The sequence below is a fragment of the Lissotriton helveticus genome, chromosome 9, assembly GCF_964261635.1.
Source record: "Lissotriton helveticus chromosome 9, aLisHel1.1, whole genome shotgun sequence".
Lineage (NCBI taxonomy): Eukaryota > Metazoa > Chordata > Amphibia > Caudata > Salamandridae > Lissotriton > Lissotriton helveticus.
In genome coordinates, this window is record NC_136070.1 from 633,853,963 (window position 1) to 633,998,141 (window position 144,179).

A 144,179-nucleotide genomic window follows, 5' to 3' on the forward strand; every position below is an offset into this window, starting at 1 on the left:
GGCCTATCTCTTTGCTACCTATCTTTGCAAAGATATTGGAAAAACATGTCCACAGAGTCCTCACTGATTTTATTACCACCCATGATTTATTACCTCTCCATCAGTCAGGATTCCGCACAGGTTTCTCTACCGAAACGACTCTGTTGGGCGTAACTGAGAATATCCGCCTACTGTTGGACCGCGGAGAAACGGTTGTCTTGCTGTTACTGGATCTCAGTGCAGCATTCGATACTGTGTCACATGCTGTACTTGAGCAAACCCTCCACGCCACCGGTATCAGGGGCGCCGCCTGCAACTGGATTAAATCTCTGCTAGAACAACGCACCTTCCAAGTTTTCTCCCAATCAGCATGCTCTGACACTATGATCCTTAAACATGGAGTGCCGCAGGGCTCTATATTGAGCCCACTGCTTTTCAATGTTTACATGAGTCCATTGGCCAAAATGATAGAAGAGTCTGGCCTACTCATGTTCTCGTATGCTGATGATTCCCAGCTTATTTTCTCTTTGTCATCTTCGGACCCAAATAACATCTCGTCATTGAAAATCGGCCTCACTAACATCGCAGACTGGATGAGAAAAAATTTTCTCAAACTTAATGGCGAGAAAACAGAGTTACTTGTTTTGGGCAAAAACAAAGAACTCTGGGGACCTCAGCACTGGCCTGATGTGATGGGCACACCTCCGGTCCCAGTCAAATCAGCACGCAATCTCGGAGTCATCATTGATGAATCATTAAGTCTTAATCAGCAAGCTACTAAGACATCATCCACTTGCTTTGCGATCCTAAAGTGGCTGAAAAAAATCTGTTGGATGTTGCCCAATAACACCCAAAAATCGGTCATCAATGCTTTGATAACCTCCAGGCTTGATTACGCCAACGTGCTTTATCTAGGGGCCAACAAGGCCATAACCCGACGACTACAGACAGTGCAAAACGCCGCCGCAAGACTGCTGTGGAAAATTCCCATCTCCACACCTACCACCAAGTATATCCGCGAATTGCACTGGCTGAAAACCGAGAATCGGGTAAAATTTAAATCTTTATGTCTTATGCACAAGATCTCAACCAACAAGGCACCCAAATATCTTCAAAACCTTATTCAGCCCTACCGTCCATCCCGCACCCTTCGATCAGCTACAGCCAACCAATTTGTGATCCCTAAAATCAGGCTGGCGAGAATGGGCGGCAAATCTTTTTCATATCTGGGACCTTCCCTTTGGAATACTCTTCCATTGATTCTTAGGCAGGAAATGAATCACCTGAAATTCAGGAAAGCCCTAAAAACCAGGCTGTTTAACATCTAAATTCCTGATTTTCTCAATGCACGGAATCATCAGCGCCGGGAAACCCTTTGTTGGGTAGCTGTAGCGCTTTAAAAATGAAATAAATAAAAATAGGGCCAACAGATCAGTAGCTAGATAAGGCCTAGTTAAAGTGCACAACATGAAATCCAGCCACCACTTTTGTTGCTGTTTTCTATTTAAACAGACAAAGGACTCAACATTAATTCATTGGTCCTAGTTATTTATTTAACCAATTATTTCATTTTTTTCGGTTTTTCAAATATGTATGTCTGAGATTGAGAAAACACTTTTTGTTTCAAAACAATACTTTACTTAATTCAATGTAATATAAACAAAATTACCTGAAACACATGAAAAACAATAATACATGAACTAAAAATTCGAAATGGTGCACCAGTCAATCATTTTGAGAATTACATATATGCAGCAATCCTAATATGCATAGTTTATACAGTCCTTTTGGCTAGGATGCTGCCCATTGGGAAATCTATTTTTTATTTATATATTGTGTGGAGTTAATCTGTGTGATGAACTAAATTATGTTGAGTGGTATTATGTGGCTTGGTGTGGTGTGTATTTATGTGGAGTGTTGATTCGTGGCATGGAGTGGATTTGTATGGAGTGGATTTATGTGGTATGGAGTAGAGTGTAATGTAGATTTTCCTAATAAGTTATGACAGAAAGTCTTAATTTTATTAAAGACACGGAGGCGAGTATTATGCTTTTCTTGTCTTGCTTTATTTTCCATAGCAGCCAAGATAAGTAAAAAACTACAGTTCCCAGATGGCCCAGGGAAACAAACTGTCCAACGGGAACTTAAACAGAAAGACACATCACACCCAATCATAGAGCATCAGTCAGGATAACGTCACCATCTGACTGCGAACATTCCTCTTTTAGCTGGCGAGCAGCTCAAATAGAGTCAATAAACAAAGGAGCAATCGAAAACACAATAGCAAGGGCTAAAATCCAGGAGCAAAATTCTTGACCAACATCCAACCAAGGTCGACGAACTGTGGGAAATTCAGCAGAAGGCTTGAAACGAGAAGGCGAGGCGTCCAGGCGAAGCTGAAGGTGTTCTTGTAAGGGATCCGATCCATCATGAGGATGCAGGAGGTAGTGCTGGAGCCGCTAAAGGGAGGGAGAAACACAGTTTAACAGTGTTGCGGCGGGATAATACTCGCCTCCATGTCTTTAATAAAATTAAGACTTTCTGTCATAACTTATTAGGAAAATCTACATTTTATGACAAGACCGGAGGCTCCTATTATGCTTGTTTAAAGCATATCAATTACTAAAGAAGCAGCCGTAACAACAGGTTTGCAGTAGAACATACGAAAAACATTGTCATTAGACCAATCTGCTGACCTCAGAATGTCCTTCAGGCAAGAGCCCGCCCAAAATGCTTTGGAAGCCATGGCTTCCCTGGCGGAATGAGCTCCGAAAATGGCGATGTCAATGCCAGCAAGGGACATGACCCAGCGAACCCAGCGGGCTAGGGTAGGAGAGGAAACGGGGCAATGGGGTTTACGAAAAGAAATGAACAGCTGGGAGTGCGAGGACGTTCTGAGTTCAGAAGTTCTTTGTTCGTACACCTTGAGGCATTGACCAACACATAGCTTTGGGTGGGAAGGGAAGTAGGGATAAAAAACAGAATTCAGATTTGTCTTAGTTCTCCTATTAATGTGGAACATAACACCTGTAGGGGAGAACTGTCTGGAAGAGATGTCCAGGGCTTTAACATCTGAAACATGTTTTATGGAGACAAGGCAAAGTAACATTGTAAGTTTAGCTAATAACATTTTGGGAGATAGAGCAGAGTTATCTGGCCAATCAGAAAACAACTTAAGCACAACATTAACGTCCCATAAATTAGAATACTTAGCCAACGAAGGTTTGGAAAACTGAGCTCCTCTTAGTAGACGGCAGATCAACGGATGAACGCCCACGGGTTTGCCTTCGAAAGGGGAATGATTGAGAGAAATGGCAGATCTATACAAATTGACTGTCCTGTAAGACTTCCCTGCACTGGCTTCAGAGGCCAAAAAATTTAACACAAAATTCAAAGGGGCTGAAAAGGGATCGATAACTTTCTCCATACACCAGCTTGCCCATAAAGACCAAACGGATCTGTAGGCTTCGGAGGTCCCAGGGGCCCAGGCTTTGCTGATAAAGAGAGAAGCCTCTTGTGAAAAGAGGATGTCAGGAGGGACAGGCTGGAAACCTTCCAAGCCAACAGGACTAGAGAATTGTCTAGAATGAGACTGTGAGGAAGACCTAAAGGGTTCATCAGTAAATCCTCACGGGACGGAAGAAGCACCGAAAAATCCGTCGCCATCTCCAGGAGTGACGGGAACCAAATCTGAGATTGCCAAAGGGGAACAACCATGACCAAGGACGTCGACTGTCGACATACCTGGGAAAGAACCCTGTTGATCACGAGGAAAGGAGGGAATGCATAATTGAGGTGAAGGGACCAATCCTGCAGGAAAGCATGCGTAGCCAGGGCTGAAGGGTCCGGTCGCCCACTGAAGAAACGAGGTAATTGAGTGTTGAGGCGAGAAGCAAAGAGATCGATAAAAAAGGGACCCCATTTTCGAGCTAGGGATTGGAAGACGGATGGCAGAAGCTTCCAGTCGCTGGAATCTCGCAGAAAGCGAGAATGCCAATCTGCCACCGAATTGAGATCCCCCGGGAGATATTCGGCTGTCAGGGATAGATTGTTCGACAGGCAATATTCCCACAGGCTTTTTGCCAATTCTGCAAGCGGTTTGGATTTTGTGCCACCGAGATGGTTGATGTAGCGGACCACAGAAACATTGTCCATCCGAAGAAGAATAGAACATCGAGGCTTTGAATTGCAAAGGAGCCTGCCACCATCTCTAAACAATTGATGTGCAATTTCGACTCCTCGCGAGACCATGTACCGCCAGTCGATATTGAACCACAGCGGGCGCCCCAACCCGACAGGCTGGCATCTGATTCTAACATAAGATCTGGGGCCGAAGCGAAAATAGTATGCCCGTTCCATGCATCAAAATGGTCGATCCACCACTGGAGCTTGTCGCGAGACTCCTGATACAGTGCGATAAAGTCACCATAGGCCAAACCTTGATGCAGATGTCTGATTTTTAAGCGTTGCAGAGCCCGATAGAGGAGAGGGCCGGGAAAGATGGCTTGAATAGAAGCGGAAAGAAGACCGACGATCCATGCCAGAGATCTGAGGAAAAAATGGGAGGTCCGAAGCACATGAGAAATCTCTGATTTGATGGTCGAGACCTTTGACTGAGGGAGTAAGAGGGAAGCCGAGGTGGAATCCACTAGGAAACCCAAGAACTCTATTTGCTGGGTAGGCAGAATAACCAACTTCTCATGATTGAGAAGAAAACCCAGATCCAGAAGCAGGGACTGAGTGGTGTCCATATCGGACAGAAGGAGCTGTTTGTCCGAGTTCATGATCAAGATGTTGTCCAAGTAAATGATGAGTCTGATCCTGAGGGAACAAAGGAAAGCCACCACCTGTCTCATGATTTTTGTAAAGCACCAGGGTGCTGAAGAGAGACCGAAAGGAAGAGAGGTGAAACGATTGGTCACGCCTAGCCATTGGAACTGCAGAAACTTGGTATGAGCCGGGTGAATAGGGACGGTAAGATATGCATCCTGCAAGTCCAGGCGTATCATCCAATCGTGGAGACGTAGGGTATCGCCAGATGCAGGATGGTCTCCATTTTGAAGTGACGATAGACCACAAACTGGTTGAACCACTTCAGATTTATCACGGGCCGCATCTTTTTGTTCTTTTTCTGAACCGGGAAAATAGAACTGAGGAACCCTGTGTGATTGCAAGAAGCCCCCTTTATGGTCTGCTCTTGAAGAAGACATTGCACTTCCAGGGAAATGAGATGAGACATTTCGGTCAAGAAGATCAGAGGAGAAGGGAACACAGTTTGGGAAGGCAGCACATAAAGCTCTATAAGATAACCTTGAACTGTATTTAGCACCCAAGGATCGGCGCCGATAGTTCGCCATTTTGCAAGAAACAGTTTTAAACGTCCTACTACTGTTATGTGGGAATCTAGGACCCTGGTGTAATTTTCCCGATTCATGCCCATATATAGGTATAATTCACCCAATCCTTATATAGGCATAGGAATCTTTGCCTTATTTAGTCTTAGCCTGTGCAGCCCAAATACGGCATGGCTTCTTTCACTATACTCCGAGAATCCACAACGATTTCTTGGAAAAACCAGCCTTCAGCAGTCAGGGACTTCCCCCTGCTTGAATACTAATTTATCCAAGAACTCCTGGAGTTTTCAAGGAATTGAGGCACTAGTGACGATATTATGTCCAATCTTACATCAAACTCGGCACCTTCAAAGTATAAATATGCCTACATTTGCCCAGTCAAACACACGGTGGTTTAGGAGCAGATCGACTAACTACTTGCCCGACGCCCTGCTGCTGCAAGTGCTGAAGGAAGCCGACCCTCCAACTGACGCACTGAGAAGACGCTGTCTTTTCTCTTGCAGAGAAATCCAGCTCTGGTGTTTCCAGGCTACCCTTGCGGGTTGCTGGGAGATTGAGTCCTGAGAGAGAGATACAAGACCTCTATCATTCTAAAACCAAGGTACGGAGCTGATTAGACCCTTAGAGAATTCTTGGAACAGATTCTTGGCAGAAAATGACTAGACTTAAGCTACACCACACTTACTCCTCCCTCGTACTAGACTTAGGTTAGGTACAACGGAGTAGGCGTATCTTAGAAGCACCAGTTGAGTACGTTTGGCTACTATTTTATCACTGTATGTATTTTATGCATTCTATGTATTCTATGTTTATGGCTTAGAAACCATATCATGCTCTTACAGTACTATTTTATAATACTATTCATATTATATGCATTGTACTTTTTAACTAGCATTTCAATTGTAGCAGTGCATTTCTTATGCTTAAGAAATAAGACTATTCAATAAATACTTTTATTGAAAACGCTCGTCTCTCTATTTCTAAGCAACTCTGGTGAAACGAAGCATGCACATCTGACTGAGTGAAATAGCCGTCTATTGTTTCCGCGACTCTAGAGATACGTTTCATTCTGGGGAAACAAAGTTGTCATGTTATATGGTTGTCAGAGACTAATCCCTTCTTGTTTATTCGAGAAAGTTTCTAGTAACCTCTGAGCTAGCTGGCACTCACAATTAAGTCTAATATATTCGGCAGAGACCTAGTCGACTTAAGTCCTACGTCTAAGCTGCAGGATACATTATTCCAATGTGCAGAGCCTATTGGGAATATAGGAACTACACTACATGGCGCCAACGTTTGGTAAGGCGATAATTTAACGCTAGATACTAGAGTAACTCAGTCATGCTTTTCACACAGACCCCTGTTTCCTGTAAAAACTCCAAAAGACATCTGGAGTGGGTGAAAGGATAATATCCGCCAAAACTGAGTAGGACGAAAAATCCTATGTATTAGCTTTTGGTTTGTTCAACGTTGAAGGATACAGTGTTCCAAAATATTGTGCACCTAATCTTTGTTTCCTTGAAACTTGTTCTGCAAACTCTCAGCCGACTAAAATTCCGGATAGTGATACCGAATTGGAGTGAGCTGCAGCAGCAGCTCAAGCAGTCTTAGATGACGCTAATATAATTGAAAATGATACGGATGCTATACTGCTCCCAGTAAAGGTAAGGAAAAGTATAACTTACAAACTAATAAACAATGGAGTATCAGCAAGAGGTGGCAGAGTAATGTTTGTCATAGAGGCACAGACAGAGGTATTCTATTCATGGATTCAGTTTCCAGCAGCTAATGCGGTAACACATGAGTTCCACTACTATAAAGCAGAGGAACCTCCAGCGGAATACGTTCCTTTCGAGCACATTGAAATTCCATTAACTTACCAAGAGCATCAGCTCTGGTTTAAAGGTGCCCTAAAACATGAAAATCTCATTACCAGGCTCGGTCCACTAGGTAGACCAGGAGCAACATGGCAGGTACTAGCCAGCTATACACCACATCCAGACATTTAAAGGATGTCAGATACAGAATTGTTAGCTCAGCTAAAACAGTTAATTAAAATACATAGACAATTGGTTCAATATGTCATGCGGACATTAACTGTCTAACCAGCTGTAAGAATTCCACAGCACACACCTCACCAGGGGACACAAATAAAATCACACCACAGACTATACAGTCAGTTATTGGTAAATTACCAGCAAAACGAGAACAAATTCCGTTCTGGTTAGCAAAAAAATACTCAAATAGAGGCAGTATTACCTGATAGAATGCCTCATGAGAAACACAGGATTCTGACGATCTGTTTACCTATGGGGATTGCACCACACATAGAGGATTGTGACACTTGGGGCACAGTCTTTGCTTCAATCTACACTAAAACACATGGTGTTCCATCCATGGCGGTAATACTAGATGTTCTAAAACAGATTCAAAATGAATACGGTCCAGAACCGGCTTTAAATCTAGGTATGAAATGACTGAAATATTTCAAACAGGTCTCGGCTATACTATTAGCCAACATTAAAGGTGAAGCAGCATTAGTGGCAATCCACCAGAAACTAAAAGAAACAGATATTACTGAGCAACCATATGAGCTTGCCAGAATTATAGAAAAATCCTATGAAGAACTAGGTAGAGACTAGGTAGAGACAGTTTGGGTGGGAAACCACTAAAACCACAACTAACAGAGAATCCTGAAAAAACGTTTATAAAAAATAATCTCACTACTCCTAAAAAGAAGTGGGAGAACACTAAACAATCGCTTCCTAGAGAGAAGCATTCCCAGTCCAGAGGAATATCTCCTCAACGAGGAGGTAGGTCTCCCCAACGGGAGCCCTCTGAAAAGAGGTACAACCTCAGAAATAGGGATAATTTAAGAAAACCTGATAGATATCAAGATACTGATACTCGTTCCTCTCGCACCTGTCAGACTTCCTCGCAGAAATTGGAAAGAAGAGGACGGTCAGAACAGAAAGTAGAACGCGTCAAGTCCAAAGACAAAGAACCCGTTCACCAAATTAAAAAAGCTCAATTTTCCAAAAAGAAGGTAGCAAGTGTAAAGATCAGACATGCCGAGGATTCTGAGGACACAACTTAAGAACGGGGAATGGGCTCAGACAATGCTAGACAGCGCAGCAGAAGTAACCATAGTTCGCAAGATCCTGAAGGATCATCTGGAATGCATTCAAGTTGAAACTACGACACCAGGGTTAGTGTACCCCACAAGTTATATGAAGTAACACTCCGGATGGAGGGGGACATAACTAGAAAAATAAAATCTCTCTTCTGGGACAAGCTTTCCAAGGTTTATGACATACTTCTAGCTGAAAGGGACTGGCCACCTGCAGTTGTTAGGGAGTGCCCACACGGCGAAGAGATAATTATGCTAGCCTTCTCAAATCACATGCCAATTCATACAAAATATACATATGCCAGGAAATGAGCAGTAGCTCATGCTCCAGCATTATATAAAAATCATGTAGGATGGGATGAGGACTCTCCTCACCACAAAATCCAGTTAAAAAATCAACCTACTACTCAGAGGCAGTATCCAGGCAAGCAAGAAGCTAAAAAACAAGTCAGGGAGATCTTAGATCAACTTGAATATCAAGAGGTGATTGAAACATGCACCTCATCTATGAACAATCCTTTGTTTCCTGTCTCCAAGCCAGACAATTCATATCGTCTAGTTTTGGATTACAGACACCTAAAATCTTGTTGCAAAACTTTTGCAGTACAAAATTCACATAGTGCAGCACTGATGAATAACATCGTGCGCAAAAAATATAAAACCACATTAGACATTTCAAATGGGTTTTTCTGTCAAAACATTGCACCGGAAAGTCGGCACTTGACCGCTTTCTCAATCTTGGGGACACAGCCACAATTTTGCCGTCTCCCCCAGGGATTCAAGAATAGTCCAGGGTTATTTTCAGCCAGAGTAACAGAAATACTACAAATGTACGATGATGAGGCATTATCTTATGTCGATGACATCTATTTTACGGATGATGACTTGGACGTGCACTTGAAAAGAGTGAACACCATAATACTTGGGTTCGCTTCTGAAGGGTATAAATTCAATTTTAAGAAATCACGAATTGCCCACCTCAACGTCCTATTCTTAGGATACGAGTTGTCAAGTGAAGGCAAAAGCTTGGCAGCACACTTTCTTGAAAAATGTGCGCTGCTCCAACCTCCAAAAATGCTGACAAACTTACAGTCAATTCTAGGTTTCCTGAATTTTGGAAGAACTTATGTTCTGAATTACGCAGAAAGGGTTAAACCTCTCTACGAACTAATCAAACCTGATTTCAAACCAACAAATTGGACTCAAAAACATACAGAAATTTTGCGTTCAGTACAAACAGACATGTTAGCAAAAACACAATTAGATACACGCAACAATGCGCGCAATCTCGTGATCCGTGTCATCCCAGGGTAATGCGGATTCACATACCTGACCTTTAATGAAGGTGAAAAGGTACCAATGCATTTAAATCAAACTTGTACACACAAGCTGAAATGAAATTCACTTCAACAGAAAAAATTCTGACAGCGGTTCAAACTGCAGTAGCAAAAGAGAGAGCTCTCGAACAGGGTAAACGCATAATGATCATTACACCTGTACCTGCCTTAGAGGCAGTGATGAAAGCGAGCATTCCAAATGCTAAAGCTGTACATTAGAGATGGATACAATGGGTTAACTCTCTTGCTGCAACAGACGTTGAATACGTTTTTGACCCCTATTTGAAGACACAAGAATTCCTACAATACGAATACGAATGTCCTCTCCCGACCGAAATTCTGCCTCTAGAACATTACGGCTATATAATATATACAGATGGATCAGCACAGCCCGCAATTGGGGGTAAACAAGCTTATAGTGCTGCGTGCGCGATCGTTAAAGGTCATTGGCGCGAAGGTAAATTCAGACCTATGGTCACTAAAACTCAATCACTCGGAGACTGTACAGCTCAGCGAGCTGAACTACAGGCTTTCAAGATGGCGCTTGAAAATACCGATCACGAATTCCCAACACTAATAGTGTGCGATTTGTATTTCTGCGTTGAATCTTACAACAAAAACTTGCAGAACTGGGTTCAAAACCGTTTCAAAAATTCAAAAGGTGGCACAATTAAGCATAAAACGCTTTGGGAACAAGTAGTTCTATTACAGAAAGAACTACAAAAGGCTCACGTGATTCATACACTGAGTCATCAACGTGATGGTGTTCATGTTGCAGGGAATTCATTGGCTGATGAAGCCGCGAAGGCAGCTGTGTGCACGGCTTCCGTAGCTACAATCACTCGTTCAAAAAGAATAATAGATGGTGAAACGCTACTAGCAGTAAAAACCTCAATGAAAGGCAGCTATGCAGCGTTACCTCTAAACTATCCACTCACAAATACATACATAATTGATGCAAACTCCGTTCCTTTTCCTCAAATCCCTGGAGTGGGGGACAGAGTAATTCCAAACAGGAATCGGAGGGCTGCTTTGGTACACGAAGCACATATGGGAGAGGGTCTGAGACATCAAGGGATCTTGAAATCTCTAATAGAATTAGAAAAGATGTACTGGTGGCCGGGACTGGGGGTTGATGTGTACAATTTCGCAACTTATTGCCCTAACTGCAACAGAAATCGCAGCAGCAAAAGCCACCAGATACCTGACTACAGAGTAGCCAGCCCAGTTCAGATATAATTGCTAGACAGCATTAGACTGTCTACCTGCAAACGTCATAATGGACGAATGCAGTCCCACAACTACTAGGACAAGATTTATATGGATATGGCCTCAGCGCTCGGCTGACGCCAGAACTGTTATAAAGGATTTGCAAGTCTTTATCGGCACATACTTAATTGGCACGCTACATTCTGACTAGGATCCTGCGTTTAGCTCTCAAGCTTACAAGGAGGCCATGGCTAGCTTGGGCGTTGCATTGCGGTATTCTAGTAAGTGTCCAACGTAGTCTTACCAATCTGCCAAGAAATTCTCTGGGTGGAGTCACTCCGTATGAACTAATGTTTGGTACAAGAATGATAATCAAAGACCTCGATTGTCAGACTTCAGTGGTGGAACAAAAAACCCTTAGATGTCAAAGATGGTTTGACTGTTTTATAGGACTTAAATGAAACAAGAAGAAGTCTGAGTAATAAAATACAGAAGCAAACGCCCACTGAAGACAAACCATATGTCCCAGCAAGGACTGTCTGGATTCCAAAGATTGGGGATCTGGTCAGGGAGAAACTCACGGTGAAGAAGGAATTTGGGCCTTCTTACAGAAAAGCAGTACCTGTCTTGGCAATCCAAGGAACAAGATCAGTAGTACTACCGCCCCTTGCTGGTAAAAGGGAGAACAGAGTTGTGTCCATCGACCTGGTTAAACCACAATCATGTGGTCGATGATAATTAGTAGGCCCAGTGGACTCCCGAGAAGTAGCAGACGACCAAATCTTTCTACAATCCAAGAGGTTCAAACTGAAAGACTTATCACCTTTGATAAACCTGCAGTAAGAAAAGAAAGACTATGCAACAAAGCCATGGAACTTGTACCTCTGGAATCCCAAATACCAGTTCGTCAAGACACGCCTGTCTACAATGATATGACATCTGACTATACAAACATGGCGAAGCAAGAGACAGCTCCAATGATTTCAAGTAATCCTGAAGCAAACCCAACAATTGACAGAACTGCGTCTGTCTACTTTATCAACTTCGATAACTTTTCTGAGGATCCCAGTGAACCTGAGGAGGAGCCAGCAAAGACAAACTTCAAGAAAAAAGTAACAGAACTCCTTCATCTACTAGAAAAACATATCTGGTTTCACCATGGGTTGAATTGTGGATTAGATTAGGTATATTTTTCCTCCTGCTCTGGCTTGTACTAGTGTTAAGCTTGGGAAGGATGATTGATGGAAAATATAGTACCATGGACACAGCAAGTAAGAAAATCAACTTATTCCTGAAACCTTACAAATCATCTCATCGTGAAAGAAGAGGCCTATCAGCAGTGAACATCACAGCCGTTCCAATACCTGGGGGTATAGCACGGGACAGAACTGATTATGACATCTATGGTCCGGTAGAATTATTGAAGATTTCACATCAGTTTAAGGTTTCTTTGAGTGACTTTGTCGCACCCAGTAAATTTTCTGGTGATTGGGACTTTGAGACTGTTAACAATATGACGAAAGATTTAGAAATTTCAGCTAAATTTACAGAACATGACTACTTAGAAGGGTCATCAGATTATGAACAAATGCATTGTTTTAATCATTATGGTCACCATTATTTGCATAAATATGCAAACCCTAGAAATGTTTATACATATAATCAATGGGAACATTGTCCAACGCCGCCAAAAGGCAGCTCAAAAGCATTTCAGGAAAAAATTTCGTACTTCACAGGGTTTAATGTTTCAAATCCAGAAACGTTTTATTTCAAAAATATAAATAAGACAGGCATGAAAACAATGTTGACCAATACTAAACAAATTTATTCTGCAAACTTTTATGCTCAATTGTCTACATTAGGTTTTGACTTTTGGAAAGACAACATCGAGACAAAAACCGTCTGGGGCACTAAAGAACGGAAGGTGCAAGGTTTAGAAGCTCTGTTCAGAGCCTGCATTATACCAAAACAAATTATGTTTTTAAATGACACTATTCAACAAACTTCTTGTCTTGGCCTAGCTAAGATAAAAGATTTAAATAAACCGTCTATACCTAAACCCACATCTGACAGTGATAATGCTACAGAAAATGAGGTAGACATACCATATATTTTAAAACAGAACAGAACTAATCCTGATTGGAAAAAATGGTTAATCTGGCAAACAGACATTAATAACTGTCAAGATAGATTCCTGAACAAGACACAGGGGTTCACTATGAATAGGCCAGATCCAAGATATTCCCAGGGACAACATCCAGGGATAGTGACTACTTATAGTGTAGGCAAGCTGTGGCTTGAGTGGCTTCAGAAATCTACACTTCCAAACACTTATCTTTACTTACAGAAAGCAATTATTTGCGAGATTTCTTGATGGGGCCTCGCAAACCACGGCAAAAACTTTTCATATACGCCGGAATATATGCGGCATACAATGAAATATGGAAAGTGGCGCAAATGGAAACTGCAGAAAGAATACGAGAAATTGATCGTATAAATTTAGAAAAAAAGCCTCTCCGTAGTGGACAATGGGTTAACGACTCTGTCCTCCAGAATTTATTCTTTGGACAGCATCGTGTCATCTGCCATTGACATCATAGAACAAGACTTGTTAATGTTACAACATGGCCAGTCTCAATTACGTTCTATCATGCTGCTAGGCTGGACGTTGCAAAATCTGCGTTCAGGCTATGTGCCATGGCATCTAATCAATACCACGTCATTGTTTGCTGTATTTAACCTTACAGATAAACGAATCTCTTTGGCACAAAGAGGAGCAGACTATACGGTGCTGAGCATTGAAAAACTCGAAAGATTACAATTAACAGTTTCTGAGAAGCCTGTCATCGAATGGATAATTCATGGCACCATTACGATACCAGTGACGTTGTTCCTGTTTCAGTATTGTCTGGAGCACATACCAGCAGGCCTGTATGAAAGGTTGGGTAAATAATACATTAAGTCGACCTGTTTTTTACCATACACACACAGATGTAGGAATAGGGGACATGAAGTATTCCTTAGTGGAAAAAATTGTAAAAACTCACTGAGTGGTACTCTTTTATACCAGGGTATTAATTTACACGGAGCCTGCGACGGTTCTACAAATAACCTCTCGTGCCACCTGCACGGATCTCCCTTCACAGCGATAGTACCGATTTTCAGGCAGCTATCCAATGGCAGCTACGTTATGCTCAACAATCACAGCTGTTGTGGCATGTTGCCAGGAAAAGTTATCTTGTAACTGTGACATCCACGGTCACTTGTTGTATGCAAGTATTGTATCCAAAAAGCAAGACAGGAAGGGAGACGGCTTTATGGCCTTCACTGAATATCTCTTCTATACTAATTGATACTTTAAGCAGAATGAGAGCCATTCTTTTACAAAAAAATGTGCCACTGACCTCGTCTAGAGAAACGTATAATCTGCAAGTAGCAAGGTCTTCTGCAGAGATACATGCATTATTATCAACAAACTGCCCAGTACATTTCGCAGAAATGTTAAGTCAAACCTTAAACATGTCTGATACCAGCGGCATCGCACATGTATTTAAGACAATTTTTTCGGGACTGTTAACACCATTTGAAGCAGTCCTCTGCATTTTTCAAAATTTCGTGCACTCTGTGTTCGGCGGCCTGCCTTTCATCTTGGGACTAGTAGCAGGAATTCTATTTTTATTCCTTCTGCTGCAATATGGCAAGTCCGGTCACCAGCAACACCGAAACTACCATGGAACAATGCCTCCTTGCAATGAGATATCGTGAAAGGATTTCACAGATTCTTGGCTTGGCTCGTTTAAGAGATCTGAACACAACGTGGTTTCTATCGTTCAGACCAATCTGGCAAGATTGCATCTTACCTGTTCTTCGATGCCTGCTTTGCGGACAGGAATGCGTGTTGGACATTTGTCTTACACTTCCATCAGTACCGCCATCGGATGTTAACGCTTTGCTAGGTCCAGTAACAGCTCATGCATCGTGTTGCCCCCAACGGCTGCCAATTCTGATGACAGCATTCATTGAGGTCTCACCGGCAAGTCTAACTGAGGGTGAGATGCGAGAAACTACAGGCATACAGGTACCATCTACTACGGACATTGCTAATGCATCAAACGCTGACGGCGATGATCCACACTTCTGCACTTTTGATCTGCTAACTGAAGTGGTTCCACTTTCACCTACCACGGTAGACGGTTTCTTAGCGTGCCTAGATAATCTGATGTTTTCTCCTGACACTCCTGAGAATAACTTTTGATTTTTTCACACAGCATTCCCTGAACTCTGCAATTCGGCCTTCATTTTTTCAAAACAATCAACTAATTTTAACTTTTTCAAAAATAGAACTTTTGGCACAGAGTAATCTGCTTAAAGTAGAACTATTCTTAGAGAACAAGATTTCGTGTTTGAACTTCCTAAAATGACAATATTTGGCTTCTACCTCGAAAACAAACACAGTTAAAAACTTATGCTATGAGACAGATTTCAGGTATCAATTGATGAATGTACTTTCGTTTTATTTAATGAGAGAATATATGCTCATGATTTATGCTTGATTTCAGATGACGCCTATAACTTTTGCATACAGTATATACTCATTTAATGTCAACAAGCCTATTCAAATGCATTTTGTTTTTTGGGGTGGGATTGAAAACACTTTGCTTTAAATATGTTCAGTGCTTAGGTGTTATTGTACGTAATATTCGTGGAGTGGGTGTTATGTGGGATTCTAGGACCCTAGTGTAATTTTCCCGATTCATGCCCATATATAGGTATAATTCACCCAATCCTTATATAGGCATAGGAATCATTGGCATGGCTACTTCCACTAACCTCCGAGAATCTACAACAATTTCTTGGAAAAACCAGCCTTCAGCAGTCAGGGACTTCCCCCTGCTTGAATACTAATTTATCCAAGAACTCCTGGAGTTTTCAAGGAATTGAGGCACTAGTGACGATATTATGTCCAATCTTACGTCAAACTCGGCACCTTCAAAGTATAAATATGCCTACATTTGCCCAGTCAAACACACTGTGGTTTAGGAGCAGATCGACTAACTACTTGCCCGACGCCCTGCTGCTGCAAGTGCTGAAGGAAGCCGACCCTCCAACTGACGCACTGAGAAGACGCTGTCTTTTCTCTTGCCGAGAAATCCAGCTCTGGTGTTTCCAGGCTACCCTTGCGGGTTGCTGGGAGATCGAGTCCTGAGAGAGAGATACAAGACCTCTATCATTCTAAAACCAAGGTACGGAGCTGATTAGACCCTTAGAGAATTCTTGGAACAGATTCTTGGCAGAAAATGACTAGACTTAAGCTACACCACACTTACTCCTCCCTCGTACTAGACTTAGGTTAGGTACACCGGGGTAGGCGTATTTTAGAAGCACCAGTTGAGTTCTTTTAGCTACTATTTTATCACTGTATGTATTTTATGCATTTTATGTATTCTATGTTTATGGCTTAGAAACCATATCATGCTCTTACAGTACTATTTTATAAAACTATTCGTATTCTATGCACTGTACTTCTTAACTAGCATTTCAATTGTAGCAGTGCATTTCTTCTGCTTAACAAATAAGACTGTTCAATAAATACTTTTATTGAAAACACCTGTCTCTCTATTTCTAAGCAACTCTGGTGAAACAAAGCATGCACATCTGACTGAGTGAAATAGCCGTCTATTGTTTCCGCGACTCTAGAGATACGTTTCATTCTGGGGAAACAAAGTTGTCATGTTATATGGTTGTCAGAGACTAATCCCTTCTTGTTTATTCGAGAAAGTTTCTAGTGACCTCTGAGCTAGCTGGCACTCACAATTAAGTCTAATATATTCGGCAGAGACCTTGTCGACTTAAGTCCTAAGTCTAAGCTGCAGGATATATTATTCCAATGCGCAGAGCCTATTGAGAATATAGGAACTACACTACACTACCGGGGGAGGAGGTGTAAGACGTACCTTGTTGGTTGTTGTTGTTGTGGAAGTTTTTCTGACCTCGACCCCTGTAACCACGGCCTCTTTGTGGGTAGAACTTTGGCTTGTAGTCCTGGGAACCGGAATTGGAGGAACCTCTGGAGCCTTGATTGTGGTAGGGGCGGCCGGAAGAGTGACTCCTGCCTCTGCGGGCACTTCCAAAAACCCGAGGGGAAAAAACTTTCTTGATAGATTGCTGAGCCTTGTCCAAGGAAGCGAAGGTAGACACAAACCTGCTGAGGCGTTTCACAAGGGAATCCCCAAAAAGAAGACCATTGGCTTTTATTCCGGGGTCTTGAGGGACCAAATTGGCCAATTGGCATCGAGTTTAATAAGAAGGCCCTTGCGGCGTTTGTGTGTGATAGCGGCATTGGCGTTCCCTAGAAGACAGAAAGCTCGCTGGAACCACATAGATACGTCATCTGCTGACAACTCGGCACCTTCAAGGCAGGCTGCTTGTGCCAAATAAAAAATGCACGCCATGGACCCACCACATCGAGTAACTTGTCCTGACAGGTGGGCAAAGCCTTGTCCACCCCCTTGCGAGGGTCCTTGCCAAACTTAGAGAAAAAAGTGAGCAAGGGCTGATCAATGGAAGGAACCAGGGTAACTTTCTCTGCCATCGAGGGTTTAGGGCATTCAGACTTTAACCTCGACCTAACAGCCGAGTCCAAAAGCAGACGAAGTCTGGTCAAAATATATTCGGCAACATGAGGGCAGGAAACCATTCCGTGGAATTAGGGTGGCGAATGGTGGAAGGATCAAACAGAGGCACGCCTTCGGAATCAGATTCAAAAGAAAAAGAGTCTGACTTGGATTTCTTACAAGAAGGGGAAGGAGGGTCAGAGACATCAAGCAGGTCAAAAAGGTCATAAGCATCACCCATGTTGTCGTCAGTGTCCAAAATTGTGGAAATAACCAATTTCTTGGGAACCTCTGTATGCTTCATTTTAATTTTGTGTTTGCCCTCTGAACCTGTCAACCCCTCCTTAACAGGAGGCCTGGGAGGCGCATTGTCCTCAATCAAGCGCGAGGGAACCTCGCCATCCAAGCGTGATGCCTTATTGGAAGAATGTAAAGAAGCAGAGGAAACCACCTTTCTTTTTCTGCTATCCCCCGCAGACTGGGCCAGTGCTTTGGACAAAAGACTTAACATGGAGTTCTTTATGCCTTTAGACAGGCGCTACATGGAAGTCTCAACCGCAGTTTCTACTGAATTATTAATGATTTATTTAAATCATGTCTGAAGGCTATAAGGAACATCATAGAAATTTCAACAGAGCAATGAGGATAAGGCACTGCGAGCAGAAAGAAAAGAGGAATGTTCGCAGTCGGATGGTGATGTTATCCTGACTGATGTTCTATGATTGGGTGTGATGTGTCTTTCTGTTTACGTTCCCATTGGCCAGTTTGTTTCCCTGGCCCCTCTGGGAACTGTAGTTTTTTACTTATCTTGGCTGCTATGGAAAATAAAGCAAGATAAGAAAAGCATAATAGGAGCCTCCGGTCTTGTCATAAAATTATGTGGCCAAAAACATTGACAATTGTTCCACCGAAGCACAAAAGCCTAAACTAAATGCGGAGTACGCATTGCAAATAGCACCTTCTTAATAATTTTACTGCATGTTTAAAATGTGCAAATGGCACAATATAGGCATGTGGTATTTTCAATTTGTCAATAAATGTTTTTCTCCTTAAAGAGGATCTGATTGGAAAGCCCCAAAAACGGCAACTTGTCCCAATCACTCTGGGTACTGAAAGTAAATAAACATATCATGTTTGTAAAAGTTTAAATGTCAGCACCAAAGCACAAAAGTGCAAACTAAATACAGTATGGAGTAACCCAAACACGCTGCGCAAAATAATACCGTGTGTTTATGATGTGCAAAAAGCATCAGCTAAGCTTTTTTTTGTTGTACAAGAAAAATAATTAACTCAAAGCTTAAAGAGAATGGGTGGTGTTAGACATATTATACCAGTCCGCCCCAACTCGGGAGAAGCTTGTAGCGGTATCTGAGAGGGTTACTGACCAGGGTAGACGCCTAAGGTGGTCTAAGATTGACGGGGAAAGCTTTTACAAATCATTAATGGAGATGGGAAAACAGCTTTTGAGGCGTGTTTAGACGAGACAATTGAAGGGCGGCAGCTACTTATAGCATTGGAACATATAGCACATTTGGTAGACGGGATGTTAAAGACTAGCACCCCGGCAAAAGAGACTGGTAGCCAGCCTCGATGGTTCGACCGAGACTGCTCCAAAGCCCTAAGGGAGCTCAAAGACAGTATTAAAACAAAGCCCAGGGACGGCACCCCGGTTGCGGCCTGTAGGAAAAAATACAAAAGTGAGCTGAGCAGGAGGAAAAAGGTATTACAATCAGAAGGTTGGGCGGACCTCAGAGAAGCAGGGGAAAAGAGGGATTTGACTGAATTTTGGAGAATCATCAATAAACCCACTTTCCAGGATGACATGGCCCCCAAATTAGGAACAAACATCATGCCTGACATGTGGATTACCCATTATAGGGGTCTATATAATCATGAAATTGACACACAGTATGAAAAAGGGAATGTAGACCAAGGTCAGCTTGTAGTTTTTTCCTTAAAGGAAATCAAGGTCGGGATTGAGGGGCTGTCTAAAAATAAAGCACCTGGCCCGGATGGAATCCCGCCTGATCTGTTCCGTAGCTCGGTAGAATTATGGGCCCCTATAATGACGAGAGTTATTAACACTGCAATCCGCTGTGGCTTACCACCCTCCTGGTCCACTACTATCATTGTCCCTATTTTCAAAAAGGGTAACAGGGACGACCCACAATGTTATCGCCCTATTTCCCTGATTGATGTATCCGCCAAAATCCGGGAAGGGGGATATTAAACCGGTTGTCTGAGTGGACAGAAGCTAATAATATCATCTCAGACGTACAGTATGGTTTTAGGATGGGTCGTTCTACGAGTGAGCAATGCTTGAACCTTTACATGATAGCAGCCAAATATACCATGGCCAGTGATGAATCCCTTTATATGGGGTTCATGGATCTGGCAGCTGCTTTTGATCATGTCAGTAGAGGCAAGCTTTGGAATATGATGGCCAGTATGGGGATAGAGGTCGGCCTCATTAACATTTTAAGGGAATTGCATAATAACACCTCAGCGCAAGTCATGTATAACATTGAGGGTGGACGCACTGACTCCTTCCAATGCAAAAGTGGGGTACGTCAAGGCTGCATTCTGGTGCCTTTTTTATTCTCCCTTTATATTAATAATCTTGAGCAGCATCTCTTACAGTTGGGATCTGATTGTCCCCGAGTAGGGTCGCGTCATGTTCCTGTGTTACTTTACGCAGATGACGCGGTCCTACTCGGATGCACACCAAGGAGTCTACAGATTTTAATTGACTGCTTTGTTTCTTTTATGGGCTCATTATATCTTTCCGTTAATTTGGGTAAATCCTATGTTTTATCTGCTGGGAAAAAACCCTCCAATAAATGTACCTTTACGATTGGGAGTCACAAGATAGAGAAGGTTAAACAATTCTCATATCTGGGCTTACTATTTGATGGTTTATTAAAATGTAATGCCCTGATAGAGGATCGTTGTAAAATGAATGCCGCCAATGGGGCAATAGCTGGCTATGGCCGAAGGTTGGGGAGGTGGTGTCCCGAACAGGTGAGGATCCTGTACAACTCAATGTGTTGCTCTAAAGTTATTTATGGGGCAGAGGTGCGGGGCTTTGTAAACACTTGTCAACTGCAGCGGGAGGAGAATAAACATCTACGCTCCGTCCTGAAAGCCCCACACAGTTTGGCAGCCGCAATAGCACACAGGGAGCTAGGGACCCCCTACCTTGAAGATTCGATAAAGGTTAGGCCAATCTTAGCCTGGCTCAAGATCTGGATAAACCCAGAGGCGAGCCTAAGCAGGGAAATACTGAAGGACTGCTTGGGCAGAGAAAAATGGTCGCGAATCCCGTGGCTCAGTTATGTAAAGTCTGTACTGGTAACTCTGGGCCTAGGGAATCTTTTTATCGATCCGACAGCGATCATTCCCCAGCATAATACAATTGTTAAAAAAGCGTTTCTGGCACACAAAGCCACACAGAGAATATAACAAGAAAGGGCAAAAACCACGGTGTGCGCATACAACCTTGTAAAGACTACAGAAGGAATGGAACCTTACCTATACCTGTTACATAACGCACAAGAAAGGTTTTTAATGAACCGTTTTAGGCTCAATTTTTTACCATATTTATTGGGATCACCTTTAGGGTATTCACTTACTATTGAGCAGAAGGGAACCTGCGGCTGCGACAATAGGTCTCCGCAGGATTCCCTTCATTTTGTATTGTTATTTTCATTTTATTCTGAACCTAGGCGTAGATTCTTGGTAGATATCCTGAAAAAATCTAATATAAAACGCGCCAAAGAGGCTTTGATTTTTTTTACAACAGGCATAGGACCCCCTTACATTGTGCTGCATTATTAATTTTATTAAAGTAGCCGTTCGACTAAGAGCAACGAGAGGGGGGGACTGTGAGACTTTCGTGAGTGTTTTTAATGGATTATAAATGTTTCATTTAATTCACTGGGACTTTGCTGTTGTACTCACACTAGGATACATGTTAATTTGATGGTTTGTTTAAAAAAAAAAAATTAACTGAATGTATATTGAATGTTTGTACTTTTATGGTGATTTTTAATCATCGAATAAAGAACCCAATGAATGAATGTGTGTAATATTTAAACGCAACCAATGTCAGATTCTTTTTTAAAGATAAAACCCTTGCAGCAGCCCTGTTTTTACAAGAAACAGAAGTCTTCTCCAACAATTTTGTAAAATAATGCAGATCTAAGCTCGGATTTTTCCCTAAAGAATGTAAAATGTATGATCATGTGTTTAAATCTACTTTATCTTTTGTTTGGGGGTGCCTTGTTCAGTTTTCCAAAAGATAGGAACGTAGATAATGAACACAGGGCTTCCGGCGTGGCAGCTTTTTTTCTTCTTGCGTAAATTTTTGCGTAAATGTTTTCCACAACCCCAACCCGATAGAATCTCTGTGCATGTTGCACATCAGCGTTCCTGAAGGAGCACCACCAATTAAATGATTGTGTTTCAAATTTTAATGACGATTGACCCAAAGTTTAAAAGTCAGTATGCATGAAGCAATTGACGCATATCTAGAATGTAGAAAGATACAGCCTTAATGCATAGGGACATCGAGATATAGGGTTATGGTGAGAAAGGGGCATAGCGTGGAGGGTTGAGGGGCAGCAGACATAGAGAAGTATAGTTTAAGATAATGGATACCCATAAAAATGCATAGAGGTCACTGAAAACAGGCTAAAGACAAACGGGCTAGTGAACAGAAATATAAAGTGAACGGAGGGATGTGTAGTATAGATAGAGGATATGTTGAGCGAGATGGGATAAAGAGTGCAAAAGAAAATGTGGACATATAATTGCTATTGGAAAGGTAAAGTGAATAGAAAGAAACAAAGTATAAAGATAAGGAAAGAGAGAGAGAGCAGAGTAAGCAAGACAGTTAGGAATATTTGGAGAGAGAACAGAGAGGCATAGAGAATGGAGAGAGAAAAAGGAGGAAAACAGTGAGGCTTTGAGAGAAAGTATGACATAATGTGCAAGCAAGAGATAAAGAAAGTGATGAGATAAAAAGATACATGGAAAGATAAGGGAAAGGCAGAGTGAACATAGAGATAAAAGTTACTGAGATAAAAGAGAGAGATATAGAGCAAGAGTGAGCTAGAGATTGAGAGAGAGCGTGGCAAGAAGGAAGTGAAAGAACCTGTCCAGATCCCCTAACTGCTAATATATTCATTGTGCGTCTTTTATAGAAAAATATGCGTTGTAAAACTGGGGACTGAAACGAGCAGGTTTAAGCCAGTAAACCAGATTAGTCCTTTGTGTTTTTTAAAACCACATGGGGGCATATTATCAAGGACCGGTGTTAAAATTATCGCAGTTTTATCGTCAGGAAACTGCAGATAAAACGTCGATAATGGGCTTGATAATACGCCCTTGTTAATTCCCATAGAAGCCCATGTTAACATTAGAACATGGGCTTCTATGGGAATTAACAAGGGCGTATTATCAAGCCCATTATCGCCGTTTTATCGGCAGGAAACTGCCGATAAAACGGCAATAACTTTAACACCGGTCCTTGATAATATGCCCCTTGGAGTGTTATCTGAACGACATATTGAACTGAGAGAGAGAAGGCATTCTAGTTGCTAATCAGAGAAATAAGCATGTTGTTTAAATAAAGCCGTAACAAATACCAGCAGTGGGGAAACCCGATGCCTGAGGTGAAAGGTGGCTTGTGAAACATGAATAGGCTGTGGGGTTTTAGGTTTAAACCTATAATAACTGATAAAACCCCACTGAAAAATAAATAGCCCTCACCGGTGAAAACATATAAACACTGAAAAAACACCTGCACAACCACAAACTAAATACCATTCAAAGAAAGGAAAAAGAGAGTGAAAGAGTCATTATTTTCTTCCTGAAGGTGTCCATACAATGTAACTTTGTTATACAAGCTAGCAGTAAGGAAGACTGACTAACATTATTCTGCTTGAGTTTTGTTCTTTAGGGATGCCACTAAAATATTGTTTCTTCTTCCTTTTACTTTTTTCAGTTTTGTGCCCTTTGGTCTAAAGATGTAGGGTTTAGTTTCATGTTTTAGGTCTAGTTTAATTATTTTATAAACTGTAGAGAATCAGAAAATATCAAACTCATATTTGATATTTTGGCTGCATTTGATTCTTTCACTGATGTGTAAAATGGCCGTTTCATAAAAATCTTTCCTAATATGTGTCATCACATTTACCCACAGAGAATGGGTAAAAACCCTTAGTACATCAGACCATAGTTTCTAGTGGGTCAGTATTGATAGTAGGTGAATTGCCAGCACCTCAGGCTTTAAACATTCAATGCAAGGTATAGTGACAAGTATATATATCACCAAGCATCTGGGATAGTGGTGAACACATGGCACCAGACTTTTGGAAAGCATTGAACTCAATGTCACTTGTAATGCTCTGCAAAAAAGGTTCTTTCCAAGTTCAACAAAGATTGGAGTGATATTGTTTGTATTTGCAGTGATTCAGCTACGTATATAAAAAAGTTGTGTGATGACCTGTCAAAATTGATACCCGAGCTGAAGTGATTCTCTGTAGGAGATCCTTGCCACTTGTTAGATGGTATGCTGAAAGCATCTTTACCATCTTCAAAGTTAGTGAGGGATGCTATTGACGTTTTAGTCCATTCTGGTGCACTGTTTTCTTATGCACAGGAACTAAAACGCAAATATTTATCATTTCGTGCTTTATGTGGCATCAAAGAGAGAGTCATCCCAACTGTGTCCCTTAGCTGATGGTTCTCAGCCCACGGGGCTATGAATGCTGAGAGGGCCTCTTCACAGAATATTACATGGGAAGGAAAGAGCAAGCGCGCATGACCCAAAGACTCACTGAAGAAGTATTGTATGGTGTACTACAATAAGTTTAATTTGCAAAAATCTATTTGAACCTCATATACACTATAAGTACACTGTCTATATACCATGTTCTTTCTGTGCAGAAAGCAAGCAATAATAAAAAACGTTCCATAAACACCGGAAAAACACTTTTCTGTTGTTTTCTGTGGCGCGAAAATGTGTAACCACTGATAACAACTGTTTTTTAAGATATTGAAAACACTGAAAAACACCACCAGAATTTACCAAAAATAGAAACTGAAAACAGGAAAGCCTAAACATGAATTAAGTATACCGGAGCATAGGTATAAAAAGCAACAAAACATTCTGTGCCTTTCTGAACACTGCGTCCTTAGAGGCATATGTTTGTAAGCCGTTAACCTCACAAGATAAGTGTCCTGGTGTGGTCAATAGATAGGGTGGTTGACCTCGGAACTGGCGAACCAGGGGGTATATTATCGAGGACCGGTGTTAATACGCCCTTGTTACTTCCCATAGAAGCCCATGTTAACACCAGAACATGGGCTTCTATGGGAATTAACAAGGGCGTATTATCAAGCCCATTATCGCCGTTTTATCGGCAGTTTCCTGCCGATAAAACGGCGATAATTTTAACACCGGTCCTAGATATTATGCCCCCAGTTTCGAGTCTCAGCAGGGATGCTGAACATCTTGTGCTTCTGGGCAAATCACTTAATTTCTCATTGCCTAACAAAATGAATGTGTCCATCTGTAGCTCAACTGGTGCTCATCGTGTGAAGCCTCTGATACCTTGAGGTCGAGTTTGCGCAATAAAAAAAACGTTAATTCAACACCATGATTCGCAATACTAATATCAAGCCAATAAATGTATGTTTTCTTATTTGCTATTATAAAAGCGTGAAGTCCACTTTCTAATGTAATGTGCCCGACCGGTAAAACGTCAATATTAGAAATATATTTTTTTTCTAACGAACATAACCTGCAAGATAAGCACGTTCTTGTAATTCACACAAACGTGAGCCTTTTTTTTTTTTAATCTGTAACTAATAATAGAAGCAGTGGTGTTTTTTATTTGTTGGAAAACTGTAATGAACAACAGCAGTGGTGAAACACGATCCGTGGTGTGAAAGGTTGCTTACAAAACATCAATTACGTATGCCCCAGAAGAGGCACACGAGCAAATAAAACCTTCAGTGCCTTTCTGAACACTGTGTTTTGACTGAGGCTGCCATGCTCAGACGGGCAGAGGGTCATCACGCACTGTAACAGGAGGAAAGGTAAACACAGTGTGATGGGCAACAAAAATATTCACTTAGTGAAATCACCTGCGAAGGAACCAAGCCCCAAATGAGGGGCAATTACAGGGAATGCTCCAATAAAATGGCAGTATTTCTGAATGGTACAACACATAACGAATGGATATGACGGGCATGGCAAAAGCCCACAGAGCAGAGATACAACAGTCTTGCAGACAGCGCATGCGCTGTCTAGGCTCGACCTAAAAACAGCCCTCTGTACTCCCATGTGTACTTCTTTGGACTGCCGTTTGGTTTAATTTAGGCGTGCTCTTGTGCTCTTAAGTGTTGATCTTTTACATCTTAGTCCTTTCTTTTAGTCAGTGATGGGTTGAATATTAGCCATTTTCTGAAGTTGAATTTTGCTCTGGCTTCTGCCCCTCCTTCCTTTTGGGCTTGGTGCTGGGGATGTTTCCTGGTTGCTTTATCCCTCAGTGCTTTTGATAAGATTCCCTTTTGGGTGAACGTGCACTTTACGATTACAATTATATTATGTTTATGTTACTTGTGGCTGACGTGATAAGTGGTTTGTGTGTTCATTTTGCTCCTGCGATTCTTGTTTTGAATGTCTATTGGAAGGGAGGTAGTAGAACAGAAGAAGCCCTCTTGGCTCCTTGTGGGTTTGGTGGGGAGGTGGCTTGTGACATGCAGAATTAAAACAGTGGTTTCTGTCCTGCATTCTCCAGAGGTGCTTTGCTCTATCTATTATTCCATCTGATTTGATCTGGGTCACTCTCTTTGGGAACCAGTTCTAAAAAGATGGAAGGCCTGACAGAGTTTTGATGCCTTACAGTTATTCTGTAACATAGGGGCACATAACTGAAGCTATTTTTCGATCGCTAACAATGCAAATTGCAAAAGTCAGCCGTTTGCGATCACAAAAGAGCCCTAAGCAATGCATCATGTAAATTCACAGAATATCTCTGGTAACCGCTAAATTTACGATTACCTATTTTGCGATTTCCAATTAGCGAGTCTGTATTAGTGAATTCACTATTTGGTAATCGCAAACCTATGCAAGTAACATTCGCAAATTACAAATGAACAAGGATTCGCAATTTTGCACTCACAAAATAGCACCAATTCAAATCAGGTGGTAACCAGGTGAAAACCATCCAATAAGGTGGCAACCATTGGCAAACTATTTAAACAGGCCCAGAAGGCCTCAGAATGTTTCACAATGGCAGCGCTGTACGTCATGGTGAGAAGGATGAGGCTACAAGCAGCAGCATGGAGATGAAGGAGGATACAGGAATGCATTTTTAGAGTGCTGGTTACATTGTTGGGGTAGACAGAGGAAGAGATTTATAACAAACGTAGGTTGGATGCAGACATGATCTATGATTTGATCTCTGAACTAGATCCCCTACTGCAGCATCAGACTCACAGGACACATGCCATTTCCACTCATGTGCAGGTCCTATGTTCACTGCACCTCCTAGCGTCAGGTAGCTGCCAGGGTGTAATAGCTGCAGCTGGAGGGGTTTCACAAAGTGCCCTATCACGCTTTTTTAACTCATTCCTGGACTCCATTTTGCAGAGGATACACCACCACATAAGATTTCCTACAACACCACAGGTCAATTGCATCAGACCAAATTTAACTTCTATCAAATAGCCCAATTTCCCCATGTAATTGGTTGCATTGATGGGACGCATGTAGCTATATGTCCCCCTCAGTGAATGAGTACATTTATAGGAATAGGAAATCATACCATTCACTGAATATACAAGTCATGTACAATTCCAAAAATATCATCACAGATATAGTGGCAAGATTTCCAGGTAGTACGCATGATTCCTACATCTTCCGAAACAGTGGAATACATACTTGTCTCCTTGGGGGTGAATTTGGCTAAGGATACCTGCTCTGTAAATATATGTAACACTGTCTTTCTGACTCTCTGGTCATTGTGAAACATAGAAGTTATTTATCTGTTGCCTTTTACCCTATAGGGGACCGCATATGCTGTGCACTCCTTCATACTGACGCCATACCAAAATCCAAGTACACCAAGTGATCAGCGATACAAGGCAACCCACATTTCTAACCGCAAGTGATGGAGAGGACCTTTCGCTCACTGAAAAGTAGGTTCCGCTGCCTACACAAAACTGGTGGTGCATTGCAGTACAGGCCAGATACGTGTTGCAAAATTGTGGCCACTTGTTCCATGTTGCACAACATTGCACCTTCAAGAGTCATACCCCTGGAACTATCAGACAGCGAGGAAGACAATAAGCCAAGCAACCACCGCAAGCAGCACGCCGGCTGAGTATAGCAGAGGGGAGACAGAGACGTGCAGAAATAACACAGAATTATTTTTAAGGTAGATAATGATGACACGAGACACTACATGTTTTCATTGCTGATGTTATTTATTCCAAAAAAACTCAGGTAGAGTTAATGCACACACATACCAGGCGGCGAAAACGTGCAGTGTGACAGTCAGAATTCAAAAGTATAACATTGACTTGGAATTTGAATGTCAGCCCTGACAAATGGATAATACTGGTTACCTCACCAAATGACATTCCTTTTTTCAATGCCACACTATTTTCTGTGGACACGCACCCCGGTGGGCCATCCTGAGGGCTTTTTCACGTCCCTGGTGGAGCCTTCTACAGCCGACGTATTCCTCATACTGAACCTCCTCCATGTGGCCACTGGTGCCAAGATACTACTTAGGCTGGAGGCCTTCACAATATCCTCGCCACCCAGTACATTGCTGCCCCCAACTGAAGTATTTTGCAATTGATCCACAGCATTGGTGACTTGTATGAGTCCCCTGGCCACACCACCACAGCAATGGGTCATTTCGACCTGCATGCCCACAGCACAACAGCACAGCAGAGCTGTTGTGATGCTCAGGCAGTTGATCGCCCTAGTGTAGCGATCCATGCGACCAAATAACTGGTGGTGCCTTTTGCAGTGGGACACAAGGTCTCCCTGCATCACCTTGCATAAATCCTGGAGGGCTTGAGTCACATTCCTAAAGTTTTCATTTGTTTCCCTACATCCTTCCACCACTGCCGTTGTGAGCTCCTTCATGCTGTCCCTCATCTCAGCCATGTTTGTTGCAAATATTCTAAGTTGTGCTGCATTAAACGCATTTGTTTGCATTGCAGGCACTGCACCTTCAACATTTGGTTCTCCAGCCCACCAAAGCCATTTGAACCATAGCCTTTTTCAGCTCCCATTTGAGCCCTTGCCCCGCGCCTCCTGATGAGGAGAGTTCTGAGAGTTCTGCACCCCATTTGGATTTGGGGTCTTGGTGTGGGGATATGCCCAGCCTGTGTTATCTGATGGTCAGGTTGGCTCTCCTCTTCTATATCAAATGAACGTAGTGGTGCCACTGTGGTCCTGTGTTTAGTGAGTGCAGGTATTGGGGGTGATGGGGCCACTCAATTCTCATCTCCTTATTGGGCCTTAGTCTTCAGATTTTTATGGTCTTCAGCTTCATCAGACTCCTGCGCTGCTGCATCTGTAATGTCAAACAGTGCAATTTCAGTTTTTCTGATTGTACATGTCTGTCACATAGCGCATGGTTTTGTTTAATAAAGTTAATTAGCAACAAACAGTGTCTAGATATTTCACTTGCTTGTACTTGAATGCACCTATGCTGTTTGGATCCATACTTGCCTTTCCTATTGGAGTTGTTGACTGCTAATCCCATGGTGCATTTGTTTGTAGCAAGTAAAATGTGGACTGGAGGAGTATTTGCTACACTAAGCCTGATTTAACTTAGGGGATATTTTTTAAATGTAGGATTGATTGGTCATTTGAATGCACCTGACCTTGGGAAGTACTGGGCTGTTTAGAGGTGTCAATCTGAGTCACTCCAACGACAAATTCAGGCTAAAGGGTTGACTCCATCAGGTCCTCTAGGGGTGTGGTGGCTGTTTGGGTTGATGGTCCTCCTCAAGTCTATCTTGCATCAGCAAGCCTGGCAGCAACCGTTTCCTTCGTACAGCTCTGCATGTCATACCAACGCTTGCGCAGATCCGCAATGGTGCACTGTGTGACCCCCACTGCACTGATTTTAGCTTGGATTCCCAGCCATATTTTTAGTTTCTCCACCTCTGGGACCTGGAGTGACTGTTTCCCTGAACAGTTTTTCATTGCTCCTGACCACTTCCTCAATGAGGACTTCCAACTCCTGTTCGCTGAAATTCAGCTTCCTCTTGCACAGTGCTGCCTCCTTCTCACTGTTTCCTGTAGCCATGCTGATGTCGTTGCACAGGTTCAGCTGTCCCAAAATGCTTCCTTATGCTGTGCTCCTGCAGTCTGCCTTCTCCTAGTCTCTTTCAGTACACAGGTAACAGCATGGGATGCCTCAATTCCTGGTTGTGATGTCATCCTGTTGCATCAAAATCCAGGAATCGCTATTAGCGATTCTCTAATTGCAGATTTGCTATTTTGCAAATTGCAATTTAGCAATCGCTAATTGCGATTGAGATTTTTACTGATTCGCTAAAATTATGCAAATAGTTTGATGCATAGGCATTTGCGATTACTAAATAGCGATTCCTTAAAAATCGCTATTGGGTAATCGCAAAATAGAAGTTTGATGCATGTGCCCCATAGTTTTGTAATGCTCTGCCACTGTCTTCCGGGGATTTTGGTTCCTGTGGGATTTTTTCACCATTTAGTGTGTTTTGGTATGGCATATGAGAAATACGCTGGCTGCCTGAACATAGACTGTCCATTTAGATGTGCACATAATTTAGAAGTGCCACTCCTGGACCATGGCATAGGTTACGGACTGTCCTACCTGGGGGTTGGATGGAAATAAGTCTGCTGGTGGGTCCTTAGTTGCTGCAGGTGTCACTTTGAGCCTTCCAGTTGTGGTATATAAATAAATAATACCGGATCTAGGTTTGACTAGGCATAGCAATAACAGATAGCTCAATAAATAAGAGTCAATATTCGAGGTAGTAGGAGTTTGCAGGTTTAATACAGCATAAGGACAGGAACAGGACAACCTGCACAGGAATAGGATGGCAGCGCTTGACAGGGGGGCCCCGACAGCTGCCGGGCAGGATCTGGGATGAGCGCGCTCTGGGGAAAGGACTGGCGTAACATTTAATAACAATACACAAGCATATATAGTAAAACAGTTGCATTACAGTACATACGATAGGCGGAGCAGTAGGTGTGGTCAATAGCAGTCGTGAAAGATAAGGGTGAAAGTGGGTGTAACAAGAGGCGTATACATAGACATGTGATGTAAACGTAACAGAATATGTCATAAATGGGGCGGAAACATGGAGGGGGCTACCTAAGGAGCCGGGACCTCTAACCTAATGGTGCGCGCAAACTGACAATGACGTGTTACTAGGAGAAGCTGGGGGCTATGAACTCTGTGCTAGGAGCAGAGACTGAAGTCTGGAGAGTCAGGGCGACATGTACCTAAACAGTATCTAGTATCTGATGTTTAGAGAACATGTTGATATAAACTAAGAGTCAGGAGGGGAGAGGCTAACGGACTCCAAGACTGGAGCATGCATTATTCTACATGTAGTGCGTGATGAAGAATATTAAATGACCATTAAATGCAGTATTTCTCTTACATGGAGACGTAAAGGCTAGACAATGACGGAAACTATTGATGCGATTCAGTAGCTTAGGAATGCAGAGAAGGAGGGCTGGACTGATAACTAGAATCATAACATACTCTTGGCAGACTCAGAGGCAGAGCCAGGCTGAGCCGGGCACTGCGAGGCAGGAAGTAAGTGAAGGGTCGAGGATACAGGTGGGGGCTGTATCGCTCCTCAGCGAGGCTCAGGAGACAGGAGCTGAATCTAGTGTCCGGGCCCTTTTGAGGCCTAGAAACGGGGACTTTACAATGAAATAACGTGCATACTGAGAAACGTGGCAACGTGACTTTACATAGGCCTGATATTCGTAGTATTCACGAGAACTGGAAACTGGCATACTAGAGATGGACACAACTGTAATTGCGTCTTTAATCGAACATGGGGAATACATATGCATATTAATCATGCACAGATAACATATGATAGAGGACGCGTAGGGACACAGAACATGGCAAAATTTACTTTTCCACATTCCCTCCTTGTCACTACGTTTCCATCAGGAAACATCAATATTCATGATACCATCTATCATTTCATACAGTATCATTTGCTCGTCTCGAATTTTCTTGGAACGGGATTTAGAACGGGGCTTGGGACTAGGAATACAAGAGGTAGCACAAATGCCGCAAATCGCAGGGCCACATTGTATACAGAGGCAGCAACTGAAGATGATTGCTACTGTAATACCCAGAAATGACAATACTTTCCATCCCCAGGCGGAAATTATATTCCAGAACCAACCGGACCATGTCCAGGTGCCTGGATCTTGGTGTAACAGATGGGCAATTTTATGAAGTCTGGTTATAGCTGAATAAACAGACGGCGCGTTATTAGGAATGAAAATGCAGCAACTAGATCCGATGACTCTACATGCCCCGCCCCTATCGGCCAGGATGATGTCAAGGACGAGACGATTTTGGAGCACGACAAATCTCATAGCAGATTGCTCTTCAGTTAAATTACCTAGGGCAGAGGCAGTCTCATTCACTACGGCTTCGAGGGTTCTGGTTAACCTACGAATTAACTTACTATTCTGGATAGGTCCTATAAAGAAGAAGAAACCTCTATTGAAATCTGTATATTGTTCTAGAGCAGTTTCAGTATAATCGACAATCGGGGACTCCCTTCTATGTCTAATGTGTACTAGACGTGTGTTTCTGTGATAATCAGATGGGGCTAGGAAAACTGGTGGCAGTAGGAAGGCAATGTAACAGGTTCCCTCCCAATCGAGGGGCAGACGAACATATGCAGTTTGACCACAAATAAAATAAGAATGACGTGAAGCTTTGAAAATAGATTTCCCACTGTCACTATATTTGACAATAGTAGTACAATCACTATGGCCTACATGTATGGAACCATTATTTCGGACACATAATTCACCTTTGACTGGTAGTACTGAAATAGCAGGTAAGTCTGGAGTAGTATCAGACTGAACATTCAGGACCATGAAATTCGAAGAATAATTACCTAAATTGTAAACTTCGTTTTCGAGATCTAACCCTGTTCTGTGGGGAAGACCTTGCTTGTCTGGGAAACATGTACTGTTAAGAAAAGACATATCTGTTGAGGATGATGTTAACGTGGACCATGCTCCACACGAACCATTATGTGAAAAGGGATACGGAAAGAGTGGTAGAACTCCCTTCGGTGTCTGGAAAGGGGGGAGTCGACCACACACCCAACAATTAGTGGCATTGCTGGTCTGGTGTGAATAATGTAACATGCGGATAAAAGAATTGTTACGCATAGCGAGGCGATAAGAGAGTTCATGAGGAGGCAGATCACTAAACGTGTGCTCTACTGTAACATTAGAAGACTTATTTACATGAGAAACTGGAAAATACAGATAAAATGCATAACTGGTGCAGGAAATCATAACACTGAGAAATAATATGAAACTTAGAAAAACGATACATCGGATTGAGTTTTGACTAACTCTCTCGCTATGGGGGTCTATTTTATACATGTCAGAAACCGGTCTAACCGTTTCACCTAGGGGAGGACTTAGACAATCAAACTGGCTGACTTATTTTACTAGACCTTAACTTAAGCTTATACTCCTGTTGCGGAGTTTTCTCTAACAGGGAAGGGTTCGTAGCAATGTCTTTTGCGGGACAGTCCTTAAGAATAGTACTTTGGCAGTCTTTTAAATGCTCGGAAATGTTCTTTGAAACTGGTTTCAATCCATAAAATTTTTTGATGTGCGAAAGATGCACCCAGCCTTTTCGTCCCTCCAACTTCACGGCTGTACGGGTGGCCAAGAGGACCTGTCGGGGCTCCTTCCAGCGAGGCTCCAGCGGACTTGAACGATCAAAGTTTCGCACTAGGACCATGGATCCGGGAACGATTTCATGCGGTGCCACCTCGGTATTGTCTGGAAATGCGGCAGCAACCTGTGAACGACAAGAGTTGAGGGCAGACATCAAGGAAGCTAGGTAATCTGTCAGCATATTACTTGAAACATCGGTAATACTTCGGGGTCTAGGTGTACCCCACATGTTAGGGGGGCGGCCGAATACGACCTCGTACGGGGACAGACCTGATCTGGAATGTGCGACCATGCGCATGTAGAACAGAGCAACTGGCAGAGCTACTAGCCAGTCCACACCTTTCTCTTGACAAACTTTTGCAATTCGGATTTTCAGGGTCTGATTATGTCTCTCTACGAGACCAGCTGCTTCAGGATGGCGTACACAATGGAACTTCCACTGGTACCCTAACAATAGGGAAACGTGCTTCATCAACTCAGATGAGAATGGCTGGCCATTATCAGAATATACGACTCTAGGGAGTCCATAACGGGGGAAGAACTCACGAACCAACTGCTTGGCAGTGGTCGCGGCTGTGTAATCTGGGACTGGATATGCCTCTGTCCACCTGGACAAAGCGCATACAACTACAAGGACATACTTGAAACCTCGACATCGCTCCATCTGAATATAATCCATCTGGAGGACTTCAAAAGGGTGGTCAGGAGGTTGGAATCCACCTTGTTCCACCGGCACACTTTTACCTGGATTAAACTGGCAACATATCATACAGGTACGGACTTTCTGCTTGGCTGCAGCTCGTAAATGCTTGTTGAACCAAATGTTCTGGATACTGTCTAACATAGCTTTTTCTCCTAAATGTGCTGGACTATGTGCGGTATTGATAATGACTTGAACCATAGAGTCGGGGAGAAACCATGTGGCTTTACCCTTCGTTAACCATCCTTGATCTGTCTGGACCCCTCCTTGTTCGGACCATTTCTTGATTTCATCGGGAGTAGCATGTAACTGGATATCTATGACATCTTGAGTAGGGTCTTTAACTGTCATACAGGTAGTCAGATCTGGAGTGTATGTCGGTGTCTTATTAACTGGAATGTCTGGTGTCTGTGCTGTAAGCTTGGCTGTGCGATCTGCTAGATCATTACCTTGGGAAATAATGTCAGTGACTTTCGTATGTGCTTTGCATTTCATGATAGCAATGGATGTCGGTAGGTGTATGGCATCTAACAGAGCTTGAATAAGGAGACCATGCTGAATCTTGGTTCCATGAGAAGTCATGAAACCTCTCTCCTGCCAGAGCACTCCGAAGTCGTGTACAACTCCGAATGCGTAACGTGAATCTGTGTAAACATTAACTTTCAGATTCTTGGCGTGTATGCAGGCTTGTGTCAGAGCAACTAGCTCTGCTGCTTGAGCAGACAGGGTGTCAATACGGTGTGTTTCAATTACTTCAGTGTCAGTAGTCACTGCATACGCGGCTACTAGTTCTCCTGTACTTGTTCTCATACATGAACCATCCACATAAAGTGTCAGGTCTGGATCTGGTAATGGAATATCTGTCAGATCTTGTCTTGGTTTTGTCGTAATGTTGACTACTTCCACACAGTCGTGTGTGGCAGGATTTGAATTAACTGACGGTAACAGTGTAGCAGGATTTAGAACGTTGCAGCGTCTGATTTCTATGTGTGGCTGGAACAGTGTCAATTCATAACCTGTTAAACGTGCAATTGTCAAGTGCTGAGTCTGTGTTCGGTTTAAAAGAACTTCCACGGAGTGTGGAACTTGTACTGTCAGGGAGTGTCCTAACACTATGGAATCACTTTGTCTGATAGCTAGTGCTGTGGCTGCAACTGACTTGAGGCACGCAGGCAGAGCCTGGGCTACAGGATCTAATGTGCTCGAAAAATAAGCACAGGGCTTGTATTGTCCTGCTTGATCTTGTGTAAGAACAGATAATGCTGTACCTTCGCGTTCTGTGACGAAAAGTGTAAAAGGCTTACTGTAGTTCGGTGTTGCTAGAACTGGAGCTTGACATAAAGCTTTCTTTAACTCATTGAAACTAAGTGTATGTTCAGATGTCCAAGGGAGGACAGTCGATACGGCTGCCTCCTGTGTCGTTAACTGTATCAATGGTTTAGCTAGAAATGCATACTGAGGAATCCATTGTCTGCAATAAGAAGTAAGGCCGATAAAAGCACGTACCTCCTTCTGGGTCTTGGGCTGAGGAAGACTCGCTATTAACTGGATACGGTCTGGTGTCAACTGCCTACCCCTCTTGGACAGTAAGTGGCCTAAATAGATGACTTGCTGGACACAGAATTGAAGCTTAGAAGGGGACACCTTGTGCCCCATCTCGGCTAGGAAATACAAGACTGTAAGGGATGCTCGCTCGCAAGCACGTTCAGAACGGGCTGTGATCAGTAGATCATCGACATACTGGAGTAGGGCAGTGTCAGTTGGCATGTGAATGTTGTCCAGTTGTCTCTTAAGTGCTTGACTGTAAATACTAGGACTTTCTGTGAAACCTTGAGGAGCGCGTGTGAACATATAGCTCCTTCCATTTAAACAAAATCCGAAAAGAAACTGGCTGTCTGGATGAATGGGGACACTGAAAAATGCGTTCTTGAGGTCTATGACTGAAAAAAATGAGGCTTCAGAATCAATGGCTGTCAATAGGGAAGAGATATCTGGGACAACTGGGTACTGGGGAATAATACATTTATTGAGTTCTCGTAGGTCAATCACTAATCGATATACTGGGGGTGCATTCGGATCAGTACGTTTCATGACAGGAATGATCGGAGAATTACATACATTGGAGTCAGTTTCTACAACTACTCCTTGAGCGATGAGCTCGTCAATAATTTTGGATAAGGCTGCTACAGCCTCAGGTGGCAATCTGTACTGTCTGATTCGTGGTAACACTACACCTGGCTTGAGAGTCACACGATGGGGTGTGATTTGCATATAACCAACATCAGTTGGACCTTGCGCCCATAGATGCTGCGGAACATTAGACAATCTCGGATCAAAATCTCGTAATACATAGTGACCCTTGAAGTCACGTAGGAACAATCGTATTCCCTCTGGGGAACAGCAAATAACTGCACCTAATTCTTTCAGTGTTTTAATGCCCAACAAATTTTCTGGACATGACTTCGTAAGTAACAGATCAGTAGTGCGGGACAATGGACCTACTTCTAGAGTAACTGGCTTTGATATTTCATTTACAATAGGTTTTCCTGAAAATCCAAGGGAAACATTTCTAGAGCCTGAGAGTGGAGCCCCTGGAACTTCGGCGTGGCTGATGGTGGTCCTACTTGCCCCTGTATCAATCAAAAACTTTCTATCTTTCCCTAATACTTGACTATGAACATAGGGACCTTCTTGATCTACAGGTATCTCGATGAGAGGCAAGCCTACCTCCCTCTCTAGGCTGTTTCATGAATACGGTTGATACTCTGGATACTCGGACTGTGCATACTGGTACATCTGCTGTGTAACATGCTGTGTTGCAGCAATAGGCTGCGGTGCTGTAACTGTCTGTTGTGCATTCTGTGGTTGAGGAGTCTGTGTAACTTGTTCTTGTCTAGGCGGACGTGGTCTTTCTTTAGTCTTACCGGTAGCTATGTTGTGTTTCAGAACTGCACACTCGTTTATAAAATGACCTGGCTGTTTGCAATAATTGCAGTTTCCTTTAACGGGAGCTGCAGGGTGACTGGCTTGATTCGGACCCCTCTTCTGACTGTCTTGAGGAACAGATTGTGCAACTAGTACTTTCATTTTCGTGTCTTTCATACGTTTTCTCTCGTGTTCTTGCTCTTCTCTGATTCTATTCTGGTGATATTGAAGCATCTGTAACATCTGGGATGGGGTATTAGCTTGCCAGGTACTTTCGACTTTCAAAACTCGATTCTTAACTTGTGGACTTGAATTCTCGACTAATTTAGTAACAAAAAGATGAGGGTATGACTCGCTACTTGTCTTGAGGCCACTGTTTATGGTAAAACATTTTTCAAATCTAGAATAATAATCACTAATATCTTCGTCTTGTTTCTGTTTACAGGCTGAGATTGCATCCCAGTCTTCTTTTCTAGTTGTCAATAATCTAGGCAAAACTTGTATTAACAATTCTGGTAATTCTTTACATTTATCTCCAAGACCGGTACCTGGTACTCGTGCCTTGTCTTCAGCTTCTAGGACTGTCCAATCGATCTTTTTCTCTCCCACCTCCCAATCTTTTTCCTTGAGTTTCTCATATACCCCTGCGGGCAATAGGACTTTTAGCATTTTAATAACGTCTGGATACGTATATTCTCCCATACGGAGCATGTCTTTTAATTCTCGGTGGAACCCTGCTGGATCTTTATCATGACAGGGAATCAACTTTTTCATCTCTAAGAGTTCCATCTTTGTAATCGGAGTGTAAACAAACACTCGTTGCATTTCACCATCTGTTGTCCTAACTGGGTGTACTTCTCGTAACGGATTCTGTCTGTCTATGTAAAAGTGTTTACTTTCTGGAGGTGAGACATGAACAAAATGCGGGTTCAAAAACGTTCTATATTTGTGGCGCTGTTCTAGAATGACACTAATTAAATCGGTACCTAAACCTTTCCATCTATACTGGAGTAACTCGTTCAGGACATCGTGTAACGGACCTGGATCAGAATGTTGACCCTCATACAGAGTAATGAGGTGTTGGATCATATACATACCCACCAGTCGTTGCTCGGCTGGGGGCAATTTCAGAAACATTTGTGCCACTATTTCGTCTGGAAAAGTGGTAGAATCAGTAATCCATCGGATTGCTGATCGAGCTAGTTCTTGTTCATGCATAGTACTTAACTCACTGTAACCGATTCGTGATTTCAGAATATGATCGGTAGCTTGAAATACTTGTTCCAGAGAACCTTGTTCTGGTGCTGGATGATGGAAAGTTGGCTTGTGTTCTAGGCGTAAATGGCGATCTGGAAATCTAGATTTTCCTACATACGCTATTCTGGCGGAATTCTCGTCCTCTACCTCTTCCGCAGAGTCATTTTCTTTTTCGCTTACTTGTGCTGCCTTACGTTGATCGTGTAACCTTATTATTTCCTTACGGATTTTCTTGTACATACTCTCTATACTACTGATAGTCTTGTGTTTACCCTCGGCTATATTATCACTCCACCTTGTCAGGATTTTCATTTCGGCCTGATCTTTAGTCGGGGAATCTTGTTCTCTTATTAGACAATTAATCAAGAACTTTAATAACATGAGCTGGATCTCAACTTTCCTTTGAGACATGACGTCACTAATACTTTCTGGATCATCCCCTGTACGGATGAAACGATATATTCTGTCTAGATCTTCTTTCATATCTGGTAGGGTGACTAGATATTCGGTCACCTTTCTTACGCGTAATGAATATAAAACCATATTATCCTCGCCTGGGACTGGGTCATAGCCACATTCGGTAAGGGCTTTTCTTATTTCTGCAACAGACTGATGTCTGGGCGTACGCTGTGACGCTTGTGCATGTAAATCGACTAACGTTAAACGCTTGTGTGGCGGCGGGGTTCCAGGAGGACCTCCCCCTGCGGCCCCTAAACTAGAGTCGTCAACTGATGCTCTTCGTGCTGGCAAAGTGGGAAATTGAAATGCAGGCTGGACTTGTATGGCGGGCTGGACCGGGGGTACCGTAGCAGGTACTCCGGTGTCTGGAGGAGCGGGAAGTGCCTGATTTACAGGGACTGGCGGAGCAGGAACGGGATTTGCATATTCCGGGACTGTGTCGTCCAAATAGGACGAAATGAAAATATCAGCTGCGGTCGGTTTGTGACGTAGCTTGGTCGGAACTAGTGGTGGCGGAAAATTACTGGATGCCTCCGGGGTCGCTTTTGGCGAGCCCTCGGCAAGAAGAGGATACATACCCTTAATAAGGGCATGCCTCTGTCTGTCTGACTGTTCTGTTTTAACTCGTTCACCTATCTCGATAAGTTCCCTTTCTTGGGCTCGTTCCAAAGATTCTCTACTTAGTTCTGACTTTCTGATTTCTTTTTCGGTTCTTTTATGAGATTCTTTGCGCCATAACTCGATGGCATCTTTCTGTGACTGTCTGGCTTTCTTTTTCCATAATGCTTCTTCTACTCGCATGATGCACTCGGCATCCCATGTACCCGATACGGGCCATCTATACTTTTCTTCTAACTGTTTGGTATACTCTACCCATAAATCTAGATATAATATGGCACTTATGCCATGCTTCTGATACATAAAATGACCTGGACTGTCCCTAGGCGGGACAGGAACTGCTGCTTCTAGCAGACCTTTTCTGGTTTTTAACTGACGTAATTTCGAGAATAAGGGCATGACTGAACTGTACTCTAGACACAATACAATACACAATAAACACGATAAATACTTCACACTCATACCACGACATTAAAATACATGAAGAACATTGTGAATAATAGTTCGAACAGAATACCACCTGGAATACGGAAAACAGAATACATGAATTTTTCTCGAGAACAGAACTGACTAGAACAGGAACTAGATGCACTGCTGAAACAGTATGAAACTTACCGGTCTCATAAAGAGACACGTCAGGACCCGCATCCACCGAAGTGGACACTTCGTTTGGGGGTCTGTGTACCACCAACCCACGGACCAGAGTCAATTAGATTGACCCTGTCTAGATACTACCCCAGCAATGGTACTCACCGGGCAGCAAGAACGGAAGGCCTCGGACTGGACTGGACTGCTTCGACGCCGGACGGACGAACTTCGGACTCCAGTTACGGGTGGGCCTCCGGATACCTCGGACCTTGGACTCTCGGCTTGGGCTCTGGTCGGGACTCGCCGCGTTCCTCCACCGCCTCGTCTGGATGCTGGACCGCCACCTCCATCTCCTCCGTGGGCCTGAGGGATACTTGAAGCAGAAATATCTGCACGTGGCCGGTATGGTTCCGTCACGGCTGCAGAGGGTCAGGGGGCCGGCGTGGCTTCACCGGCGCGTGGGGAAAGGGCAAGTCCCTGTTCGGGCGCCATTATGTGGTATATAAATAAATAATACCGGATCTAGGTTTGACTAGGCATAGCAATAACAGATAGCTCAATAAATAAGAGTCAAGATTCGAGGTAGTAGGAGTTTGCAGGTTTAATACAGCATAAGGACAGGAACAGGACAACCTGCACAGGAATAGGATGGCAGCGCTTGACAGGGGGGCCCCGACAGCTGCCGGGCAGGATCTGGGATGAGCGCGCTCTGGGGAAAGGACTGGCGTAACATTTAATAACAATACACAAGCATATATAGTAAAACAGTTGCATTACAGTACATACGATAGGCGGAGCAGTAGGTGTGGTCAATAGCAGTCGTGAAAGATAAGGGTGAAAGTGGGTGTAACAAGAGGCGTATACATAGACATGTGATGTAAACGTAACAGAATATGTCATAAATGGGGCGGAAACATGGAGGGGGCTACCTAAGGAGCCGGGACCTCTAACCTAATGGTGCGCGCAAACTGACAATGACGTGTTACTAGGAGAAGCTGGGGGCTATGAACTCTGTGCTAGGAGCAGAGACTGAAGTCTGGAGAGTCAGGGCGACATGTACCTAAACAGTATCTAGTATCTGATGTTTAGAGAACATGTTGATATAAACTAAGAGTCAGGAGGGGAGAGGCTAACGGACTCCAAGACTGGAGCATGCATTATTCTACATGTAGTGCGTGATGAAGAATATTAAATGACCATTAAATGCAGTATTTCTCTTACATGGAGACGTAAAGGCTAGACAATGACGGAAAGTATTGATGCGATTCAGTAGCTTAGGAATGCAGAGAAGGAGGGCTGGACTGATAACTAGAATCATAACATACTCTTGGCAGACTCAGAGGCAGAGCCAGGCTGAGCCGGGCACTGCGAGGCAGGAAGTAAGTGAAGGGTCGAGGATACAGGTGGGGGCTGTATCGCTCCTCAGCGAGGCTCAGGAGACAGGAGCTGAATCTAGTGTCCGGGCCCTTTTGAGGCCTAGAAACGGGGACTTTACAATGAAATAACGTGCATACTGAGAAACGTGGCAACGTGACTTTACATAGGCCTGATATTCGTAGTATTCACGAGAACTGGAAACTGGCATACTAGAGATGGACACAACTGTAATTGCGTCTTTAATCGAACATGGGGAATACATATGCATATTAATCATGCACAGATAACATATGATAGAGGACGCGTAGGGACACAGAACATGGCAAAATTTACTTTTCCACACAGTGCTTAACACGTTTTCAGGTGTTTGCACCAGTGTGTAGATTCCTCTGGTCCTTCGGTACCTTATTGCAGATTGCTAATCCTGTTGTTCTGCAGGTGGACGTTTCATGATGAATACACAAAAGTGGGCTGACCCTTGAATCAATTTCTATGTGTATCTACAGAGTTCTGTAGAGATGCACTACCAGTGGGGGCATCTCATAAAAAGTTACGGACTGGCCTCACACACCGCCCGCTGTCATGCTTCATCATCGGCTGTCCTCGCCCTCTGAAAACTTGTTTGATAGAGGGCGGGCATACACCTGGAGACAGGGATGCACTTCTAAATCTAAGTGACGGCCGTGGGGGAGTGATAAGTGATTTAAAAACCATTACATTAGTCCATGTGCAATGTTTATTCAAATGGTAAATGTATGGTAGTTAAAAACGAAGTGGGAGGTGGAATGGCTTCTGAAAGGGGGTGATGCTGGAGTAGAGACCTGGAACTGTCTTCTCCCCAGCCCTACCAGCCTCACGTTTTCGCTATTGGATAATGTCGCTCTCCGCAGGCGGGTACTTGTACGAACACTTGCGTCAGTTGCCTGGGCATGTTTCTGTGCCAGCCTGCTATTATACGCTCACTGATGACTAACGCAGAGTATTTACTTCAATTTGCAGGCCCGGGCCCTGTTCCAACCTGCGCCCTCCTCCTCCTCGAGTGGGCGGCAGCAGCACCCCAGGTGTGGAGCGGGGTTTCTTTGCTGTAAATCTGTGTGAACGATGACCAGCGTGCGTGATCTTGGGGTGACTCATTGCCTACAGAGGGAGGCGGGAAGCGAGCTGGATATTCTGCAAACAGCTCTGCCATTCCACCTCAGCCCTGCCCCAGCATGGACCTTGCAATTTCAGCCGCGCACTCACACATCTCTGCCAGTGCCCCTCAAACATGGCCATGAACACACTATTCCCATGCTGTGAAGTACACTCAGCTATGCCAATCCACCTCCTAATTCTGAGAACAGCCAGCTCAGACACCCTCGGCTATTCAGGATAGGAACATCACAGAGCTCTGCCAGTAAGGTACCGCCTGCTCCTCAGCATTCCTGCCATTCCAACCCTGGGGGCAAGACGTCACGTGACTCTGCCAAAGCGTCTCGGTGCAGGACGGGCAAAGTGCGAGGCAGGGCTCCCCTGGGCAGGTCCCAGTGCAAGAACGGAAATCTGACGTGAATGATGTAGTCCGGTCGCACAGCTGTGGGGTTGACTATGCTACTATTGTTGGTCTACTGGGCTTTGAATCATCGATTTTCGGTTGGTACTCAGTGTTGTATTTCCGGTCTAACACACAGCACACAACGCTTACAACCAAACATACACACAAAATAGCAACCACGCCCATACCACTGAGGACCCCTCTCAAAAGAAACAGAAAACCGACACGGTTGTTTGACAGAATGCTTGGGACCAGGGGCGCTGCGAAGCCTTCCTAATAGCAATATAGCGCTATTAAAAAATACCGTTAGCACAACATAGCAGATGCAGAAGTGATTTAACGCGGCATGCCAGGGCGAAGGTTGCACGGCTGTCTCTGTGGGTAACAGAGGGAAGGTTGGACAAGTTCTGCAGTGCTGGGGGGATTGTTACTACAAACGAAGGTGGCGCTGCTACAGCTGTGTGCGTGCGATGGGAGGCGGTAGAAGGGGGCGCCGCTGTACCGATGCACCTCAGAGATCGCTAGCTCTGAATGACTGCCCCCCAGCCCCTCCTTGCCAAGCCCTTGTGATCGGTTCACACACACTCTCCGTTTGAGCAGCGGCGGCCGGGCGCCGCGGGAGAGCGCCTCTGTGGCAGGCTGACACGTTGGCGTTGGGTGGGAAGAAAACATCGGACGTGAGGAGGCAGAAGCCGCAGCAGCATCTGTTAGCGAGCAGCAGTGGCACGAAGGAGCGGCACCAGCAACAGGTTGCCAGTGAGCAGTCTTCGGCACCCCGCAGCAGACAGGGCATAACTGTCGTCAGCAGAAGCAGCAGCAACAGGCTCCGAGTGCAAGGCAGTGGTACCCATCACCTACATCACCAGCAGCAGGTCCGGCTGCCAGAGCAGTGAGTGTCAGTCAGCATTGGCGGGAGGTTGGTGTGAGTGTGCGGATTGTGGTACCAAGCAGCAGCATCACGTTGCTATAGCGAGGCGCTCGCGCTCCTGATGGAGCTGGTCTGTATCTGCTGAGGTGCGGGAGAGGGGTCTTTGTGCAGGGGTAAGCGGCAGAAACCACCGACCCACTGAGCTGTGCCTTCGCACTGATTGCCCTTAATATTTACTCGCCCCCCCACCCAATATATGCCCCCTCCCACGGGTTCGCCTTAAATACCTTCTCCCGCTGAGTATCGTGAGATATATCTTAATGCTCGGCTGTCCCACCCGCAAGTTACCTTGACATGTCGTGGGAATGAATATCCCTACATGCCCCCACATTGGTCATTCTCAAAAATTCCTCACACTGTGATGCACAGATGTCCCCTGACGCTGCCTCTCCTCATATGTGCCCCATTGGTTATTCTCAGATGCCCCTCTTACCGATCTCCCTCAACTGTTGCTGTCATTGGCCTGCTTGTTTTCAGATCTCTCACATACTGATCATTACCAGATGTTTATAGTATGGGTTATTCTCTTATTACCTCACTGCAGTTTTCCTTAGGTGGTCACTCACAATTCTCAGATACACACTCCCTCACTCTGGTAATCTCAAGTTACCTCTTGTCCTGGGAAACCAGCAATATTCCCTGTCACTGGTTATTTTAAGAGGTCTCTTTGTGCTACTTATCCTGAGAGGCTAGCCTTTTTGGTTATTCTGAGCCGTTCCAACCCTGGTTTATTGTAGTTGTTCGTCCCCCACTAATTGTTTAGGTCTCCTTGCTCTGGTTATCCTGAAATGCCATCTCATGCTGGTTCCACTGAGATGTCATCTCACACCTCTTATTCTGCATTGTCCATCACATTGTCCATTGGAGATGTTCCCTGCCTAGGTTATCAAAAAATGTCCAGTTACATTGTTTTTCCCAGCCATGCCTTCGCATTGGCTATCCCAGAGATATCCTTTAGTTTAGTCACCCCTGAGCTGTCCTCCCCCCTTGTTATTTGGGAGATGTTGCCTTACATTTGCTATCCCAGAGATATCTCTCAGTTTAGTCATCCATGAGATGTTGTTCCCTCTTATTGATTCACAGCAATTGCCTAACATTCTTGATCTCACAGACGCCCTTTGCAGCAGCACCTTCGCTAGTTTTCGCAGAGAGGTTCTCTCACATTGACTATCTTAGAGATGTCCCAACCTCTATGGTTATCCCAGCATGTCCTTCACACTTTTTGGCTTGCCACAGGGCAGACGGTGGCTACAGGATCCGCACGGTGGTGGCTAAGGTTTGTCACTGGTGTCCTGTGGTCCATCCTGTCATGGCTCTGCAAACTGGGCCAAGTAGTCCCCTTTCTGCAACCAACTCTCAGAAAGAAACCGGTCATAGGATGCTTGTTTCCGGTCCAGGGAGGACATGGCTTGGCAGTTCGAGCTGGACTGTTCCCATGAGGCACAGGGTCAAGGCTGATTTGCATATGGCCAGGTCTAAACTGGGGTGGCATGGTGAGCAAAAGAATAATGGTTTTAACCCAGATCTCTTGACTGGGGGTGAATTTTTTGATTTGTTCTGCATTCCGTCCACCAATTGTGTGTCTTTTGACTCTCATAGTAGCAAGAGTGAACAGTCATGTGCTTCTCAGAGGTAGTGTGGGGAGGCAGAGCTCGGAGCTCAACAGCCAACCAACATACAATAACGTATTGCCCAGCCCAGTCTTTGAATAAAACACAGTACTGTAACCACACAGCACTACTTAATACTACGTAGATCAATCAAGGGAATGCGACACAGGGTTAAAATCCTGATTGTAATGTTGAGATGCAATACCCACTACTGATAATAGAGCTCCCTGGCATCTGTAATCCCTGGTGTCTAATCTGGAGCACATATTTACTACAAGGGGTGGTGAGGGACAGAGTCTCTGAATTAAGCAGAATACTCTCACCCAGTCAAGAGATCTGGGCTAGATCCCACACCGTTTTTTAGCTCACTGCACCATCCCAGTTTCAGAACCTGGCTGTATGCAAATTAGTCTGTTCCTGTCCCAGTGCATGATGGGAACAGGGCAAACCAAACTACAAAAGCCAATTCTTACACTGGGAAGGAAACAAGCTTCTGAAACTGGGATGGTGCAATGAGCTAAAAAACGGTGTTGGATCTAGCCCTGATCTCTTGACTGGGTGAGAGTACTCTGCTTAATTCAGAGACTCTGTCCATCACCACCCCTTGTTGTGAATAATTTTGTCCACCCTAAGCGTGGAAGGGTATGCTCAGATGTGAGTCCCTTGCTCATTGCACCATCAGGATTCAAGCAAGCCGGGCCGAAGACGGCTGAAATGCCAGAAACCGGTCCCCGGAAGCTTGTTTCCTTCCCAGTGTAAGAATTGGCTTTTGTAGTCTGGTCTGCCCTGTTCCCATGATGCACTGGGCCAGGGACAGACTAATTTGCATACAGCCAGGTTCTGAAACTGGGATGGTGCAATGAGCTAAAAAACGGTGTTGGATCTAGCCCTGATCTCTTGACTGGGTGAGAGTACTCTGCTTAATTCAGAGACTCTGTCCATCACCACCCCTTGTTGTAAATAATCTGGAGCACAGCACTATCTAGGCATAGGTGCAGGTCACTCAATTACGCCCAAGTCGTATATGTGCAACAATACAGTCTGCTTTTCTCTTCGTGAGATATTCATAACATTTTTTAGTTGAAGCAGCCAGCCTCAACCTACTATTCAGCATCTTGTTTACATCTTGTTTCTCAAGCCCTACCGTTACCTGTGTCTGGGAGTTGCAGTCCGGATGGTTGTGAGACAGACACTAGCAGCAGTCCTGCACCTGCAATGGCAGTTTCTGAGCTGTTGAGACCACTGTTTGGTGGTCATAGCTGTAGTGGGAGGGTTGAGATGAGTAAAACATGATGTGGAGGGGAAAAGTCAGCTGGAAGAGTTTAAAAAGGCTTGTTTTGGGGATCAGTATAGTAAAAGAGATGTCAGGTGGTTCAAGGAGGAGTAGAGTGGGGAGAGTCTAGAAAGGGCTATTTTGGGGATCATAGTAGTGGTATGGGGTTTGGGATGAGTAAGAGAGTGGAGGTAGTGGATATATTGATAGAGGTATAGGGTGAGAAATAGGCTAGTGCATTAGAAAGAGTAGTAGAAAGAGGTTTGAGATGAGTCAGAGAGTTGAGGTAGAAGATATATTGAGAGAGGTATAGGGTGAAAATAGGGTCGTGTATTGGATATGCGGAATTAGAAGAAAGTAATAATTATATAGATCCATAAGTACATGGAAAGTTTATAGATGCATAAAGGAAGGAAGTATATGTAGAGTAAAGATATTGATAGAGGTATAGGGTGAGAAATAGGGTAGCACATATAATATATATTTGTTGTTGTTGAGGAAAGTAATAAATATATAGATCCAAGTACATGGAAGGTATATAGATGCATAAAGGAAGTAAGTATAAATAGATTAAAGATGAATTCGATAATCTCTGGTTTTGAAGTGTTGTACTTATTTTTTTCTTTTTTAAACATAATTATTCTACATGTTAATACAAAGCAATACACATATATAGGTACATATCTATAGTACAAATAAATGCTTATATACAGGGGGATATGCAGTATATTTCTGTTTGTGTATGGTGCTTAAGTAGGGAAGAGCCAATTCATGAGTAACTTTCTGAGGATAAGGTGGTTGTTGGTGGATCTTATGTTGGGGTAAAGAGTTTCATATTTGGGCTGCTTGAACAGAGAAGGATGTGCCACCCATGGGTTTTTCTTGTATCTTGGGATTTTGAGGTAAGGTGCCACTCTAGAGCGAGGTTCCTATGATGAATGTGTTTGGTGATTTTATTCCTGATGAAGAGCGGTCCCATTCCATGTATGGCTTTGTGGAAGATACAAAGCAGCTTGAACGTGGATCTTCTGGCAACCGGTTATCAATGCAGGGCTGTAAAGGCAGGGAAGATGTGGTCTCGCGGTTTGATATGCAAATGTAGTCTGGCAGCCAAATTCTGAATCTGTTGTAGTCGTTTCATAGTCGTTAAATGTGATCCGTGGTAGAGGCTAATGGCATAATCGAGTTTGGGAAGATCAAGGGAGATGGTAGCTTGGACCTTATGTGGCAATCCCAAATAGGGGAAGATTTGTCACAGAGTTTTTATAGTAACAAAGCTTGACGTTGCTAGTTTGTCCACTTGGGCATTCATCGATAGCTTGGAGTCCATGTTCATTCGAGGTTTCTTACTTACTGAGTAGCACTGTGACTGTATCAGTGTGGGAGTCTGTGACTATGTGGGTGTGTGAGTGGCTGTATCGGTGAATACATGGGTGGGTAAATAGCTGTTTGGAGAGTGAATGGTTGTGTGTTTGGCTGTTTGGGTGTGTGAGTGTGTGTGTATTAGTGGCTGTATGCATGACTGTGGTGGCTGTGTGAGTGCTTCTATGGGTAGATGAGTGTGTGTGTGTGAGTGGCTGTATGGGTGTCTGAGTGGCTGTGTGAATGGCTCTGTGGGCACGTCACTGGGTGTGTAGGTGGATGTATGGGAAAGTGAGTAGCTGTTTGACTGGATGTATGGGTAAGTGAGTGAGTATATGAGTGGCTGTTGTGCACAATAAGTATTGCTGTGAGTGGCTGTATAGATGAGTGAGTGGGTACATGAGTGATTGCATTGATGTGTGAATTGGTATGCAAGTAGCTTTGTGTGTGAGTGAATGGATGTGTGAGTGACTGTATGGCTGAGTGAGTAGCTCTGTTCGTAGCTGTATGGCCGCGTGAGTGGCTGTGTGAGTGGCTATATGGCTGAGTGAGTGTTTGTGTGTGTGGCTGTGTGAATGGGTATGTGAGTGGTTGTATGGGTGTGTGAGTGGGAATGGTTTTGTGGGTGTGTGAGTAGCTGTATGGGTCTGTGAGTGGCTGTGTGATTGGGTGTATGTGTGAGTGAGTGGTTGTGTGAGTGGATGTATGAGTGAGTGTGTGTCAGTAGTTGTATGGGTCTGTGAATGGGTATGTGAGTGGGTGTATGAGAGGTTGTATGGGGGTGTGACTGGATGTGAGAGTGGGTATGTAGATGATATCATCAGTGATGTCATCAGTGATGTAATTTGAGATGCCATCAGTGATGTCACTGACCATGTCATGAGTGATGCAATATGTGAAGTCATAAGCAGAGCACTGTGGGGGTGTATGTTATAGTTAGTTAAGCTAAATATAACTGGTGAATTTCAATGGTTTTGTATGAATGAAATCTGAGCCTAACTATAATGTCCCTGTAACCTTTGTTTTTTCAGTGAATTTCTAAGGTTTTTAAAATTCTATTTCCTCACTTTAATGTCTCTGTAACCTTTGTTCTTTTCAGTGAATGTCTACATTTTTAAAGTTCTATTTCCTAATTATAAGATCCTTATGACCTTTGTTTTTTCAGTGAATTTCAAAGGTTTATATTTTTTTATGTCCTAACTGTACCCTGTAACCTTTGAGAGTGAGTGTGTGAGTGGTTGTATAAGTAGGCGAGTGGGTGTGCAAGGCTCTGAGTGGGCATGTGAGTGGGTGCATGAGTGTCGTAGGCCTGTGATCGGTTGATTGAGTATCAGAGTGGGTCTGAGAATGGGTCTGTTAGTGTCTCAGTGGGTCTGGCAGTGGGTGTGTGAGTCCCTGAGTGGATCTGTGAGTGGGTGCATGAGTCTCTGAGTGGGTCTGTGAATGGGAACATGAGGTTTTGAGTGGGTCTGTGAGTTGGTGGATGAGTGTCTGAGTTGGTCTGTTAGAGCTTGTCAGAGTCTGCAAGTGGGTCTGTGAGTGGGTGTGTGAGTGTCTGAGTGGATCTGTAAGTGGGTGAATGAGTGCTTGAATAGACCTGTGAGTGTCTGTCAGGGGGTGCGTGAGTATCTGAGTGGGACTTTGAGTGGGTGCGTGAATGTGTGAGTGTGTGATTCAGTGTATAAGTGGGTCTGGCAGTAAAAAAAGTAGGGGGCACAATAGAGCAGGTCCTCGTGCCAGCTTCTCCTGTGACGGTCCTCCTGTCCAGCTTACCTGCAGTCCGCTACTCTCTGTTGCCTTTGGTTTTGTGCCTCCTCTGCTCATTTTCTCCTTGTTTTTCTTCCTCTTCTCTGCTTGCTCCTGCCCTTTATGTTGCCTCTTTCTGACCTCTATTTTGCCTCTTGCTACTCGTTTCACAACTCTATTTTGCCTCTTTCTGCTCATTCTGCCCTTTAGTTTGCATCTTTCTGCTCACGCCAGACTTTATTTAGCGTCTTTCTGCTAATTTCTGACCTTCATTTTGCCCTTTCTGCAAGTTTCTGACCCTCATGCTGCTTCTTTCTGACCTCTATTATGCCTTTTTTGGCTAGTTTCTCACCTTTATCTTGCCTATTTCAGTTCGTTTCTGACCTTAATTATGCATCTTTCTCCTCCATTCAACTTTATTCTGCCTCTTTGTGCTCGTTTCTCACCAATGATGCCTCTTTCTGCTCTTTGCGGACCTTTATTCTGCCTTTTTCTGCTCGTTGCTGGCCTTTATTCTGCCTTTTTCTGCTTGTTTCTCACCTTTATCATGCCTCTTTCTGCTTATGCTGACCTTAATTCTACCTCTTTCGTCTCGTTTCTCACCTTTATCTTGCTTCTTTTTGTTCATTTCTAACCTTTATTTTGCCTTTTTCTGCTCGTTGCTGACTTTTATTTTGCCTTTCTTCTCGTTGCTAACCTTTATTCTGCCTCTTTCTGCTCGTTTCTCACCTTTAGTTTGCTTCTTTCTGCTCTTTTCATACATTTTTTTGCCTCTTTCTGCTCGTTGCTGACCTTTATTCTGCCTCTTTCTGCTAGTTTCTGACCTTTACTCTGCCTCTTACTCCTTGTTTCTGACCTCTATTTTGTCTTTTTCATATTTTCATACCTTTATTTTGCCTCTTTCTGCTCGTTGCTGACCTTTATTCTGCCTCTGTCTGCTAGTTTCTGACATTTACTCGGCCTCTTACTCCTTGTTTCTGGCCTCTATTTAGTCTCTTTCAGCTCATGTCTGACCTTTATTCTGCCCCTTGCCGTTCATTTCTGACCTCTATTTTGCCTCTTTCTGCTCATATCTGACCTAAATTCTGCTCCTTTCTGCTATTGGCTCACCTTTACTTTGTCTCTTTCTGCTCATTGCTGACCTTTATTCCACCTGTTTCTGCTAGTTTCTGATTTTTATTCTGCCTCTTGCTATTTGTTCCTCACCACTATCTTGACTCTTCCTGCTCATTGCTGACCTTTATTTTCCCACTTTCTGTTAGTTTCTGACCTTTGCTCTGCCTCTTACTCCATTTTACTGACCTCTATGTTGCCTTTCTGCTCATTGTTGACCTTTATTCTGCCTCTTTCTGCTCATTTCTGACCTTTATTCTACCTTTATTCTGCTTCTTCTACTCATTTCTCACCCTTATCTTGACTCTTTCTGCTCATTGCTAACCTTTTTCTGCCTCTATCTGCTTGTTACTGACCTTTATTCTGTCTCTCTATGCTCTTTTCCGTCCTTTATTTTGCATCCTTCTGATCTTTTTCCCCGGGACCTCAGGGGAAGTCTTAAGGTCCCCGTGGTCTTAGCCATCTCCCCGCCTCTTACGGAAGCCAGCATTGCTGCTGCACGGAGGTAGCTCTGAAAAGGCAGTTCCCTCCCTGCAGGAATAATCATTTAATCTCTTTCCCTGCATTTTCAGCTGAATTGACGCAGGGTGTGCGAATCCTGCTGAAAAAATAAAATGAAGCCCAGGCTCCACACTTTGTTTCTTTGAGCCCCAGGGTGTGCCAGGCCCGGGGCAATTAGAAAATTATATGCATGTCAGCAGCTCCCCTTATTCAAAAGCAATGCCGGCTCCCGCAGGAGGCGGGGAGCCAGCTGGGATCGTAGGGGCATTAGAGCTCCCCCGCGGTCTCCAATGTTGAGGGCCGGCACTGGGAAACTGGCCAAAAGTGGCCCAAAAGAAGGGGGGCTACGTGGCCCCCCTCCCGGGAATAAAAAAAACAACTAAGCCAGGTCTGGGGATAGGGTACCTGGGTAAGTGGCACAGCACAGAGGAGGGGGACCACGTGGCCCCCCCTCCTGGGACAAATAAAAAAAAACATTTTTTTAAACAAGGCCAAGCCCCGGGGGATGGGATCCCCGGGGCCAATAGTGGCCCAGGGAACGGGGGACCACGCGTCCCTTTCTCGTTTTAAAAATAAAAAAATTACAAAATGCTCAGGCCCTGGGGGATGGGGTCCCCAGGGCCCAAAAATAATTAAGGGAAGGTGGGCTACACAGTCCCCCGTACAAAAACCAAGAGGAAAAAAAAGCTGGCATCTCGCTGGAGGCCCCGCCACCTCCCTGCACCACTGTGCAAACACGCCTCCTGCCGCGTTCAGAATTAGGGGATTAAGTCTCCTTCAATCTTAAGGGTCACTAGGGGCCAACAAGACCACCAGGTACCTCCAGAAATCCCCACACAGTGTGATTGCTGAGAGGTAGTCCGAGGCCACGCCCCCTTTTACACCACTCTAAAAACACGCCTCTTGGTGCACTGCTGGTGTGGCAATGAGGTCTTCTTGTGTCCTGAGGACCTTGGGACTAAAGTGGACTTCATCCCCCAAGCAGCAATGCACCAGGAGGCACTTTTTCAGAGTGGTGTAAAAAAGGGAGCATGGCCTCGGACTACTCTCAGCAATCCAGCTGTGTGGGGCTTAATTGAGATAACAGGAGGGCTAGTTGGCCCCCAGGGAACCTCAGGAGGCGTGTTTGCAGAGTGGTGGAGAAAGGAGCCATGGCCTGTGTCCACCTCTCATAATCTCACTGTGTGGGGCTTACTGGAGGTATCAGGGAGGCTAATTGGCCCCTAAGGACCCCCACAAGTGAAGGGGACTTCATCCCCCAATCAAGAGCATGCCAGAAGGCATGTTTGCAGAGTGGTGGGTAAAGTGGGCGTGGCCTGCTATGAGAATTTAACAATCCTGTTGTGTGGGACTTACTGGAGATAATAAGAGGGGTAGTTGGCCCATTAGATGTCCTTGGGGAGCGACTACCCCTCCTGTTACCTCCAGTAAATCCCACACAGTGGGATTGCTAAGAGGTATTCGGAGGCCACGCCCCCCTATCTCCACCACTCTACAAACACGCCTCCTGGCACACTATGGGTTGGGGAATGAAGACCACTTTACTCCTGAGGGACTTTTGGGGCCAAGAAGCCCTCCTGCAGGGGTGGGCGGATAACTCCATTCTGCCCACGGAATATACAGAATTTTGCCTGTTCTGCGTTCCGCAAAGTAGGCGGAGCAGGCAAATCTCCGCACACTGGCGGTGGAGCGAAGTTGGCTTCCCATCTGCCTCCCGCCCGCACTATTAAAATGTTAAAAAAGTACAATTTAAAACACCTTACCTTATCGGCGACGCCCCCAGGCTTCCCTCTTCCTCCATCGCGACTTCTTCTTGAAAACTGCGCATGCGCAGGCACCCGCGCATGCTCAGTTTTCAAAAAGAAGGTGCAATGGAGGTAGAGGGAAGCCCGGGGCCGCCGCTGATAAGGTAAGGTGCTTTAAATTGTTCTTTTTAATGTTTTAATAGTGAGGTCGGGATGCAGGCTACGCGGAGTGTGCGGAGATTGGTTCCATCTCCGTGGCACTCAGCGTAGCCCCGCTAAGCCCACTACACCCACCCCTACCCTCCTGGTACCGCCTGTAAGTCTTACGCAGCAGAATTCCTGAGCACTAGTTGGGGTTCCAGCATCCTTTCTCAACCACTCTGCAAACATGACTACTAGTTAAAAAAGCATTTGCAATTTATTTTATTTTATTTATTATTTTATTTTAGGATTTATAATGCGCATGGCTGCCTCAGCGACGAGGCATCCCAGCGCAACCAGAAACCAAAGACAGGAGCATGATAGACCAACTTAATGATTAAATGTAATAGGTTTCACGTTTGGGAGAGATAGAGCTATTGTCATTGTAAATGTAAAAGTTTTTTTACTAATGTTTTTTGGAGTGGAGTGGATGTACGTTGTGTTTAGTGGAATTATGTGATATGTTGTGCAGTGAAATTATGTGAATAGAGAGTATGTGGTATTTAGTGTATAGGAATTATGTAGAGTGGGATTATGTGTTATGGAGAGTAATTATGTGGTATGGTAGTCTTTGTTGTGGAGTGGTAACCTCAGGCTTAGTCTTCCTCGTTTTCATAGAAGCTAAACTATGAACTCAATGAAACAAAAAAAGAAGGAATCACTGCCTCTTTTTGCACCTTTGTTTTATTTTTTGCACTTATCATGCCTCTTTCTACACATCTCTTCTACTTTCTGCACCTCTTTTGCCTCTTTCTACACATCAGTTGCCTCTTTCTGAACCTCACTTGCTTCTTTGTACACCCCTCTTGCCTCTTTCTGCACCTCTCTTGCCTCTTTCAATACCTCGCTTCCCTCTTTCTGCACCCCTCCTACCCCTTCTGCACCTCTGTTCCTTCTTTCTGCACTTCTTTTGTTTCTTTCTGCACCTCTCTTGCTTCTTTCTGCACCCCTCTTGCTTCTTTCTCGACCTCTCTTCCCCTTTCTACATGTCTGTTGCTTCTTTCTGCACTTCTCTTGTCTCTTTCTCCACCCTCTCCGTCTTTCTGCATCTCTGTTGCTTCTTTCTGCACTTATCTTATGTCTTTCTGTACCTCTCTTGCTTCTTTCTGCACCCATCTTCTCTTTCTGCACTCCTCTTGCCTCTTTCTGCAGCTCTGTTCCTTTCTGCACTTCTTTTGTTACTTTATTCACCTCTCTTGCCTCTTTCTGGACCCCTCTTTCTCTACCCCTCTTCCCTCTTTCTGCACCTCTCTTGTCTCTTTCTCCACCGCTCTTCCCTCTTTTTTCCCCTCTGTTGCTTCTTTCTGCACATCTTTTGCCTCTTTCTACACCTCTCGTGCTTCTTTCACACCCCTCTTCCCGCACCCCTCTTGCCTCTTTCTATACTTGTGTTCCCTCTTTCCGCACTTCTTTTGTTTCTTTCTGTACCTTTCACTTCTTTCTGTGCCCCTTTTGCCTCTTTCTGTACCCCTCGTCCCTTTTTCTGCACCCCTTTTGACTCTGTCTGCACCTCTGCTGCTTCTTTCTGTACTTCTCTTGCTTCTTTCTATACCCCTCCTGCCTCTTTCTACACCCTTCTTCCATCTTTGTGCACATCTCTTGCCTCTTTCTGCAAGTCTCTTGCCTCTTTCTTCAGTTCTCTTGCCTCCTTCTGCACCTCTGTTGCTTCTTTCTGAACTTCTCTTGCCTCTTTCTGCACTCCTCTTGTCTGTTTCTGCACCTCAGTTGGTTCATTCTGCACTGCTCTTTCTTCTTTCTGCACCTCTCTTGAACATTTTGGCTTCCCTCTTGCCTCCTTCCCCACCTTTGTTTGTTCTTTCTGCACTGCTCTTGCTTCTTTCTGCACCCCTCTTGCCACTTTCTGAACCCCTTTTCCTTCTTTCTGTATCTCTCTTCCCTCTTTCTGTACCTCTCTTGCCTCTTTCAGCACCCCTCTTGCCTCCTTCAGCACCTCTGTTTGTTCTTTCTGCACTGCTCTTGCTTCTTTCTGCACCCCCTTGCCTCTTTCTGCACCCCTCTTAACTCTTTCTGCATCCCTCTTCCCTCTTTCTGTACCTCTCTTCCCTCTTTCTATACCTCTATTACCTCTTTCTGCACCTCTGTTGCCTCTTTCTGCACTTTTGTTGCTTTGCTTCTTTCTGTATCCCTCTTGCCTCTTTCTGCACCCTTCTTCCCTCTTTCTGTACCTCTCGTGCCTCTTTCTGCACCCCTGTTCCCCTTTCCCGTACCTCTTTTGCCTGTTTCTGCAACTCTCTTGCCTATTTCTGCAGTTCTCTTGTCTCCTTCTGCACTTCTGTTGCTTCTTTCTGTACCTCTCTTGTCTCTTTCTGTACTTCTCTTTCCTCTTTCTGTACCTCTCTTGCCTCTTTCTGCACTTCTCTTTCCTCTTTCTGCACTTCTTTTGCCTCTTTCTGCTCGTCTCTTGCCTATTTCTGCTCGTCTCTTGCCTCTTACTGCACTTCTCTTGCCTCTTTCTACACTTCTCTTCCCTCTTTCTGCACTTCTCTTGCCTCTATCTGTACATGTCTTACTCTTTCTGCACCTCTCGTTTTGTTCTGCAATTCTTGTGCTCCTTTCTGTACTTCTCTCGCCTGTTCCTATATTCAAATGGGAAGTGCAAGCTGTCAAGTTTAAAGGTCTGCGTGCTCTAGTGACTGAGGTATATGTCTACTTGTACATGTATTCTCACATGTGTTATGCATCTGAAGATGGTAGCTTAAAAAGTGGGTTGCTTCTCTTCAAGGTGGTCAAATCTTCTTAGTTCTGCTCTGTCATGCGATCACACAGGCAGCCATGTCTTATGTATATATGTCTTATAGAGCCCCTCAAATATACTATTGAATACTCATGTGCCCCGTATTGTGAGCAGAAAGAAATGCATACACATTTTTTTACACAAATTTAAAGAGTATGCTGTTTGAAACACAGGGATTCAAGTGTTTGTATGTTTATTTTCATTTAACATGTCACTAGGTAAAAGCATAGACACGCATGCATTCCTTCACAAACTTGGTCAGGCTTACAACAGTGATATACTTAGGATTGCTGTTTTATATTTGGTAGGCCTAACATTCTGAGCTGTCTATAAATAGTGAACCTTCAAGAGAAAGGTGAGGTTTAAGACATCTTCGGAGAAGTATTAGTGATTAGGGTGCTTTTTTATGAGTCTGTTGTAAGGTACAGTCAAAGTAGGCCTCTTGCTGCACCTCTGTTAGTTCTTTCTGCACATCTCTTGCTTCTTTCTTCACCTTTCTTCCTCTTTCTGTTGCCTCTTTCTGCATTTCTTTTGCTTCTTTCTGCACCTTTCTTCCTCGTTCTGCATCTCTCTTGCCTCTTTCTGCACTTCTCTTGCTTCTTTCTGCGCCTTTCTTCCTCTTTCTGCACATGTTCTACCTATATAGGCATAGTTAGAATTAGCGTTTAAAAAAATCTTTGAAATTCACTGAAAAACCCAAAGGTTTCCGGGACGTTATAGTTAGAAATTAGCATTTAAAAAACATGAGACATTCACTGAAAAAAACATAGGTTTCAGGGACATTATAGTTAGAAATTAGCATTTAAAAAACCTTAGAAATTAACTGGGAAAAACCATAGGTTTCAGGGACGCTAGTAGTTAGAAATGAGCATTTAAAAGAACCTTTGAAATTCACCGCTTTACCGCTCCCGTTAAGCCACAGCAAATATTCCGCTTCCAGCAAGCAAGAGTGAAGAAATGCTTTCACTTGCTTGAAGCGAAGCATTCATCTGTTTCTCTGCCCGCTGTCAAGAAAGCAAGGAAACAGATGAATAGCTTTCACATACATGAGGCTGCATTTCCAGCAGCTCCCTATGTGTGAAAGCAGTGCTGGCTCCCACAGAAGGCAGGGAGCCGGCAGGCATGGCTGGGGCCTTCAGGCTCCCCCAGCAGTCCCAGTGTATAGCTGGTGCCCCAAATGGGCAGGCCCCAGATAATGGTGTCCCCGGGTCGAAATTGGCCACACAGCCTACCTCTCCAAATTGTAAGTGGCTGGACCCTGGGAGTTGGGGTCGATGGGGCCAAAATCGGCCCGGGGAAGGGGGCCACATGGTCCTCCTCTCTTATTACAAAAATTTAATTTAAAAAAGCCGGGTCCTGGGGGATGGGGTCCCAGGGACTGAAATTGGCATGGGGAGGGAGCCACTCGTGGCCCCCTCCCCAATTACAAATAGGCCAGGCCCCAGGGGATAGGGTCCCCAGGGCTAAAAATGGTCCTGGGAGGGGGGCCACCCTCCCCCTCCTGTTACAAAACTAAAATTAAAAACGTCTGGGCCCCTGGAGATGGGGTCCCGGGACTGAAATCGGCCAGGGGTTGGGGCGCATGGCTCCCTCCCCAAATACAAATAAAAAAGGTTTGGTTCCGGGGTCCCCAGGGTTGACACCTGCCTTGGGAATTCAGGCCATGCAGTCCCCCTCTCTTAATAAAATACAAAAATTAAAAAAGGCAGGCCCCTGGGGACGTGCCAGAGGCCCACCCCTTTCTGAAACACTCTGCAAAGGGACCTCCTGGTGCACTACTAGTTGGAGAATGAAGTGGCTGCTGAGGTTCGTTGGGGCCAAGAACCCCTATTGTTGCCACAAGTAAGTCCCCCAGAGTGGAATTGCTCAGACCTCATTGGAGGCCCTGATCCCTTTCTCAACCTCTCTGCAAAGGGGTCACCTCACTACTGGTTGAGGGATGAAGTCCCCTTGACTGCTGAGGGTCGTTGGGGTCTAAGAACCCCAATTGTTGCCGCAAGTAACTCCCGTACAGTGGGGTTGTTGAGCACTTGGTGGTGGCCTTGCCCCCTTTCTCATCCATTCTTGAAAGGGGCTTACTGGCACACTACCAGTAGGGGGATGAAGTCTAGGGTTGAGCATGCCAGTAAACTTCGCTCTGCTGGTGGTTGGCAGAGTTTTTGCGAATGCCGCGTTCCAAAGGACTGCAGAATGCAAAACTCCACAAACACTGCCGGTGGAAAAGAGTTTACCTCCCACCCCTATCAGAGACTCACACACCCACTCACAGACCCACTCATACTCTCTCACACCCACTTACAAACCTACTCTGGCACTCATACACCCACTGAGACACTCATGCACTCACTCACACACTTAGGGGCCCATTAGGATGGCAGGCGGATAGCCCTGCCAGGCTGGCGGTAGCCACTGCCGGCCTGGCGGGGGCGATCCGCCCGCCATCCTTGCTTTAAAGACCCCCGCCATATTAACATGGCCAGGGGGTCCGCGGCGGACAGAAAGACCGTCCGCCGCTTTTCCGCCAAAGGGTTGTATATGGTGGCGGTGTCTATCACACTCCGCCCGCCACTCTGCACGGTGGAGGGTTGCGACCGAATAGCAGAGTTCTTTGCTAAAAAGGTAGCAACAATTTATGCCTCCTTCCCACAGCAGACAGATCAGATTTCTAAGCCTTTGGAAACAACTAAGGTATTAGGGAAACAGCGGCTGTCCAGTTTCACCCCCCCCCCGACTGAGGATCTCATCCGCATCTGGCTCACCTAGGGACCCTACTACACCCAGACGGCTAATGGGAAGCCTAGACGTCCTCGAACCATATATACGTCATCTATTAAACACCTCTTACGAGTCACAGACTGTTCCCGCTGCGTGGAAACAAGCGATTGTTCTCCCGCTGCAAAAGAAAGCTAATGTCAGTTTTGATAAACTTGAGAACCTGCGCCCAATCTCCCTCCTGCCATATATGGCGAAGGTTGCGGAAAAAATTGGGAATCTCCAGCTGATGAAATACGTGGACGATACCTTTCTGCTCTACGATTCTCAGTTTGGCTTCCGCCCCCGACATTCGACGGAGTCAGCTCTCCTTATGGCGGTGGAGACTTTGCGTCAGGGTGTGGATGAAGGCCAGACCATGGCCTTGATCCTGTTGGACCTCAGCGCTGCATTCGACACTGTATCACACTCCATCTTGCTACAGTGTCTGAATGAAGGAGGAGTTTCAGGGGCAGCGCTGGGGTGGTTAGGATCATTTCTTACTGACAGACGCTTCCAGGTCCGTCTGGGTGACTGCTATTCGAGAGAGATTGGGTTGGGCCAGGGAGTGCCTCAGGGCTCGTCCCTGAGCCCAACCTTGTTCAATCTTTATGTCTCCCCATTGGCAGGAATCGTTGAGAAATATGGTTTGCGCCTAGTGTCCTATGCTGACGACACGCAGCTGGCTATCTCCCTCTCACGTGCCCCAGATCTTGCGGCGGACAATTTCAGGAATTGCATGAAAGATCTGGCAGCCTGGATGTCCGCCAACTGTTTAAAGATTAACGGTAGCAAGACCGAGGTACTGATTGTGGAAGGGACGCCGGCCGCTTGGTCGTCGGCTTGGTGGCCTCCTTGCTTGGGTGAGACGCCAGTCCCTTGTCGAGAGGCAAGGAACCTTGGGGTTTGGGTGGACACTGGCCTGACCTTTGACACACAGGCCGGCCGGGTGGCTGGGGTATGCTTCGGCGTTCTGAAAACTTTAAAAAAGGTGTTAGATCTTCTCCCGCTGGCAGCTCGCAGAACGTTGGTGCATGCCCTGGTGACATCCCGCCTCGATTATGGAAATCTGCTATATCTGGGTGCCACGGGAAAAGTCATCAAACGCCTCCAGGTGCTGCAGAATGCAGCAGCCCGCTTAGTATTGAGGCTCCCCAGGAGGTCTCCTTCCAAAACAGCGCTCCACGCACTTCATTGGCTCCCAGTTGCCAGCAGGGTGGAATTTAAATCTCTCTCCACATGCCATCGTATTCTGAATGGCAAAGCTCCTGCTTTGCTCAGAAGTCTGGTGACTGGGTACGAGCCAATACGCAACCTTCGCTCTTCTTGCACGGGTCTTCTGACGGTCCCAAGAGTAAGGAAAGCACGTATGGGAGGCAAATCTTTCAGATACTTGGCGGCCAAGCACTGGAATGCTCTACCCCTATATCTGCGCTTGGAACCGTCTGAATCCATTTTTAGGAAAAAACTGAAGACTCTTTTATTTAGCAGGTAGACGACTGGGAGGGTGGGCGGACTGTTTGCTCTCACTTATCACAGCGCGGGGACACGCCGGTGGGCGTACTTCCAGGCGCTTTACAAATGTCCAAAATGAAATGAAATGAAATATTACAATGGGCATTTGTCAATGCCTTTCTGTGGCGGCAATGCCGCCATGGAAAGGCATGCGGAGTCCACATGCGGGGGCCCGTTGCGGGCCCTCATGGACTCCGGGGGGTGGGGGGTGCACATGGCGGGCACCTATGGTACCCCCCTGCTTTTCAATGCCCAACATGACAGGCACCGCTCGGTGCCTGTCATGTTGTATTGAAAAGCACAACGTGCATTTTTAGCATTGCGGCTGGCGGTGTTTTCAGCACCGCCCGCCGCAATGTTAAAAATGCCGGATGCGCCAGCCACAGTGGCGGGTGCATCCTAATTCCCCCCACGGGACCCCCGCCCTTATGGCAGGCGGTCCCATTGTCTGATAGGATGGCGGGTGGACAAATGTTAGTGGTTACAATTAGGAAATAAAATTAAAAACCTTACAAATTCACTTTAAAAAAAAGTTTACCGGGATGTTATAGTTAGGACATAGAATTGAAAAAAACTGTAGAAATTCACTGAAAAAACTAATGGTTACAAGGACATTTTAGTTAGGAAATAGTATTTATTTTTCACTTAGAAATTCACTGAAAAAACCAAAGGTTACAGGGACATTATAGTTCGGAAATTTTATAGAAAAAGTCTTATTCACTGAAAAAAACAAAGATTACAGAAAGGTTATAGTTTGGCTCAGATTTCACTCGTACAAAACCAGTGAAATTCAGCAGTTATAGTTACCTGAGCTAACTTTAACTTTCCCCCAATGCACTGCTTATGTTATGTTATGTTATGGGGTTTTATAGAGCGCACAGCTGCCCCAGCGAAGGGGCGTCCCGGCACTGATCCTAAACAAAACACAACAGAGAACAGAAAAGAGAACCGGAAATTAAGGAAACAGAAAAAGTTTTAATGGCTTTCCTAAATTGGTACATTTCATTGATTTCTCGAATGTGGGCTGGTAGAGCGTTCCATAACTTGGCTGCTAGGTACCGAAAAGAATGTCCACCAGCTCTACTGCGTTTGAACCGGGGAATTTCAACCAGATTCTGGCCGGCTGAGCGAAGGGCTCGCGTTGGCACATACATCTTCAGTAGGGGTTTTAGCATTCTAGGATTAGATTGTCTTAGAATTTTAAAAGAGATGCATAAAGCTTTAAATTGTATTCGCTGGGCCACTGGAAGCCAATGTAGCTTGCAAATAGTGTTAGAGGTAGAGCTGAAGCGGGGCAGGCCTACTAAAGCTCTTGCAGCTGCGTTCTGAACGCGCTGCAGACGGGCCACTTCTGTTTTATTGGTCCCAAGGAGCAGAGAGGACGCGTAATCCAGTCTGGACAATATCATAGACTGGACAATCACTTGTCTGGTGTCAGGGTCGAAAAATTTCTAAATAGTTTTTAAGCTCCGTAAAATTCCGAAGCATGAAGCGGCCACTTTTTTTAGTTTGGGTGATGTAACTAAGGGCAGGATCTAACCAGACTCCCAGGTTTTTAACTTCTGGTTTCGGTATAGGAGTTATTCCCAAATTGGAGGGATTATTCCCCACCAATAGTACCTCCGTCTTTGCGGCATTGAGCTGTAGACAGTTGGCCGTAAGCCATTCTGCTACAGCAGCCAAGCCTGAACTAAATTTGAGAGAGTCCATGTCATTTCCCTCCGATAAAGCAACAGCTAGCTGCGTGTCGTCAGCGTAGGACACGATGTTAAGGTCCCACGCTTTGGTGACAGCAGCCAGCGGCTGGACGTACAAATTGAACAGGGTGGGACTCAGGGCAGAGCCCTGCGGGACTCCCTGTCCATTATGACTTCACATGTTACATCACATGGTCAATTACATCACTGATGATGTCACTGATAACATCATCCATAGACCCACTTACACATTCACTCACACCCCTATATAACCTCTTATATGCCTTCTCACTTACCCACACAACCACTCACATACCCATTCATGGACCTGTACAGGCACTTACACAACCACTTACTTATCCATGGAGCCACTCACACACCCATTCACTCACTCTTAGAGCCTGATCATTCAACCAGTCATTCACCCATACAGCCACTCATACTGCCGCATACTCACCCATATGGCCTCTGACACACCCAGTTATTAACCAATACAGTCACTCACACTCCCAATCACTCACCCATACAGCCTCTCAACAGAGCCACTCATTCACAGTCACACACTCAGACACACACCCGTCACCCACACAACCACTTACATACCCATTCACATGTCCATCCATATATATATATATATATATATATATATATTTATATATATATAAAATCCACACTCCTGATATGCCAGCAGGACAAACAGGTACGGACCACAGCATGTTCAAATTTCAAAAGCAGTGCTTTATTGTGTGAATAGTTAAATCAACATCACAGGAATGCAAAGACTAGTGTCCAGCCTGACATGTTTTTACAGTGATATATATATATATATATATATATATATATATATATATATATATATATATATATATATATATATATATATATATATATATATATATATATATATATATATATATATATATATATATATATTCCATTCAAACCTGCTCTCCTTCAATCCTCAAAAGTAGGCACCGGCAACATAGAATGTGGAAGAAGTGTTTATTGGACAAAAACACTCGTAGGACGACGTGTTTCGGTGGACACAGCCACCTTGATCACATAGCGCGGCTGCCATTACTCAAGTCATGAATACCACCAGGGAGTTTCAGAAAAGTAGTTGCCACGGAAAACATACTCATGCATGCATGCATGTAAAGTGAAAATGACACAGTAAATAAAGCAATGATGTTTCTTAGTGAAATCTATAACATGAAACATATAACCCATTAGTACATTGCTGTAATAACACCAAAGAAAAATTAACACCCTTCTTTAAACAAATTAGTGCTGTACAATTTAAAGCGACACAATATGGCACTTTATCACATCCTCAGCATTATGAAAATAAAACTAAAGTGTAGCTGTGACATTATGATCATGGCAAACTGCCTGCAAAAAATGTGTACACATTTTAAAGTGTTGTGGCTCCAGCATATAACTCAAAATGAGAAGTTGGGACAAAAACAATACAATGAATTGCCAACTTAAATAAATTCAAACCAGTTGATACAATCCAAGTACTCCAGTCTATATATATATATATATATATATATATATATATATATATATATATATATATATATATATATATATATATATATATATATATATATATATATATATATCTGCAATACCTTGCAGCGCTCCACCGTTGCAGTGAATAACAAGGCATGGACCATCTTTTATGCAGTATACCGTTTATTGCCCAACAAACAGCTCAGTCATGACGCGTTTCGGCCGTCCCTGCGGCCTTGGTCACATGACGATACATTATTTTCAGCCCATTTTTAAAGTCCTGGCGCATCACATGGCAACAATAGACATAGAAAAAATACTAACGGTATGAATACCCTTGCTAGATTTGAATAACACTGTCACAGTTTCTATCTGTATGAATACAGTAAATCATTTGCACAAAAGACAGTTGATAATTCACTACCATGAAGATAGGCTCATATTACGGGCAATAGCATCCCATTGTTTCCGTAGCTCTTATTTTGTCTACATATATAGTCTATATCCCGTAGCCTAATATCTTATACTAAATCTATATGACATATGTTTAAAGAAGAGATACCTAAAGAACAAACGTGCTCACCATAACGTGTCTAAATTACATAATCATATTAAAGAAAAAGAATTTTCTTACTCATAATAAAATGCACCGGAGATTATACAAGCATGATATAAGTCACTTAATACCAAAATTGAAATTTCACTCAAAGAAAATATATGTGTACATATATACAATCGCTCAACTGTCACCTGAATATACAGTATATCAAATTGAAAAACATACAGATTATATGATATATAGAAGGATCCCCTTCTATGATCAAGTTAAAGTGGCTTAGTGCAACAGTACAATAAAGGTAAAGTGACTCATGCTTTGTTAAAAGTATTAATGAAACACCCAAAAGTATTATGATAGTACTAATGGTGTTTCTATTCTTTGTCCATTGTTACTTTGGGACTTTTAGGGAAGAGGAACCAGTTTCTTCTTTGTCTATATTAGGGGACAGTATTTCAACAGGAAATTAATACAGTACATAATTTGATTGGCTATATATCACTATTCAATTCATCTATACAGAACCATGACTAATGGTAAAAACAGATAAAAGAATACTATCACAATGTAAGAACAAGCCCAATGTATAAAAAGGATATCGGTGACATAATAAAACCAAACAATCTAAAATACATATGGATAAAACTACCCTAATGTTTAGAGGTCGGCTTATATTAACTATAGGTCACCTATTGTGAATTATTGTGCACCGGTAAATTTTCCAAATCCTCTAATGATTTTAAAAGAAAAGGGGAAATAAATATACATTCGGTACAAAATATGTGCAAAATACGCAATTCAGTATCCTAATCTTAAAACTTGTTCTTAACAAAATATGGAATGATACATGCCTAATCTTCCTTTCTGAACCCCCAAGTTGCCTTTCTTTATAAATATGTGTGGAGGTCCTCCGTAGTGTTTAGACCTCCAGGCCACTTAGAATCGAATTCCAGAATGTAATTTGTTTCAGTTCTTCTCATGTTGGCTTCCCTATCCCCTCCTCTCTTAGTCACTGGGATAGACTAAATTGCATAATATTTTAGTCTTTGGGGCTTACTGTTATGACATGCCTCAAAGTGCCTAGCAACTGGATAATTTTGATCTTTATTAGTTATTGCACGCAAATGTGGCAGGATTCTTTTATGGACCTGCAACTTGGTGCTGCCAACATACTTAAAATGACATTCACATTCTAAAACATATATACAATATTCGGTTTTACATGTAAGAAGTTGTTTAATTTCTCGAGTTGCCTTTGGGATGACCGTAGTATATTGTTTAGTATTCACCCCATGTTGGCACGCTTTACATGAAAAGCATTTGTAAAATCCCCTACTTACAGGTCGGCTGGGCCTCTTTCTTCAGGCATTCCTGACTTTTCTTGGTTAGAATTGTGCCCAGGCTCATACCTTTACGATATGTTATTGACGGGTTGGCGGGCATCAATTCACCAATAGTAGGGTCATCTTGTAAGTGCCAATTCCGTCTGACTATATTTCTTAATTCCCTTTCTTGTTTGGTATAAGTCAGAACTAACCGAACTGTGTTGGTATCTACACTCTGGATTCTTTGGTCTTTGGGAATATACTTGAGGAGATCACTTCTAGCTTTTTGTCGGGACTTTCTAATAGCGGTTTCCACTGTTCTAGTGCTGTAGCCTCTTTCCACAAATCTGATTAAACTCTCTTGTTGCTTCTTGATCATATCACTATCATCACTACAAATACGGCGAATGCGAAGCATTTCGCCATATGGGATTGATTTGATCAAGTGTTGCGGATGGGCACTTGTCGCATGCAACAGCGTGTTACCAGCTGTTGGTTTTCTAAAAAGGGTAGTACTAAGAACATTATTTTTTTTAAAAACCTGCACATCTAAAAATGTCACCGATTCCTTACTAATGCTAGAAGTAAAATTCAAATTAAGATCATTTACATTTATTTCCTGTATAAAATTTAAAACACTGTCCTCAGATCCATGCCACACAATAAAAAGATCATCAATAAAACGAAGCCAAGAGACTATGTTAGATGTGCAATAGTGCAAATACTTCCACCTGAGGACCAGTTCCTCCCACCACCCCATAAAGAGGCACGCATAGCTTGGGGAGAAACTGGCCCCCATGGCTACACCCTGAACCTGTTGGAAAAATTGATCATTAAACATAAAATAATTATTTTCCAAACAAAATGTTAGCATTTCCAGAAGCATTCTTGTGTGATTGGAGAGTTCCATTGGTCTTCTGCTAAGATAGTATTCACAAGCTCGGAGGCCATCTCTATGTTTAATACATGTATATAAGGAACTTACATCCAATGTTACCAGAAGGTAGTCTGATTTCCACTCTATGTCATTTAATTTCCGCAAAAAGTCACTTGTGTCCTGGACATATGAATTCAGAGATTTCATGTGTGCCTGTAAAAAATAGTCTATATATTTCGATAAATTCTCCAAAGGTCCTCCACACACCGAAATAATTGGTCTTCCCGGCGGTTCGGTAAGACTCTTATGGACCTTCGGAATGAAGTATATGTATGGGGTTAGTGGGTGGTCCTTTTTAATGTACTTAAATTCATCACCACTCAACATCCCTACTCCTTTCCAGGCTACCAGGTTTTTATTCAGATGCTCTAACATTATTCTATATTTTTGCGGATTACTTCTTCTGTAACAGTTAATGTCATTCAACTGACTGTATGCTTCCTGGAGATAATTCGCAATTGGCCATAGCACGATATTCCCCCCCTTGTCAGAGTTGCGAATTACCAGCTCAGCATTCTGTAGTTTTTTTACAAATTGGTTCAGTTTCCTCTCTTGACTTGTATATTTTTTCTCCCTTTCATTGTTTACACGGGCCAGCCTCTTTATTTTCTTCACTACTGCTTCACTAAATGCATCGAGCCCATCACGTGTTGCCAGGGGAATATATTTTGATTTTGGTTTGAATGGGGTATTGGGTTTTCTTTGACCACTTAGGGTCACTCTTTCTTGCGTCCCCATACTGTCCTCACTTTCCAACTGGCACATATCGTGATACAGTCCCATGTCACTTACTGTCAATTCAGCATCACCCCCACCTGATTTTGGGGGCTCAGTGGTTATACTGGATTGTTTGTGCACAAACTGTTTTTTTAGTTTAAATTTTCGTATATATTGATATACGTCAGCCCTTGTTCTTGTGTAGCAGAAATTTGATTCTGGACAAAAACTGAGGCCCAGACTGAGGAGTTGCTCTTCCGCTCTCGTTAGTGTTACAGAACTCAGGTTTATTATGGACTTAGATGCCGTTGATTCTGTTACTGGCGTGTCCTGTATGTCCTGAGTACTGCCTCTGGCCTCCATTTGGGACTCCTCAGCCAGGTCTACTGTCGTGGTTTGCGGGTTACTCCCCGACCCCGACCACGTTTGCTTTGACCTCCTCTGTTTTGCGGCATTGTGCCTGCCCCTCCTACGTTGGGTTTTTGTTGCACAGTTTTTCCTTGGAAGCGAGACCTCAGGGTATCTCTTCTGCTCTCTTTTAAAATCTCCAATTCTTCCCCCAAGGTCAATGCAACCTTGCTTCTTGTTCTTGGCCCCTCATTCTCTGAGCCACTTTCTGCTGCTGAGCTGTACACCACCGAATCTTCTTCTGTGGATTGATTTATTGCAGTGTTTGTTGCACCCCGTTTACTTGCTGTTACTGCTCTTAGACTATCGCATCGGCGCGCAAATGTAAAAATCTGACCGTTGGCATAGTCATCTCTATCCCTTTTAAATTTCTGAATTTTTCTGGTTTTTATTTTTTCCTCTTCTTTGGCCAGTCTTGCTGTCATTTCCTCCCTTAGTTTGGTGGTCTCGGGGGTCTCTTTTCCGTCTATTTGTAGTTTGATGTTCTCTTCAAGGGCATCTATTTTCTTTAGTAATTCATCCCCATAGATTTTGGCAAACTCTACCAAAATTTGCATTAGGCGACGTGAGTTGTCAAGGTTACACTCACCCCATGTTACCATCATGAGGGGGTTTGGCGCTTCGTAGTTGGGGGCCAGCATTATACGTAGCCCTCTAGGGACTCTCCCCACAGCCAGCTATCTTTTTAGTGAACGTGCCTCCCACCATTTGGACTGTTCGTTACGTTTGAGCTTTTCTAGCTCCTTGAAGGCACTTCTGATGTTATTCGGCTGTACCCCACTTGGCTCCCCTCCTGTCCCGTTGTTAACATTAGATTCGTTCTCTATCTCTTCAGAGAACATCTCCTGCGCGGCGAGCTCCCGGGCTCTACGTGCATCGCCTGACATTGCTGTTTGTTGGGCTGTGTTATCTATGCTGCTTCACACACACGAAGACACCGCAATTATTCTTGGTCTCGGGCAGTAATCAACCACCCTGATACGACCTCCTTCGGGCTTCGTGCGTGCACCTCCTCCCTCCAAATCAGTCACACTTGTGGGTATAAAGTTCCCTTACGACGGTTGCTGACTTCTCTTTGCGCGTGTTCGGTACCTTCGCCTGCTTCCTCGAACGGCATATATATATATATATATATATATATATCACATCAAAGTTTCTGACATGAGTGCTGGTCACATCCACCTGTCGGGGGGAGTGCAGTCCAGCTCACAATGTCAAAGGCTAAACCTTGTAACGATAAACACGATTCAAAAACCTGCACACAGCATGTCGGTTCCAGTTTTTTTAATGGCAACTCGTTTCAACTCAAATGGGCCTTTGTCACGGACTGAGTACGCTGACCTGCACTCCTCGGATTGGTGGATGTGACTATATATATATATATATATATATATATATCCAACAAGAAACTTCACTTCAGTTGGGAAACGAAGAACGAGCCACACCGATCCAGTCAGTTTAAAGCTTAGATTTTAATCGGGCACAACAAACGCGACGCATTTCGAGCAATCCTGCTCTTAGTCACATGACCACCCTTCGGGTCCCGGAAGTATAAATGCATTTTTTTCTCTCACATCACCACGTGTAAACAAACATATAAATGAAAAACAGACTCAATATTAAATGCATTTTGAGTCATAGTGCTTGAAACAATTATTGTGAGAAATAATTACAATAATTCCTTATAAATGTTACATATCAGTGAGAAACTTATAAAAGACCCACAACACAATAATGCAACAATTGTAATACATTTAGGTATAGGACCTTAAATCAATGTATGGCTATATTTTAAGAAAAAATAATGCAAGTCAAGTAGCAATACAGTTTGAAACGATGATTATTCAGTCATGACAGACAGACATACAATATCATGGGTGTAGTACCCCTTACTGTATAGTGTCTCTTATTGGCAACTCTTGATCCATCATTTATAATTGTAAGATATAAAGATATATATATATATATGTCGTCCTACAACCAAGTTCCAAATTAATACGCTCTCAGCATGTTTCGACTTCCAAAGAAGCCGTGAACAAGGCTTCTTTGGAAGTCGAAACATGTTGTGTAGGTGAAATAAACACCCTTGGATTTTGGATTTTCTGGCGCTTTCTTGGTGGCTGAGAGTGTATGAATTTGGATTTTTGTAGTTGGACGTGATTTAACTACCGGCGTGCTCGGCCGGTGTATACGCCACCTCCCACGGGGCCATCAGCACTCTGAACGGAGTAATCTTTGGTAAATAAATATGTATATATATATATATATATATATATATATATATATATATATGCAACAGCTGTAGCCTCCCAGAGCTCCGTTTCACACGACCATGGAAAACCACACGAATCCAGCGTAATTGAAGGCACAAAGGTTTATTTAAAAGCTGAGCCTCACAAAATCTGACGCGTTTCGGGCATCCGCCCTTGCTCACAGACAGTCAGTAAGTAAAACAACCACAGTTAAATACCCGGTGCTCCACAGTTTTTTTCAAGTTACATTTTTTTCTTTCTCTTGCATTACACCATGTGATCATAGAGAGTGAGGACATACTACATTTATAGTACTACGTAGTCTGTTTTCCAAACAATTTCTGCCAGATTCTATTTCAAACAGTACAAAAATGGTTAAAATCCACATTTTGATGGTCCTTACATTCATCCTTATAAAAAACATTGTGTAACCAAAATATATTGAATTGGACACTTAATACTCCAAACCAAGCAAAGTGACTATATATGATGCGGAAATAGTCCATCTCTGTTGTACTTTGCTGAAATTAACATTAATCCAATGCAATATTGTGGATTAAACCTTACTCATGTGCAAATAAGCAATAAAGTGCAATTTGCGCTAATCTATAGAAAATATGGGTTACCAAGTTTAAGCAAATGATAAAAATCAGGTATAAATATATATATATTTTTACAATAAAATGCTGATATAATTTGTGCAAACTCTTGCCATTGTACAGGCAATATCCTAAAAATGAACCCAAGTAATAGAATTTAGATAAGTAAGATTAGATTTTGATTTTAAGTACCCTTATAAAGTGCCAATGCAAAGTGCAAATTACGCGACTATGTTTATAGTCAAACAAAGTGACAAATGCATTTTGGTGCAAATTACGCAATAATGTAAACAGTAAATGCGATACAGCAAAAAGAAAAGGGGAAGGATCTTTAGTAATCAAACGTAATACAGCAACAGCATTATTTGTGCCTAAAATGCAAGTGAGGACAGTAGTCGAAAGCCAATTTGGAATAACGGACAAATTGTGGAGAGAGACCACTGTTGAATCTTATCAGAGCAGTTGTGGGTAAGGAAACAGAAATTCACATATAGTACCCAATGTCTATGTCCAAAAATTGAATAAGATAAAGTGCTACCCAAATTATAATTAAAATAAAGGGAAGCTTGTATGGTAACAACCATGAAGCCATAGGTGATAGGGGAAAAGGGAAAAGGGAAATGGTAAGTAAACGAAATTCTTTTAAAAATCAACATGGAGGTGCTTGAAGGCTCGCACTCCATCTAACCTGTAATAGTAAGTGAAAGTGTCTATAGGAAAACATACAAATCCTCCGTAGTATTAAGCCCATTGGGGAATCTGCTATCTAGTTCCAAAATAAATTGAGACTCCAATCTCCTCAGCATTCTGTCTCTATCCCCACCCCTCAGAGGCTTGTCCACTGAGGCGATGACGAAATAGTTTAGGCATTGTAGATCATTTTTGTGATTGATTTTAAAATGCCGGGCCACCGGGTATGAAGAATCGTTATTTACGATGGCTCGCAGGTGCTGGAGGATCCTGACATGCACCGGCTGTCGTGTGCTCCCGACATATCTAAGGCCACATGTGCATGTCAGGACATAGATAGCGAAATCAGTCTTGCAAGTGAACTGACCCTTGATGTTAACTGGGTCTGGACTAAAAGGTGTATAATACTGGGTGGTTGTTTTACCAAATTTGCACGCCCTACAGGAGGTGCAGCGTTTGAACCCAAACCGGGATTTCATCCACTCCTCTTTTTTCCTTAGTTCAGGGAAATCATGACAAATGTGTGTCCTAAGGGAAGGGCCCTTCCGAAAGGTCACAGTTGGACCGTTAGGCAATTGTGGTTTTAACACCAAATCTGTTTTCAAAACCGACCATCTCCGTGTTACAATGGACCTGATTTGTCTGGCTTGTCTACTGTAGGAAGTTATTAGTCTTGGTGCCTGGGTATTATCATCAAGAACGCTCACTGACTCTTTGTTGTAGGTTGGGTCAAGCAGGGAATCACGGGTTCTATTTTTAGTTTTCTGCACTGCCAATTTCAGGACAGATTCACGATAACCCCTCTGTCTGAACCTATCCAGGGCTTCCATGGTGCAGTCTTCAAGATCTTTTTCAGTACTGCATATTCTTTTGATCCTAAGTAGCTCGCCAAAAGGGATGTTATCTACTACATGTCGTGGATGCGCACTGCTGGCGTGGAGGATACTATTGCCAGCAGTGCTTTTTCTATGTAGTTTAGTTGCCAAATGTCCATTGAGCACAAATATTTTAACATCCAGAAACTCTGCCTCACAGTTACTGATAGATTTGGTGAATTTCAGATTTTCAAGATTGGTATTTAAACTAGTAACAAAATTGTCTGCACTGTTCAAATCCCTGCGCCATAAAACAAAAACATCATCAATATAACGAATCCACAACAAAACATGTTCATCAAAAATGTACGTGTGTTGTCGCCTGAGGACCTGCTCCTCCCACCAGCCTACGTGTAAACACGCATAGCTGGGGGAAAAGCAGGCCCCCATAGCCACTCCACGCTTCTGGATATATATCTCATTCCCAAATAGAAAGAAATTATTGTTGAGACACCAGGTGGTCAACTCCATCAATACTTTGTTATGACGTTAACAATTCATGGGCCTTTTACCAAGAAAAAATGTGAGCGCTTTAAGCCCAGATGTATGCTCTATGCTCGTATAAAGCGATTCTATGTCCAAAGTAATCATTAACATGTCACTGCTCCATGGGATATTTTTAATTTTAGCAATGAAATCACCAGTGTCCTTAACATAAGTAGGTAGATCTTTAACCAAGTCCTGCAGGAAATAGTCAATATATTGTGTGACATGTTCTGCCACCCCCGCAATGGCCGAGATGATAGGCCGGCCAGGGACAGGTGTCACCTGCTTATGAATCTTTGGGAGTAGGTATAGCTTGGGTAATACTGGGAACTCAACATGGAGAAATTCAAATTCCTGGGAGGAGATCATGCCATCTCTCTTGCATCTGTACAGCAACTTTTTTAATGCGTCCTTTGCATCATTAAAATGTTTAATATTGGTTTTAGAGTAGCATGTTGGGTCATTCAGCTGTCTCCTCGCCTCCTCAATATAAGCTTCTTGGGGCCAAATAACTACATTGCCTCCCTTGTCTGCAGTAGTAACAATGATTTTATAGTCATTGCCCAGTTTTTTGATGAGTGATAGGTAATCTCTTTCATGCTTACCTTTGTATCGTTTTTTGTGTTTAATCTTGTGATGTAGTTGTTTGAGGTCCTCAACCACCACGTCCTGGAACACATCAATTGAGTCCCTAGGCATAGTGGGATTAAATTTCGACTTAGGTTTAAATGGGCTGATGTTGGCTCCCACTTGTGGAATGGACGCAGCTCTAAGTTCATCCTGAGTAGATATTGCATCCAGATATTGTGTGTCGTCAGAAGCCAAGTGGTGCAGCGCCAGAAATGTTTTGGTGTCTTTAGCCGGCAATGCCGGAGAAATATTGGCAATCTCCATGTTGCCTGGCAATTCTTTCTCATTCAAGCCTTCCTTAATGTTGAAGAATTTCTTGATTTTTAGTTTTCTGATGAATAGGTAAACATCAACACGGGTTTTAGCGTAATTAAAGTCAGATGCTGGACAATAAGTTAACCCCAGGCTCAACAGTTGTTTTTCCGCCTCAGTCAGGGTAACAGTTGATAAATTAATAACAGTGTTGTCACTTATCTTTTTTTGCGCCAATATTGTCGCTTTGGTTTTTTGGCCGATTTTCCGCCTTTTCCGGCGCTCGCCCCTCCTTTTGTTGCATCTGGCTCATTTTGCTGCTGTTGCTGCCCCTTTTGTTGATGTTTGGTCCGAGGCCTTAATGTCTGCAGCCGGTCTGAGACTAAAAAATCTACTTCCTCGCTGAGGTCAAGGATCAGAGAGTTTGCATCCCACGGAGTATTACCATCTTCATCTGATGTGAGGCCACTTGTTAGCGATTCATTATCGCTTATTTCCTGATTGTCGCGCATTGTAGAGGGTGCCTGAGCTGAGGTGGAGGCTCCCGCCTGATTCGTAGTCTTGCCTTGTTTTGCCTGCTGAGCTTGTTGTGCAAATTTCGTACGTTTGGCACTGTCGAATTTGCGCGCGAAAGTGTAAATTCGGCCTTGGGCATAGTCCTCCTTGTCTCTGGCAAACTTATAGATTTTTCTTGCTTTAATTTTCTCCTCTTGTTTAAGCAACCGATCGTCAATTTCCTTACGGGTCTTGGTAATAATCTCGTGGGGTTCAAATTTACGTAACAACTCATTGATTTCCTCGATCTCCTTCATTAGCATTTCTCTGTCAATGGAAGCATATTTCACCAGGATTTGTATTAGCTTGGTGGAAGATTCTAAGTTTGTTTGGCCCCACTCTTTCAACATATTGGGGTTCGGCCTGTCGTAACTAGGCGTTAATAGAATGCGCAACCCACGTGGCACACGATTTTCCTCTAGATACATTGTTAGGGATTTGTGCTCCCACCATTTTGACATCTCTTGGTACATACATTTCTCTAGTCTTTTAAGAGCCACTCGTATTTGACTCTCTGATGTATTATCATTACCCGTTGGGTCCGCTTTATCGCTTGCTCCCGAGCTTGGTGTCACTTTTGGCAGGTTAGAATAAAGTGCAGCAGCCGCCACCTCTCTGCCACGAAGAACTTCGGCTGACATGACGGTAGACTCAAAGTTGCTTTGTTTTATGAAATGTCTCAGCGTCCGACGACCCGAGCTAATAGAGCTCCCAGGGTCACGCGCTGGTGCCAGATACTCCTCCCCACCGTGCCAATTGATTCCTGAGCACTCACCGCAAGGGATATTTTCTCAGCGTCAGGCGCCGCCCGGTATGTCAAAGACGCCGCTGGTATAATCCCTTGACCCGAGTAACTTGAGCCCTTTGAACACAGGAGCTGTAGTCGACGAAGTTCCTTCCAGGAAAAAAGTTTAAACTGATTGCACACCGCAGCCAGCTTGAGGGGAGTGGATTCGTCTTGGAAGCAATCACCTTCCGAAATTTGAATGCAACAGCTGTAGCCTCCCAGAGCTCCGTTTCACACGACCATGGAAAACCACACGAATCCAGCGTAATTGAAGGCACAAAGGTTTATTTAAAAGCTGAGCCTCACAAAATCTGACGCGTTTCGGGCATCCGCCCTTGCTCACAGACAGTCAGTAAGTAAAACAACCACAGTTAAATATATATATATATATATATATATATATATATATATATATATATATATATTACCTACTGGCGATAGCCAGTAGGTATATATAGTTAGGATTTTTTTCCTATGGGATTTTTGAAAATTCTATGTCGAATAACTTTGGCGTTTGAGGACAGAATTGGCTGAAATTTTCACGACCATGGAAAACCACACGAATCCAGCGTAATTGAAGGCACAAAGGTTTATTTAAAAGCTGAGCCTCACAAAATCTGACGCGTTTCGGGCATCCGCCCTTGCTCACAGACAGTCAGTAAGTAAAACAACCACAGTTAAATATATATATATATATATATATATATATATATATATATATATATATATATATATATATATATTACCTACTGGCGATAGCCAGTAGGTATATATAGTTAGGATTTTTTTCCTATGGGATTTTTGAAAATTCTATGTCGAATAACTTTGGCGTTTGAGGACAGAATTGGCTGAAATTTTCAGGAAAATGGAACATTTTGTTTCTGAGCAGCCCCTGAAAATTTGGGGGGGTTTCGTCAAGGGGGGGCCGAGAAAAAAGGGGGGTCCCAAAACGTGTTTTTCCCATGCAATTTTCCATAGGGCGGTTGGCCTCACTTTTAGCCTGAACGGCTGAATGGATTTACACCAAACTTGGCAAAATTGTAGGGACTGGTAGCCCGATGTGCCTTTGCTATGTCTCAAGATATAGGCTCCAGTGGTTTTTACGAAAATTAACTTTGAAAAATATATATTGGGCTACATTGGGCTATATATATGTTGGAGCCCAAATGTAGCCCAATGTAGCCCAATGTAGCCCAATGTAGCCCAAAGATGGCCACCAGAGACAAAAAAAACAAATGTAGCCCAAATATCAGCCAGATGTAGCCCAACTATAGCCCAATGACAGAATGTCCCAGAGTGTTCTAAAGAACAACTAGAGTGCTAACAGTCCTACTTATTACAAAGGTATGGCACACCTGAAGCCATCTTGATTGGAATAAAGTGGTAACTCTTAAAACATTTAATTTAAAAAGGAACAAAATGAGGGGGTTCATTTTGCCATAGAAAGTATGATTAGCGAATATATGACGAAATCCCGCATACCATCAGTCCGCAAAAAAAATCCCGCATGTACTATTAGGCCGCAAATTAAAATAACGAAAACTTTTAGAACGAATATGCCTTGTGCATACACTAAACAACTAAACTACCCTAAACCCTAAAACACTACCCCCAGCATGACCCTACACTACACAAACAGTACAACACTACCCTAAACTCTAAAACACTACCCCCAGCATGACCCTACACTACACAAACACTACAACACTACCCTAAACCCTAAAACACTACCCCCAGCATGACCCTACACTACGCAAACACTACAACACTACCCAAAACCCTAAAACACTACACCCCAGCATGACCCTACACTACGCAAACACTACAACACTACCCTAAACCCTAAAACACTACCCCCAGCATGACCCTACACTACACAAACACTACAACACAACCCTAAACCCTAAAACACTACCCCCAGCATGACCCTACACTACGCAAACACTACAACACAACCCTAACCCTAAAATACTACCCCCAGCATGACCCTACACTACGCAAACACTACAACACTGCCCTAAACCCTGAAACACTACCCCCAGCATGACCCTACACTACGCAAACACTACAACACTACCCAAAACCCTAAAACACTACACCCCAGCATGACCCTACACTACGCAAACACTACAACACTACCCTAAACCCTAAAACACTACCCCCAGCATGACCCTACACTACGCAAACACTACAACACTACCCAAAACCCTAAAACACTACACCCCAGCATGACCCTACACTACGCAAACACTACAACACTACCCTAAACCCTAAAACACTACCCCCAGCATGACCCTACACTACGCAAACACTACAACACTACCCTAAACCCTAAAACACTACCCCCAGCATGACCCTACACTACGCAAACACTACAACACTACCCTAAACCCTAAAACACTACCCCCAGCATGACCCTACACTACGCAAACACTACAACACTACCCTAAACTCTAAAACACTACCCCCAGCATGACCCTACACTACGCAAACACTACAACACTACCCAAAACCCTAAAACACTACCCCCAGCATGACCCTACACTACGCAAACACTACAACACTATCCTAAACCCTAAAACACTACGCCCAGCATGACCCTACACTACGCAAACACTACAACACTACCATAAACCCTAAAACACTAGCCCCAGCATGACCCTACACTACGCAAACACTACAACACAACCCTAAACCCTAAAACACTACCCCCAGCATGACCCTACACTACGCAAACACTACAACACTACACTAAACCCTAAAACACTACCCCCAGCATGACCCTACACTACGCAAACACTACAACACAACCCTAAACCCTAAAACACTACCCGCAGCATGACCCTACACTAAACAACCACCACAACTCTACACTACACTAACACAACACTACACTACACAACACTACACTACACTACACAATCACCAACCCACGAAAAAATTAACACAAACCCACTTACCTCCTTCGTCATCGTGGTTTTCACAACGCAAATGCATTTACCATACATGCCTTTAAAACGTAATTCTTTGTAAAGGCATGCGCGATAAATGCACATGCGTTTTGAAAAAATGCGGGATAATGGTATGCGAGGTCAATGACCTTGCGGGATAATGGTATGCGGACTGAAAGTCTGCGGGATAAAAAATGCGGGAAAATGGCTGCAAACCATGATTAGCAGCAGACTTCCCTGGTGAGCACTAGCTTTACTACAGTGATCTAATGAGCAACTAGAGTGCTAACATTCAGAATTTATGGCAAATGTGTGACACATCTGAATGCCTTCTTGATAGAACCAAAGTAAACAAGCATTGAAAATGCAATAGATCTCGCCCTCGTTTAAGTTAAAGCCATTCTGTTTGTAATGAGGTGGCTTTTTAGCTTTGCTTTTATTAGTGTTTTTAAAACTTTCATGTAAATAACATGCATATGTATGCATATATGTATATGTCTGCATGCATTTATATTTATATAGATATGCAGATTATATATGTTTATATATGTATATTACCTACTGGCGATAGCCAGTGGGTATATATAGTTAGGATTTTTTCTCTATGGGATTTCTGAAAATTCTATGTCTAATAACATTGGCGTTTGTGGACGGAATTTGGGGGGGTTTCGTCAAGGGGGGGCCGAGAAAAAAGGGGGGTCCCAAAACGCATTTTTCCCATTCATTTTTCCATAGGGCGGTTGGACTCACTTTTAGCTCGAACGGCTGAATAGATTTACATGAAACTTGGCAAAATTGTAGATATGGTTTGCCCGACGTGCCTTTGCTATGTCTCAATATATGTGCTCCAGTGGATTTTGAGAAATTAACGTTTAAAAAAATATATATATCTGTGACAGCGCTCCGGTTAGCGCCCCGGTTCGCGTACCTGACGCGTAACGGAACTTCGCGAAGCGAAGCTGATTGGCTCTCCGGTGTCTGTCAACATTCTAAACAGTCCGGAGCGGCCGCCATCTTGTCTCTCGGTACGATCGAGAGACAAGATATGGTGAAAAACGAAGGGGGAAATGAAGGAAAGGGGGCAAGGTAGACCACTCCTGACCCCCTAGGATTGATGAGGGGGATATTAAAGTGCCCCGCGGGGCAAAAAATAAAAAAGAATTTTTTTTTGCGATTTTACGCCATAGAGGCGCGTCCCGGTACGCGAACCGGGCAGCTAACCGGGCAGCTAACCGGCAGCAAAGCTGTCAACATTGTAAACAGTCCGGAGCGGCCGCCATCTTGTCTCTCGGTAGGTTCGAGAGACAAGATGTGGTGAAAAAAGAAGGGGGAAATGAAGGAAAGGGGGCAAGGTAAACCCCTCCTGACCCCCTAGGATTAATGAGGGGGATATTAAAGTCCCCCGCGATTTTTCGCGGTAGAGGCGCTTCCCGGTAAGCGAACCGGGCAGCTAACCGGCAGCGTAACGGGAGTCCGCCATCTTGTGTTTTTGGAGCGTCCGGTTCGCGTACCGGGTAGCGTCCCGGTAAGCGTAACAAGGGGAAAACCAAGAGAAACAGTAAAAAAAAAATGAAGGGAATAGATTTCCAGCAAACTTGGCAAAATTGTAGGGACTGTTTGTTTGATGTGCCTTTGCAAGGCCTCAAGATATGTGCACGTGTGGATTTTGTCTAATTAAGGTAAAAAAAATATATATATCTGTAAGCGTGCTCCGGCACGCTTACGTTACGGGTTTTGTTTGCGCTGCAGAGCCGATACGTCACGGTTATGCGACGCATCATGAGGCGTCTCACGTGGCTACGTGATACGTCACGTAATAAAGAATATATTTTACAGCTATAGATATTAGCTTTTAAAAAACCAATGAAATTCACTGAAAAAACCATAGGTTATAGACCATATATAGTTAGGAATTTGCATTTACAAAACCTTGAAAATTCACTGAAAAAACCATAGGTTAGAGACCATATATAGTTAGCTGGACATTTTATTGACATAAAACCAATGAAATTCCATATATAGTTAGTTGCACTAACTATATATCGCGCACCCGCAATCCACTGCTGATGATGTCACATATTACATCATTCATGACATGGTCAGTGACATCACTGATGACATCACTGATGACATCTCAAATGACATCACTGATGACATCACTGATGACATCTCAAATGACATCACTGATGACATCATGACACACCAATACCAGTTACTACATACGCACTCACTGATTCCTACGTCTACACACACATTCACTCATTCACCCATACAATCACTCATACATACAGTCACTCATTATTACAACACTATCATATGCACTCATACACCTATGCAGACACTCACACACTGCCACTCATCCATGGAGTTACTCACACACCTAGTCAGTCCTGTAAAGAATCAATCACACTTCCATTACTCATGTATACAGTTAAACACAGAACACCATACTTCAGTGACATCACTGATGACATCTCAAATGACATCACTGATGACATCTCAAATGACATCACTGATGACATCATGACACACCAATACCAGTTACTACATACGCACTCACTGATTCCTACGTCTACACACATTCACTCATTCACCCATACAATCACTCATACATACAGTCACTCATTATTACAACACTATCATATGCACTCATACACCTAGTCAGTCCTGTGAAGAATCAATCACACTTCGATTTCCTCATCTATACAGTTAAACACAGAACACCATACTTTTCACACATATACTAACACATACTTACTCTCTTATACAATCACTGATACAAGTACACATTGATATGCACAGAGTCACACACCTCCCAGCCAGCCACACACACACTCAGTCTTCCATACATCCACTCATTCTTCAATATGTAAAACATATTTAAACTTTACAAAAACACACAGACACTAGATGATGTCATCAGTGATGTCATTTGAGATGTCATCAGTGATGTCATCAGTGATGTCATTTGAGATGTCATCAGTGATGTCACTGACCATGTCATGAATGATGTAATATGTGACATCATCAGCAGTGGATTGCGGGTGCGCGATATATAGTTAGTGCAACTAACTATATATGGAATTTCATTGGTTTTATGTCAATAAAATGTCCAGCTAACTATATATGGTCTCTAACCTATGGTTTTTTCAGTGAATTTTCAAGGTTTTGTAAATGCAAATTCCTAACTATATATGGTCTATAACCTATGGTTTTTTCAGTGATATATACATATATATATATATATTTATTTAAACACCTACTACTTTAATGCAAAATACTTACATTTACTTGTAAAACCTTTACCATCCTTCTTATGCCTTAACCATTCATGCTTTTACAATGAACTTTGTTGTAAAGGCATGTGTGGAAAAGGTATAATTGTTGTAAAAACATTTCTGATAAAGGTTATGCATGGTAACGGTACCTGCGTTGTAACGAGCGCATTGTAAAGGTGATGCGTGGTAGCCGCAGCTTTGTAATGGAGGTAGCCGCCGCTTTGTAATGGAGGTTTCCCCAATGGAATAGATCCCATTGATCTCAGTACCCAGACTCTCATCACACAAAGACTTCTTATTACCATACATGTGTCACAAATGCACTGCACATACATGCACTGCCCACCTAACATGCACACATAATGTCTGGGCTTCACAAAACAGCAAAACTGTACATAAGAAGAATCAATAGACCACACTCTCTGTGACACAGAGAAAAGGGTTTGGTCACGCTTTTAACCATTTACAAATAACTCAGCATGCTGACACTACCATTTTATGTGATTCGCACAGGGTGGACGCCTTCCTCTACCGGCGGTAAGAGCATTCTTGGTGCAACTCTCCATGTCACATAACAGGTTCTGGACCTCGCTTTACCCGGGACAGGGCTAAGTCTCTGTGCACATGCTACATTAACATGAAGGAAGGACCAAGAAAAGGTTAGGATACCTGGTTCACATGCAGTGAGGCATCCCAGGCAGGGTACATGCTTGTTTACCACACAGGTTACATTTCCGTCACAACTCTTGTTATCTCTGAGATGTTTCCTCACATTGGCTATTTCAGAGATGACCCTTCACACTGGTTACCTCAAAGATGCTCCCTTACATTGGCTATCCCAGAGAGGACCTTCACTCTAGTTACTCGAGAGATTTTCAATCGCTTTAGTCATCCCAGAGATGCCCTTTGCATTTGTTATCTCAGAGATTTTCCCCTCACATTGGTTATGACAGAGATGCCCCTTGCACAGGTTGTCTCAGACATGTCCCTTGCAGCTGATACCTCAGAGGGGATCCATGCGCTTCTAACCTTCAATGTCCTTCATGCTTATCAATCTGCAATATTTCCTCCACCACAGAGATAAGACCCTAGTTCTGCTTAAAGTTCAAATTGCAATTTGTTCACAAAATCTCATGAAAATGACACAAAATTTCACATATTTTTATGAAATGCGTTTCGCAGCATCTTAATCAGAAATAAACCACAATTGCTTACTTTCCCTTCAAAAGCTACACAAGATAACTGGCAAGGAGACTGGCTCAAGGAGAAACTTTCTGTTGCAAGATATTTCTGCTCAATCTAGTCTCCTGCGAGACATTTTCAGATCGAATCTTGTCCACTTGGGAAAAAAACTGTAAGAAAATTAACCCCCACGTAATTGGCATAAGTTCACAAATTTCCTATTGGGTGAAATTCGGGACTTTCACAACTTTCATGGGCATAATGGAAATTCCACTTTAACTTCCTAATGACCTGTTTGTCGCGGCTGCACAATTCCAGTGTTGCCTGCTGGAGACTAGACAGGAAACATTTGGCTGTGGCTAAACTCTGACAAAATTGAATATATGGCACTTTCCAATCACAACACAGCAGGTACAGAATTTGAGTTTCGGAATAAATCTGAACTTGTCACTGTGAGCACAAGCCAGTGCAGAGCCTGCTATCTCGGGATTTCGAAACACATTGCGCAATAATTACACTTCACGATGTTACTTGAGGCGTAAATGGCCATTTTATTAGGACAAGGTTGTTAACAAATTACATTAACCAAAATATCAAATAACTATTACATTTCCTATCAGCAACCCCTTCATTCACTCTATCCATCCTCAACCCTCACACCTGTTACTCTCATCCCGTTCCACTCTGCGACCTCCTCCATCTCTCCATTCTCGTCTTCACTTATCTTTCAACATGCTCTCTTGGATCATCTGCAGTCGCTCTCTTGTATGCCGCACCCCCATCATTCACCTGTCCTCCCCTCCCCGAGGGGTGGATGTGCCCGATTATGACTCCCCACACCTCCAAAGTACTGCCAAGCCTAAAAAACTACAACCAGTACAAAACTGGCACACTCGACCGACCCATAGCCTTTACCCCCAAAACTTGTAGGGTGGGTGAGTGAACTACATTTTCCCAACCTATCCTGGTGGTACAAGTTGCAGGAAGAGCCCTCCTCCCCTGCACCTTTATAACCCACCCTAATCCCTCCCATTATCCAACCCCTTGACCCCCTCCCCAGCTTGTCCTTCCACCTATGCGAGAAGCACCCCGGGGGAAGACTGGTCTGCGACCCTACATCCCTTGGGGGGGCCGACATTCTTGTCTAACTGAGATTCAGTGCAATGTTTCATGCTTGATCAGTGCAGGAAAAGAGGGGGATCCTGTCAGATTCCGGTTCTGGCGGGTGTTTCTGAGCCAATCTCAGATCCAGCCGGCCCAGTAAAATATGCTGAATTTGTTTTGGTCTGATTTTGTGACAGCGGGACCCATGCAGCACCCGCATGTTGTCTGCTATCTGTTCTGAGCAGCAACGTGCAGGTGGCGAGGGGAGTTTCATATTTGCAGTTCCAGCTGGGTGGAAAACAAAGGCCTGATTTAAAGGGACATCAGCTCTTCTTTTGTTCAAGTGTCATCATGGATGGGAGCCATCTGCAGCCTAACATCTAGATGGCTGTGCAAGGAAGGAAACAGGCTCAGAGCTTTTTACTTCACAAGTATGTTACAGAAACTATGATTCAGAAGCAGGTTTTCTTACTTTGTTCAACTCTCCTATGTAAGAGATGTTCATGTAAGAATGCCATTTGTATTCATGTGTACGAGTAATTACACAAATATTGATTTAAATTGCACTTTTTTTTTTTTTAAAGCTAATCATCCCAGTGTAGGATGTCAGAGAGCATTACATCATAAACAGAGACAATAAATCATACAAGTTTTTAAACCAAGGTACTGTACATCTTATAAAAGACAATGAGGGTTATAAGATGTAGGAGTCACATATCATACACACCCTTAGACATTATATATTAAGAATGCATTGTTGAGAGAATCACAAAGTTAGGATTTAAAACGTAAAACAGTGATTGGGTTTGTCTACTGACAAGACCTTATTACCACACAAAGAAGATCTTCTTTGCAAACTTCGAATGACAACAGACAAATTCAGGGCGCTCAAACATCCATGCAGCAGCAATGCTTTAGTACTATCAGGTCATCAGTACTTGCACTTCTTTAATTTGGAAGGGATTATACCAGGACCTCTCAGCAGTGCTCCAATGGTTTCAAGGGGAGAGTACCGGCACTTCTCAGCAACAAGCAGGTAATGTGGGACAAGGAGTACCTGCACTTATATTTTTCCTTTTCAAACACTGTGCAGCAGGTGGCTTAACCCTATAATGTATTTCGATGCAGCCTCCTTGTGATCACTTAAGATAGAACAGAATTACTGTTACAATTGTACTTGTTGCTAATTTCTTTACTATAGATTTTCTAAAAAAAGATATACATTGATTATCAGATTCCGCTTTTCATGTTTCAGACCCTTATGACTCCACTACCTTTACTTTGTCACCCCTTAACCTTCCCCCCAAATGTATGGGCTCTGTAGGAAGGTAGGATCTGACTGCATGGTTACCCCCGCCTTTTGCCTGGTGTTTTGCTGGTTTTTGACTAGTCTGACTGGGATACTGCTAATCAGGACCCCAGTCTATCTGCTTTCTCCTTTAAAATGTTATGCCATGTACTTTGGTACACCCCAGATTGGATACTGGGGTACCCTTATAAGTCCCCAGTATATGGTACCCATGTACCCAGGGCATAGGTACCCCAGAGGCCTCCCATGGGCTGAAGCAGGAATTATGCCACCCATGAGAGGCCATACAAAATGGAACTATAGGTCTGCAACTGTAACCTGTGTACGCTGGTGCTTGCACCACACACTTTAGATATAGGTTCACTATTACTATAGGTCACTACACTTAAAATGTATAAGTCACCCCTATAGCAAGCCTTAACAATCCTGAAGGCAGGGTGCTGGGTTTTACATGAGAGGGTGCCCCTGCATGAGCAGAGCCCCTCTGCAGCCTTCAAAGACCATTCTCCCAGGTTTTCTGTGACTCAGCCAGACATGTAGGTAGAGGTGCATTATAACCTCGCGGTAAATGCTATCTCGAAAACGGCAGAAACAAAGTATGTCGTGTTTGGTATCAAACACCTTGGAATCATACCTCCACACCGGTAACTGGTGTGGGAGATATGATTCCACCCTTCTGAAGCAAGCTCCGTGGTGTCACTGGGGATGTATGACGTTACAACGCATACTTTTACCACGCATACCATTACAACGCATAGCGCTTTGGGGTGCTGGATAGTGAATAGTTTAATTTACTATTCCAACTCCAGTCCCCGTGGACACTAGGGAAGGTTATTGGATAGTAAATTAACCTATTCCCTATCCTAGAGCGCCCCCCAGCGCAATGCGTTGTAATGGTATGCGTTGTAATGACCGCGTTGTAATGGAAGTGCGTGGTAAAAAAATCGTTGTAAAGGTTGTATACCGACTCTGGTCTATCCGATGCCAGCCTTTTCGACCCGGTCAGCACAAAATGAATGCTGCCGACCAGAGACACATTTCTGCCCTCCTGCTGCTGAGCCAAGCTCGAGCAGAGGAAGGCAGCACAATAGGCATCCTGTCACACGGAGGTGTGACCACATCCCAGACAGGATTTAGTGTGTTGGGGCTGGGTGGGTGCACTCTGAGAGTGCCTGAAATGCTGGTTGGTGATTCCTTAGCTTGTGCCTTGGACTCTGTGTAATCCTGACCCCAAGCAGTATTTCCGCCGAAGAACTCTGACCTCCTTGCACCGAGTGCACCGCGGGCTGGTACTTCGTGTTCTTGCTCGAGGTCCCCTCGCGACTCCTGGTCATTCGGACTGTTGGTCCTCTTGAGGGTCATCCTGATTTCTCTTGGGATTTCCTGGTTGCTCCAGACGTGCCCTGACTCTCCATTGCTTGGCTAGTCCCCAGGACCTTGCTGATCCTCACCGTAACCTGCTTGACCTTCCTGCGTGGGTTGCTGTTGCAAAGGCTTGGTGCTCCAGCAGGACATTGACCCCTCAGCACTTGACATCCTCCATGGGACGACTTGCATCTTGCTTCTGGTTGTCTTCAACGTCTCCTGGTCCTCATGGCTGCAGAGTCAAGCATCCCCTCATTGCACCTGAAGCACCGACATTGGTTGGCATTCGTCTTCCGAGCCCCTGGTCACCCTGAAGTGCCCCAGACTCTGTCCCCTCTGCTTTCCGGTTACTTTCTTCAAGAATCCATCCTTGGATTCTACCGGATCCTTTTCACCTTTACGGCAGCAGCACTTCTTCGAAGCCTTCCACGGAGAACGACGGTGGTTTCCGAAGACACTTCAACCCTATGAACCCGGCTCCTCTGGGATAGGTAATTCTGGTACATCAGTATCTATCGGTGGGGTGGCCCTCCAACCTCTTAAGTTCTGAATGGTATCCTCGAAGTCCACTGAGAAGGGTCCTTAAACTGTAAAATTGCAACTGTGACTTCCCCATAGAATAATACGGAGCCTGCGGCAGTGTTCACACACTGCATCAGTCCTCCATGGGGTCCCTATCGAATCACCTTTGGTGTTTTCCTTGGGGTCCCAATGATTCTACGTGCTCCAGACCTTGTCTTGACCCGAGTCGTGGTTGTTATACTACTATTTTAGTATATGGTACGGTCTCCCCCTGAGCCCACTGTGTATTGTTCTGCTTAACTCCTTCGAGTCTCATGACGAGCTCAGCTCGTCATGAGCCACGGTGCCCGTGTGCTCATGACGAGCTGAGCTCGTCATGACCGTTAGAACGCTCGCATGATGGAAAAATTCCCCTGCAGTGCGAGCGTTCTAAAGGAACGGGTGTGGTCATGACGAGCTCAGCTCGTCATGAGCACACGACCACCGTGGATCATGACGAGCTCAGCTCGTCATGAGCACGGGGGCGCTGTGCGCGCCCCCCGCCCCCCAGCACAGCAGGGGAATCTGCCTAGCTGCGAAGGGGTTAAAACTGTTCTATTGACTTCGTATTGTGTGCTTTGTGTTCTATCCTCAGGTAGAGGATACTAGAGAGTGTTACATTAATAAATACATGTTTTATATTACTACTGTGTGGTTCTCCTTTCATTTAATTAATGCAAGAGGTGATATTCTAGTAAAACGTGCTGCTTTACATTCCTTCAAGATTAAGCCTGAAGGCTGCTCTCCACAGCTACCACTAGGATAGCTTTCTAAAGGTTATCTTTGACCTCAAACATCATAAGGGTCGTTTGGACTGGTGCAAGGTGCCTACTTTAATTAGTGGACAGCCACCAGGCCAACTTCTCACAGGCTCCCAGAGACATTTGCAGCCCTGGGCATTCACTCCTAATTTAGGGATTATGCTTGGTTACGGAAGTTCTCTTTATTTTTAGTTATTGTTTGCTTACCAAAGCACCTGCAAGTCATACAGGAAATACACAGTGCAAGCATCAAAGTATCTCATCTGCATTAAGGTGCACCCTACGTTTGTTTATGCCACCCCACTTCCCTTCCTTCAGGACAAGTTTGCAAAGCAAATGTCCCTGAGATGTATGTGTTCTGCATCAGAAATGCCTGCTACAAATTTTCTGTGGCTGCAGGCAATGGAAAGCTGGATGTGCTTTTCAGCTCGTTATTGTACTCCATGCATCAGACTTCCAGTAAAGGATCAGCGCGTTGTGCTAAGAAGCACTTTGAATGGGCATGTGCCCTACAAGGATTTAAACACACAAGTTGCATACTTGTCTTCCATGGAGATATTCAGCCATGCTGGTTCTCCTGAAAAATCTCCTTGTATTGGTTATTGTCACTATCTTGATAGAACTACCTCAAATAAGGGGTAGGTGAAGGAAAAACACGCGCCTGTGAAATGACAAATAAACTTTGCCTCAAGGAGATGCAAACTGACTTTGTCCAAGCAGGCTTAAAAATCATGCTAAACTCTGATCATACTTCCAGCCGCAGGATGTCCTGCCAATGGACAGCGGAACATACTGTGATTGGCGGAATGACACTTCAGCCGGAGAGGACAGCATGGTGGGAGACTGGTTTGGACATGGAGACTGAGGCAGGGGGCATAGGGTCAGGGGGTTGGTACATGGGATGATGGAGCTAGGTGGGTGGAGCTTAGACAAGGGCATTCAGGTTATTGTTGTTATTGTTTCGCAACTTTTTCCCTTTAATCGCCTCAATTCCACAGTGCTCTGACGTATCCCATGTTAAAACATTGTAAGAACTACGATACCCAAAGATTATGCCATGGTGAAAACACCAATGTGGATAGGATGTGTTTATGTAATTAATATGAGACAGTACAAACTACTGGATGAGCTAATATCTCTATATTCAATATAAGGCGTGGGAGAAATGAAAAAATATATTTTGTTCTAAGCACGGTGATGTTAACATTAGCAAAAGTTTAAAAAGAATGACAAATACACATTTAATGGCCCCTGGTACATTGGTTCACATTTAATTAAAATTAATAGAAGTGTAATAATTGCAAACTTCATTGTAGTTTGAATTCGATTTACCAGGTTTAAGAATCCTTAATTCATAAAAAAATGACTTGAAGGCCATGATTCAGGAGGACACAGTTCAGACCTTCAAATTCAGTAAAAAGCCTACATTAACCCTAGAGATATTTTTGGCAGTTTTTAAAAGTAGCCTGATATTCTATTAGGGGAAAAGCCTTGTACTTAGCTGGAGTTTGTAAGCGCATCTTAACACTGGCAGAATACAGAGTGGGGCCCCAACCGACATCCATAAGGACAAGTTACCACTGAGTTCCTGGCCCTGATTTGCCACCTCTAAGACTAAGGGTCGCAAAGAGAGTGCATTGTGTCACAAGGGGCAAGCCAGGGGTCGAACTTAATGGTTGATGGCAAAATTGCAATTGAGTTACAGGTAAAATAAACCCTATTTGTTGCACACATTCATGTATTTGTTGCACACATTGTGTATTTACTACAGAAATTAAGAAGTAATATTTTTCTTGATTATTGCTGGTGCCATGCACCCAGTGCTTAATTTGTAAAAGATTAAGCGCTGGTGCCCAGAGTTTTGCTAGAAGCCCGTCACCAGCACTATCGAATTTCATGAGTGACGAATGCCATGGCTGCGGAGTCTTGATTCCAACTCATGCCTCTTTCATCCACAACCAGACACTCCCTTTATTTCACTCTTGCAGTCCACCCGTTCTTCATTTGCAACCGTTTTTCCGTCTTTCTCTTTCTTCTTTCCCACTAAAGTGTATTTCTTTCTCTTGCTCTGGGCCAAAGTCTGATGAGGAAAAATAAGCGCCTGACCCCAAAATTGAGTGCTTGAGGGCTCCACTTTACAAACATTGGCTCAGATTAATCGCTGAATCAACCCGAATGCATTTGTAGCCCTTATTGATACTCCACTGTATTTCCATAAAGGATTTCCCCACTGACATTATGCACCATATATATGGCCTCAACTGGCATTTACGGATTTCTGTTAACTTTACAAAGCAACTTTGATAGTTAGCACTTTTTTTCATGCACTCTAGGTTATACCAGGACAGACTTCTAAACCTAGGTCCACCAACGCCAAGACCTTGGGCCACCTCCCATGGCGGTCTCAAAAGGTAATCTTCTGATCACATTGCCTGATCTTTTTTTTCAAATATTTAGCTTAATATTCCTCTCAGCCCTACAGTCCTCTAAACTATCAACAAGACTGGCTGGCACACACCAGACTGTCAGTTCTGAAAACGATGATAAGTTACCACAAACCTTTCGCAATATTAACCTCACAATCAGGCACCTAATGATGCTCTCTGGCAATGTTCATCCTGCCCAAGAGGGAGAGGTGAATGCTATAGGTGAGCCATAATTTTAGAATTTTCCACAAATGTGAAATGCTGACCACTAATTTACATATTGCCCAAAACATTGCTACAATGGGTTTAGTTGAGAAGGCCCTATTTAATTCCGCCCTACACAGTCTTGGCTCGTCATTTAGGGCGCAGTGGCTCCACCTGCCTCCCTTTTCAAAAGCAGGATGAGTGTCTGTCAGGGTTGACTGTCTATCTAGGACTCCTCATCATATTGTGGAATGGGGTCAGCAAGTCTCACTGACTCCATCCCACTGTGGGAGGAATTAGGGAAGGTCCTCCTCTCATTGGTCGACTCATGACAGGGGCAGCCATCCAGAGAAGGAGGCATGAGCTTCAGTGCAGCCTTGCCTTCGAAAAACATCCAGCAATCTCCGTGGCCTAACTCCATCGCGCTGTCAAGGCGCGGTCCAGTAAGTATTTGTTGAATGTTGGGTGCACGTGTGTATGTATGTGTGAATGCATGTGTATTTCCATGTGCATGTTGCAAATGGGTGTGTGCCTGTGTATGTGCTTATGAAGAGTAGGTGTGTATGCATGTACTTGTGAATGGATTGTTGTGAGTGAGTGTGCATGTGGATTAGAGGATGTCTGTGTGTGCACAATGGGTGAGTGTAGACTTGTGTGCCCGCCCCACTGCTCGTCCACATTGCAGGCTGTCACTGGTCCCACAAACAGTTCTAGTGTTAGCTGTCTGTTGTTAAAGGATAACTGTCTACAGCATATAGTACATACAGAAGGGACTTTGGGTAAGCTCTTGCTCATGACTGAATGCATTTTGTCCATCTGAGTTTGCTGCTCCTTATTCAATTGAACAAAGAGAGGCCACTGCTGTCTCACTTTTTTTTCTAAATCTCAGAAACCATATGGATTATACACTATGGTCCATTGACACAGTCAAATCTGAATAAATCTTTTGTTTTATTTTTAATTTTTCTTTTTCAAAAAAGACAATTGGTTATTGTTTCACCAATTCATTATACAATACAAGACCTCCTCTACATAATATATACATTTTATAAAATTATTAACACACAAACCTTTACACACTTCCAAAATTATAAAGATTTCATACGTTCCAAAGCAATCATACCCTCATACATACACAGCCATTCATATTTTCATATACATACCCACACTGGAATTACAATATTCACAGTAAGCCATAAAAATCAATGAATTTCCATCAATAAAGTTTTTGTTGACAAAAAGTTTAGATTACTCCTTTTGTTTAGATGGATTCAATTGTCTACGCGTTTCGAACTCACACTGGTGGGGGAGTTCTCATCAGGACAAAAAGCTCTAAGAGTTAAAGCTGTAAGGGGTTTTAAGGATTTCCCAGACGGAACAACAAAACATCCAAATGGAAACATAAATTTGTGGCCAAGATCACGGAGGTTCCCTGTGGGGCACGGATGCAGCCTGACTTGGTTGTTGTCGGCTGCTTGTCTGAAGTGTGGGGATCGAAGAGGGCGGGTGGACTCTAGTTTGAAGGCATTTTTGCAGACCCGCTTCACTCGGAGGGAATCGGTTTCCCTAACGCTGTATTCAATTGCAGCGTCGGTCCCTCGTCTCGTTTCACACCCTACTTCCGGTGTCGCAAAGCATCCTGGAAGTTGTACTCCAGGATGCTTTGCGACACCGGAAGTAGGGTGTGGAACGAGACGCGGGACCGACGCTGCAATTGAATACAGCGCTAGGGAAACCGATTCCCTCCGAGTGAAGCGGGTCTGCAAAAATGCCTTCAAACTAGAGTCCACCTGCCCTCTTCGATCCCCACACTTCGGACAAGCAGCCGACAACAACCAAGTAAGGCTGCATCCGTGCCCCACAGGGAACCTCCGTGATCTTGACCACAAATTTATGTTTCCATTTGGATGTTTTGTTGTTCCGTTGGGGAAATCCTTAAAACCCCTTACAGCTTTAACTCTTAGAGCTTTTTGTCCTGATGAGAACTCCCCCACCAGTGTGAGTTCGAAACGTGCAGACAATTGATGCCATCTAAACAAAAGGAGTAATCTAAACTTTTTGTCAACAAAAACTTTATTGATGGAAATTCTTTGATTTTTATGGCTTACTGTGAATATTGTAATTCCAGTGTGTGTATATATATATGAAAATATGAATGGCTGTGTATGTATGAGGGTATGATTGCTTTTGAACGTATTAAATCTTTATAGTTTTGGAAGTGTGTAAAGGTTTGTGTGTTAACAATTTTGTAAAATTTATATATTATGTAGAGGAGGTCTTGTATTGTATAATGAATTGGTGACACAATAACCAAATGTCTTTTTGAAAAAGAAAAATTAAAAATAAAACAAAAGATTTATTCAGATTTGACTGTGTCAATGGACCATAGTGTATAATCCATATGGTTTCTGAGATTTAGAAAAAACAGTGAGACAGCAGTGGCATCTCTTTGTTCAATAGTATTTCATGGCTCAGCCTTGCTGTTGGGGGCCCAGACCCAGTGGTGGTTTTTCGGCTCCTTATTCAATGGCTTTTCCCCCCATTCTTGTGTTTGTCCCACCTATGGAGCAATTAATCTATACATTGTTTCTGATTGGATAACCAGTATCCTTCCACTACTGATGTGAGAGGTTTAATTTTTTTACTGTCTTTCAGCGCTCCATGGGAGTGCATTGCTATCTTCACCTCCTCAGTTTAGTGTAGTTTAGTTTAGTTTAGTTATTCAATTTGTAATGCGCTACAGATACACAAAAAGGGTTTCCCGGTGCAGGGGACGGAAAGGACGGAGAGGCACAGACGGTTATGGTAGTTATTTGTTGAAGAGCCAAGTTTTTAAAGCCTTTCGGAATTGTGAATAGTTGAGTTCATTTCGAAGAGTTGTGGGTATAGAGTTCCATGTTGCGGGACCAAGATGGGAAAAGGCTTAGCTCGTTTGACTTTTGGTACGATAAATCTCCCTTGGGTGGCAGAGCGGAGATTGCGGGAGGGGAGGTATGGGCTGACCAAGGATTGAAGATAACGGGGGTCGCAGTTGTTTTTAATTTTGTGCATATAACTCAATGCTTAGAATTTGATTCTGTTCTCGATTATAAGCCAATGTAGTTTACGTCTGTAAACCAAGACAGAGGTGGTTATTGGAACTTTACATAAGAGTCTGACAGCAGCATTTTGTACTAACTGTAGTCTGTGGATTACGGAATTGTTTGCTCCTAGGTATATTCGAGTCTGGATGTTATTAGAGCGTTAACTACTGTTTTCCTGGTAGATTCTGGCAGCATCCAACAAACTTTTCTTAACCATTTCAGAATGGTGAAACAGATCGCTGCAACTTTGATGGATTGTGGGTGCATGCTGAGTGAGTCATCTATTATAAAGCCCAGATTTTTTACTTGGGAAGCAGGTGAAGGGAGGTTGCCCATTTCGGATGGCCAATGTATGGGGATCCAAAGTTCCTTGTCCTTTCCTAGAACTAGGATCTCCGTTTTTTCACCGTTTAGTTTGAGAACATTTTGCTGCATCCAATGCGCTATATTGGTTAGACCAGTTTTAAGCTTTGAACGGTCATTTGTATTGTGAGAAGACAGGGAGAAGATGATTTGGGAATCATCGGCGTATGAAAAGAGAGAGAGTCCTGACTTTTCAGTGACCTCGGCCGGAGGTTTAACATAAAGGTTGAATAATAAGGGGCTCAAGATAGAGCCCTGGGGAACTCCGTGGGTGAAGGAATAGGTTTCTGAACAGGCTGAGTGTGAGAAGACTTAATAATAAAGGGGCTTATACAGCGCAATGGTGACGCCATCCCGGCGTGTCCCCGCGCTGTGGAGAGAGTGGCGGAAACAGAAAGGCAGTATCCGGTCTACTGGGTGAACAAGTGAGTTTTTAGGAGCTTCCTGAATACCGTTTCGGTCTTTGCCAGCCTAATTTCGATGGGAAGAATGTTCCACTGGTTGGCTGCCAACACTCGGAAGGAGCGACCGCCCATTCTAGCCTTCTTTATACGGGGTACTTTCAGGAGGCCCATGCCCGTGGAGCGGAGTGCTCTGGTGGGCTGGTAGGGGATAGCTAAGTCCTTCAGATATTCAGGGGCTTTTGAAACGGTAATCCTGTAGCAGATTAAGAGTGCCTTAAATAGGATCCTTTTTTTTATAGGAAGCCAATGAAGGGCAGACAGAGTGGGTTTAGATGCCGTTCTTTTGGGGAGTCTGAGAACTAGCCGTGCTGCAGTGTTTTGTAGCACCTGAAGCCGTCTTAGGTTTTTCTCAGTAGTCCCCAGTAGCAGTACATTAGCATAATCTATGCGGGAGGTAACTAATGCTTGGGTCATGGTCCGTCTAGCCTCCAGGGGCAGAAGGTCCAAGGTACGGTTTAGGGTCTTCATTATCCCAAAGCATTTCCCTGCTACTTTACTTGAAAGGTGCATTTATCAAGAAAAGTTCTCCCATCCCTGATTTAGTTTTTTTCTTCTTTTTTTTTTTTTGCTATTTGTGAAGGCCATGCAATTGCATGCTTCTCCTGGTCACCCTCTTCTGGATATTTGCTCCCACACCATCAACAACCATCTTCCACCCTGTGCATGCATTCAGCCTACATGGAGAAAAGGCAGAGAGCTCATGACTGGTTTGGTCGGCCCCAGAGGGCAGACCAAAGTGTCAGCACCCTAAGCAGTGGGCAAGGCACTCCTCCCCTGCTCTAGAGCGGACCAGCCCACCTGCCCGCCCCAACCAAATCTTTCTGCTTTCAAAAAATGTGTGAGGAGCAGAAAAATAAAATGGTAGTTTTACCATTTAATGTTTCTGCTTCCTGCACTGCGAGAAAGCAGTGGGGCGACGCCCCTGCTTTTATGGTATTACGTTTATCGTTCCAAAATCATCGTCTACGTGGAACAGTAAACTAAGGCTAAATAATTAACAAAAGTAATTCCAAGTTTTCCATTGTGCATGAGCAAGCATGTGAAACTCAAAGGCATGCACCAGCAACCAATTTGGAATTATCTTTGTTATTCTTTAAAAAAACATCAAAGACAACTGCTAGTGTGTACTCATGTGCTTACACACTGCAGCTTTCTTGAAGTGATGTTAAAAAAAAAGTATTACTAAAAAATAATTCCAAGTATATTGCTGGAACATGTGCAAGCACCAACACCCATCTTGGAATGATTTTGAGTACTTTGAAAAAAATATTCATGGGCACATATGGACAACCAACTTTGGAATGGCTTTGGTCGCAACCTATGTTAAAACCAGGTCATCCCTGTGAGAGACCACGTTAGGGGAAAGGTGAGCTCTGTGGTATTATCTCTAAGATGCCCCTTGACTCTTACCACCCATGCTGTTATCCACTGTGCTGTACTGTCTCAGGTGCTCACAAGCACTCATAGACATAGGCCCCCTAAGCTCCCGTGGTCCCCCGTAGGGGGTTCCCTCGTCATAGCGTGAATCATGGGTCGAGCGGGCGATTAATGCATTTCAGATTTATTCTCAGCCGGTAAATTGTGAACATTTAACCCCTCAGGGCAGAGTTCGCAATTCATCTGGGTCACTTTCTCACTTACGCACAAGTTAAACAACCCCTGAAAACTCTTGTTCATCTCCACGTCTCGGGTTCCCTTGTTAAAGTGGTGACTTTTGTGCTCTATACCTTGTGGGGCAGTACTCAACTATCCAATGGCTTTACAAAGCCCTCCTCCAGCACTGGGATCAAGCGGAAGTTCCTTCTGGGTGAAGTGGGAAGGGGACATATGTCGGCCACGGCAGGAGTCAGAGTGCCAACGGATTCTATCATACCCTCATAGAGGATCCTATAATTCGTGTTTTAAGTATATCCAGTTTACCATCTTTAATAAAGCGTACCTTTCTCCCATTCACATCTAAAGGATCTATCAGGGGCATCCTTGTTCTGCCCTCGATGTCAAACTCTGAGCGCGGACCTATCCCATGTCCCATGATCGTGCAGGTTACTGACGGCTACTGGTGGGAGATTATGGAGCTGCTCTATCGGGCCACTGGGAGTCAATTCAATAATTCACTGGAAGTGTTGGTGACAGGAGCGTCGCCCCCCTGCTTTTTCTCAGTGGAAGAAGCAGAAACATAAAATGGTAAAAGTACTATCTTATGTTTCTCCTTCTCGCACTGCGAGAAAGCAAAAGTGTTTGGTTGGGGGCGCTGCTCTATGGCAGGGGAGTAGTGGCTTGCCCACTGCTGAGGAGCTGACTGTTTGATCTGCCCTCTGGGGACACCCAAACCAGTCATGCGCACTGCGCCCTTTCTCCATGTAGGCTACATTGCAGCCTACATGGAGAAAATGGCCTCCCATAGGCACCTGGCTTCGCCCATCCAACCAATCACAATGCTGGCATTGCAGCGTTCTGGTTCGCTTAGGGGAGGGGAGGGAGGCTGCCTGCTCCCTGTTCCTGCCAGAGGCAGGACAGCAGGAGAGCAGGTCAGGAGCAGAGACGACGCAGGACTCAGGAAGGTAAGTTCCTTTTATTTTTAAATTAACCCCCCCGTGTGACACCCCATGAGACCACCCCCCACCCGCGAGTCATGCAGGCCACAACTGGTTGGTGATGGGGCTTTTACCCCCCCCACTCAGACAGAGCCTTGACTACATTTTTGCATGTGACCCTCTTATTAACTGTTACAATACTTCGGTAGAACCCTACTCCATGATGGCACAGACCTGAGGAAACCCATCACCTTGGATTGGTCTTTTTCATCGTTACTGTCACTCTGGTGTAGACACCTTCACTATTTACATTTCTGCTTTCGCAGCTTATAGTTAACTTTCTTAGGCACGTTCATGGCACTTTATGTTACTGCCAATCAGTACTAATGGTTGTGGAGAGGGACGGGTTGGGCATGTGGGGGTGTGGTAGGTGGGATGACTTTAGTTGGGGTTGGAAGAGGAGTGACTTTAAGTGTTCTGTACCACAGGGGTGAATGAGAAGGGTAAACAGAAAAATGGTACGCCCAAAATACTGACTTCTATTATAGGATCTTGTTCGTACACTGCATCGATAATGTTATACGTTGTCCCTATTCCAATGGTGCCAGTAAAAATATATATTTTTAAAAACTATACTAAAATCAGCAAGCATTACCAAACCCTAATTTACGAAGCAAGACCTATTGACTGCGTTAATGTTTGATGAATTTACCTCTAAGGCCCTACTTATAATTTGGTCCAAGAAACAGACCAGTATTTCTCCACCTCAAAGTTACAAATACAAGGGGTAAAAGTAACTCAGATGGTGGGAAAAACCAGCCCATTGCAGATTGCACACTCATGGTACACTAATAAATGAGGAATTGCCAGGAAAAAGAGCAATTTGAGAGCCAATTCTTCAGGGGTTCCTTATTTTGACCCAGGCCTTCGCCGGGACATTATAGTAGCTTTCGGCAGACAAAATTACCATGTGAAGGGTAACATATCCAAGATATTAAGTGGCCAGTCACGATGACGGTCAAAGGGCCATATGTATCATCATACTATTTTGCATTTCCTAAATAGCGAATTTTAAGGAATCGCTATTTAGGAATTGCAAAATGGTATGTATGAAAAAAATCGCTTTTTATTTGCGATTCCTTAAGCTTCCTTATTTGCGAATTTCCATTTTGCGAATTCGCAATTAAGGAATAATTTCCAATGCATTCCTATTGGCCAGGAGGCCCATAGGAATGAATGCAAAATAATTCTCAAATTGCGAATTCGCAATTTGCTAATCGCAATTTGAGAATTATTGCAGGGGTGTCTCAAAGACACCCTGCTGCACCCCTGAAAAGAACATGTGCGTGCATATGGCGCACATACATGCCCTATGGGCATGTGTGTGCATCACATGCCACCTTTAAAAATGCCAAATTGCGAATTCTTCTAAAAATGCACAAGTTACCATCAACTACAAGTTGGTGGTAATTTGCGAATTCTTAACCAAAATTCGCAAGCCAAAAATGCTACATACATAGCATTTAAGGAATCGCAAAATTGCGATTCCCTAAATGCTATGGAAAAATAAGGATCCTTTGCGAATCACAAAAGGCTTGATACATATGGCCCAAAGTGTTCTAAACTTTAAATGTGAATGTTGCACATATTGTGTCACCACTAAAGTCACAATGCAAATCAAGTATCCAGGCCATCCTCTGTAGCCTGGATATGCGATGTCAAAACTGCCAACTTGACCTGGCAAAAGAAACTTTTTGTCAGGCTTCAACTTTCCTTTTAAATACAGGTATGCCATCCCTAAGGTAGGACTTAAATGCCAATAAGACACGGTTCATGCTGTTTGAAAAGCAGGATATGTGTGTTTTATGTTGTACATGTCCTGGTAGGGAAAAAATTCAACGTCGTTTTTCATGGTGGCAAGACTGGCTCTCCTTCAGTTTAAGAGTAGCGAGAAAAACGATTCAAGGACTCATTTTAATAGTAATTTAAAATCCAACTTAATAGTCAAGTTGGATCTTCTATTACTATTTTGAAAATGACAATTTTAGAAAGTTGTTTTTTCTGTATGGCCAAATGTGCCTTTCTGCCTTTGTTCACTGTCACCCAAGAGCTGACTGGCTTCTTGATCAGGTGTGATGTGGTTCATGGAGCTGTGACAAAGGGAGAGGGGCTAAACCTCCCCTGCCAGGATGGCCATCTGAATGGTGCCCAGATATTTAATTAACTTCATAGGATGCCTACCCTGTCACAGACAGATGTAGTTCACAGCTGGGTCTGCCGCCTCTATTGTTCTGCTAGCCAACCAGGTACCAATTTCAGTGCGAGAGAAGATGCCCCCAGAACAGGTTTGGAGTGATTACAAGGGAGAGTTTGCCTGTTATCTTAGCCACATTTTGTGGTGGGACCAGGGAGCTAAGCACAGGGAAGAAAGGTTCCACCATGTTAGTTTTGGGTACTGTGGGATAGTTTACAGTAAAACACACATGAAGTGCTGCAATGGTAAGTAGGGGCACCCCTGGGTACTTTTACTCCATTGGTTAGGGAATGGCCTGGAGTTCACCCACACACAGGCTGGCCATACATGTGGCCCCCACCTCTCTCTTCAGAACACCTCTGAAACTGTGGAAGACAAAAGAATGACACAAGTCTTGTTGTGGTCAATGAGGAGAACCCTAAAGGCTAGCTAGACCTGCTCCCACTTGTATCGGAACTGAAAAGTTGACTCCAAGATCAGCTGACTAACTTCCTATTAAGCTTTAGGTAGAGCCTAGCTGGCCAGTTACAACTGGATCTGAACGCTGCTGGTGGCTTATCCTGGAGAGAGTCCTCATTCCTAAGTTCCAGAGGCCCTTAAAGTGTACAAGTGAACTCCTCCTTCCTAACCCTAAAATCTTTTTCAATAAGTTTTGCCTGGAGAACCAACAGAAGTCTAGGAAAAACCTGCTAAGTCAACATAACAAAGATACATTGCAGCTGGGCCAAAGAGTAATGCTTTTCCCACTCAGAGCTTTTCCACAGCTGCAAATTCATTTCAGTGCAACAACGTGAGGAAGGTATCTGGCCTTGTGCCGCCCAGTTCAGCTACAGCTTGCAGCCTTGGCCCAATGGAGGAATCTGAGCTCCAAAAAAGTCTGAAGGTAGAAATCTTCACCAGGCATAGGCACCAAAAGTGTCTATCCAGAGAAGTACCCTTCTTGGATGAAAAGTTTAGATTGCTATCGCTCTGTGCTTCCCCACCAAAACTCAATGGCTTCACCAGGACTTTGTCTGATGGCTATCTGGCCTTATGGAACCCATCATGCCATAGCCTGCTACTTTGCCCTGCTGAGGTTTTTGACTTCCATTTCAGAGACTAAGTAAGAAGGTAAAACTTCGACCAGGACAAAACTGGTTTCTGTATCCAACCCACGCTCCACTGCCGTCGGTCCTATACCCTACCCTTGTCCTGGTCAAGTACAATCAGGTGCCCGCGGTTGGTGCTTAATACGTTTTCGCACATTTTAACCAAAAACTTTAAACAATTCATATCTACGGTTCCCCTTATTGGATGTTTGATGTTTTGGTGCCACTTTGTTAAATAAAATATTCTCTATTTTTATAAATTGGAGTGGGATTTTTATTTTGTTGTGCTTTTGACTTTTCAACAGTTTTGGTATTTCTAAAAGCTTTAGACATTGTCCTAAGTTAAGCCTTTCTGCTCTGTGTCATAGTTACCAGAGTCTGAGCTCAGATCTGAATTACTGAAAACCTTTATTGACCGAATAGAAATAGTGACACCATCACTTGTGGTGGATTACCATCCACCGCAACTAATAATCCACTTTCTCACACTATGACAGTCTGATTGGTCACTACAGTGCTACTGTGTTGGGCTGGGTGGGGCTGAATGACATTGGAAATGACATGGGGAAAACTAAACTTTCTGTCATGCAGTGCTAGATTATATGGCGGCGTTCTTAATAAAGACAAGAACCATAGCATTAAGTTACAGCAATTTAAAATTTTGTTGTAGATAGGTTTCTCCACAAAAATAGTGAATCTAAGCTGTAATTAAATAATGTCCACTCTGCGCAACAGGCACAGGGCACCTAAAGAATTACCTGCGAGAGATGTTACATGATGTCAGTGAACTAGGCCGGAGAGTCAATAGCATTGGGGACTCACTAACCATCTTGGGACTCGGGTTCAGCCGAGTTCCACAAAAAACATTAAAAAAAGAAAAGGGGGCAGGATAAGAATACCCTGAAACCAAGCCTTGGTCTTGCTTTCCTCCGGGGACATCGCAAGGCCAAAAATGCTTTTTTTTATAAAAATTGCTGCAAAATCGCAACATTCGTGAATTTGCAGGGAAAAAAGCAAGCGTGGGCTTCTGTGCTTCCTTTTAAATGACAAACAGGTGGGCCAGATCCTGGGGTCATAATAAAAAAAAGGAGAGGGGCGCATGCCTCCCCACCCCCTCATTGGGCTTATAGAAAGACCCAGGGACTGCCACCTCCTGGGGGCAGGGCTTTCAATATATGCAGGGAGTGCCCTCAATGCAACCCCTGTGCCCTGGGGACCACCCCCTGGCCAGGGAAAATCTGAAATAAATGCAGGGGCCCACGTGGCACACCCACAGCCCCGGGGACCGCTACCTCCCCAACACATTTAAAGTTATGCACCCAGGAGACCACCACCTCCTGGAGCTAAACATCAAATTATTGGGAGTAAAAGGCACCCCAGCAGCCACAGGGACCAACACCTCCCCGGGGCAATTGATCCAAATTAAGGGAGGGCGTGAGGCTCCCCTGCAGGCCTGCGGACCACCACCTCCTGAGGGGCAGGCCCTACTACAAAAAAGGAGGAGGGGCACATGCCCCCTTACTTAAGCCATAATTGGCCCTGGGGACCACAACCCCCCACGGCGGCTCCTGCTATGGTCCGGGTGCCCACCCCAAGGAATGGCTGTTTGCTGTGGCTTGGCGGGAGCTTTAACCGCTTAAACAAGTCACAGCAAACACTCCACTTTCAGCAAGCGAGAGTTGTGAAAATGCTCTCACTTGTTGGAAGCTGTACTTTCGTCTGTTTTCCTGCCCGCTGTAAATCAAGCACGGAAACGAACACATTGCTTTCACACACAGGAAGCTGCCGCTTCCACAGGATGCGGAAGGCTGGCTGGGACAGCGGGGGCCTTCAGGCTCCCCCCACGATCCTGGGGAAGAGCAGAAAGAGGCTAAATAAAGGTAAGAAAGAGGTAGAATAAAGGTCAGAAAAAGACAAGATAAAGGTGAGAAATGAGCAGCAAGAGGCAGAATAAAGGTAAAAAATGAGCAGAAAGAGGCAGAATGCAACCAGCAGAAAGAGGCAAGATAAAGGTGAGAAACGAACAGCAAGAGGCAGAATAGAGGCTAGAAACGAGCTAACTATAACTTACGCCCACAATGCACTGCTTATGATTTTACATAAAAACGAGCTGAAAGAGGCAAAATAAAGGTGAGAAATGAGTACAAATAGCCAAAATAAAGGTCAAGAGCAAGCAGAAAGAGGCAGAATAGAAGTCCGAAATGAGCAGAAAGAGGCAAAATAAGGATGAGAAACTTGCAGAAAGAGGCCGAATAAAGGTCAGAAACGAGTAGAAAGAGAGAAAATAAAGTTAAGAAACAAGCAGAAAGAGGTAAAATAAAGGTCAGAAACGAGTAGAAAGAGGCAAAATAAAGATGAGAAACAAGCAGAAAAAGGTCGAATAAAGGTGAGAAACGAGCAAAAAGAGGCAATATATAGGCGGGGAGGTGGCTTGGACTGCGGGGCCATGAGGCTTCCCCCGGGGTCCCGGGGAAAAAGACCAGAACAGAAAGAGGCTAAATAAAGGTCCGCACTGAGCAGAAAGTGGCAGGTTAAAGGTCAGAAACTAACAGAAAGAGTGAGAATACAAGTTAGAAATAAGCCGAAAGAGGCAACAAAAGTCAGCAATAAGCAGCAAGAGGCAAGATAATGATGAGAAACAAGCAGAAAAAAAATAACGCTCAGTAACCAGCCAAAAAAGACTAAAAAAAGTGAGAAATGATCAGACAGAGTGTGAATAATGGTGAGAGATAAGCAGAGAGAAGTAACTTGAAGATGAGAAATGAGCACAAAGAGGCAAAATAAAGGTCACTAATGAGCAGAAAGAGGCAAGATAAAGGTGAAAATGAGCAGAAATAGGTAGAATAGGGGTCAGAAATTAGCAACAAGAGGGATAATAAAGGTGAGAAACAAGCAGAAACAGGCAAAATAAAGGTCAGTAACCAGCAGTAGGAGACAAAAAAGGTGAGAAATACTCAGAAAGAAGGTAAATAAAGTTGAGAAATTAGCATAAAGAGGCAAAATGAAGGTGAGAAACGAGCACAAAGAGGCAAGATGAAGGTGAGAAACAAGCAGAAAGCGGTAGAATAGAGGTCAGTAACGAACATAAAGAGGCAAATAAAGGTGAAAAACAAGCAGATAGAGGGTGAATTAAGGTTAGAAACAAGCAGAAAGAGGCAATGTAAAGAAAGGAAAGAGGAGAAGGAGGCAGAATAAAGATCAGCAATGAGCAGAAAGACGCAAAATAAGGGTGAGAAATGAGAACAAATAGGCAAAAAAAAGGTCAGCAGCGAGCAGAAAGCAGCCAAATAAAAGTCAGAAACGAGCAGAAAGAGAGAAAATAAAGTTGAGAAATGACCAGAAAGAGGCGAGATATAGGCCAGAAACAAATAGAAAGAGGCAAAATAAAGATGGGAAACAAGCAGAAAAAACGTAGAATAAAGGTGAGAAACTATCAAAAAGAGCCAAAATACAGGCGGGGAGCCGGCATGGAGTGCGGGGGCCTTAAGGCTCCCCCCGTGGTCCCGTAAAAAAGATCAGAACAGAAAGAGGCTGAATAAAGGTCCTCAATGATCAGAAAGAGGCAAGATAAAGGTCAGAAACTAACAGAAAGAGCGAGAATACAAGTCAGAAATGAGCCAAAAGAGGCAAAAAAAAGTCAGCAAATAAGCAGCAGGAGGCAAGATAAAGGTGAGAAATTAGCAGAAAAAAGCAAAATAAAGGTCACGTAACCAGCCAAAAGAGACCAAAAAAAAGTGAGAAATTATCAGAAAGAGGGGGAATAAAGGTGAGAGATAAGCATAAAGAGGTAACTGTAAGATGAGAAACGAGCACAAAGAGGCAAAATAAAGGTGAGTAATGAGCAGAAAGAAGCAAGGTAAAGGTGAAAAGGAGCAGAACGAGGTAGAATAGAGGTCAGAAATTAGCAAAAAGAGGGATGATAAAGGTGAGAAACAGGCAGAAAGAGGCAAAATAAAGTTCAGTAACCAGCAGAAGGAGGCAAAAAAGTCAGAAATGATCAGAAAGAAGGTGAATAAAGGTGAGAAATGAACAGAAAGAGGCAAAATGTAGGTGAGAAATGAGCCAAAGAGGCAAAGTAAAGGTCAGTAATGAGCAGAAAGAGGCAAGATAAATGTGAGGAAACGAGCAGAAAGCGGTAGAATAGAGGTCAGAAATTAGCAAAAAGAGTGATGTTAAAGGTGAGAAACGAACAGAAAGAGGTAAAATAAAGGTCAGCAACGAGCAGAAAGAGGCATAAAAAGGTGAGAAACAAGAGATAGAAGGTGAATAAAGGTGAGAACCAAGCAGAAAGAGGCAAAATAAATGTAAGACACGAGCAGAAAGAAGCAAAATAAAGGTTAGAAGCGAGCAGAAAGAGGCAAAATACAGGTAAAAAAGAGGAGAAAGAGGCAGAATAAAGGTCAGAAACAAGCAGAAAGAGACAAAATAAAGGTCAGGAACAAGCTTGCTGAGGATTGCTGATACCTCATTGGAGCTCCCACCCCCTTTCTCAACCACTCTGTACAGGGGCCTCCTGCTGTTGGTTGGGGGATGCAGTCCCCTTGGCCGCTGAGGGTCGTTGGAAGCCAAGAACCCCTATTGCTGCAAAAAGTAATTCCCTCATAACCGTATTGCTGAGAAGTCATCAGAGGCCCTGCCTCCTTTCACAACCACTCTGCACAGGGGCCTGCCTGCACGCTATGGATTGGGGAATGAAGTCACCTTGGCTGCTGAGGGGCATTGGGGTTGAGTAACCCCTATTGTTGCCACAAGTAAGTCCCCTACAGCTGGATTGCTGAGACGTTGTCAGAGGCACCTTTCCCTTTCTCAACCACTCTGCAAAGGGCCCGGCCTCCTGGAACACTACATGTTGCAACCGTGGTCTCTCGAACTCAATTGTACTCACCTATGGCACAAACAAATTCCGTTTCAGAGTGTGGAGTTTATCTGTAACTACGCATTCTCCACAGAACGAGTTGAGAATTCCGCAAACTCTGTGAGTGAAGTGGAATTTTATGCCGAGGCCTAGTTACCATTCACAGACTCACGCACTAACTCCCAGACTCAGACCCACTCAGACACTTACGGACCCACTCACAGACACGGTCTGAGAATCACACTACCATGCACAGAACCACTCAGACATTCATGCACCCACTCATTCAACCACTCAGAGACTCACACACCCACTGGCCTGCCTATACAGCCACTCACACATCCACTCCCAAAGGTTACAGGTTACAGTTAGGAAATAACATTTAAAAAACGTTGAAACTCACTGAAAAAAACAAAGGTTATAGGGACATTGTAGTTAGGAAATAGAGTTACAAAAATATAGAAATTCAATGAAAAAAACAAAGTTTACAGGGACATTATAGTTGGAAAAAAGAAATTTTAAAAATTTGGAAATTGTGGAATGGGGTCAGCAAGTCTCACTGACTCCATCCCACTGTGGGAGGAATTAGGGAAGGTCCTCCTCTCATTGGTCGACTCATGACAAGGGCAGCCATCCAGAGAAGGAGGCATGAGCTTCAGTGCAGCCTTGCCTTCGAAAAACATCCAGCAATCTCCGTGGCCTAACTCCATCGCGCTGTCAAGGCGCGGTCCAGTAAGTATTTGTTGAATGTTGGGTGCACGTGTGTATGTATGTGTGAATGCATGTGTATTTCCATGTGCATGTTGCAAATGGGTGTGTGCCTGTGTATGTGCTTATGAATAGTAGGTGTGTATGCATGTACTTGTGAATGGATTGTTGTGAGTGAGTGTGCGTGTGGATTAGAGGATGTCTGTGTGTGCACAATGGGTGAGTGTAGACTTGTGTGCCCGCCCCACTGCTCGTCCACATTGCAGGCTGTCACTGGTCCCACAAACAGTTCTAGTGTTAGCTGTCTGTTGTTAAAGGATAACTGTCTACAGCATATAGTACATACAGAAGGGACTTTGGGTAAGCTCTTGCTCATGACTGAATGCATTTTGTCCATCTGAGTTTGCTGCTCCTTATTCAATTGGAAGTTGTACTCCAGGATGTTTTGCGACACCAGAAGTAGGGTGTGGAACGAGACGCGGGACCGACGCTGCAATTGAATACAGCGCTAGGGAAACCGATTCCCTCCGAGTGAAGCGGGTCTGCAAAAATGCCTTCAAACTAGAGTCCACCTGCCCTCTTCGATCCCCACACTTCGGACAAGCAGCCGACAACAACCAAGTCAGGCTGCATCCGTGCCCCACAGGGAACCTCCGTGATCTTGACCACAAATTTATGTTTCCATTTGGATGTTTTGTTGTTCCGTTGGGGAAATCCTTAAAACCCCTTACAGCTTTAACTCTTAGAGCTTTTTGTCCTGATGAGAACTCCCCCACCAGTGTGAGTTCGAAACGTGCAGACAATTGATGCCATCTAAACAAAAGGAGTAATCTAAACTTTTTGTCAACAAAAACTTTATTGATGGAAATTCATTGATTTTTATGGCTTACTGTGAATATTGTAATTCCAGTGTGTGTATATATATATGAAAATATGAATGGCTGTGTATGTATGAGGGTATGATTGCTTTTGAACGTATTAAATCTTTATAATTTTGGAAGTGTGTAAAGGTTTGTGTGTTAACAATTTTGTAAAATTTATATATTATGTAGAGGAGGTCTTGTATTGTATAATGAATTGGTGACACAATAACCAAATGTCTTTTTGAAAAAGAAAAATTAAAAATAAAACAAAAGATTTATTCAGATTTGACTGTGTCAATGGACCATAGTGTATAATCCATATGGTTTCTGAGATTTAGAAAAAACAGTGAGACAGCAGTGGCATCTCTTTGTTCAATAGTATTTCATGGCTCAGCCTTGCTGTTGGGGGCCCAGACCCAGTGGTGGTTTTTCGGCTCCTTATTCAATGGCTTTTCCCCCCATTCTTGTGTTTGTCCCACCTATGGAGCAATTAGTCTATACATTGTTTCTGATTGGATAACCAGTATCCTTCCACTACTGATGTGAGAGGTTTAATTTTTTTACTGTCTTTCAGTGCTCCATGGGAGTGCATTGCTATCTTCACCTCCTCAGTTTAGTGTAGTTTAGTTTAGTTTAGTTATTCAATTTGTAATGCGCTACAGATACACAAAAAGGGTTTCCCGGTGCAGGGGACGGAAAGGACGGAGAGGCACAGACGGTTATGGTAGTTATTTGTTGAAGAGCCAAGTTTTTAAAGCCTTTCGGAATTGTGAATAGTTGAGTTCATTTCGAAGAGTTGTGGGTATAGAGTTCCATGTTGCGGGACCAAGATGGGAAAAGGCTTAGCTCGTTTGACTTTTGGTACGATAAATCTCCCTTGGGTGGCAGAGCGGAGATTGCGGGAGGGGAGGTATGGGCTGACCAAGGATTGAAGATAACGGGGGTCGCAGTTGTTTTTAATTTTGTGCATATAACTCAATGCTTTGAATTTGATTCTGTTCTCGATTATAAGCCAATGTAGTTTACGTCTGTAAACCAAGACAGAGGTGGTTATTGGAACTTTACATAAGAGTCTGACAGCAGCATTTTGTACTAACTGTAGTCTGTGGATTACGGATTTGTTTGCTCCTAGGTATAGGATGTTACCATAGTCGAGTCTGGATGTTATTAGAGCGTTAACTACTGTTTTCCTGGTAGATTCTGGCAGCATCCAACAAACTTTTCTTAACCATTTCAGAATGGTGAAACAGATCGCTGCAACTTTGATGGATTGTGGGTGCATGCTGAGTGAGTCATCTATTATAAAGCCCAGATTTTTTACTTGGGAAGAGGGTGAAGGGAGGTTGCCCATTTCGGATGGCCAATGTATGGGGATCCAAAGTTCCTTGTCCTTTCCTAGAACTAGGATCTCCGTTTTTTCACCGTTTAGTTTGAGAACATTTTGCTGCATCCAATGCGCTATATTGGTTAGACCAGTTTTAAGCTTTGAACGGTCATTTGTATTGTGAGAAGACAGGGAGAAGATGATTTGGGAATCATCCGCGTATGAAAAGAGAGAGAGTCCTGACTTTTCAGCGACCTCGGCCAGAGGTTTAACATAAAGGTTGAATAATAAGGGGCTCAAGATAGAGCCCTGGGGAACTCCGTGGGTGAAGGAATAGGTTTCTGAACAGGCTGAGTGTGAGAAGACTTGAAAGGTGCATTTATCAAGAAAAGTTCTCCCATCCCTGATTTAGTTTTTTTCTTCTTTTTTTTTTTGTTGCTCTTTGTGAAGGCCATGCAACTGCATGCTTCTCCTGGTCACCCTCTTCTGGATATTTGCTCCCACACCATCAACAACCATCTTCCACCCTGTGCATGCATGCAGCCTACATGGAGAAAAGGCAGAGAGCTCATGACTGGTTTGGTCGGCCCCAGAGGGCAGACCAAAGTGTCAGCGCCCTCAGCAGTGGGCAAGGCACTCCTCCCCTGCTCTAGAGCGGACCAGCCCACCTGCCCGCCCCAACCAAATCTTTCTGCTTTCAAAAAATGTGTGAGGAGCAGAAAAATAAAATGGTAGTTTTACCATTTAATGTTTCTGCTTCCTGCACTGCGAGAAAGCAGTGGGGCGACGCCCCTGCTTTTATGGTATTACGTTTATCGTTCCAAAATCATCGTCTACGTGGAACAGTAAACTAAGGCTAAATAATTAACAAAAGTAATTCCAAGTTTTCCATTGTGCATGAGCAAGCATGTGAAACTCAAAGGCATGCACCAGCAACCAATTTGGAATTATCTTTGTTATTCTTTAAAAAACATCAAAGACAACTGCTAGTGTGTACTCATGTGCTTACACACTGCAGCTTTCTTGAAGTGATGTTAAAAAAAAAGTATTACTAAAAAATAATTCCAAGTATATTGCTGGAACATGTGCAAGCACCAACACCCATTTCGGAATGATTTTGAGTACTTTGAAAAACATATTCATGGGCACATATGGACAACCAACTTTGGAATGGCTTTGGTCGCAACCTATGTTAAAACCAGGTCATCCCTGTGAGAGACCACGTTAGGGGAAAGGTGAGCTCTGTGGTATTATCTCTAAGATGCCCCTTGACTCTTACCACCCATGCTGTTATCCACTGTGCTGTACTGTCTCAGGTGCTCACAAGCACTCATAGACATAGGCCCCCTAAGCTCCCGTGGTCCCCCGTAGGGGGGTTCCCTCGTCATAGCGGGAATCATGGGTCGAGCGGGCGATTAATGCATTTCAGATTTATTCTCAGCCCGTAAATTGTGAACATTCAACGCCCTCAGGGCAGAGTTCGCAATTCCTCTGGGTCACTTTCTCACTTACGCACAAGTTAAACAACCCCTGAAAACACTTGTTCATCTCCACGTCTCGGGTTTCCTTGTTAAAGTGGTGACTTTTGTGCTCTATACCTTGTGGGGCAGTACTCAAATATCCAATGGCTTTACAAAGCCCTCCTCCAGCACTGGGATCAAGCGGAAGTTCCTTCTGGGTGAAGTGGGAAGGGGACATATGTCGGCCACGGCAGGAGTCAGAGTGCCAACAGATTCTATCATACCCTCATAGAGGATCCTATAATTCGTGTTTTAAGTATATCCAGTTCACCATCTTTAATAAAGCGTACCTTTCTCCCATTCACATCTAAAGGATCTATCAGGGGCATCCTTGTTCTGCCCTCGATGTCAAACTCTGAGCGCGGACCTATCCCATGTCCCATGATCGTGCAGGTTACTGACGGCTACTGGTGGGAGATTATGGAGCTGCTCTATCGGGCCACTGGGAGTCAATTCAATAATTCACTGGAAGTGTTGGTGACAGGAGCGTCGCCCCCCCTGCTTTTTCTCAGTGGAAGAAGCAGAAACATAAAATGGTAAAAGTACTATCTTATGTTTCTCCTTCTCGCACTGCGAGAAAGCAAAAGTGTTTGGTTGGGGGCGCTGCTCTATGGCAGGGGAGTAGTGGCTTGCCCACTGCTGAGGAGCTGACTGTTTGATCTGCCCTCTGGGGCCACCCAAACCAGTCATGCGCACTGCGCCCTTTCTCCATGTAGGCTACATTGCAGCCTACATGGAGAAAATGGCCTCCCATAGGCACCTGGCTTCGCCCATCCAACCAATCACAATGCTGGCATTGCAGCGTTCTGGTTCGCTTAGGGGAGGGGAGGGAGGCTGCCTGCTCCCTGTTCCTGCCAGAGGCAGGACAGCAGGAGAGCAGGTCAGGAGCAGAGACGACGCAGGACTCAGGAAGGTACGTTTCTTTTATTTTTAAATTAACCCCCCCCCCCCTGTGTGGCCCCCCATGAGACCACCCCGCGAGTCATGCAGGCCACAACTGGTTGGTGCTGGGGCTTTTATCCCCCCCCCCCAATCAGACAGAGCCTTGACTACATTTTTGCATGTGACCCTCTTATTAACTGTTACAATACTTCGGTAGAACCCTACTCTATGATGGCCCAGACCTGAGGAAACCCATCACCTTGGATTGGTCTTTTTCATCGTTACTGTCACTCTGGTGTAGACACCTTCACTATTTACATTTCTGCTTTCGCAGCTTATAGTTAATTCTCTTAGGCACGTTCATGGCACTTTATGTTACTGCCAATCAGTACTAATGGTTGTGGAGAGGGACGGGTTGGGCATGTGGGGGTGTGGTAGGTGGGATGACTTTAGTTGGGGTTGGAAGAGGAGTGACTTTAAGTGTTCTGTACCACAGGGGTGAATGAGAAGGGTAAACAGAAAAATGGTACGCCCAAAATACTGACTTCTATTATAGGACTTATCTTGTTCGTACACTGCATCGATAATGTTATACGTTGTCCCTATTCCAATGGTGCCAGTAAAAATATATATATTTTAAAAACTATACTAAAATCAGCAAGCATTACCAAACCCTAATTTACGAAGCAAGACCTATTGACTGCGTTAATGATTGATGAATTTACCTCTAAGGCCCTACTTATAATGTGGCCCAAGAACAGACCAGTATTTCTCCACCTCAAAGTTACCAATACAAGGGGTAAAAGTAACTCAGATGCTGGGAAAAACCAGCCCATTGCAGATTGCACTCTCAGGGTACACTAACAAATGAGGAATTGCCAGGAAAAAGAGCAATTTGAGAGCCAATTCTTCAGGGGTTCCTTATTTTGACCCAGGCCTTTGCCGGTACATTATAGTAGCTTTCGGCAGACAAAATTACCAAGTGAAAGGTAACAGATCCAAGATATTAAGTGGCCAGTCACGGTGACGGTCAAAGGGCCATATGTATCATCATACTATTTTGCATTTCCTAAATAGCGAATTTTAAGGAATCGCTATTTAAGAATTGCAAAATGGTATGTATGAAAAAATCGCTTTTTATTTGCGATTCCTTAAGCTTCCTTATTTGCGAATTTCCATTTAGCGAATTCGCAATTAAGGAATAATTTCCAATGCATTCCTATTGGCCAGGAGGCCCATAGGAATGAATGCAAAATAATTCTCAAATTGCGAATTCGCAATTTGCTAATCGCAATTTGAGAATTATTGCAGGGGTGTCTCAAAGACACCCTGCTGCACCCCTGAAAAGAACATGTGTGTGCATATGGCGCACATACATGCCCTATGGGCATGTGAGTGCATCACATGCCACCTTTAAAAATGCCAAATTGTGCATTTTTAGAAGAATTCGCAAGTTACCATCAACTACAAGTTGGTGGTAATTTGCGAATTCTTAACCAAAATTCGCAAGCCAAAAATGCTACATACATAGCATTTAAGGAATCGCAAAATTGCGATTCCCTAAATGCTATGGAAAAATAAGGAATCGCACAAGTTTGCAATTCCTTATTTTGTGAATGTTTCATACATCCCAAAACATGCAAAAAGGCCATTTGCGATTCGCAAAGGCCGAAATTCTGCGAATTTCGGCCTTTGCGAATCACAAAAGGGTTGATACATATGGCCCAAAGTGTTCTAAACTTTAAATGTGAATGTTGCACATATTGTGTCAACACTAAAGTCACAATGCAAATCAAGTATCCAGGCCATCCTCTGTAGCCTGGATATGCGGTGTCAAAACTGCCAACTTGACCTGGCAAAAGAAACTTTTTGTCAGGCTTCAACCTTCCTTTTAAATACAGGTATGCCATCCCTAAGGTAGGACTTAAATGCCAATAAGACACGGTTCATGCTGTTTGAAAAGCAGGATATGTGTGTTTTATGTTTTACATGTCCTGGTAGGGAAAAAATTCAACGTCGTTTTTCATGGTGGCAAGACTGGCTCTCCTTCAGTTTAAGAGTAGCGAGAAAAACGATTCAAGGACTCATTTTAATAGTAATTTAAAATCCAACTTAATAGTCAAGTTGGATCTTCTATTACTATTTTGAAAATGACAATTTTAGAAAGTTGTTTTTTCTGTATGGCCAAATGTGCCTTTCTGCCTTTGTTCACTGTCACCCAAGAGCTGACTGGCTTCTTGATCAGGTGTGATGTGGTTCATGGAGCTGCGACAAAGGGAGAGGGGCTAAACCTCCCCTGCCAGGATGGCCATCTGAATGGTGCCCAGATATTTAATTAACTTCATAGGATGCCTACCCTGTCACAGACAGATGTAGTTCACAGCTGGGTCTGCCGCCTCTATTGTTCTGCTAGCCAACCAGGTACAAATTTCAGTGCGAGAGGAGATGCCCCCAGAACAGGTTTGGAGTGATTACAAGGGAGAGTTTGCCTGTTATCTTAGCCACATTTCTTGGTGGGACCAGGGAGCTAAGCACAGGGAAGAAAGGTTCCACCATGTTAGTTTTGGGTACTGTGGGATAGTTTACAGTAAAACACACATGAAGTGCTGCAATGGTAGGTAGGGGCACCCTGGGTACTTTTACTCCATTGGTTAGGGAATGGCCTGGAGTTCACCCACACACAGGCTGGCCATACATGTGGCCCCCACCTCTCTCTTCAGAACACCTCTGAAACTGTGGAAGACAAAAGAATGACACAAGTCTTGTTGTGGTCAATGAGGAGAACCCTAAAGGCTAGCTAGACCTGCTCCCACTTGTATCGGAACTGAAAAGTTGACTCCAAGATCAGCTGACTAACTTCCTATTAAGCTTTAGGTAGAGCCTAGCTGGCCAGTTACAACTGGATCTGAACGCTGCTGGTGGCTTATCCTGGAGAGAGTCCTCATTCCTAAGTTCCAGAGGCCCTTAAAGTGTACAAGTGAACTCCTCCTTCCTAACCCTAAAATCTTTTTCAATAAGTTTTGCCTGGAGAACCAACAGAAGTCTAGGAAAAACCTGCTAAGTCAACATAACAAAGATACATTGCAGCTGGGCCAAAGAGTAATGCTTTTCCCACTCAGAGCTTTTCCACAGCTGCAAATTCATTTCAGTGCAACAACGTGAGGAAGGTATCTGGCCTTGTGCCGCCCAGTTCAGCTACAGCTTGCAGCCTTGGCCCAATGGAGGAATCTGAGCTCCAAAAAAGTCTGAAGGTAGAAATCTTCACCAGGCATAGGCACCAAAAGTGTCTATCCAGAGAAGTACCCTTCTTGGATGAAAAGTTTAGATTGCTATCGCTCTGTGCTTCCCCACCAAAACTCAATGGCTTCACCAGGACTTTGTCTGATGGCTATCTGGCCTTATGGAACCCATCATGCCATAGCCTGCTACTTTGCCCTGCTGAGGTTTTTGACTTCCATTTCAGATACTAAGTAAGAAGGTAAAACTTCGACCAGGACAAAACTGGTTTCTGTATCCAACCCACGCTCCACTGCCGTCGGTCCTATACCCTACCCTTGTCCTGGTCAAGTACAATCAGGTGCCCGCGGTTGGTGCTTAATACGTTTTCGCACATTTTAAGCAAAAACTTTAAACAATTCATATCTACGGTTCCCCTTATTGGATGTTTGATGTTTTGGTGCCACTTTGTTAAATAAAATATTCTCTATTTTTATAAATTGGAGTGGGATTTTTATTTTGTTGTGCTTTTGACTTTTCAACAGTTTTGGAATTTCTAAAAGCTTTAGACATTGTCCTAAGTTAAGCCTTTCTGCTCTGTGTCATAGTTACCAGAGTCTGAGCTCAGATCTGAATTACTGAAAACCTTTATTGACCGAATAGAAATAGTGACACCATCACTTGTGGTGGATTACCATCCACCGCAACTAATAATCCACTTTCTCACACTATGACAGTCTGATTGGTCACTACAGTGCTACTGTGTTGGGCTGGGTGGGGCTGAATGACATTGGAAATGACATGGGGAAAACTAAACTTTCTGTCATGCAGTGCTAGATTATATGGCGGCGTTCTTAATAAAGACAAGAACCATAGCATTAAGTTACAGCAATTTAAAATTTTGTTGTAGATAGGTTTCTCCACAAAAATAGTGAATCTAAGCTGTAATTAAATAATGTCCACTCTGCGCAACAGGCACAGGGCATCTAAAGAATTACCTGCGAGAGATGTTACATGATGTCAGTGAACTAGGCCGGAGAGTCAATAGCATTGGGGACTCACTAACCATCTTGGGACTCGGGTTCAGCCGAGTTCCACAAAAAACATTAAAAAAAGAAAAGGGGGCAGGATAAGAATACCCTGAAACCAAGCCTTGGTCTTGCTTTCCTTCGGGGACATCGCAAGGCCCAAAATGCTTTTTTTATAAAAATTGCTGCAAAATCGCGACATTCGTGAATTTGCAGGGAAAAAAGCAAGCGTGGGCTTCTGTGCTTCCTTTTAAATGACAAACAGGTGGGCCAGATCCTGGGGTCATAATAAAAAAAAGGAGAGGGGCGCATGCCTCCCCACCCCCTCATTGGGCTTAAAGAAAGACCCAGGGACTGCCACCTCCTGGGGGCAGGGCTTTCAATATATGCAGGGAGTGCCCTCAATGCAACCCCTGTGCCCTGGGGACCACCCCCTGGCCAGGGAAAATCTGAAATAAATGCAGGGGCCCACGTGGCACACCCACAGCCCCGGGGACCGCTACCTCCCCAACACATTTAAAGTTATGCACCCAGGAGACCACCACCTCCTGGAGCTAAACATCAAATTATTGGGAGTAAAAGGCACCCCAGCAGCCACAGGGACCAACACCTCCCCGGGGCAATTGATCCAAATTAAGGGAGGGCGTGAGGCTCCCCTGCAGGCCTGCGGACCACCACCTCCTGAGGGGCAGGCCCTACTACAAAAAAGGAGGAGGGGCACATGCCCCCTTACTTAAGCCATAATTGGCCCTGGGGACCACAACCCCCCACGGCGGCTCCTGCTATGGTCCGGGTGCCCACCCCAAGGAATGGCTGTTTGCTGTGGCTTGGCGGGAGCTTTAACCGCTTAAACAAGTCACAGCAAACACTCCACTTTCAGCAAGCGAGAGTTGTGAAAATGCTCTCACTTGTTGGAAGCTGTACTTTCGTCTGTTTTCCTGCCCGCTGTAAATCAAGCACGGAAACGAACACATTGCTTTCACACACAGGAAGCTGCCGCTTCCACAGGATGCGGAAGGCTGGCTGGGACAGCGGGGGCCTTCAGGCTCCCCCCACGATCCTGGGGAAGAGCAGAAAGAGGCTAAATAAAGGTAAGAAAGAGGTAGAATAAAGGTCAGAAAAAGACAAGATAAAGGTGAGAAATGAGCAGCAAGAGGCAGAATAAAGGTAAAAAATGAGCAGAAAGAGGCAGAATGCAACCAGCAGAAAGAGGCAAGATAAAGGTGAGAAACGAACAGCAAGAGGCAGAATAGAGGCTAGAAACGAGCTAACTATAACTTACGCCCACAATGCACTGCTTATGATTTTACATAAAAACGAGCTGAAAGAGGCAAAATAAAGGTGAGAAATGAGTACAAATAGCCAAAATAAAGGTCAAGAGCAAGCAGAAAGAGGCAGAATAGAAGTCCGAAACGAGCAGAAAGAGGCAAAATAAGGATGAGAAACTTGCAGAAAGAGGCCGAATAAAGGTCAGAAACGAGTAGAAAGAGAGAAAATAAAGTTAAGAAACAAGCAGAAAGAGGTAAAATAAAGGTCAGAAACGAGTAGAAAGAGGCAAAATAAAGATGAGAAACAAGCAGAAAAAGGTCGAATAAAGGTGAGAAACGAGCAAAAAGAGGCAATATATAGGCGGGGAGGTGGCTTGGACTGCGGGGCCATGAGGCTTCCCCCGGGGTCCCGGGGAAAAAGACCAGAACAGAAAGAGGCTAAATAAAGGTCCGCACTGAGCAGAAAGTGGCAGGTTAAAGGTCAGAAACTAACAGAAAGAGTGAGAATACAAGTTAGAAATAAGCCGAAAGAGGCAACAAAAGTCAGCAATAAGCAGCAAGAGGCAAGATAATGATGAGAAACAAGCAGAAAAAAAATAACGCTCAGTAACCAGCCAAAAAAGACTAAAAAAAGTGAGAAATGATCAGACAGAGTGTGAATAATGGTGAGAGATAAGCAGAGAGAAGTAACTTGAAGATGAGAAATGAGCACAAAGAGGCAAAATAAAGGTCACTAATGAGCAGAAAGAGGCAAGATAAAGGTGAAAATGAGCAGAAATAGGTAGAATAGGGGTCAGAAATTAGCAACAAGAGGGATAATAAAGGTGAGAAACAAGCAGAAACAGGCAAAATAAAGGTCAGTAACCAGCAGTAGGAGACAAAAAAGGTGAGAAATACTCAGAAAGAAGGTAAATAAAGTTGAGAAATTTGCATAAAGAGGCAAAATGAAGGTGAGAAACGAGCACAAAGAGGCAAGATGAAGGTGAGAAACAAGCAGAAAGCGGTAGAATAGAGGTCAGTAACGAACATAAAGAGGCAAATAAAGGTGAAAAACAAGCAGATAGAGGGTGAATTAAGGTTAGAAACAAGCAGAAAGAGGCAATGTAAAGAAAGGAAAGAGGAGAAGGAGGCAGAATAAAGATCAGCAATGAGCAGAAAGACGCAAAATAAGGGTGAGAAATGAGAACAAATAGGCAAAAAAAAGGTCAGCAGCGAGCAGAAAGCAGCCAAATAAAAGTCAGAAACGAGCAGAAAGAGAGAAAATAAAGTTGAGAAATGACCAGAAAGAGGCGAGATATAGGCCAGAAACAAATAGAAAGAGGCAAAATAAAGATGGGAAACAAGCAGAAAAAACGTAGAATAAAGGTGAGAAACGATCAAAAAGAGCCAAAATACAGGCGGGGAGCCGGCATGGAGTGCGGGGGCCTTAAGGCTCCCCCCGTGGTCCCGTAAAAAAGATCAGAACAGAAAGAGGCTGAATAAAGGTCCTCAATGATCAGAAAGAGGCAAGATAAAGGTCAGAAACTAACAGAAAGAGCGAGAATACAAGTCAGAAATGAGCCAAAAGAGGCAAAAAAAAGTCAGCAAATAAGCAGCAGGAGGCAAGATAAAGGTGAGAAATTAGCAGAAAAAAGCAAAATAAAGGTCACGTAACCAGCCAAAAGAGACCAAAAAAAAGTGAGAAATTATCAGAAAGAGGGGGAATAAAGGTGAGAGATAAGCATAAAGAGGTAACTGTAAGATGAGAAACGAGCACAAAGAGGCAAAATAAAGGTGAGTAATGAGCAGAAAGAAGCAAGGTAAAGGTGAAAAGGAGCAGAACGAGGTAGAATAGAGGTCAGAAATTAGCAAAAAGAGGGATGATAAAGGTGAGAAACAGGCAGAAAGAGGCAAAATAAAGTTCAGTAACCAGCAGAAGGAGGCAAAAAAGTCAGAAATGATCAGAAAGAAGGTGAATAAAGGTGAGAAATGAACAGAAAGAGGCAAAATGTAGGTGAGAAATGAGCCAAAGAGGCAAAGTAAAGGTCAGTAATGAGCAGAAAGAGGCAAGATAAAGGTGAGGAAACGAGCAGAAAGCGGTAGAATAGAGGTCAGAAATGAGCAAAAAGAGTGATGTTAAAGGTGAGAAACGAACAGAAAGAGGTAAAATAAAGGTCAGCAACGAGCAGAAAGAGGCATAAAAAGGTGAGAAACAAGAGATAGAAGGTGAATAAAGGTGAGAACCAAGCAGAAAGAGGCAAAATAAATGTAAGACACGAGCAGAAAGAAGCAAAATAAAGGTTAGAAGCGAGCAGAAAGAGGCAAAATACAGGTAAAAAAGAGGAGAAAGAGGCAGAATAAAGGTCAGAAACAAGCAGAAAGAGACAAAATAAAGGTCAGGAACAAGCTTGCTGAGGATTGCTGATACCTCATTGGAGCTCCCACCCCCTTTCTCAACCACTCTGTACAGGGGCCTCCTGCTGTTGGTTGGGGGATGCAGTCCCCTTGGCCGCTGAGGGTCGTTGGAAGCCAAGAACCCCTATTGCTGCAAAAAGTAATTCCCTCATAACCGTATTGCTGAGAAGTCATCAGAGGCCCTGCCTCCTTTCACAACCACTCTGCACAGGGGCCTGCCTGCACGCTATGGATTGGGGAATGAAGTCACCTTGGCTGCTGAGGGGCATTGGGGTTGAGTAACCCCTATTGTTGCCACAAGTAAGTCCCCTACAGCTGGATTGCTGAGACGTTGTCAGAGGCACCTTTCCCTTTCTCAACCACTCTGCAAAGGGCCCGGCCTCCTGGAACACTACATGTTGCAACCGTGGTCTCTCGCACTCAATTGTACTCACCTATGGCACAAACAAATTCCGTTTCAGAGTGTGGAGTTTATCTGTAACTACGCATTCTCCACAGAACGAGTTGAGAATTCCGCAAACTCTGTGAGTGAAGTGGAATTTTATGCCGAGGCCTAGTTACCATTCACAGACTCACGCACTAACTCCCAGACTCAGACCCACTCAGACACTTACGGACCCACTCACAGACACGGTCTGAGAATCACACTACCATGCACAGAACCACTCAGACATTCATGCACCCACTCATTCAACCACTCAGAGACTCACACACCCACTGGCCTGCCTATACAGCCACTCACACATCCACTCCCAAAGGTTACAGGTTACAGTTAGGAAATAACATTTAAAAAACGTTGAAACTCACTGAAAATAACAAAGGTTATAGGGACATTGTAGTTAGGAAATAGAGTTACAAAAATATAGAAATTCAATGAAAAAAAACAAAGTTTACAGGGACATTATAGTTAGAAAAAAGAAATTTTAAAAACTTAGAAATTGTGGAATGGGGTCAGCAAGTCTCACTGACTCCATCCCACTGTGGGAGGAATTAGGGAAGGTCCTCCTCTCATTGGTCGACTCATGACAAGGGCAGCCATCCAGAGAAGGAGGCATGAGCTTCAGTGCAGCCTTGCCTTCGAAAAACATCCAGCAATCTCCGTGGCCTAACTCCATCGCGCTGTCAAGGCGCGGTCCAGTAAGTATTTGTTGAATGTTGGGTGCACGTGTGTATGTATGTGTGAATGCATGTGTATTTCCATGTGCATGTTGCAAATGGGTGTGTGCCTGTGTATGTGCTTATGAATAGTAGGTGTGTATGCATGTACTTGTGAATGGATTGTTGTGAGTGAGTGTGCGTGTGGATTAGAGGATGTCTGTGTGTGCACAATGGGTGAGTGTAGACTTGTGTGCCCGCCCCACTGCTCGTCCACATTGCAGGCTGTCACTGGTCCCACAAACAGTTCTAGTGTTAGCTGTCTGTTGTTAAAGGATAACTGTCTACAGCATATAGTACATACAGAAGGGACTTTGGGTAAGCTCTTGCTCATGACTGAATGCATTTTGTCCATCTGAGTTTGCTGCTCCTTATTCAATTGGAAGTTGTACTCCAGGATGTTTTGCGACACCAGAAGTAGGGTGTGGAACGAGACGCGGGACCGACGCTGCAATTGAATACAGCGCTAGGGAAACCGATTCCCTCCGAGTGAAGCGGGTCTGCAAAAATGCCTTCAAACTAGAGTCCACCTGCCCTCTTCGATCCCCACACTTCGGACAAGCAGCCGACAACAACCAAGTCAGGCTGCATCCGTGCCCCACAGGGAACCTCCGTGATCTTGACCACAAATTTATGTTTCCATTTGGATGTTTTGTTGTTCCGTTGGGGAAATCCTTAAAACCCCTTACAGCTTTAACTCTTAGAGCTTTTTGTCCTGATGAGAACTCCCCCACCAGTGTGAGTTCGAAACGTGCAGACAATTGATGCCATCTAAACAAAAGGAGTAATCTAAACTTTTTGTCAACAAAAACTTTATTGATGGAAATTCATTGATTTTTATGGCTTACTGTGAATATTGTAATTCCAGTGTGTGTATATATATATGAAAATATGAATGGCTGTGTATGTATGAGGGTATGATTGCTTTTGAACGTATTAAATCTTTATAATTTTGGAAGTGTGTAAAGGTTTGTGTGTTAACAATTTTGTAAAATTTATATATTATGTAGAGGAGGTCTTGTATTGTATAATGAATTGGTGACACAATAACCAAATGTCTTTTTGAAAAAGAAAAATTAAAAATAAAACAAAAGATTTATTCAGATTTGACTGTGTCAATGGACCATAGTGTATAATCCATATGGTTTCTGAGATTTAGAAAAAACAGTGAGACAGCAGTGGCATCTCTTTGTTCAATAGTATTTCATGGCTCAGCCTTGCTGTTGGGGGCCCAGACCCAGTGGTGGTTTTTCGGCTCCTTATTCAATGGCTTTTCCCCCCATTCTTGTGTTTGTCCCACCTATGGAGCAATTAGTCTATACATTGTTTCTGATTGGATAACCAGTATCCTTCCACTACTGATGTGAGAGGTTTAATTTTTTTACTGTCTTTCAGTGCTCCATGGGAGTGCATTGCTATCTTCACCTCCTCAGTTTAGTGTAGTTTAGTTTAGTTTAGTTATTCAATTTGTAATGCGCTACAGATACACAAAAAGGGTTTCCCGGTGCAGGGGACGGAAAGGACGGAGAGGCACAGACGGTTATGGTAGTTATTTGTTGAAGAGCCAAGTTTTTAAAGCCTTTCGGAATTGTGAATAGTTGAGTTCATTTCGAAGAGTTGTGGGTATAGAGTTCCATGTTGCGGGACCAAGATGGGAAAAGGCTTAGCTCGTTTGACTTTTGGTACGATAAATCTCCCTTGGGTGGCAGAGCGGAGATTGCGGGAGGGGAGGTATGGGCTGACCAAGGATTGAAGATAACGGGGGTCGCAGTTGTTTTTAATTTTGTGCATATAACTCAATGCTTTGAATTTGATTCTGTTCTCGATTATAAGCCAATGTAGTTTACGTCTGTAAACCAAGACAGAGGTGGTTATTGGAACTTTACATAAGAGTCTGACAGCAGCATTTTGTACTAACTGTAGTCTGTGGATTACGGATTTGTTTGCTCCTAGGTATAGGATGTTACCATAGTCGAGTCTGGATGTTATTAGAGCGTTAACTACTGTTTTCCTGGTAGATTCTGGCAGCATCCAACAAACTTTTCTTAACCATTTCAGAATGGTGAAACAGATCGCTGCAACTTTGATGGATTGTGGGTGCATGCTGAGTGAGTCATCTATTATAAAGCCCAGATTTTTTACTTGGGAAGAGGGTGAAGGGAGGTTGCCCATTTCGGATGGCCAATGTATGGGGATCCAAAGTTCCTTGTCCTTTCCTAGAACTAGGATCTCCGTTTTTTCACCGTTTAGTTTGAGAACATTTTTCTGCATCCAATGCGCTATATTGGTTAGACCAGTTTTAAGCTTTGAACGGTCATTTGTATTGTGAGAAGACAGGGAGAAGATGATTTGGGAATCATCGGCGTATGAAAAGAGAGAGAGTCCTGACTTTTCAGCGACCTCGGCCAGAGGTTTAACATAAAGGTTGAATAATAAGGGGCTCAAGATAGAGCCCTGGGGAACTCCGTGGGTGAAGGAATAGGTTTCTGAACAGGCTGAGTGTGAGAAGACTTGAAAGGTGCATTTATCAAGAAAAGTTCTCCCATCCCTGATTTAGTTTTTTTCTTCTTTTTTTTTTTTTTGCTATTTGTGAAGGCCATGCAACTGCATGCTTCTCCTGGTCACCCTCTTCTGGATATTTGCTCCCACACCATCAACAACCATCTTCCACCCTGTGCATGCATGCAGCCTACATGGAGAAAAGGCAGAGAGCTCATGACTGGTTTGGTCGGCCCCAGAGGGCAGACCAAAGTGTCAGCGCCCTCAGCAGTGGGCAAGGCACTCCTCCCCTGCTCTAGAGCGGACCAGCCCACCTGCCCGCCCCAACCAAATCTTTCTGCTTTCAAAAAATGTGTGAGGAGCAGAAAAATAAAATGGTAGTTTTACCATTTAATGTTTCTGCTTCCTGCACTGCGAGAAAGCAGTGGGGCGACGCCCCTGCTTTTATGGTATTACGTTTATCGTTCCAAAATCATCGTCTACGTGGAACAGTAAACTAAGACTAAATAATTAACAAAAGTAATTCCAAGTTTTCCATTGTGCATGAGCAAGCATGTGAAACTCAAAGGCATGCACCAGCAACCAATTTGGAATTATCTTTGTTATTCTTTAAAAAACATCAAAGACAACTGCTAGTGTGTACTCATGTGCTTACACACTGCAGCTTTCTTGAAGTGATGTTAAAAAAAAAGTATTACTAAAAAATAATTCCAAGTATATTGCTGGAACATGTGCAAGCACCAACACCCATTTCGGAATGATTTTGAGTACTTTGAAAAACATATTCATGGGCACATATGGACAACCAACTTTGGAATGGCTTTGGTCGCAACCTATGTTAAAACCAGGTCATCCCTGTGAGAGACCACGTTAGGGGAAAGGTGAGCTCTGTGGTATTATCTCTAAAATGCCCCTTGACTCTTACCACCCATGCTGTTATCCACTGTGCTGTACTGTCTCAGGTGCTCACAAGCACTCATAGACATAGGCCCCCTAAGCTCCCGTGGTCCCCCGTAGGGGGGTTCCCTCGTCATAGCGGGAATCATGGGTCGAGCGGGCGATTAATGCATTTCAGATTTATTCTCAGCCCGTAAATTGTGAACATTCAACGCCCTCAGGGCAGAGTTCGCAATTCCTCTGGGTCACTTTCTCACTTACGCACAAGTTAAACAACCCCTGAAAACTCTTGTTCATCTCCACGTCTCGGGTTTCCTTGTTAAAGTGGTGACTTTTGTGCTCTATACCTTGTGGGGCAGTACTCAAATATCCAATGGCTTTACAAAGCCCTCCTCCAGCACTGGGATCAAGCGGAAGTTCCTTCTGGGTGAAGTGGGAAGGGGACATATGTCGGCCACGGCAGGAGTCAGAGTGCCAACGGATTCTATCATACCCTCATAGAGGATCCTATAATTCGTGTTTTAAGTATATCCAGTTCACCATCTTTAATAAAGCGTACCTTTCTCCCATTCACATCTAAAGGATCTATCAGGGGCATCCTTGTTCTGCCCTCGATGTCAAACTCTGAGCGCGGACCTATCCCATGTCCCATGATCGTGCAGGTTACTGACGGCTACTGGTGGGAGATTATGGAGCTGCTCTATCGGGCCACTGGGAGTCAATTCAATAATTCACTGGAAGTGTTGGTGACAGGAGCGTCGCCCCCCTGCTTTTTCTCAGTGGAAGAAGCAGAAACATAAAATGGTAAAAGTACTATCTTATGTTTCTCCTTCTCGCACTGCGAGAAAGCAAAAGTGTTTGGTTGGGGGCGCTGCTCTATGGCAGGGGAGTAGTGGCTTGCCCACTGCTGAGGAGCTGACTGTTTGATCTGCCCTCTGGGGCCACCCAAACCAGTCATGCGCACTGCGCCCTTTCTCCATGTAGGCTACATTGCAGCCTACATGGAGAAAATGGCCTCCCATAGGCACCTGGCTTCGCCCATCCAACCAATCACAATGCTGGCATTGCAGCGTTCTGGTTCGCTTAGGGGAGGGGAGGGAGGCTGCCTGCTCCCTGTTCCTGCCAGAGGCAGGACAGCAGGAGAGCAGGTCAGGAGCAGAGACGACGCAGGACTCAGGAAGGTACGTTTCTTTTATTTTTAAATTAACCCCCCCCCCCTGTGTGGCCCCCCATGAGACCACCCCGCGAGTCATGCAGGCCACAACTGGTTGGTGATGGGGCTTTTATCCCCCCCCCCCCAATCAGACAGAGCCTTGACTACATTTTTGCATGTGACCCTCTTATTAACTGTTACAATACTTCGGTAGAACCCTACTCTATGATGGCCCAGACCTGAGGAAACCCATCACCTTGGATTGGTCTTTTTCATTGTTACTGTCACTCTGGTGTAGACACCTTCACTATTTACATTTCTGCTTTCGCAGCTTATAGTTAATTCTCTTAGGCACGTTCATGGCACTTTATGTTACTGCCAATCAGTACTAATGGTTGTGGAGAGGGACGGGTTGGGCATGTGGGGGTGTGGTAGGTGGGATGACTTTAGTTGGGGTTGGAAGAGGAGTGACTTTAAGTGTTCTGTACCACAGGGGTGAATGAGAAGGGTAAGCAGAAAAATGGTACGCCCAAAATACTGACTTCTATTATAGGACTTATCTTGTTCGTACACTGCATCGATAATGTTATACGTTGTCCCTATTCCAATGGTGCCAGTAAAAATATATATATTTTAAAAACTATACTAAAATCAGCAAGCATTACCAAACCCTAATTTATGAAGCAAGACCTATTGACTGCGTTAATGATTGATGAATTTACCTCTAAGGCCCTACTTATAATGTGGCCCAAGAACAGACCAGTATTTCTCCACCTCAAAGTTACCAATACAAGGGGTAAAAGTAACTCAGATGCTGGGAAAAACCAGCCCATTGCAGATTGCACTCTCAGGGTACACTAACAAATGAGGAATTGCCAGGAAAAAGAGCAATTTGAGAGCCAATTCTTCAGGGGTTCCTTATTTTGACCCAGGCCTTTGCCGGTACATTATAGTAGCTTTCGGCAGACAAAATTACCAAGTGAAAGGTAACAGATCCAAGATATTAAGTGGCCAGTCACGGTGACGGTCAAAGGGCCATATGTATCATCATACTATTTTGCATTTCCTAAATAGCGAATTTTAAGGAATCGCTATTTAAGAATTGCAAAATGGTATGTATGAAAAAATCGCTTTTTATTTGCGATTCCTTAAGCTTCCTTATTTGCGAATTTCCATTTAGCGAATTCGCAATTAAGGAATAATTTCCAATGCATTCCTATTGGCCAGGAGGCCCATAGGAATGAATGCAAAATAATTCTCAAATTGCGAATTCGCAATTTGCTAATCGCAATTTGAGAATTATTGCAGGGGTGTCTCAAAGACACCCTGCTGCACCCCTGAAAAGAACATGTGTGTGCATATGGCGCACATACATGCCCTATGGGCATGTGAGTGCATCACATGCCACCTTTAAAAATGCCAAATTGTGCATTTTTAGAAGAATTCGCAAGTTACCATCAACTACAAGTTGGTGGTAATTTGCGAATTCTTAACCAAAATTCGCAAGCCAAAAATGCTACATACATAGCATTTAAGGAATCGCAAAATTGCGATTCCCTAAATGCTATGGAAAAATAAGGAATCGCACAAGTTTGCAATTCCTTATTTTGTGAATGTGTCATACATCCCAAAACATGCAAAAAGGCCATTTGCGATTCGCAAAGGCCGAAATTCTGCGAATTTCGGCCTTTGCGAATCACAAAAGGGTTGATACATATGGCCCAAAGTGTTCTAAACTTTAAATGTGAATGTTGCACATATTGTGTCAACACTAAAGTCACAATGCAAATCAAGTATCCAGGCCATCCTCTGTAGCCTGGATATGCGGTGTCAAAACTGCCAACTTGACCTGGCAAAAGAAACTTTTTGTCAGGCTTCAACCTTCCTTTTAAATACAGGTATGCCATCCCTAAGGTAGGACTTAAATGCCAATAAGACACGGTTCATGCTGTTTGAAAAGCAGGATATGTGTGTTTTATGTTTTACATGTCCTGGTAGGGAAAAAATTCAACGTCGTTTTTCATGGTGGCAAGACTGGCTCTCCTTCAGTTTAAGAGTAGCGAGAAAAACGATTCAAGGACTCATTTTAATAGTAATTTAAAATCCAACTTAATAGTCAAGTTGGATCTTCTATTACTATTTTGAAAATGACAATTTTAGAAAGTTGTTTTTTCTGTATGGCCAAATGTGCCTTTCTGCCTTTGTTCACTGTCACCCAAGAGCTGACTGGCTTCTTGATCAGGTGTGATGTGGTTCATGGAGCTGCGACAAAGGGAGAGGGGCTGAACCTCCCCTGCCAGGATGGCCATCTGAATGGTGCCCAGATATTTAATTAACTTCATAGGATGCCTACCCTGTCACAGACAGATGTAGTTCACAGCTGGGTCTGCCGCCTCTATTGTTCTGCTAGACAACCAGGTACAAATTTCAGTGCGAGAGGAGATGCCCCCAGAACAGGTTTGGAGTGATTACAAGGGAGAGTTTGCCTGTTATCTTAGCCACATTTCTTGGTGGGACCAGGGAGCTAAGCACAGGGAAGAAAGGTTCCACCATGTTAGTTTTGGGTACTGTGGGATAGTTTACAGTAAAACACACATGAAGTGCTGCAATGGTAAGTAGGGGCACCCCTGGGTACTTTTACTCCATTGGTTAGGGAATGGCCTGGAGTTCACCCACCCACAGGCTGGCCATACATGTGGCCCCCACCTCTCTCTTCAGAACACCTCTGAAACTGTGGAAGACAAAAGAATGACACAAGTCTTGTTGTGGTCAATGAGGAGAACCCTAAAGGCTAGCTAGACCTGCTCCCACTTGTATCGGAACTGAAAAGTTGACTCCAAGATCAGCTGACTAACTTCCTATTAAGCTTTAGGTAGAGCCTAGCTGGCCAGTTACAACTGGATCTGAACGCTGCTGGTGGCTTATCCTGGAGAGAGTCCTCATTCCTAAGTTCCAGAGGCCCTTAAAGTGTACAAGTGAACTCCTCCTTCCTAACCCTAAAATCTTTTTCAATATGTTTTGCCTGGAGAACCAACAGAAGTCTAGGAAAAACCTGCTAAGTCAACCTAACAAAGATACATTGCAGCTGGGCCAAAGAGTAATGCTTTTCCCACTCAGAGCTTTTCCACAGCTGCAAATTCATTTCAGTGCAACAACGTGAGGAAGGTATCTGGCCTTGTGCCGCCCAGTTCAGCTACAGCTTGCAGCTTTGGCCCAATGGAGGAATCTGAGCTCCAAAAAAGTCTGAAGGTAGAAATCTTCACCAGGCATAGGCACCAAAAGTGTCTATCCGGAGAAGTACCCTTCTTGGATGAAAAGTTTAGATTGCTATCGCTCTGTGCTTCCCCACCAAAACTCAATGGCTTCACCAGGACTTTGTCTGATGGCTATCTGGCCTTATGGAACCCATCATGCCATAGCCTGCTACTTTGCCCTGCTGAGGTTTTTGACTTCCATTTCAGAGACTAAGTAAGAAGGTAAAACTTTGACCAGGACAAAACTGGTTTCTGTATCCAACCCACGCTCCACTGCCGTCGGTCCTATACCCTACCCTTGTCCTGGTCAAGTACAATCAGGTGCCCGCGGTTGGTGCTTAATACGTTTTCGCACATTTTAACCAAAAACTTTAACAATTCATATCTACGGTTCCCCTTATTGGATGTTTGATGTTTTGGTGCCACTTTGTTAAATAAAATATTCTCTATTTTTATAAATTGGAGTGGGATTTTTATTTTGTTGTGCTTTTGACTTTTCAACAGTTTTGGTATTTCTAAAAGCTTTAGACATTGTCCTAAGTTAAGCCTTTCTGCTCTGTGTCATAGTTACCAGAGTCTGAGCTCAGATCTGAATTACTGAAAACCTTTATTGACCGAATAGAAATAGTGACACTATCACTTGTGGTGGATTACCATCCACCGCAACTAATAATCCACTTTCTCACACTATGACAGTCTGATTGGTCACTACAGTGCTACTGTGTTGGGCTGGGTGGGGCTGAATGACATTGGAAATGACATGGGGAAAACTAAACTTTCTGTCATGCAGTGCTAGATTATATGGCGGCGTTCTTAATAAAGACAAGAACCATAGCATTAAGTTACAGCAATTTAAAATGTTGTTGTAGATAGGTTTCTCCACAAAAATAGTGAATCTAAGCTGTAATTAAATAATGTCCACTCTGCGCAACAGGCACAGGGCACCTAAAGAATTACCTGCGAGAGATGTTACATGATGTCAGTGAACTAGGCCGGAGAGTCAATAGCATTGGGGACTCACTAACCATCTTGGGACTCGGGTTCAGCCGAGTTCCACAAAAAACATTAAAAAAAGAAAAGGGGGCAGGATAAGAATACCCTGAAACCAAGCCTTGGTCTTGCTTTCCTCCGGGGACATCGCAAGGCCAAAAATGCATTTTTTATAAAAATTGCTGCAAAATCGCGACGTTCGTGAATTTGCAGGGAAAAAAGCAAGCGTGGGCTCCTGTGCTTCCTTTTAAATGACAAACAGGCGGGCCAGATCCTGGGGTCATAATAAAAAAAAGGAGAGGGGCGCATGCCTCCCCACCCCCTCATTGGGCTTATAGAAAGACCCAGGGACTGCCACCTCCTGGGGGCAGGGCTTTCAATATATGCAGGGAGTGCCCTCAATGCAACCCCTGTGCCCTGGGGACCGCCCCCTGGCCAGGGAAAATCTGAAATAAATGCAGGGGCCCACGTGGCACACCCACAGCCCCGGGGACCGCTACCTCCCCAACACATTTAAAGTTATGCACCCAGGAGACCACCACATCCTGGAGCTAAACATCAAATTATTGGGAGTAAAAGGCACCCCAGCAGCCACAGGGACCAACACCTCCCCGGGGCAATTGATCCAAATTAAGGGAGGGCGTGAGGCTCCCCTGCAGGCCTGCGGACCACCACCTCCTGAGGGGCAGGCCCTACTACAAAAAAGGAGGAGGGGCACATGCCCCCTTACTTGAGCCATAATTGGCCCTGGGGACCACAACCCCCCACGGCGGCTCCTGCTATGGTCCGGGTGCCACCCCAAGGAATGGCTGTTTGCTGTGGCTTGGCGGGAGCTTTAACCGCTTAAACAAGTCACAGCAAACACTCCACTTTCAGCAAGCGAGAGTTGTGAAAATGCTCTCACTTGTTGGAAGCTGTACTTTCGTCTGTTTTCCTACCCGCTGTAAATCAAGCACGGAAACGAACACATTGCTTTCACACACAGGGAGCTGCCGCTTCCACAGGATGCGGAAGGCTGGCTGGGACAGCGGGGACCTTCAGGCTCCCCCCACGATCCTGGGGAAGAGCAGAAAGAGGCTAAATAAAGGTAAGAAAGAGGTAGAATAAAGGTCAGAAAAAGACAAGATAAAGGTGAGGAATGAGCAGCAAGAGGCAGAATAAAGGTAAAAAATGAGCAGAAAGAGGCAGAATGCAACCAGCAGAAAGAGGCAAGATAAAGGTGAGAAACGAACGGCAAGAGGCAGAATAGAGGCTAGAAACGAGCTAACTATAACTTACGCCCACAATGCACTGCTTATGATTTTACATATAAACGAGCTGAAAGAGGCAAAATAAAGGTGAGAAATGAGTACAAATAGCCAAAATAATGGTCAAGAGCAAGCAGAAAGAGGCAGAATAGAAGTCCGAAACGAGCAGAAAGAGGCAAAATAAGGATGAGAAACTTGCAGAAAGAGGCCGAATAAAGGTCAGAAACGAGCAGAAAGAGAGAAAATAAAGTTAAGAAACAAGCAGAAAGAGGTAAAATAAAGGTCAGAAACGAGTAGAAAGAGGCAAAATAAAGATGAGAAACAAGCAGAAAAAGGTCGAATAAAGGTGAGAAACGAGCAAAAAGAGGCAATATATAGGCGGGGAGGTGGCTTGGACTGCGGGGCCATGAGGCTTCCCCCGGGGTCCCGGGGAAAAAGACCAGAACAGAAAGAGGCTAAATAAAGTTCCGCACTGAGCAGAAAGTGGCAGGTTAAAGGTCAGAAACTAACAGAAAGAGTGAGAATACAAGTTAGAAATAAGCCGAAAGAGGCTACAAAAGTCAGCAATAAGCAGCAAGAGGCAAGATAATGATGAGAAACAAGCAGAAAAAAATAACGCTCAGTAACCAGCCAAAAAAGACTAAAAAAAAGTGAGAAATGATCAGACAGAGTGTGAATAATGGTGAGAGATAAGCAGAGAGAAGTAACTTGAAGATGAGAAATGAGCACAAAGAGGCAAAATAAAGGTCAATAATGAGCAGAAAAAGGCAAGATAAAGGTGAAAATGAGCAGAAATAGGTAGAATAGGGGTCAGAAATTAGCAACAAGAGGGATAATAAAGGTGAGAAACAAGCAGAAACAGGCAAAATAAAGGTCAGTAACTAGCAGTAGGAGACAAAAAAGGTGAGAAATGCTCAGAAAGAAGGTAAATAAAGTTGAGAAATTAGCAGAAAGAGGCAAAATAAAGGTCAGTAACCAGCAGTAGGAGACAAAAAAGGTGAGAAATGCTCAGAAAGAAGGTAAATAAAGTTGAGAAATTAGCAGAAAGAGGCAAAATGAAGGTGAGAAACGAGCACAAAGAGGCAAGATGAAGGTGAGAAACAAGCAGAAAGCGGTAGAATAGAGGTCAGTAACGAACATAAAGAGGCAAATAAAGGTGAAAAACAAGCAGATAGAGGGTGAATAAAGGTTAGAATCAAGCAGAAAGAGGCAATGTAAAGAAAGGAAAGAGGAGAAGGAGGCAGAATAAAGATCAGCAATGAGCAGAAAGACGCAAAATAAGGGTGAGAAATGAGAACAAATAGGCAAAATAAAGGTCAGCAGCGAGCAGAAAGCAGCCAAATAAAAGTCAGAAACGAGCAGAAAGAGAGAAAATAAAGTTGAGAAATGACCAGAAAGAGGCGAGATATAGGCCAGAAACAAATAGAAAGAGGCAAAATAAAGATGGGAAACAAGCAGAAAAAACGTAGAATAAAGGTGAGAAACGAGCAAAAAGAGCCAAAATATAGGTGGGGAGCCGGCATGGACTGCGGGGGCCTTAAGGCTCCCCCCGTGGTCCCCTAAAAAAGATCAGAACAGAAAGAGGCTGAATAAAGGTCCGCAATGATCAGAAAGAGGCAAGATAAAGGTCAGAAACTAACAGAAAGAGGGAGAATACAAGTCAGAAATGAGCCAAAAGAGGCAAAAAAAGTCAGCAAATAAGCAGCAGGAGGCAAGATAAAGGTGAGAAATTAGCAGAAAAAAGCAAAATAAAGGTCACGTAACCAGCCAAAAGAGACCAAAAAAGTGAGAAATTATCAGAAAGAGGGGGAATAAAGGTGAGAGATAAGCATAAAGAGGTAACTGTAAGAAGAGAAACGAGCACAAAGAGGCAAAATAAAGGTGAGTAATGAGCAGAAAGAAGCAAGGTAAAGGTGAAAATGAGCAGAAAGAGGTAGAATAGAGGTCAGAAATTAACAAAAAGAGGGATGATAAAGGTGAGAAACAAGCAGAAAGAGGCAACATAAAGTTCAGTAACCAGCAGAAGGAGGCAAAAAAGTGAGAAATGATCAGAAAGAAGGTGAATAAAGGTGAGAAATGACCAGAAAGAGGCAAAATGTAGGTGAGAAATGAGCCAAAGAGGCAAAATAAAGGTCAGTAATGAGCAGAAAGAGGCAAGATAAAGGTGAGGAAACGAGCAGAAAGCGGTAGAAAAGAGGTCAGAAATTAGCAAAAAGAGGGATGATAAAGGTGAGAAACGAACAGAAAGAGGTAAAATAAAGGTCAGCAACGAGCAGAAAGAGGCATAAAAAGGTGAGAAACAAGAGATAGAAGGTGAATAAAGGTGAGAACCAAGCAGAAAGAGGCAAAATAAATGTAAGACACGAGCAGAAAGAAGCAAAATAAAGGTTAGAAGCGAGCAGAGAGAGGCAAAATACAGGTAAAAAAGAGGAGAAAGAGGCAGAATAAAGGTCAGAAACAAGCAGAAAGAGACAAAATAAAGGTCAGCAACAAGCTTGCTGAGGATTGCTGATACCTCATTGGAGCCCCCACCCCCTTTCTCAACCACTCAGTACAGGGGCCTCCTGCTGTTGGTTGGGGGATGCAGTCCCCTTGGTCGCTGAGGGTTGTTGGAAGCCAAGAACCCCTATTGCTGCAAAAAGTAATTCCCTCACAACCGTATTGCTGAGAAGTCATCAGAGGCCCTGCCTCCTTTCACAACCACTCTGCACATGGGCCTGCCTGCACGCTATGGATTGGGGAATGAAGTCACCTTGGCTGCTGAGGGGCATTGGGGTTGAGTAACCCCTATTGTTGCCACAAGTAAGTCCCCTACAGCTGGATTGCTGAGACGTTGTCAGAGGCACCTTTCCCTTTCTCAACCACTCTGCAAAGGGCCCGGCCTCCTGGAACACTACATGTTGCAACCGTGGTCTCTCGAACTCAATTGTACTCACCTATGGCACAAACAAATTCCGTTCCAGAGTGTGGAGTTTATCTGTAACTACGCATTCTCCACAGAACGAGTTGAGAATTCCGCAAACTCTGTGAGTGAAGTGGAATTTTATGCCGAGGCCTAGTTACCATTCACAGACTCACGCACTAACTCCCAGACTCAGACCCACTCAGACACTTACGGACCCACTCACAGACACAGTCTGAGAATCACACTACTATGCACAGAACCACTCAGACATTCATGCACCCACTCAGAGACTCACACACCCACTGGCCTGCCTATACAGCCACTCACACATCTACTCCCAAAGGTTACAGGTTACAGTTAGGAAATAACATATAAAAAACTTTGAAACTCACTGAAAAAAACAAAGGTTATAGGGACATTGTAGTTAGGAAATAGAGTTACAAAAATATAGAAATTCAATGAAAAAAACAAAGTTTACAGGGACATTATAGTTAGAAAAAAGAAATTTTAAAAACTTAGAAATTCACTGGAAAAACGTAAGGTTAAAGGGACGTTATAGTTAGGCTCACATTTCATGAGTCGCAAGAGGCAAACCAGGGGCCGCAGTTGTGACCCCTAAATGATGTCCATTAATATACAGAGCCAACACACTCCATATTCTTGAAAATCCTGTGCCTCCTCCCAGCAGATTACATCTAGCAGAATTTGTGCCTATCCCCCAGACACATAATTCTTGTAAATTGCTACTAACCCTCAACACGTTCAGCCACCACTTCTACACTACTACGCTTTCCCAGGGCTCGAACAGCAGTTACCAGGGGTTTGGGGAGCATCAATTGTGGGGGGATTCTTGTGTTTAATTGTTTCTCTCAGCACTTTTGTTTTGATCCTCGCTAGCCTATGAGCTGTAGGCGATGGTATGTATGCTTCTTAAGAAAGAGATAAACCATAAAACTGATGAAAAATTGAAAGAACAAAAACATTGGCAAGGTAATGTACTGGTCACCATCCCTGGTAATTCACTTAATTCTTAGGTGAATATATGCATGTGATTAGGGAAAATGACATAACTGACAATAAAAGAACTGGTGGCTAAAGGAGGGTGGCTCTATGCTGAATGCTGTGGTGGTTGGAAGCAAAGTGTGACTGACCGCTGAATAGAGCAGTGAGCGGAGCCGACCCAGAGCCCCTCAGCTTATTTTGTGTACGTTTGTCTCTTTTATTTATGATTTTATATGACATAACCCTGACAAGACACCTAAAGCTGTTTCTAGGATAGACATCAAAATGGATAATAGAGCAGTGTTTCCCAAACTGGGGTCCGTGGTCGTGAGTCGTTTTGGTGAGTCGGCAAAGTTCGAGCAATAAATAAAGATGCCTTTAAAAACTGTGGTTAACCTAATACATTTGGCTGTTTCAAAGGCAGAGTCATATATCAGGTTATGTCTTCTAACAAATTGCTGCTTATTCTTGGTGTTCACTTTTTTGTCTCTAACTGTGAAGTGAGAAGAGTTTTTTATAGTAAATTAGGTAACAATCTTGCTGGAGTACATGGAGTGTGAAAGGAAAGGTGATACAATGTTGTTTTTGTTTTTTGCAACACGCAACAAAATGTAAACAACTAAATGAACTGCATGCTGGGAAAGCAAAAACAAAGCAATTTATTTTGTAATTCTGAATTGTTCTGGAAACAACGATTTTAATACGATCAAAACAAATGAAGACAGTTTACTTCGCAATGCACACATGATTAGTATTTACAGAAACGTGATTTCCACAAAATAATATTTATGTGATATATAGTTTTATGGCAAACACAAGGAGATGATGGACTGAGTGCTGAAACTTTCCAGACACTCACCCCCAGGCACAGATCTGGGTTGAATCCATCCTTATTCTTTAGCTCACTTCGTCATCTCAGTTCAGACCCAGCTATTTGCAAATCATTCTTGACCCTGTGCCTCATGGGAACAGTCCAGCCCGAACTGCCAAGTCTGGTCTTCCCTGAACTGGAAACAAGCATGCCGGGACCGGTTTCTGGGTAACACCCTTCATCAGCTAGGCTAGCTTGAATCCAGTGGCAAAGTGAGCAAGGGACCCCTGTCTGGGCATACCCTGCTAACTTAGGGCAAACAAAACAAACACAAGGAGATGATGGACGGAGCGCTGAAACTTTTCAGACAATCACCCCCAGTCACAGATCTGCGTTGATTTCATCATCATTCTTTAGCTCACTTCGGCACCTCAGTTCAGACCCAGCCAAATGCAAATCAGTCTTGACCCTGTGCCTCATGGGAACAGTCCAGCCCGAACTGCCAAGCCTGGTCTTCCCTAAACTGGAAACAAGCACCCTGGGACCGGTATCTGGGTAACATCCTTCATCAGCCAGGCTAGCTTGAATCCAGTGGCAAAGTGAGCAAGGGACCCATGTCTGGGCATACCCTGCCAACATAGGGCGAACAAGCAAACATAAGGAGATGATGGGCAGAGCGCTGAAACTTTTCAGACACTCACTCCCAGTCACAGATCTGGGCTGAATATATAGTTTTTGGACTTAGACTTGATCCAGCGGGCTATAGAAAATATATCATAAACAACGCTACCCAACTTCATAAACTATAAACAAAATTCTAAACTAAATATGGACCCATTTATAAACCTGATATATTTTTGGGCCTACTGAATCAGGTGGTCAGAATAAATCTATATACACATTATCTACAAACTATATACATATTTATACATTTGCAGAAAGAATATTGTCATTAGAATAAAACCCAACCATTTAAACGACCACCATAGGCGACGTGATCTAGCTAATAGTAACCTACACTTCTGAATAACCAAGACCAGCTTGTTTGTCAAAAGTAAGATTTTATTTACTAATTTATGGTATATAAGTTGAAAGTTTTATGAATGAAATTTATTAGCAATAATGCAAGCATGATTATAATAAAATATGAGAAAATTACTATTTAAGCATATGAAACAATTTTAAAGAAAATATATAAAGTTTAGCATTTCTAAAACCTAATTCCCTAACTGAGCTAAATAGATAGAAATTAAAGTAAAGTTCTTTGAGGATTCTTACGTGCTCCACGCAAAGTCCAGCAGCACATCACCCTCATCGGAAAGTCAGAAAGCAGCAGCCAGCCCATCCCTAAGGGCATGACTTTTTATACCTTTCTACGCTAACTAAACTAGCAAAGGAAAGTTTTCAGAAATCCTCGACGTCCCATTGGCCGAGAGTGACAAGTGACATGTCACCAAATTCTCAAAAAGTTCCATAAAATCATGTCTCATAAGGACCATTGTCTCTTCCACGTGAAGCCAGAAGCTTCCTGAGATTGCAACAAATGTATTAAGTCATTCTCGCAGCGTCCATAGACTTTCAATACAACTTCCGCGGATGCCAAGTTAAGGATTGACAAAATGTTCACTTTCGACCTTGGCCATGTCCGACAGAATGATGTCAGCTCATCAGTTTTTGCTTTGTGAATGCAGCTTCAATAAACGTTTTAATTCAGAATGGGCGTCTCGTGACTTTCTGCAGAATTATATGTCAGCTCTTTTTCTGCGGTTCAAATGACTAGGCCCAAAAGCAGGCAACTTATGTTTTCTAGTATAAAACAAACACAAGAAAAGTATTAATGTAAGAAATAAAGTAGATTCTGTATCCACCCCATGGTTTACTAATTAATTAACCCACCCGATTAATCAAAATGTTACCTAGCCATTGCAAACAAATAAAGCAGCGTTTATATCTACCAGTCTCCGTTTTTCCAAGAGATCCATATGCACCTAGAATAGTAGAAATGACATCACACAGACAAGGAAAAGCAAAACAAGCACATGCTTCTTTTAAGTTTGCAGCAATTAGTAATGACAAAAACGAAAACAATAAATTATTTTATTATTTTGCACGAACAAAAAGATGCAACATTTATGCACGTTTATGAGCACACATGTTAGTCCCCCCACGTGTAAAGTTTAATCTAAGTTGTATTAGCATAACATATCACAAATCATTAATATTATTATTCATGTTATGGAAATGTGACTTTGCGAGTTTAAACAAAATTTTGTTTTCTATCTCGCTCCATCAACTCCCTCATCTGGTGATTAACAAATCACCACATCAGCACTCAAAATTTTGGTAAATTAAATTTTTAAGAAATCGATTCAAATTCATTTGTATCAGTAAACCTAAAAGTCTGTTTCTGCATAATCTTTGCAATTAACATGACGCTCTCTATGTAACTCCTGTAATTCGATCTCTCTTTCTTCTTCTTTTCTGAGTTTATAGATTCTTTTCTTTTCTTTCAACTGTTTCTTTCTTTTATGTAACAAACAACCTAATTTGGTCAAAATAAAAATGAATACTATTATAATCAAAGGTGCCAGAATCTTGCCAAGAATTGAACTTCCGATATTATGAAACCAGTTTTTAATTGCTTGAAACCTTTTTGAAAGTTTCCCTGTAAAATCTTCTTCTTCTAAAGGAATTATCTCTGAATGCATTTGTGTAATATTCTTAATATACATTTCAATATTTTTACTTTCATCAGGTATATATGTACAGCAATGTTGAACATGTAAAATGCCACAGACTCCTCCCTCTTTTGCTAGGAGTATGTCTAAAGCAAGTCGGTCTTGAATTACCATAGATCTAATTGCAATAACTTCAACATTCACTAATTGAAATCCATCAGCAGTGTCGGTTGATAATCTATCAACTATAGTGGACAATTTTCTGATTCTCCCTGCATTTAGGGTTATACCAACAAAAGGTATTACAGCTTGACAAATATCTCCCAGAACTTCGGTAAAAGTTTCTCTTTTAGCTCTATTTACATAATTATGAATTTTAAACAATCCTTCTGAATCTCTGTCAACATGAAACACTTTAGGAAAAACAATTCCCACATAACAAGTTCCATACCAATGGTCTGGAAGGTTGTAGTAGGCCTTGTCACCACAAACAAAATAAATCCCAGGAAAGATAGGATCTTTTCCACCTTTAAATCCCCAACCTCCCATAATCTGATAAGTATCTTCACAGTTACTTGCACCTACAAAATAATTATCAAAAAGTGTATTATCTCTTCTAATGCAAAGCTTTCCACTAACTGGTTTGTCTATGTGAATTGCAATATTTTCAAGCATTTTGCCATTTAATTTCTCATCCTCTTTTTGCCAGAAGGCTGACTTAGTCTGCTTGACTAATTCATTTCTCTTATAAATTGCTCTTCTCTCCTCAACCATATTCAAAAATTTCTTTCCTTCAGCACTTAATTTACATGTTAGATTATTCTTGTAAGCATACTCATATGTGAGTTCGTTAGTAACAAGGAAATATTCTCTCATTTGTTTTGCTTTCTTATGCTTATTTAAAGCATTATCAATCTTAACATTAGCAAAAATTTCATCATAATTTGAATAGTAATATTCTAAACGACCAGTTTGATAAAATAAACTAGTTAATACACTACATGTTACAGCATAAGTGAGAGGAAGCATATTATATGTTACTCCCTCAGAAACAGAAGCAGGTAACTTAACACAGACATAGCAGTCTTTTGCATCCATTACCTTTACATATTCACTCAATAGTTTTGTGAATGTATTACTTGAAAAATCACCTATTGATTTATCTTGATGAATGTTAGGCTGATGATCAATAACTTTTGCAGATGCACTATGTTTAGTTTGGCTAACCAGAGCTTTGCTTGTTAAATTAACTTTGTGTAATTCTCTATTCATTTCTAAAGGGATAATCACAGCTAGAACCAACCAGAGCAGAATTAAAATGAGCAGACATACCAGAGTCATCTTACAGCATCTTTTAAAAACAGAACACTTTGAAGTGCTCTCCTTAACATAAGGCATTTTTAGGTTAGTTTTAGCCTCAAAAATAAAAATAAATTTTAAAATTTATATACACCCCCCTTTTAAAATATATTTTTCTTTTATAACCCTAAACAAGATTTCTTCGACCTTATGTCATACATAAGTTTTCTTCAACTAAACAGTTTTTCTTCGACCTTGTGTCATCTAACAAATTTTCTTCAGCCTTTTGCCAATTTAATAATTCTGTACTTCAATCATTGTCACTAATTTCTTGGATTTCGTTTTCTTCTTCACTACTATCATATATGTCAATAACAGGTGGAATTACTAAGTAAGTCCACTCAGGAGACTTGTATTTCTGGTTTGGTCTTATTATTCTCTTCCCTTTTCTCGATATTACTTCAATTTTTCTTCCAACTCCAACTTCTTTTCCTGGACTCTTTTGACTACTTATTTCTTCAACTTGTTCTATTGGCTTTTTGATCAGTATGACTCTCAATCTTCCACCAGGCCAGTAGTCTGCTTTTCTCACGTACTTCTTCTTTGGTTCAGAATTATTTGATTCTGACTTCCAAGTCCTTTTCTTTCTCTTTTCACTTTCACCTTCCACGTCACTTTCTTCAGTTTCGTAGTCTGAAATTTCAATTGACTCAGGAACTTCTCTATTCGGCAATTTCACTCCTTCAGGAACTTCACTTTGTCTTCCATCACTGGTACTCGGTAATTCCTTCTCCTCCTCTTCCTCAATTACCTCTAACTTCCCAGATTTCGGATTTTTGTTCCTTACTTCAGAGTTTGTTCTCTGCCTTTCGATACTCTCCTGGTTTGAAACTTCTTTTGGTTCAGCTTCTTTGTCTTCAATAGAGACAACCGAATCCTCAGTTATCTTTCCTTTTAACAGATTCTCTTCACCTTCAGAATCTATTTCAATTATTTCTAAGTCTTTTCTTGTCAGATTTCCATTCACTGGTACAGTTTCCAGATGTCGACTTTCTTGTCGATCTTCAGAATCTGGAATTACTTCACCTTCTGTTCTGTCTTCTGCTTCAGAATCAGAATCATCTGTGGTTTCACTTTCAACATCAGAACTCTCAGGAGTTGGTACTGGAATAGTATGACTAGGATGTATCCAACGTTTCAATCCTCTGCACTTTACAGCATTAGTAGTGATCAAGATTATCTGCCTAGGTTTCTGCCATCTAGGAGCTAGACAATTCCTTCTCCGATGTACTTTCGTTCTGACCCAATCGCCAGGTTTCAGATCATGAGTCAAAACCTTTTCATTTGATTGAGCTTCAGTTCCCACCTGATTAGACACAGAAGTTACCATATCAGATAACCTTTTACAGTAATCCAAAATTGCACTGTCATTTATGCTCAATAGTTTACCTACAGGTACAAAAGCTTGCCTCATAACTCTTCCCATTAAAATTTCATGAGGACTCAAACCTGTCTTTTTATCTGGTGTACTTCTTAATGACATCAAAACAAGTGGAAGAGCATCTGTCCACTTAATACCTGTCTCAAGACACATTTTTCCAATTCTGTTTTTGATTGTTCCATTTATTTGTTCAACTACACCTGATGCCTCTGGTCTGTATGCACAGTGTATTTTCTGCTCAATGCTCAAAGCTTCACAAATTAATTTCATCAGTTTGTTATCAAAATGGCTTCCTCCATCACTCTCAATAGTGACTGGAAAACCGTACCTTGGGATGATTTCTCTGAGCAATAGTTTTGCTACTGTAATTGAATCACAATGTCGTGTAGGGAAAGCCTCTACCCATCTTGAGAATAAGCATACAATTACAAGCACATATTTCAAACAGTTGTGTAAAGGCATTTCAATGAAATCCATTTGTAACCTGGTAAAGGGACCACCTTCTCGACCAATTATTCCTGTCCCCACCACTGATTTTCTGTTTGGATTCATTTGTTGGCATGACAAACACCTTTGACAAAAAGATTCAGCAATAGTTCTAAACTTGGTATTGAACCATGTTTCTCTAAAAAGTCTGACCATAGAATCTCTTCCTAGATGTGCTGGACCATGATATAATCTGGCCATGTCAGCAATCAAACAATTTGGTAAGACTACTCTACCATCTTTGTAAACCCACACTCCATCTTCTTCACGTGGTCTACAATCTGATTTTAACCATAGGTCTTTTTCATCATCTTCTGCTTCGTTTTGTAAATCTCTAATCTCATGCCATGTTTCTACAACAGTTGTTAGCATTAATGAATTTGAATCAGTTTCTTTACTCCTCTCCCGATTGTATGAATAATTTTTCCTTGCGCAGTACTTTGCTGTTTCGTCTGCGAAGGCATTTCCCTTGGAAATATAATCAGTTCCTCTAGTGTGCGCTGCACATTTGACAATGGCAATTTCTTTTGGCAATTGTATTGCTTCAATTAATCTTCTAATGAAAACTGCATTTTTAATTGGTGATCCTGTTGATGTCATGTATCCTCTCTGTGACCAGAGTTGTCCATAATCATGCACAACTCCGTACCCATACTGACTATCAGTAATGATGGTAACTCTTATATCCTTTGATATTTCACATGCACGAATTAAAGCAATCAATTCAGCCACTTGTGCTGAACGAACTCCTTCAAGACATGATGCTTCTTCAACATCTACAACTGTACAAACTGAGTATGAAGCTTTCAAGACACCTCCTTCGGATCTTAAGCATGAGCCATCTACAAAGTAGACAAAATCCGATTCAGACAAAGGTCTGTCTTTGATGTCTTTTCTTGGTTTAGTGCAGAATTCCATGACATCTAAACATTCATGTTCAGTTTCAATGTCATCAACAATTTCAGAATCAGGCAGTAATGTAGAAGGATTCAGATTCAAACATCTTGAAATCGAAACATTATCTGCTCCCAGTATGATTTTCTCATACTTTGTCAATCTGCTACTTGTTAAATGTTGAGTCTTACCTCTTGTCAGTAATATTTCAACTGAATGAGGCACAAAAACTTTTACAGGAAATCCCATAATGATTCCTTCACTTTGTTCGAGGCTGATACTTGTAGCTGCAACTGCTTTCAAACAACCTGGTAATGCTTTTGCAATTGGATCAAGAACTGCAGAGAAGTATGCAATAGGTTTCTTTAAATTTCCATGTCTCTGTATTAACACAGATAATGCACATCCTTCTCTCTCACTGCAATACAGTTCAAAATCTTTCTCATAATTTGGCATACCTAAAGCAGGAGCTTGACATAAGCTCTTTTTCAGGTTCTCAAAAGATTCCATCTCAGCATCATTGAGAATAATTGGATCTTTTACATCTGATTTGGTCAGTCTCTGTAGTGGTTTTGCAATTACTGAAAATCCACGTATCCATTGTCGACAGTAACCTACCATTCCCAAGAACATTCTGACCTGTCTTTGTGTTCTTGGTGGTAACATTGCCTGAATCATTTTTATTCTCTCTATTGTTACTTGTCTTTTTCCTTTTGCAATTCTGTGACCAAGATATTTTACTTCTTGTTTGCAAAACTGTAGTTTTGCTGGGGACACTTTATGTCCTTCTTCTGCAAGGCGATTTAACAGAATTATTGTGTCTGTTACACAATTTTCTCTTGTCTTTGCAGCTATTAACAAATCATCAATATACTGCACCAACGTAGACCTACCTGGTAAGTCTAAATCTTCTAATGATCTTTTTAACAATTCATTAAAGATTGAAGGACTTTCTGTATAGCCCTGAGGGATTCTTGTCCATCCAAGGGTCTTACCTTGGAATCTGAAAGCGAAGATTTCATAACTGTCTGGATGTAAGGGAACAGTAAAGAATGCATTGCAAAGGTCAATGACTGTATACCATTCAGCATCATGTGGAATCTGAAATAGAATTACTGCTGGATTTGGAACCACAGGACAACATGGAATGACAATTTGATTAACCTTTCTCAAATCTTGTACGATCCTAAATGTTCCGTTAGACTTTTTAACTCCCATAATTGGTGAATTACAAGAGCTACTCTTCATTTCCTTTAATACACCTTGCTTGATTAATTTTTCAATTATAGGTGTAATACCTTCAATTGTTTCTGTTTTCATTTTATATTGTGGAGTGTTTGGAAATTCTATTCCCTGTTTCAATGTAATTTTTACAGGATCTACGTTTTTCATTAGACCCATCTCATTCCCAGTAAAATCCCATATTTCAGATTTCACTGCTTCTTTTAGCTCTTCAGGTAAATCCTTTTCTTCAAATGCAGGAAACAATTTTGTTTCTTCTGCTTCCATCATCATCATTGTCATTCTGTATAAACCATCTTCCTCCATTGTTTGTAACTCAACTCCATCAGGAGAACAATATATTCTGCAATTCATTTTACATAGGATGTCTCTGCCTAATAGATTTACTGGACTACTATTACAAACCACAAATCTGTGTTTGTCTCTGTAGTTTCCAATTTCAACTGGTACTGGATCAGTTAAGTCTGTTTTAATTTGCTGATTACTTACTCCGACAACTTGGATGGTATCCCCAGAGAGAGGTAGGTTTTCAATTTCCACTGATCTAACAGTAGAACGGGTAGCACCAGTGTCCACTAGAAAAGTGATGTCTACATCATTAACTTTCCCGTTTACATAAGGACCAGACTGGTCAACCTCAAGAGTGGCTCCAACAACACACTCTTCCTCCTCTCTCGGGCACCGTCAGCAATAATCATCAGAATCACTGTCTTGACTTTCTGCTAATAAAAATTGTTGTGAAGCATTTTGCATTTGAACCCTTTGCTGCTTTTGCTGTTTTTGTGGTTTTATTACCTGTTCACTTCCCTGAAATCCCACGTTTGGATTATATTTTTGAACTCCCCCACAATTCGGAAAAGGTGGTTGTGGCAATTGGTCTTGACGATTATTCACCTGTTGTTGTTGCTGTTGCTGTAACTGTCGCTGAATATTAAATTCGTTTAACCCCTGTTGCATCTGTAGCTGTTGCTGCAGGTTAACACCATTCTGCATCTGTGGATTCAATAAGGGATTCTTTAAGTTTTTAGGAGGATGAGGACACTCGTCCCTCCAATGTCCAATTTCGCCACAATTAAAACAAGGTAATCTTTGTTTCAGCTCTTCTATCTTTGGGCTAAATTTCTTTGGGAAATTATTACCTTTAAACTTTCCTTGTATCTGGTTTGTATTTCCAGTTTGAACAAAATTAGTGTTCTTATTTCCCATGCTGGCAATCTGTTGCTCAGCCACCTTTACCTGAGCCCACATGGCTTTCTCCTTCAGCTTCTTCTGTTTTACTTCTATTTCATCGCTACAATATTTTGCTTTTCTTAGAATATCATCTACAGATAGTGATTGCCATCCGACAATACTAGTTCTGATCATTTCTCCAATTTCAGGTTTTAGTCCATAAACAAATCTATAGACAAAATGACTCATGTCTTTTTCATCTAATTTTTCATAACCACTGTATTGTTTAAAGATTAACAATAGTCTTTCATAAAAAGAATGAACTGATTCTTTTGTTTCCTGTTCTGTTCTTTCTATTTTAACCCAATCGACTTCTTTGGGTGGAATTTTGTTTTTCATCCAAACAATTACTTTCTCATAAAAATCCATTACAAGTGGATTTGGGGCACCTGTTTCTTTAATTCGCTCAGGTTCTGTTTTTGGCCAACTAATCGATATTTTGCATTCTGTCCAAAGATCAGATGGAACTACAATGTCAAAAAATCCATCTAAATCAATCCACAGAACTTTTGACACTTTGATAAATCTATCAACTTGCCTGTACCACTCGACTGGTCTTTCCCTCAATTTTGGAAAGTCATTTGTAAATAACAGAATGTCCTGTCTCGACCACGGGACATGAACATATCCTCCTCCTGCTACTTCTCTCATTGGAAATTGTTTTGACAATTTTTCCAATCTTTCATCTTCCTTCTTTTTCGTCCATTTTACTCTCCATTTATTCAGTTCTCCTAGCTTTTTGATATAGACAATCAAATCTTTAATGTGAACTATTCTTCCCATTGAGTTCAAACTCTCAATGTCGCTTTCTGAAAAATCTAATCTGTAATGCTTTGCAAAATTCTTTTGTTTACTCACATCGATTTCAAGTTCTGCTGCTAGATCCTCTAATTGATCATATTTATTTTTCGTTTTCCACTGAATGCTTTTGCAAATGAACAGTAGTTCATCATCCCGATAGTAATTTAAACTATCTGGGCCAATTGTTCCAATTATTAATTCTTCGATATTCGCTTTTAATTTGGCCACATCAAGTTTTGGTGTGGTTACCCTGATTTCAGGACTCCCTATATCTGACATAGCACCCATTGGTGTTTTTGGAGATAAATCCTCATTAAAAGTTAAATCAGGCATTCTTGATTTAGAAGTGTT